General features: G+C 40.8%; 1 long non-coding RNA gene across 1 annotated transcript; it reads right to left on the bottom strand.

Annotated features, from left to right (window-relative positions):
• Positions 1-55,181: 55,181 nt before the first annotated feature.
• LOC129146079 (uncharacterized) lies at positions 55,182-110,524 on the bottom strand. Its single transcript, XR_008552487.1, has 3 exons — positions 110,403-110,524; positions 69,439-69,525; positions 55,182-55,218 (listed from the first exon to the last, which is right to left on the bottom strand). It is a non-coding gene; the product is annotated as an uncharacterized LOC129146079 (long non-coding RNA).
• Positions 110,525-144,179: the final 33,655 nt, after the last annotated feature.

The raw sequence follows: 144,179 nt of genomic DNA on the forward strand, positions 1-144,179 counted from the left end.
AAAAGTGTCCCCATAAATTTGTGAACATTGACCCAGTCTTTACCAGATACATTATTTACAAAATGTTCAATGACTCCCTTGGATCTGCCAAAATCAATTAAATCAATAATATGAATTTTAAACAATCTCTTAATATGTATTTATATATGAATCATAAGTAACTGAGGTACTTTATTTTAGGTCAATAATATCCTCTCTTACGAGCTTCAAATATCTTAAAGCAATTCATACGTTTAAGCATCCACAGCTATTTCTCTCCAAAATCAATCATAAGACCATCACAGATTCTGTTTTCTGTCAACTTTGAGGCACTTTCTATTTTCCCTCTAAAACACTTACTTCTAATATAATTTTCTCAGCATCTGTTGATAATGGATATTTCCTGAGGTTGGCAAAAAACGAACTGAATTCCTATTAGTTTGAGTGGTCGAGGTTTATTCCAGAAAAATGTCTATTCTATTTGTTACAGTAAATGAGACGGGAGTGCCAATAATTTATTCCCCAGCCACTTGATTGTAGAAGGCATTGGTAGGCAATGTGGACTGTTAAAACGTTAATGCATTCAATTATATAGTCCTTCGAAAGACTTAAGTAGAAATTCCGAAAACATGTTCTTTGGGTTTCTAGTTTTGAAATGTCATTGGTTTGCAATGGAAATTAATATAAATTGAAAATGAATGAAAATGTATTCCATTGTGATGCAAGATCCCAGTCCTAGGGATTTCAGTAAATTAAGTTGTGACTTACTAAAAGAGTATCTCTGTTTAAACAGGAGACATTCCATCTGGTACCACATTGAATTGATCGAGTATATGTAAGGAGAGCTAAATAGTGTTGGCTCGTGTATGCTTGAAAATGAAGACTATTAAAAGCCACTGACTCTCTGACCATTCAGGATCTTTTTCCTCTCGGAATCTTTTGTCGTGGTTTTCAGTGGTGGGTGCATACGCTCTGGGGTTATGTACAAAAATCTGATTTCTTTTCTTTTCTTTCTGTATCCAAAGTTTCCTGAAGTCCACACACAGTTCAGTGGATAGTTCTGAACATTCCAATTACTTCTAACCTCAAGTGCTTGTATCCCTTTACTTGAGAATTTTCTCTGTTTCCGGGAGCATGTTTTACCAATACATCGAGTAATCAGTAGAGTTAGCGCTTCCAAGATAAACCTCATCAATGAGGGACCGTGAATAAACCAGTTTTCTTAAAACTATCTCATTTCTTCACTTCCTCTCTATGATCACAGAAGATCAAACAGGTAAATGACTTGCACCAAAATACTTCCAAGATATTTAATGCATATTGTAGACAGTATTTAAACTTGTGTTTACTATTCTTACGCATTACATTTTAATAAAGAACTATGCAAGTACACACATATATGACATAAATAAGTAAATACATCTATTATATATATCAAGGCAGAAAGAATGAATAAATGTTTTTTCCCTGGAGACTTACCCTTTCAGTCAGAGAAACAAAGAGGGAAATTCTATTCCAGTGGTTACTTTCATTATTTTTCTTCTTCTGCCATATTGATAAAACACTGCAAGAGTGCCTGTCTTTGGAAGAAGGTAAGACTGGATGGTAGCTGAACCTAAAAGTGATATTGTAGACTCAGATACTTAGACTGTGTCAATGCATGGAGATATATGAAATCAAAAGTAAGGAAAAGCTTCAAAATTAGATCATTCAAAGGAACTAGCAAGAGGGATAAAATCTGAGTATGTTATTAATTGATTGAAAATATATTTGAGATTAAACTTGGGCAATCTAGGAGGGCAGAGGCCTTCAACCCATGTAGAAAGTGTGACTTCCCTGAGCTCACTAGGTTATGAGAAGTCTAATACATAAGAAGAGGCTTTGACAGATGTGATTGCATGGAAAGAGAAAGAAGCAAGCTTCGAGTAGGACCCAGGCACCGAAAGTCCACCCCAGCTCAGAAAAATCCCAATCTGAATCCAACTTAGTGCCCAGTCAGTGAGAACTATCTATCCCATATGCTTCCTAAGTTTCTGACCCACAAAATAATAGGGAAAATGAAATGGTTGCTTCACTTTACTCTATTTTGGCTAGTTCATTACGTAGATAATAGAACCACTCTTCCTTGGGAAGAGTTAGATAAAACAACTAAATTAGGCCTTAAGCATATTAAGAAGTAAATGAAAAAATTAATGAAAAAATTAATGTGGCAAGTCTTTGCCATGTTAAGTATAAAGTCTTTAGATTTGGACAGATCGAGGTTCCAGCCCCACGATTCCTTTTCCTTAATTTCATGGTCTTAGACAATATATTTGATCTTGTATTTTCCTCTTGTCTGTTGAGTGGGATTGATACTTGTGTCAGTGACCTGTAGCTGCCCCAACACGTTGATACAAACTTGGCAACTTTAATAGAAATCTATACTCTCATAGCTCTGGAAGCTGGAGTCTAAAACCAAGATGTCAACAGCATCTCACTCCCTCCAGAGATTCTAGAGGAGACTCTTCCCTTGCCTCTTTCAGCTTCTCATGGCTCTGAGTATTTTTTGGCATGTGGCGCCAAGGATCATGAAGCCCCCATCATCATATGGCATTATCTCTTTGGTCTTTGCTTGTACTTCCAATGTCAAGTATTCTTCACCTCTCTCTCAAAAGGACACTTGTCGTTAGTTTTGGCCCTCCCTGAAAACCAATGATGATTTCTTCATCTCAAGAGCCTTAGGTCAATTATGTCTACTAAGAAACACTCAACCAACCAAAATACTCTATTTTAGCAGAATATTGCAAGGATGTCACTGGCACATAGTGAGAATGCAATGCATGCTGACGTGTACTTTTATTTTCATCATCTTCATCATCAGTAGATGTCCACATTACTGACAATGAGTCTATGCAAAAAGAGCTTGGGCATGAAATTGTTCTTAATGCATTACAGAAGAAAAAGTTCAATTTTGATTCTTAATTATGGAAATGTTTGAAATTCAAAAACTGTCTCAAGATATGGGAATGAAGTGTCTGTGTCTCTCTCTGTGTAACATTCTAGGCATATAGAACATAGTCATTTCTGCTTTAGGCAGGATTTAACTTCAATATGCTAACAAAAATTGGTGCTTATAACACCTTCACAACAAATATCCAGGTGTACATTTGACTAACAATCAAGAAGTCTATATATCTGACATGAACATTTTCCAATGTCTTTTCAATTCATTTCCACTTGCATCTTTTCTAGAGAAAATGGAACACCTTCTCACTCTCACAATATGCTAAAGAAAATAAACAAGTCTCATGCTGACCTTATGTTCCTCATTACAAATGTATAAAGCTATTTTGGCATGTTCACATGCTATAAAATGTATTTCTATTTTTATCAGAATAAGGTTATTGCTTCAGAGGCCTCTGAAGTCCAAAGCATTTTCATAGAAGGTGGCACACCACTAGTTTTTTCTTTAAGAGAAAAGTCAGTGTTGTGTTTAATTTATATCAGAGGTAAAAATTTAATAGAAATAGCCATAGTTGGAGGAGAAAACATCCAATGTGATGATCACATTTTTAATGTAATTAAGATAACAGAAACTATTTATAAAGACAGTTGCACCAAAATGTGTGATTGCTATAAAAATAACTTCCTTTGGGAAAAAAAATCTACTTTTTGGAGTTAAATTTTTTATTTGGCATCACCCTGATGGTTTTATTAATTTAGTAAATAATTGAGAGATCAATTATTGTTTGATTTTATTTTGGAGACATGTGATTCCCCATTCTGAAACATTTAAATATATTAACCCCATGACTGTATTAATTTTGAGTTGATAGCAAGTATCTCGCACAAGTTAGCAAATAATTTAGATGAATGAATTTTCAATAGGGCAATTTATTTTGCAATACTTGTCAGTCTTAAAATAGTAAAGTGAATTTATGTGTCATTTAAATTATTGTTTGACAGAATGCACCATTTGTTAGACTAGGTTGATAGTTATTGGCTTTCTAAGCCAGGCAATGTTTAAATAATGCTCTTAGATCGTTTTAATAATTTTGGGTTTGTCTTCTAAATTATGCCACTTTTGATTTTAAGGGACTTCACTATGAGGGGCCTCTCTGGTGGCACAGGGGTCAAAATTTCAGCAATACCAAGCTATCGCCAGCCACTATGGCCTGAGTTCGATCCCCGACCAGGGAGCTGACCCACATGGCACAGCAGACCTCTCCTGTCTCACCCGCTGCTCCCCTCAGCAGTGTATTTCAGAAGATCCACCTATTCTGCTCCCCCTCTGTCTCTGGTGAATCCTCTCATCCCCCCATATCTCTGGCATACACCCCAGTTCTTGGATGCATAAATAAATAGAAATAAATCTTTTAAAAATGAAGACTTCGCTATGAGTCAGAACTCTAACACGATGAAAATCTATACAGAATTTTTAAAACTTAGTGAAGAAATAGAGATATAGATGAATGAAAGAAAATTACAGCTCCGTTTCTCCCTACCCTCCCCCACCCCATATATCATAATTAATATAGGATATCTCTTATAATAGGATATATGTAATTAATAAGGAAAAGGAGAAATTAGTTATGTGAACAGGAGGAGGAAGAGTAAACTTTCCCCCCATTCAATACTGCAAGTGATAGAGGACACTATAGCTTGGCCTCATCTGAGCCTTGGGCTACAGCCTTAGAACTAATGGAGATTACTGATAGATCATCATCCCAAGTTAGGCTAAGTTGAATGAGCAGGCATTCCCCACTCTCTTCTGAGCACTCTAATCACTCACAATAACATCTGGGAATAGGACTTCTGTGTTGTTAATGTTCAAACCTTTTCGTTTCATAACCTGCCAAATTTCTATCAGTACCATGATATGGGCAAAAGGTCTAATATGTACATTGGTCAGTCACTTTTCTGTATAAAGCCTCCTTCCATCCCAAGATTTTGCTTGTTTATCCTCCAATTCATTTAAGTCCTGGCAGAAAAAAACATGATGCTGAAGTTAAACTCTTCAACACAAAAATAGATCAGGGTCTCAGAGGCTGTTAGCAAACCTGCTGGTTTTTAAGCAAATAAATCTCCATTTGAGTAACTTCAAATTTTGCTGATAATGGTGCTGAAAATGTTATTTCACATCCATTTTTAATAGTAAAAATACACTGCTGCTTTCCTCTCCTCTGTCCCATTGATTTATTAATTTTTTCCTCCATTAAGGTATTACTGAATTTATTATTTGACTCCATTGCATGTATACTTTATCCCTTTGGTGAAAATCAGCATGAAGAGTGAAGTGGACAATATATAGTCATTATTCTTTGATTTAGCCAGTAAACACATTAAAACCATAGAACCCATTAAAAATACATGCATTTATTTAAATTCAATAATTTGGGTATGTAAAGGAGATTAGATTTAGTAATCTAACATTAGATTTAGTAGCCAAAGGCTTATAATATGTAGCTTCCTGAATTTAGAAAGCTTTCCTCTTTCAACTATCCAATGGTATATAGTTGCCAATTAACTAAAAAACACCATCTCTACCTCTCATGTGAAACATTGTTTGATGTCTTTTTTTTTTTTTTTTTATACAAGCACTGGGTACAGTCAGAAGTGCGGGAGGGTGAGAGAATCCACCAGAGCCAGATCTGGGAGCAGAACAGGCAGACTGACGAAGTACACTGCTGAGGGGAGCAGCGGGCTCGGCAGGAGAGGACTGTGCGCCATGTGGGACCCTCCTCAGGTGGCCGGGGAGCAGCTGGGGATTGAACCGGCGCTGCAGAGGCTGGGGGGCAGCTTTGCAATCCAGCGCTCAACCGCTGCGCCACCGTGGAGGCCCTATTGTTTTATGTCTTACTAGCATCGCAGACAGCTTCCATTTTGAAGTCCCTCTCTTAATGACTAATTGATGGCATGGGGAGCAGGACAGGCTTACCAACCAAGGTGGGGGCGGAGACTGGGGTCAGACCACACAGCTTCCTTGCTATCTTGTTTTCCTTGTATGTAACGGCAAAGTTGCTATACAGCAAGAGATATTCCAGGAGGCAAATGAATTCAGTATTAAGATGAAAGCGTAGATAACAAGCAGAACATGGAATAGAGAAAAAAATAGAGAAAAATTTCTGACACGTGGGTATAATTTTAAATTTGGAAATAAAGAAGCAAGCACAAAGCAACATATCAACAAAAAGCTCTAAAAGTCTATTTCAAAAAAAGCTGCCAAGAGTATTTCCTGCAAATTTGACAAACTGACAAAGTCTTTATTAGTATAGAAAAGTTATATAAGTCTATAGGAAAAAAATACCAAGAATTCAAGGAAAAAATGAGAAACAGCTTTGAACAGACCATTTGCAAGGAGAAAATGCTAGTTATCGAGGACATGGGAAAACGGTTGTATCTCAATAGTAAGTGAACAGATGAAGACACTTTTAAGTTACAGCTTATCCCTATTAGAATGGAAAATATTTTTATACGTATGTAGCAGTATATATTTTTTCTGTAAAATAATTTGAAATAATATATGCAATAATCTTAGATATAATATTCATCATTAAATATATAGTGAGTGTGTTTGTGTATATGATTTATATGCTGTGAAAAATGAGAGCACAATTATTAACATTTTTACCTGGTAATTTGGTAGTAAGCTCTGGGTGTGTGCATGTGTGTGTTTTAGGCACAAACCATGGAAAAGTCCTTGAATCTTACTCTCTTCCATGGACTGTATCCTATCCATCAGGAAATACTTCCATTTCCTCTCCAAGCTATATCCAGAAACTGGCATCATCCCCTATCTCCACTGCTGCTTTTCCTCTGCCCACATGCCCCCTGTCCACTTGGTGCACAGCATGTCCTTGCCTTGGGTCTCACTCCAATAGGTGCATCCATATGCTGCTCTCATGGCCATGCAGTTGCCACTAGCCGGGAGTGTGCATGTATCTCTGGTGTGGGTTATTTCTCTTTCCTCACAAAGCAAATCATTAGGTATATAGTTCAAAAATCCCCATATTAGAAGGTAGGATCAGTGCATTTTAGGGTTATCCCCACAAACCAAACCAACACACCTATAACCAAACTTGGTTTGTTTTAATTATTTCTACTCTCCGTCAGCTTGTCATAAGGTTCTCCCCTGAGGTCCAGGTGTAAGCTGAGGGGTATGAGGCCTTGTAGCAAATGGTCAGTGGACTTCTAGGCCACTTCCTCATCCAGTGTCTATTTATCTCAACCCTACTGTGCCCCTATCTTTTGGAATGTAGCATTTTCACCTTAGGAAGGATTGTTGCTCATCCTCCAACTTTATTTTTTTTAAGGTTTATTTATTTATGAATACAGGAACTGGGGTATAGTCCAGAAGTGTGTGGGGTGAGAGGATTCACCACAGACAAAGTGGGGTACAGAACAAGCAGACTGACTGAGATACACTGCTGAGGGGAGCAGCGGGCGAGGCAGGAGAGGTCTGCTGTACCATGTGGGTAGCTCCCTGGCCGGGGATTGAAGTCATGCTGCAGAGGCTGCGGACAGCCTCATAGTGCTGTGCTTAACCCCTTGCGCCATCAGGGAGGGCCTCATCATCCAACTTTATAACTTATTGGAACTGACAGAATCTAGCTAATGATGTTTAGCTCTGGTTGTGTGACCATTTGATGAGCATGATCAGGTATTGTCTTTACATGGGCCTTACCAAAATCCACTTATCAAATGTTGTATACATTTCTGCTATAGAGAACAGAGCCTGGCCACAGAATACTAAAGTTTTCCAAAGTGAGCTTTCCATGGAATCTATGTGGCCTGTTTCCATCACAGATAATATCTAAGGCCATATAGTCTCCTGAGAATCATAGCCCAAGAGCAGAGTTCTTGGAAACAAGTTTGTACCAAAGCTGGCATCTGATAGTAAGCCTTTTCCACTTGCAACTCCATTTAATATGACCATCTTCAGTCAATAGGTTGAAGCAATGTGTGGAATACGTTGTATCCAGAGCTGAAAATGAACATATATGATGCTTCCTTCTGTGTATGTGTAGGTATGTGTAAGTGTATTTCCAGCAACCAAGTATACTTCTGTCAAAAGGATCACTGAGTGATTTACCATAAGTCTGTTGCACCCACTGTGAGCTAGACATGGCCTTTGAGTGTCTGGTCAGCATAAATTATATAAATTATATCCCCATGGGAAGAAAGAGGGGCACAGTAGGGCTTCAGTTCTTGTGTCATTAATATCAAAATTGATTCTGCTTTTTATAGTTTGTAAAATGTCTCAATACTATCTTTTTTAAGATTTATTTATACATACAAGAAATGGGGTACAGGCCAGAGGTGTGGGGGGTGAGAGGATTCACCAGAGCGGGGTGCAGAACAAGCAGATTGACTGAAATACACTGTTGAGGGGAGCAGGGGGCGAGACAGGAGAGTTCTGCTGCACCATGTTGGTAGCTCCCAGGCCGGGGATCGAACTCGTGCTGCTGTGGCTGTAGATAGCTTCATAGGTTGTATCTTAACCCCTTGTGCCACCAGGGAGGCCCTGGATAATATCTTTTACTAGTAGTTCCTTACCCTATGCAAATGGGCATGTGCTCATTTGGAAAAGGAATGGAAAAATCACTTCTGTATACCATGTACTTTGTACTGATTTAATATTCTGGTCTCTCCAATGCAAAGATTGCAGCACTTAAAAACATTCTTTTTATTAGTGAGGGCAGGGGCTTTATGATTACTCATCTTTGATTTATTTTTGTTATAGCAATTGATCCTTATTGGCTACTCCTCTGTTTTTCCCCCTGGGTATTCTGCAGTTTATTTATCATTTCGGTAACTATCTGAACATTAGGAAGCATCGTGTCTCACTACATATTTTCTGCCTAATAACAGCCCCCTCCATGCTCCTGCCAACTAAGCACCACTAGCTGGTACCAGTTATTTCAGGGACCCCATGGTCCCTACCGTTATAAGGAAACAAGTTTGGTAACAATATATTCTCCCACTGGCCTCAGAGCTCAGAAGATAGTCATTAATAGTTTCTCAGTAATGTTTGTGATTTTTCTCACCAGCAACTTCCTTATCACTTTGTAAATAGAATGTCTTCTATTTTCTTGTGAGATAGAGTTGGTAGATGAATTTTTCAGACTACATAGCATCTCCACCCTTGCACGTCTCCATTTCTGTAAGCCCTTTAGTTCTTTCAACTTCCTGCCATCATAGTGCTGCCATTTTTCTTTCCCATATGGTGGTTCATTACAGCAACGAATCTAGCCGAAGTTGAAGGCCCTTTTCCAGGGTCCTTTACATGGCAAACCCTGTCTCGTGGAAGAATTCTCCCAAATGACAAATGGTCCCTTGTTAAACTTTAATGTTCACCCCCCACTGTCCACTCTTCCCAACGTCATGATGCTTGTCCTTACAAAAGGTAGCATTGATGGTCACCTTTGGCACGCTGCTCCTGAGCTGTTGATGTGAAAGTTGGATGTGGATGCTTTGCAATGAAAGTGCCTTTGGGTTCCCTAAGCCAATGATTGATGTGTGGTGGAATATGAGGTTTCAGCTCTGTTGAATTAATTAAAGCCATACTGAGGCATGACTTACTCTACAGCCCTCCCCTGGGAGAAGGCTGAAGGTACTCTGTGAGATTGTCAGCAGAGTGAAAGAAGCAGGACAGGGAATATGGTAGCTCCAAGTGCACGACCTCAGGCTGTCTCTGCAGAAGCCCATCCTTAATGAACCAATTCCACCCAGATCTCATTTCAGTTTCCGTTGCTGGAAACCTGCCCTAAGATGCTAACTGTGGACAGTTACACTATTAACAAGAATAGGTTCCTGGACAACCGCGCCTAAGGTTATATAGAAAATCGCCTTCAGTCCAGTCATCAAACTCCCTGTGATTTGGTTAAGAGCAGTTTAAAGATTAATTAAATACATTAACAATAGATTACATTCCCGATTTCTTCACCAACACAAAAAGCATTTGCTTTTAATTGATGATCCAAAAAATCTCCTGGCTAAAGCAAAGAGGTTTAGGGGGGGTTCTTCTTTGTTGGGGGGAAGGGGTTCCACTTTTTACTTGGATTCATTACTCTCTGCTCTAAATAGCATCGTGGTTTATCTCTTCGAATGTTCTAGTCACGGCTTGGATTGTCTGTCTCCCCCATTGTCATCAAAAGCACCTTCTTACCAGTGTTCTACAAGCCAGGTCTGGAGGGATGCTGGCCAGGAGGACCTTCCTGATGGGCAGCTTGCAGCTTGTACAGCTTGCAGATATCTGGAGTGAGGGACGTTCAGTGGCCAGTCTGCAGCGTGGAGATTCCTGAGATTATTTTGCTGAAGCCCAAGTCATGGAAATTCAACTCTGGTAGGTTAAAGAAAATAAACAGAGACAATGGCATTTTCACTCCCCTAAGCAGTTTATCCAGATCGATATGGAAAAGATCGCTGCTTCACTGTGGCTGATTTGAGCCTTAATTAAGGAATTTGCTCTCTGAGGTTGACATGCCAGCCACCTTCAGGAGTATTAGAGGATCGCGTTTCTCTTTCAAAAATGGAAAGTTAAGACAATAGCAGCATGGCAAATACAGCAGAGGAGACATTTTTCAGAAATCCATAAAATAGTTTTGTTTACGGTTTTCTAAAGTAGATTTGAAATGTGAGTAAAAAGAGCCCCATCGTGGATTTCTGGCCTCCCAAATAAAGTCACTAAATCATAACATAGCAAAGAAGACCCCTTATATCCTGCCTTTCCTTTGTTAATTTCCCCCGGTGCCCTCTGTGATAGAATCCGACTTCATCAAGCAGCTACTTTTCCATCATTTCTCATTTTGTGTCTTTGCACATTCTGATCCTTCTGCCTGTGATACTTTTCCTCACTTCTCTAACTCGATCATGAAACCTAACTAAAGTGTGCCCCCACCCCAACCAGGGAGTTTTCTTTCATTGGAGTCTCTTTCCAAGATTGCTGTGGTAGCTGCCTTCTTTGATTCATTACATAGAAAACAATAACAATATAGTATGGAAGGCTTCATCTCCTGAACTGCACTGAGAGCTGGTTCAAATATCTTTTTTCCTTTGAATACCTGAATCTTGGCAAAACCTTGAAATAAAATGAGTTCTAAATGTGGACTTATTGAATGCATTTGATTATTCAAAAATTGACTCTTTTGAGCTGATAAATGCTTTAAAATGATCATTTCAAAGACAAATAATATATATGTTACATGTTCGTGTCGCTTGTAAATCTATAATTATGAAACGTGCCTCTTTGATGTGTGAATTAAATGGCCTTTTTGAGAAAGGTACTTCCTGGAAATATATCCCTTGAAAGTAGTCTTTTGAAAATGAATATATAAAATCATTTCTTTTGGGCAGAATAGCATCGCTGTGAATAAGAGAAAACAATAATTCTAGAATCCTCTTGTAGGGTTTTCATAATTATCAGTACTTGAAATTTTATCTCAGCCTTTACAAAGATTGCATTAGCATAAAATGTTGTGTTCTTTTGATTTAATATATTCTTTGAAGGGAAAATATTCACCAGAACTAAGAGTTGGAATAGGAAATTATTACCTGCCAGGTGACAAATAGTACTCTACACTGATGAGAAATGTATTTTTAAAAAATGCAAATTACTGAATTTGAGTTGACACTCAACCCTTTTGGAAAAAAAAATTGCAAAATTCAAATTGAATATCCACTATTAAAGTAATAGGGCTATTTGAATTGTAGCAAATTGCAAATCCAAAATTAACTTGTTCTTTTTTCGTATGTTACCTTCATTACTACATTGTGTCAAACCACGTCTGTACCATGATTCAGCACCATTAGGATTCCTTAAACTAGAAAAAAAGATGGTTATACTTACCTCTTATGATGATTCTTTTAGACTGAGTTGAGGATCTAGGTAAAGAAAATGGTTTTCCTGGTTATAGTGAGACACTTTGTAAACTTATAATTTAGCAGATTTTTACCATGGAAGATTCTTCACTTCTTAAACTCCTATCACTCCATAGAAACAAGTCTGTCTTTTATTGCTGTGCCTTCCTAGTGTTACACAATCACCGATACAAACCCAATCTGAAAGATGCTTATTCTTGAGAATATTAAATTCTCTAACAATAGATAATAACAAATTTATGTACCAGGAATCCTCTTCCAGATATCTGCAGAGCTTATTCATCTTATGGTTCCCCCCAGACTGAACACATTCAAAATAAGTCGGAATATTAGTATTTACCAAGAAATGTCAGACAGGCATGGACCTGCAACTGACCATCAGAAATACCAGTCACTGGAATAACTCATTGGTGTGAAGGAGTATTTTTGTGTCTATCAGTAATTGAACTTAATGTTCATCTAATGCCTATTATTAAATGAAATAATTGTTCGAGAATGTTACCTCCTCACTCAAAATCCTTTAATGGGTTGCCATTGAACTTCTTACCTCCTGCCTCCCATCCTTCCTTTAAATATAATGATCATTCTTAGTCCAGGACCTTTTCTACTTATCCCAAGTTAAAAGTCATCTCCTAAGAGTGGCTGCCATGAACATTCAGCCCCTTACTGTTATTCCTTCATAGGGAGTCTTAATTTATAGTTCCTGTATTTCTAATATGTTAAAATGTGAAATGCTTAAGAAAAAGGATCCACCCTCATAAGAATACAAGCTCTTTAGTATTACACTGTATAAAACCTCCTGCCATCAAAATCTCAAAGTACCTTGCCGGTACAATATATTTAAGATTTGAATGAGTGTTCCTGAATCAACCTTTGCAACTGTTTTATTTATCTACAGATATGCAACATATCACTCAAAACTCACTGGTGACTTAAAATAACAATAAACAAGTGTTTATTATGGTTTCTGTGAGTCAGGAATTTAGGAACTTGGCTGCGTGCTTTTATTTGGGATGTCCCTTAACATTATTATCACATCTCTACTGAGACTGAAGTCACCTGACAGCTTCATTGGGACTGGAAGTTCTAATTCCAAGGTGGCTCACTCACATGACTGGCAAGGTTGTGTTGGCTCGTGGCCAAAGGTTGAGTTTGTTTGCTCCTAGAGCTTGGTGAATGTCCTCATGCCATGGAGACTGAGTTCCTCCACATGGAGTGATTCAAGAGACCAGGGGGAAGCTGCAATGCTCTTGTCATATTTCATTAGTCACCAGACCAGTCTTGGTTCCGTGCATGAGCACAAGAGAATGAGTACCAGGAAGCACAAATCATTGTAAAGCCATTTGGAGTCTGGCTATGGCACAGGCTTCAATTTATTTCTGATTATCAAAGCTCTGACTCATTTAGTAACCTCTTTTTATTTCCTCTCCCCCACCCCAATTCCTAATGCCAGCTCTTCATTCCTTCTTGTCCACTTGTTCTTTACTGCTTGGAGTAGATAATTCTGGTTCATTTTCAGACACCACTAAACTCTTCATTTTGTCAGATCATCATGGGACCAAGAGTCCATCAAAGATCCCACTATTACACATGGTTACAAAGCCCCATCCTACGCATGCATGCACGCACGCACACATATATGCACACATGCACGCACACACCAATGCATATGGACACCTATTGAGATGTGCATATCCCAGATAAAACTCTCTAACTTGTTGGAGGTAGGCAGTTCCAGAGGTAGATTTTAAACTCTAAGTAAGTGGGAAAAATTACAGCCTAAATCCTTGAATTCCTCAAAAACATAAAAGAAATTATTCATATGTGCATGCCCTATGGATTTAAGGATTTATTTTCTTTAACAAACTAATTCCTTTCCATCTAGCTTTCCTTGATCTCTAGGTAGTGTTAAGTACTCATAAGTTCTTTTATGGTAAACTTTCTTATTCTCTGTCACTTTTCTCAGAGAGAAGACAGCTTATTTTAGCCAGGTTTAAAATTCATTTAAGATTCATGTATTCTGAGTTCTAGACAAAACACTAACCTTTTGGTGTTTGGCCTTAACTTTGTCAAACATAACTTCCTGCCTTAAAAAAAAAGTTTTAAATGTTAATTAAAAACACTCAAAGTGTCTTAGTCAAAAAATAATCCTGAACTTAGACCCATTCTCGCCTACAAAATGATGAGTTACAGTAAGAAGCATATGGATTAAATGTCTCTGCAAATTTAATGTGAATTTAAAAATTAGTCAGTGTTGGAAAACATATCTGTGTTTTGATGAATTAACTAGTGAAAACGTTCAAGCATAAGCTAATATAAATTACAGTTAGTTCTGATTCCTCAGATCAAAATTGGGAACATATGCCCAGATTATACTCAAGATTTTCCAGACATTTTGCTGGGAGTTGAAAGTTTAACAGCCCAAAAGGGAAACTAAAGTAAGAAGAGACAATTGGTATTAGTGACTGTGACCCCCGCCCCCCAGGGTCATTTTCAAGCCGAGTCATCTCAGTAAACGAACACTGAATACAATCAGAAGTTCCCAGAGGATTAGCTTTGGGATTATATAGATGATTGAAGACCATTTGCTCTTTTATGGGAGTAAGAATCCATCAATCACTAGAATTTTCATTAATTTGTGACTCATAGTCTACATTTTTCTAAAAGGCATTTGAATCCTCCTAATTATATATATATATATATATATACATTTGGACTCAGCTTGGTACAAGAATACCTGTTCTCATATTTTAACAGGATTTTTTTTAAGCAGTCACTCAACAAACATTGATATCTTCCTATGTTTTGGACAGCATGTTATGTGCTCTGGGTCAGGGCTGTGGCGGGATAGATAAATAATAAAGAGCCTGCCTTTTTTAAAGGCATAATTCAGTGAGAGAAACAAAGAGTGGAGATCTAAATTATGATTGTATTGCATGTTACTACTTTATATAATAAGATGCCATAGGTTTTATCTAAATATGGGATGTAATGGAGTTTTAAATAACAAATATTCATCCTGCCTGGGAAGAAGAGAAAATAAAATAAACACATTGTCCCAGAGCTCAGTATAATTTGACACCATGCTCATTTTTCATCTGAAACAAATCATTAGAGTTCTGCAGTGATTGGTACCTCCTCTGTGAATAAATATAATTTCTCCAAAGGATGCTCAAGAGACATTAGAGATCAATATGCTTGTCTTATAATGGGAAATGCTGGCCCTACACGGCTATCAGATGCCAAGACAGAATCAAGGGGTCGGGACCTTGTCTTCCTACCTTCCACTCGGCTCTTTTACGTACATGTACATTTCAAATCTTCTTCATTCTTCTGACAGGTGCACTAAAGACACTTGAATAATTTACACTGTTCCTAACATAAACTGCTATGCATTTAGCAACTGAGCCAAAATCTTTTCACAAAGAAACCTAGCTTGAAAATACAAGAGCAGTATAGGATTAGTGAATCTCAGCAGAGGGCTGAGAATTATTCTCACGCAAGGTATTATTACCGGCATATGTGGTAGAGGGATAAGAAATGTATGCATGATAACCAATTCTTCCATGACTATCTTCAATTTCTTCTTCTCACACCCAACTCCTATACCTGCTTTCCTTTTCCTTTTTGGGTACTTTGGATGGTTCTCTGTTCTGTCAAAGGTTGCAATTTGTGTAGCACAAGGCAGATCCTGTAAACCACTGGTTTGACTCCACAGCATTTGCTAAGCATGCTAATGAGTCCTCCAGTGAGGACTTCATTATGACCTCATTATTGCCCCATACCCTCAACCCCCTCCTGCTCTCAGTTCTATCTCCATTGGATTATTTTCCAGTGCTTGGTCTTGAATTGGACGCCAAAGATTTTTTTCATCATTTTAGTAACAGAAACTTGATTCTTTTTAGAATGAAAACAAATGCCACTTCCACCCATGAGTTATTCTTCTTCTGGTGATCCAACACTAAGACCTTCATATTCTAACAGTATTGGCATAGTACAGCCATCAAAAGTTTGGAATGTTGGAGAAAAACATCACAGTTCATAAGTATACATGTGGGGGGGTAATTAGAATAATATGATTTCATTGATAGTTTTTTTTTTTTAGTATTACATTACTTTGAATTGCAATTCAAGTCGTGCATAAGGAAAAAAGAATCACTCTGGCACTAAAGTTGTGACTTTCACAAACTACTTTTCATCTATTAAAAAGCTATTCTAGGGCCTCCCCGGTGGCGCAGCGGTTGAGCGCTGGGTTGCGAAGATGCCTGCAGCCTCTGCAGTGCCGGTTCGATCCCCGGCCACCGGGTGAGGGCCCCACATGGCGCGCAGACTCTCCTGCCGTGCCCGCTGCTCCCCTCAGCAGTGTACTTCGTCAGTCTGCCTGTTCTGTTCCCTGCTTTGGCTCTGGTGAATTCTCTCACCCTCCTGCGCTTCTGACTGTACCCAGTGCTTGTATAAATAAATAAATCTTTAAAAAAAAAGATATTCTAACCTTATCTGATGGAATATCAGCAAAGGGTAATCTTCTTGAGACCTGCCCATCTCTTGTCTATTTTAATTTCACTCAAAACACTTTATATCTCTTGAGATGCAAAGAGTAATTTAAGAGGGGGGATTATTATGGATGTTTATTTGTTAAAAGGGAACAATCCTCACGCATGGAAATGGCATAGAACTTGTCTTTAAAATGTCTATGGTTGCAACAAGCTAGAAATTTTTACATCAATCTGTTAGGTTTTGTGTTGTATTTTAGATTTGTTTATTTGACTTTTTCTTCCTACTTGACTGGACATTTACATGTTATTACGAACACTTCAAAACTAAAATTATAATAGCAAATTATAACGACCATAATTTTGACATGGAAATGTGTTCATTTGATTTAAATTTGTAACATGTGTTCCTTCCCCAAACCTTTTTAAATTTTCAGTAATGAAAACTGTTTATTAATGAACACAACTGCTTTCAACTACCAAAATGAATTTCATAAAAGAGAGTTTAGTGTTCCAAACGTAATGTAAGAATTTTGTTCATCCATCTGCCAGAGAAGTCAAAAGACCTTGGGCCTCCCTAGTGGTGCAGGGGTTAAAGACAGTGCTATCGAGCTACTGCCAGCCACTGTAGCATGAGTTTGATCTCAAGCCTGCCAGGGAGCAACCCACATTGTGCCACAGACCTCTCCTGCCTTGCCTACTGCTCCCCTCAGCAGTGTATTTCAGTAGATCCACCTGTTCTGCTCCCCACTCTGTCTCTGGTGAATCCTCTCATGCCCCGTATGTCTGGCTTACACCCCAGTTCTTGTATGCATAAATAATTTTTTTTTTTTTAAAAAAAAGACCTACTTACCCACACATGGCTTGGGAAAGTAATAGCTGGCCGTTTGTTGAAGACAAGTACCAAATCTCCCAGCCTTTGATGAGTGTACTTAATAATGGCGGACGCCTATGATTGTCTATCCAAGTGCCTTTACTGCAGTAAGGAATCAACCTTAAGTACTTACACTGGGTGACATTTATCATATGTTATCAATTTACTTTGGAGAGTTGCCTTGATTTCCATCTTGTCACACTAATCTCATTTGAAGTGCCAGGACACAGCTTTCCAATTTATTCTTGCCTAAAAATTGGTAACAGGAAACCATAAGACCAACAAGATTATTAAAACCAATCCTAGGATTTTTCTCATTCCATAGTCATTTTCACCAAGTTTCCAGTACCTGCGTCCACATCCTATTCATCCTATTCATCCCTGTACTTTTCCTTCTTGATCCAAATCCTGCCATTTTTTATTAAATTGAGGCTCTATTCATGTACAACACTTTCTAGATTTCAGGTATCATTTCTCTTCTCAGCAACAGTTTATATCATACTACACCCACACAAAATATCCACTCATCCCCCACCCACCAACAAAGCAGCTCCCTCTACCTATTGTAGTCTGACCCCCTCTATTCCTCTAGTAGCCACAATTCTGTTGCCAAAGTCTATGGGTCTCTCTTTGTTTTTGTTTTCTGTTTATTGCTTAGTTATATATATAGTCATATATAGTTATATATGTATTTATATATATGTTTCCAAGTGAGTGATGTCATATAGTATTTGTCTTTTTCCTTTTGACTTAGTGTAATTCCCTCAAGATTCATCCATATTATTGCAAATGCCAAGATTCCATTCTGTTTTCATGGCTGAGTAGTATTCCACTAGGTATATATACATAATATCCTCTTTATCCAATCATCTGCAGAGGGATTATTTCCATATCTTGGCTATTGTGAGTAGTGGATGTTAGCACAACACTGTGGAATCAGGCCAGGTTTCAGTTTAAATGAGTCTGGGTCAAATCTATGTCTATCACTGAATAATATCAGGAATTTATCAAATGATCTTCTGAGCTTAAGTTCATCTGCAACATGGGGAAAATAGTGCTTAATTTATAACATTTCTGGTATAATGGTATAAACCACAAAAGTTTGTCACTAATTTATGTTAGTTTTTATAACAATAAGCCATTGTGATAATAGCAGTTAATACCGAGAAACCTCTAATTGGTTCAATTAATATTAGAACCTAAATGTTTTAATCCAATCAGCAATCCAGTATGGCAGGCAACATTATTATTGTAGGAAGAACCTGGGGCACTGGCAGGTTAGGCAATGCACATCAATAAGGTAAGGTAAAGGGCCTCCTGGTGGCGCAGCGGTCGAGCCCTGGGCTACGAAGCTGCCCACAGCCTCTGCAGCGCCGGTTCTATCCCCAGCCACTGGGCGAGGGTCCCACATGGCGCGCAGACCTCTTCTGCCGCGCCCGCTGCTCCCCTCAGCAGTGTACTTCATCAGTCTGCCTGCTCTGCTCTCTGATCTGGCTCTGGTGAATTCTCTCACCCTCCCGCGCTTCTGACTGTACCCAGTGCTTGTATAAATAAATAAATAAATCTAATAATAATAATAATAATAATAATAATAATAATAAGGTAAGGTAAAGAACTGGCAGAGGCAGGAGTCAAAGCAAGGCCATCTAGCACCAGAGCTCGCTCTCTTTACTATGACTCAGTATTGCTTCTCATGTTTGGAAAGTTAGTAAACATGGGCAATGGATATGTCCAAAGATGAGTGTTGATAACAGGTTCTGAAACTTGGCAGAATCACATAAATACTGAGTCTTGGTGAATCAGAATAATTTTAATAGTTTTAGCAATTGCAAACCAGCAGAGATATTTACATCTACATTATTGACTTTTATGAGGACTGCATACTCCTCTGTGTCACGTTGATTTAAATGAGATAGATTAGTTCCCATCTCAGCTCATTAGTGCAAAGAGCCCCCTGATATTGGATATACCATATTGATTTTAGGTATACAGATTGAGTAAATTGGAAGCTGATTGAAATTTATAGAAAGGAATTAGCAATAAACTGTTTAAATCAAAGTTTATTGAAAATAACTAAAATTAATGAAGGCTATTGATAGATATGAAAATTAATTAAATGAATAGAAACAAATTGCCTTTAATTTAGATTTAATTTGACACCACTATAACTGAATACAATCCAGTAGCAAATGGATAGGCTAGTGTCCGAATTTAGATTTATATTGAAAATATTCAATGCTTAAAATAAACTATTATCCCACAGAGGTATTCCCCATATTTTGTGGATTCATTTAATTTGTTTCTATAAATTTATTTATAAGAGGAAATGGTAACTTTATTTTTTTTGCAGTTTAATTGTTTATTTTTGATTATTCTAACCTGAAACAAAAGAATCACTATGAAAACTTTTTGAACAATCACTCACAAATGTATCACTGTAATTTGAATCACATAAACTTGCATGCATTGCCTCTCAACCTCATCTCCTTCCAAATAAAATATCTATATGAGAAAAATGCATTACATCAATTATTGTAAACATTTATTCAATAGACTTTTAATATCTGCCACATTACAGGACTATAAGAAACATGGTTTAGAAAAATGGTTAAGATATTTTCCTTTTCTTCTTATGTCTGTCATTTATAACAGAAAAGTGATATGCTACATGATTCTTAGAGCCTTCTTGGTGGCGCAATGGGTTAAGATGCAGCACTATGAACTTGGGGGAAAATATTCTGAATTTGACTCAGAGTTACAAATATTTCTCTTGAACATGTCTTAACCCCTTTGAAGGCAAAGCTGTGAAAGTTAGCTTGGCTGATAATATCCTTACATACGTCTCATGATCTTTCTTATTCCACTTTTTTTTTTTGCACCAGAAATGAAATTTAATTTCCAAAATTCTAGAATTTTTCTTATCCCATTAAAATCTGAATTTCTCCCTAGGGGCGTAATTAAATTAACACATATTTTATCAAAGCAACGAAGTGTAAAATAATAATTAAACTTCATAGAGCCTGTCGCCTTCCAAACTTAAAAAATTTCAGACAATTTTTTGGAGTCTGGGTCTTATACAAACTAACCGTATGATATTGGACCCTACCAGGGCCATTAAACTTATGAAGAACCAGAATTACAAAGCTAGTTTTATTTAGTACATGCGATAAAGTCTGGGGTTGAATTCTGAAAGAGTGAAGTTTAATAATAGTAGTAGTAACACAAATATAGAACTCATCATGATATTAAAATGAGTTCAGGCTCTAAAATTAGTTTTATAGGTTAAAACTGTTGTATCCAAAAAAACCCCAATACAAAACAGAACAAAAAACCTGTAGTATCCAAGTCTTCCTCAGCACACTTTGCAGTAACCTCTCCCCGCTCAAATTGTTGTGACTCCCCCAGATTAAATACTGACCTTCTGTACAGTTCCACAATTGGAAAAATTAATATAACTTGTCTAGAAGCTCATTGAGACCGCAACATTTTTCTTATTTATGACCTTTTCTAGGTACTAAGCACATTCTAAATGATAATCCATCAGATTTCAGGAACCAAAAATCTATAATGGTAACAACCATTATCATTCAACTAAAAACCTATTGTAATATTTATTGGAAACAGAGGCTTGTTTCTTGAACCATCCCTTTCCACTTTATGTATTCTACCTCCTTTCTATTTAAGGAGAGCTCTGTAACTATGAATAGCAAAGCAATATTTATTCTTTGGAGAAATTCTGACAATGTAGAAAAGATCAAACTCCTGATATATCACATCTCTCTTTCACACACACCCCCACACCCCAGCACCATTTGTATAATCTTTGTGATCATGAGTTAGTCTTCATGTTTTTATGTGCAACATACCGACTATATAATCTTTGTTCTTAGAATAATCACATCTGTAGAACGCAGAGAATAAAAGTATTTATTCCATAGTTGTTTTTTTAAGGAGAGTTAAAGTTAACTCACCTGATGTGCTCAGCACAAGATATGACCAGTCTTAAGTGTTTCATAAATTTTAAACATTATCCTTCTTGTTATATAGTTTTTAATATTGTTGATATTATATAAACTTTTCAAAGGCAGAGATTGGATATTTTTTCCATCAAGTTCTCTGCCTAAAATAAACTGAAGATTTTTTTATGCCTTGAAATATCTTTCCAAAATGTCATTTTAATGGTTGCTTAGTATTACATCATAGGGACACATAATTTTAAACAAACCTTCCTTTATGGGCATTTATATAGTTTCCAATTTGGGGCTGTCACAATTATTGCTGTGATGAACAATCTTGGAAAGTAATATCTGTTACTGTTGAATATTTTTCCCCCTTCGGACACTTTTTGGAACTGATACATAGTGGCAAATTACTAAAAAAAAAAAAAGTGCCAATAATCCCCCACAAAAGAATCCTTAGTGTTCCCTTTCTGTTTCTATGATTTGGGGGACTTATCCTAATTTGATTAATATCTCCTGACCCTTGTTTACATGTCACCTGGGAGCACAGACTATCAGTATACATGATTCCCATCGGCCCAGGGTGTGCCCGCTCTGTGACCTCTAACTACAAGTACCTGTAGTTGTTGCTTTGATGCTGTTTCTTTCTTTTCTTTTTTTTTAAAAAAATTATTTATTTATGCATATAAGAACTGGGGTACAGGCTGCTTCTAAGGTGGTTTCCTCTGAGTCTTAGTGCCTGCTCAGCCCACATGGTTGGCAGGTGGGAAGTTTCAGGGTGCAATCTTCCATCAAGCATGTGGGATATAGTGAATCAATATCCCAGTTTACCTAAAGAACCCTTTTGCCAACAGCAATACCATGCAAATCATCTACCTCTTAGGGGATTTATTCTCCTGTCTTATTACTCCATTCTCCCATAGGTGCTTCCTGCCACCCCCTCCCCAAAAGTAGATTCAAATCCTTGTCTCAAATCCTTTTGTTGGCTTCATACTGAAATTCCTTATAGAGACAGGTGGCAGTGGCCCTATATTCAATCAATATGAGCTGAGTAGGTTGATTTATCATGGTGTTGGTTATTGGGCTAATAGCATTGTCCAGGAATCATCTGTCCATCTCAGACAAGGGACATAAACTAGTGAATGAATCTATTCTTATCCTTTACTGTACAATGGGATATCCCTGCATAGCTGTTAACTCAGCAGCTTCTGGGGGACCCTCACTCCCAGACAAATCTTCTCTCCTGTAGTGGGCACATCACATACTCCTCCTCCCATTGGCTTTGTCATGATCACCAGGCACTTAGCTGAATGCTATGCCAGGTAAGAGTGACTCAGCCCCACCCCCCCCAGAGGCTCTCTGCTTTGGCTACTTCTTTGTAGCAAAGTTGATTAACTGCACATCCTGTGTCTTACCTGCCCCACTTTTTCCCTGTTTGGATGGAATACCACATTATGAGGCTTGCGGTCTGGCACCCCAAATGGCTGCTGAAGCAGCCAGTTGATGGATCTGAAATTGCAGGGAGTGAACTCCTTCTGGGATGAACTTGAACAAAGTAGAACTAGGAAATAGGGAATACTTAGATATCTAAATGTGCTGGAATCACATACAAAAAAATCTGACTGCTTTTAGGAAGGTTTGGGTATACTGTTTCTGAGAGACTGATGTCTCAATACTTGAGTTATGTAAGAATCAGCCAAAAGAAAGTTATTCTTGGCTTCTGTTATATGCTACCACAATCTGAGGCAATAGGTGGATTTTAAAAAGAATCATGATTAAGGGGGTTGGGCATTTATTATAACTGACATTGACCTACCTTAAGAAGCACATTATTAAATTGTGTAATTGTGTAAGCACTTCAGAAAGTTCTTCCTCCTGCTACTATTTTTAAAAGGAATTAATATTGTAAATAGTATTGAACATGGAAATTAATAAAGAAAAATGTTGTCACAGAGACAATATCTGCTAATACTTTGGTATTTGCAATATCTATCAATGTATCTATATCTCCTAATATATATGACCCAATTTGATTAACTATATATGTAGTAATTTTTCACTTATGTGCATGATATAAAAATGCATTCTATAATACCACATCTGCCTTTTTATCTTATTCTTCCCTGATGTAATCCGATGGTCTCTGAACACATGCTATTTAATGTCTGCATAGTATTCCTTGTGTTGGATATGTATTAATTTGTTAAACTAATTTTTGGACATTTAAGATTATTTCCAATTTTTTTAATTCCACAAACACTATGATAAATATCCTTATAAAATCCTTAAATTTACAGTTATGATTAGTTATTCAAAAGGGATTTTCTTTCTTTTGAGGGTTGACCATGGCAGTCCTTTTTAATCTGGAATTATAAAAGCATTATACCATAATAATGATGTTAAGCAAACAACAATCATTCAAACGGTTATTGTTCATTTTGAATATTATATCTTAGGCTTTCTAAATTTTTTTCATATGATGCCTATGAGGAAAACTCTTTTTAACATTTTTTCATTTAATATTTTCTCATGTAGATCCACTGTTGCTAGACATACTTGAGTGTTTGAGTCAGGACTGACTCAGACCCATCAATTGGAAGATATTTAGGTTTCCTGTACCTTGTTCATTATTCTGAATACCCAGAAGATAAACTTTCTTGAATGTTGTCCATGTTAGTCATTGGTTTTCTGCTAAAAGATAAATCATCATAAAAAGATCCAAGGAACACAAGAGTTAAGCTGTGAAAAAAGAAAATAAAACTTCTGGACTACATGATCTTAAGTTATGATTTTAAATAAGTGAGGATAGGGCCTCCCCGGTGGCGCAGCGGTTGAGCGCTGGGTTGCGAAGCTGCCCGCGGCCTCTGTGGCACCAGTTCGATCCCCGGCCGCTCCTCGGCCACCGGAGGAGGATCCCACATGGTGCGCAGACCTCTCCTGCCGCCCGCTGCTCCCCTCAGCAGTGTACTTCGGTCCTTCTGCCTGCTCTGCTCCCCACTCTGGCTCTGGTGAATTCTCTCACCCTCCCACGCTTCTGACTGTACCCAGTGCATGTATAAACAAAAACAAACAAACAAACAAATAAAATAAATAAATAAATAAAACATGCCTCTATAAAAAAAAAAAAAAGAATAAACATATTCTAAAATAAATAAATAAATAAATAAATAAATAAATAAATAAATAAGTGAGGATAGTGTTAGAACCATTGTGCTTAAGCTATTTTATGCAGCTTTTGTTGGCTTCATACTGAAATTCCATATAGAGACAGGTGGCAGTGGCCCTATATTCAATCAATTTGAGCTGAGTAGGTTGACTTAACATGGTGTTGGTTATTGGACTAATAACATTGTCCAGGAATCATCTGTCCATCTCAGACGAGGGACATAGACTAGTGAATGCATCTATTCTTATCCTTTACCATATAATGGGATATCCCTAATATCCCAAATACTGCTGTCAACTCAGCAGTATTTGCTGTGTGTACTGGATCACCAATGGAACCAGCAAATTCTGTTACTGTCTTCACTTAAAAGGGAGATTCTGTTTCTAACATAGACCCAACGTGTCACTCGTTAGGCTCTTTGTCTTATAAAGCAGTCAAGTCTTTTACAAGTAACTTATTTAATGAAAATAAAGTGGAGCAAAATCTACTGGCCACTTGAGTTCTTTGGTACTGCTAGGCACTTTACATAACATAATTTTGACACCAGCCTTGTGAGGTATGTGTCATAAACACCTTTTAACCTAAAAAGAAGTTGTCTCCAATTTTTTTAAACACTGAGCCACAGAGCTAAGAAGTCTGGAATTAGGATTTTTTAGACATTATATAGATCACTGGTTGGGAGGGAGAATGGAGGACAAGATAAACAGGAGTTTATTCCTTCATGCCTGTGTAGGTTAGGCAGCTCTACCACATTACTGCTTACTCTGAAATGTATGACAAAAGTGCTTCTTCAGCATTTTTTTCTAAATTGGCTCCAGCATAGTGAATGCAGAAAACTGATATGGCCTGAAATTCAGAACAGATAGTGTTTACTGGTCAGGCGCATAAGATAGTCACTATATGCCTGCTACACAAAGAACGCTACACATGATGACAACTTACTTAGTTAATGGATGAAGGCAATTTAGGCTTTTTTTTTTTGTCTTCACATGTTCAGTCTAAATATATAGGAGTGGATATTTGTAGAAAGAAAGAATGGGGTGGGGGGAGACTTCTTGAACAAATAGCTCAAAAAGTCCATTTTATTTCTTTCCTCCTTATTATAACACCTGCCACCAGAGTAGGTTTCCCCCCCACCCCGGTGGCTTTTATTTTTATTAATTTTTAAAATTTATTTATATATGTTTTACATCACTCAGTGTTCCTTTTTAAACAATGTTTGAGTAGTTTTACACTGCAAAGGCTGCATTCCATTTAAGCATAGATATATTTTGTGATTGGAGGCTATGTTCTCTGTCTGGGGACTCTTCAACTCTCATCTATTTTGTACTTAGTTCTTATTTAAAGATGACAGCAGAACAGGTATCAATCCAAATCCAATTTTTGTGTCTTGATTCCGATTACATAGGGCTGAGGGATGACTTTCAGATGCAGGTTGGATGGCTGAATAATTTTCCACAATTGTAATATGCAAATGTAAGATAATAATCTTGCAAATGCTATGATTATATTAGCGAAGGTCACCCACTGACGATTGCTTTTGTGTTTGTTTAAATGAACAGAAAAAGGAAACAAAACAATGTAAAGGTAACCACTCGCTGAGTAAGAGCAGGAACATAGATCACAGTAGGAAAAAAGTGATGCTGCTTTCTTTAAATGGCCTGTGAAGACTCTTGAGGCCCCAGCACCACATTCCTTTGGAAGGCTGGCCAGTAATTACATTGAGTAGAGGTATGCTCTAAATTTACACTTTTAAATACTAGAAGAAAATGTGTACAGCCTGTTGGGAAGGAAACAGTAGTTCTGGATCCAAGGGATAGAAAGTGCTTGAACCAAGGACCTGACCAGCCATTGATTGTCAGCTGGGCCCCTGGGAACAGTTCTTCTTGGGAATAAACATAATTTAACTCATGTATTTTCTGAACAAGTGGTATGAGCTTTAAGAGGAGTGTGTGATTGCTCACATAAAACAAAGAAAGTTGATTAAAACCCTGGACCAGAAAGGAAAATGCCCATAATGGATTGGATCTCGGTCATATTATAGGTCCAGAGAAATAATAGCTATTAGAAGCAGGGCAGTGCTCCTGGAAGTGATTTAAGACAGCAGCTGCAACAACAACCTGAGGTGCAGCACATGTAATGTTTTCACTATTTTGATGTTGGAAAGTTTGAAGAGAGATATGATGATTCTGATGATGGTATCATCAGCTTGGGAGGCTGCATTTGTTTTCAGATACCTCTTAATTTATGCCAAACAATTCTGGAACTTCCCCATGAGAGGAATCTTCATTACTTTTTACTTCAAATGTGTGGGACCTGGTTTGATCATCCATCAGCCCTACAGACATGACACCCCATGGCGAGCCTCTATTTCTAAAAGTCATGTCATCCTTAGAGAACTGAAACACTCAAAATAATAGACTACTGTCTCCGAAGTGAATTGGTCTTTATTTTGTCCTTCGCGAATAAAGCAATTAGATGTTAAAATACCATGGAGTATAAAAGATAAGTGTTATCTTTTATAATTTTTAGAGGAGACTTCCAAACTAAGATCTTCAGAAACAAACTTGAGAGCAGGAGAAAAGCATATGTTTTATGTCTAATTTTTGCTATATGCCATGCTAGTGTTTACTTATCAGTTTTTTTTAAAATTTATCTTTTTTTTGAAGATTTTATTTATTTATTTATACAAGAACCAGGGTATAGGCCAGATGCGCGGGAGGGTGAGAGGATTCACCAGAGACAGAGCGGGGAGCAGAGCAGGCAGACTAACACAATACACTGCTGAAGGAAGCAGTGGGCGAGACAGGAGAGGTCTGCACCATGTGGGACCCTCGCCGGCCGGCCGGGATTGAACCCACACTGCAGAGGCTACAGACAGCTTCACAGGGCAGTACTCAACTGCCTGCGCCACCAGGGGAGGCCCCTAGGTTTTTTTTAAATCAAAATTTCCACATACAATGGTATAAATTAAATAGTATCTCTAGAAATAAATAGGTTAAACAATTTAAATAAGGTCATAGAGCAACAGGTAATAAAGGACCGAGTCCTTCTGTTTCACTTTAAATCCCATTTTGTTATCAAGTTATCTTCTGGACCATCATCATTTCCAACTGGAAAACATTTAGCGTTTACTATGTACTTACTGTTTCCTGGAGCATCATGCTAATGAGAAGGAAATGTTCACATTTAGTTTTAATTTTATTAAAATAGACATTCAGGGGCCTCCCCTGGTGGCGCAGCAGTTGAGTGCTGGACTGTGAAGCTGCCCACAGCCTCTGCAGCGCCAGTTCAATCCCCGGCCACCGGCAAGGGTCCCACTTCGGTCCTTCTGCCTGTTCTGTTCCCCGCTCTGGCTCTGGTGAATTCTCTCACCCTCCTGTGCTTCTGACAGTACCCAGTGCTTGTATAAATAAATAAATTTTAAAAAAGCCCTTCAGCCTAAAAACATGACAAACTTACTTCAAAGCCTGAAAAAAGGATTTATCGTCCACAAAAGAAAAAAAAAACTTACTTTCAATTTTCCCAGGATACTTAAAAATATGAAAAATCTGGTATAGAAGGTAAATGACAATCTGAAAAATGTGTCCTAGTTCCAAGATGTAGTGTTAACAATATCTGTTATTTTGTTCTAAAGCTTCAATTTCTATATTCTGTTTAATTTTCTCAGACATTAATTTGACTTTGTGAATTTTGTTTAATCTCTTTAATTCTGAGTTTTCTTATACTAATCTGACTTGTTTTTCTGCATTTTCTCATCTCTTTGATTTTCACCTGGCAATTTTAAAACTCTCTCTGGTAGGAAGATAATCCAACCCCACAGACACGGAAGATTTTCTGTAGCGTTCTTGTTTCCCTGACGTCATATTCCCTTGAGGTCTCAAGTGGCCGTATATTGTCTTTTCCTATGTCTTTTTATTTTGTACCTCTAGATTTCCCTATTTATTATTTTTTTAAAGATTTATTTATGCATTTAAGAACTGGGTGCAGGCCAGAGGTGTGGGGGAATGAGAGGATTCACCAGAGACAGAGTAGGGAGAAGAACAGACAGATCTACTGAAATACACTGCTGAGGGGAGCAGCAGGCAAAACAGGAGCGGTCTACTGAGCCATGTGGGTAGCTCCCTGGCCAGCCGGGGGTGAAACTCGTGCTGCAGTGGCAGCAGACAGCTTCATAGTGCTGTGCTTAACCCCTCACACTACCAGGGAGGCCCTAGATTTATATATATATATATATATATATATATATATATGCAGCAATAACTTAGTAAAAGAACTACTGCTGTTCTCACAGGTGGCACTGTGGTTTTATGTGATTTTACTTGTTCTGGCCTCTGTTGCCTTCTGTGTTTTTATGTACCTTCTGTTACAGTAGGGGAGTGGCCTGTCGGGAGGCAGCTGCTGGTCTGAGTACTCTGGCTGAAGGCAATTGGTTTATGTAGTGGTACTGCCTAAAGCCCTCCTCTTTGGGGTGGGAGACCAAACACAGCATGGTCTGTTTGCTGTCAGTGTGTTTCAAGAGGTCAATGTGGGGGGCCTCCCTTGTGGCCTAGTGGTTAAGTCTCAGTGCTGTCACCACTGTGGCCTGAATTTGATCCCCAGCCAGGGAGCTATCCACATGGCACAGCAGACCTCTCCTGACTTGCCCGCTGCTCCCCTCAGCAGTGTATTTCAGTCAATCTGCCTGTTCTGCTCCCCACTCTGTCTTTGGTGAATCTCTCATCCCCCTCCCACACCTCTGGCCTACACCCCAGTTCTTCTACAAAATAAATAAATAAATAGCTTTTAAAAAGGCAGTCAGTGCCAGGCAGAAGGGGTTGACAAATAGGAGCACAGTCCTGTGCCCTGAGCTGGTTCTTTTCTTTGAGGATATAGGAGCTCAAAGCTCCTCCACCTGTTTTGCCTCAGTCCAAGAAGTGGGCCTATAAGTTGTTTGTTTCTCTCCCCGACCCCCAGGTCTCTGTCGAGGGGCAGGCCACAGTTTGCACTGCTGTGCTCCCCCCCTGAACACAACCTTCCAGCATCTCTCTTCCTTCAACTCTTGTTCAGTAACATCTGTGTCTCTTCCTTGTCCTTTCTGGCGCCTTCTCTGGTCTCTGATGTCCAAGAAGTGTCTATTTTCGCTGCAGTCACAGTGTTCTGTGGGTGCAGGGTTGCTCTGCTTCACCTGCATGATCCTCTGGGCAGTGAAACCAGGAACCTCCTCTGGCACAATTTTGGTCTTAGGACCAGTGTTCCTCAACTCTTTCTTCTTTAATTAAAAGTAACATAATTATAGCTACATGGGGTGGGGGGAAATATATGTAACATTTCTTTTTCTTTTTTTTTTTATGGAGGGAGTGCTGATGTTCAGAATTAAGGGCAAGGGAAGCATTAAATGGATTGAACCACTGTACCATGGGAATGATATGATGAGATACAGGTGTTTTTTTTTAAAGATTTATTTTATTTATATAAGCACTAGGGTACTGGCCAGAAGCATGGGAGAGTGAGAGAATTCATCAGAGACAGAGCAGGGAGCAGAACAGGGAGAAGGACCGAAAACACAGCAGGGCTGCCGCACCATGTGGGTATCTCCAGGGCCGGCCAGGAATCGAACCGGCACTGCAGAGGCTGCTGACAGCTTCACAGTGCTGTGTTCAACCACAGTGCTGTGCCACTGGGGAGGCCCTATGTAGCATTTTTTTAGTGAAGTAATAAGTAGGAGTCTCCCTGGTGGCTCAAAGGGTTAAGACACAGGTCTATGAAACTGTCCGCAGCCTCTTCAGCACAAGTTTGATCCCTGGCCAGGGAGCTACCCACATTGCACTCAGACCTCTCCTGACTTGCCTGCTGCTCCCCTCAGCAGTGCATTTCAGTCATTCCTCCTGTTCTGCTCCCCACTCTGTCTCTGGTGAATCCTCTCAACCCTTGCACCACTGGCCTGCACCCAGCTCTTATATGCATAGGTAAATCTATCTTTAAAAATAAAATTAATAACTATAGGATTTGGATTGACAAATTAGGAATGAAACACCAACTTTTCCTTTTATCTAGTTACAAGAATAGTGCATTTGTCCCTTTGGTTATTCTGTAAAAAGAAATATATATATACGTGTGTGTGTGTGTGTAAAAGAAATATATGTATATACGCACACACATATATACATACATATATGTGTGTGTGTGTGTATATATATTCCTTTTGTGTACAATGAGACAGAAAATAATACCAAGGAAAGAATGGTTTCTTAAAACCAAAATTTATCTTTGTTGCAAATGAGGATAATGAGGATTACACAAATATTTCAGCACATGATACGATTTCATTGTTGAACAAAAATGCGCAGGTGAAGAATGACTGATACCTCTAAGTCCTGAGAACTTAAGATTTATAATAGAAAGGCTCTTAATTAATCTTTGTTGTCATAGCAACCCAATGTACCATCACAGATAGTGAAAATAAAAGTGGTCTTATAGAATGTGTTTCACAGTGGTGTGTGATAATCAGTCATATCCATATCCATATATGTATTTAATATTTTGGGTATTATTTATTGGTGTGTGTGACTGTGATGTGCCTTTTCTCTGAAACTTTTCCTCATGTCTCTGCAGAAGTGATCAGGTTTTTGTTGGTGCTTCCCACAACACCGTGTCTCTAGCAACAGAGCACCATGCGTCATTTTGTGTTATGGCTAGTCATTTGTGTCTTTATCTTTTATTGCTAGGTTATGAGCTCTTTAGGTGCAGAGACAATGCCTGCAATATCCAAGAGGAGTGACACATTTTGTTAAGGCACTAAAGTTGGTGTTTGAGAACCACTTCTCAATAGTACAAGCCCACTGTTTTTCTTGTAACTCTTTATTATTAATATTAATACCACTCTACCACTATTAGTTCTAATACTGTAGCTTCCATCTCTGCTACTAGATTAAATGCTCGAACTTAGGGTCATTTTATAAAATGTTAAAACCAATTTTTAAAACCAATGTGTATTTTTGTAAAGATTCATTTATTTATGTGTACAAGTTCTGAGGTACAGGCCAGAGGTGCAGGGGGTGAGACGATTCGCCAAAGACAGAGTGGGGAGTAGAAGAGGCAGACTGCTAATAAGGAGTAAAAATAAAGTGGAGTCTCAACTTTTAGAAGCTACAATCTACTAGGAGAGAATTACAATTAAAAATTTATGGTTATATACTGAGAAGTGTTACAAATAAGAAACTTGATTTTTTAAATCTCAGTAGTCACAGAAAATCATACAGGTAGATTGGTATGTCAAATGAGTGAAATGAACCAGAGATTAGGCTAAGAAATGCAATGGGAAATAAAAATGATAGTCACTGGGACCTCCATGGTGGCCTAGGGGTTAAGTCTCAGAGCTATCACCACTAAGGCCTGAGTTCAATCCCCAGCCTGGGAGCTGACCCACATGACACAGCAGACCTCTCCTGTCTCACCCGCTGCTCCCCTCAGCAGTGTATTTCAGTCAGTCCGCCTGTTCTGCTCCCTACTCTGTCTCTGGTGAATCCTCTCACTCCCTGCACCTCTGGCCTGTACCCCAGTTTTTCTACACACACACACATACACTCACACAATAACAATGATAGTCGCTGAACTACAGCCTCAGAATCAAGAGGACAATAATGAATATTTGGCAAATAGGAAGTATCAGCCATTACTCAGCTTTCACCAGTTGTTGCGGTGACAGGATATCAGTCTCGTGATGGGAGGGCTCATGACTTTTCTACAAGAAATGTTAATTGTGATTTTTTTGCCCTTTAATTATTAGGAACACATTATCTTTAATCACAGTATGAGTCAACATTTTATGACTCTAAGGAAATAAGTCTCCATGCAGTGTTTCGTGCATGGGATTTCCAGTCTGTGCCTCAGCAATAGATCTAAATAAAGATTAAAGTAGGAAGACAGAAAGGATGAAGGCTGTGCTCTTCTGGCATTGAAGGAGAGAAAAGTGTTCCCCATACAAGTGATCCCCTTGTATCTCGCAGTTTGGGACCACAGAGTCATGCTGATCAGGTGGTGGTTAGAGATGTTTGATAAATGTCTGTGGAAGCTGGACACTGAGCACAGTGACTTTTAGAAATCTCTAGTCCTGGCTGCCTTCCTGGCATAGAGGAAATACTGTCAATAGGAGTTGTGCCTGTTGGTGTAGAGTATTTAAGCATGGGATCAAGAGTGATGGATGCACAATTTTTACAAATAGCATAATAAGGGGGTCTCCCTGGTGGCCTCGGGGTTAAGTCTCAGTGCTCTTACTGCTATTGCCTGGGTTCAATCCCCGGCCAGAGAGCTGCCCACATGGTGCAGCAGACCTCTCCTGTCTCGCCCGCTGCTCCCCTCAGCAGTGTATTTCAGTCAATCTGCCTGTTCTGTTCCCCACTCTGTCTCTGGTGAATCCTCTTAGCCCCCTCCCACACCTCTGGCCTACACCCCAGTTCTTCTGTGCAAAAAAAAATAGGACAAAGTATTAGAAGGGGCCACAAATTCACCACTAAGTTTCTTACCAATTATGGCTAATCAACACATACTTAAATTTGAGCAAGAACAATAAGGGCATCAAGGGCCCTGGAACAATATATGACAATTGCACATATTTTAGGCTGTTTGATGCTTCCAGCATGGTATGGTGTAGGTTCCCAAATTTGTAGATATGGAAAGTGAATTTAGAGGGTTTAATTCCTATCTGGTGTCACAATGACTGCCAGTTGGTCTTGAATTGGGGTCCCATATCTGATGCTAATCAAGGCAGCAGCATGGTTTGGTCTAAAGCCCAGTCTGTGTGGACAGTGACACCGCTTTCAATTTCAAGGAGAAATTCTTAGTTAAGATGCAGATTCACCAGTGAGTGGCTAGCTCTTCATTCTTTGGGTAAGCATGTGTGGTCTCGAGTCCTAAAATTAGTGTCATATCAGAATTCTTTTGGACTTAGAGAACATCTGTAAACACTTAAACTGCAAAGCATAAGATAATATCACTAGTAATGTTCATCACAGTCGCCGCATGTAAAGTTTTTAAATAAAAATAGTCAATTTATCAGCAATAAGTAATCAGAAAGCTGCTCCTCTTGCAGATGTCTTCCCCTGCCCCTGGCACGATGAGCCCAGGGTACCCACAGCCATCGGGCATCTAGGTGGCATTAGAGTTGCATTACAGACATGAGAAAACACAGTCTCGGGTATTTTCCCTTCCTCCTAAGCCTGTAATGATGTAAACTAGCTGAGAGTACAACCTGGTATCTAAACGAAATTCCCACTGATTCCAAAGTTAACTTTTCCCTTGTATGCTAAATTGTCTCTTTTACTTGATTTATGGCGCGGTGCTCCCTCTCCGCACTTCCTCGGCCTCGGTCTCAGGCAGTGTTTGTCCAGAGGGATGGTAAGCCCCGTGCACAGAACAGAGCAGCCTAAACATTACTGAGATCGAAAGACTTAGAAATAATAAAAAGAATAAACAAAACCAAAGAACACCTCTGTGTTAATCCTGTCCTCTGTCTAGCACTCAGCCTGCTTTAGCAAGACTCGTCTCAGAAGCAGCATTTTTACTACTGAGTCAGCATTTGGGACAGTGATATCAACTATGTTGCTGCAATAGCCTTACAACTAAGTGATGGAGGGAGTTTCCCAAGACCACAGTTTTAGCCATATTCCTAAAATTTTCCTTTATCAATTGGAAACACTAAAATTTCCTTTATTAGTTGGAAACATAACACTATAATTTTCCTTTATTACTTTATTAGAGGGGAACAGATTTTATCTGCATCCCATGCCAGGTATGGGGATGGCTATTAAACATCTCACAGCTTTGAGCAGAAGTAAGCAGATGCTACTACATGGGTTCACCACATCTGCATGAAAACGGTTTTCTTTGTTATTGTTTTTGGCAAATGTGTCATCCCACTGTAGAATCTAAGCCTCTCTTCCTTAATTTGCATTTGTATGATCAAGATTAAATTCAGCAGATGGTTTTGCTAATACTAAAACAACACATAAAATCACCTATTTTTTCATGACAACTTCTTTTGCGTTTGAGTGGAACAAAAAAGTATGATCGAATTTTACACTGTGGCAAACAGGTCATCTTGGGGTGAGCCTCTACTTGGGCAGTCCCGCCTTTCAAGTCGATCCCATTCACAACTCTTTCAGATATTCTTATCTGCTTTTACAAACCCTAGGTTATTTAACTATTCACTCTTACTCAAAACTGTAAGAATGCCTCACTAGAAATCCAAAGTCACCCATGCATTGATTCATCATATAAATACAAAGTGATAAAATTAACTACCTCATCTTGATAATATAAATGCAAATTGGAAGGAAATAGTAAAAGAATAAAGTGTCTCAAAACTACCTCCCATTCACAAAGCAATGAGTAGTTAATAATTTCCTACTGACTGAAGGAAACTTCAATTTTTTTTCCCATATGCATTTGTTGTTTAAACATTTGTATGTTCTTCCTGTTGAATATCCTGACACTTGTTGCCAAAAATTATATGGTCTCCGTTTCTGTATCTGTTCAATAATAGAGAAGAATTAGAAAGGGGAACAGTTACAAAAGGAATCAAAGAATGTTCATAGTCAACTCTGAGTTAACTAAAAAAGAGAATAATTAATTCTCACCACCTAGTAATATTTCTTATCCAGGTAATTAATCCAAACAAAAGCCTTAAAAAAAAAACAAAAAACCTCCTAACTAAAAGTTATAGAACTGTAAGTTACTTAGAATACCTTAGAATATTGAAATTAATAAATTAATAGTCAGATCAAGAGAAGCTGAAAAAACCGAGTCTTTGATATCTGACTACAGAACTGACACACCAAGGAGGGGGTATTTTTCTGGAGGTGGGGTAAGAAAAAAGAGAGAAGGCAGAACAGTGGCCTGTGGTGGTGCAATATGAATTGGTGGTGGGTACACTATGGTGGTAACACCTGATGGAGGTCCCCCAATACTACCTCAGTTAAAAATGAATTTAAAATAACATGATAATGTTTCACATGTACAATGGTTACAATTCTGCAAGTGTACCAAGACGATTTCTTCAAGAATTTTTCCCCAACGTGGGATGGGGTAGAAAGAATCAAGGTTTAGGACCAGCAAGAACTTTCTGAAAAGCAACCTTGTCACTTTCCCTGCTGCCAACAGTGACTTCAGACAAGTCCCTCTCTCTTCCTTACGTTCCTCATCTTGTTTCCTTCATTACTTTATTGAGAAATATTTCATAGAGAACAGACTGTGTGCATTTAAAGTACATCACTTGGATGAGATTTGATAGATTCTATATTCCAGAGAGACCTCAGCCGTAATCAAAATACAGAACATTTCAATTACCAGGAATGGTGTCTCATGTCCTTTTGCTGCACACGTCTCCTCTGCCCTCGGTCACGGGAATCCATTGGTTTGCATTTGGACATTATGGATTAGTCCCTATTTCACAGCATGGGGCTGTTTTGTGCTGACTCCATTATTCAGCATAGAAATTTTCAAACCTACCCGTATTTTCTGTGTGTATTGGTAGTTTTGCTTTGTGTTGGTGAGTAACACTCCATTGCTTGGAGTATTTCCTTGTGCCTATTTATTTACTGTCCCGGATGTTCCTGTTCTGTTCATAGGTCCCAGTCTCGGGCTGTTGTGGGTACCCTCTCCAGGAACTCCATTCACAAGGCCAGTCACTTCATTCATAAGTTATAGGTCTGAGACAGACTTTTTTCTTTTACTATTTCCTTTCAATTTGCATTTCTTGTGGTAAATACCTAAAATTGGAGTATCTGATGATCTATGCTTCACACTTCTCTGTTGTGTCAGCACTTCCGTTATTACTAAACCAGCAGTAGGAGACTACCACCTGGTCTCCTGTGGTGGCTGACGTGTGGTAGAGATGAACAATAGGTCGAATTATCATTAATGCTTTTAAAACATAGTGCTCAGAATTCCCAGCGATGTCATCCTAGCGCGAATCACTGTCCGGACTCGACTTCAGGCGTGAATCAGCTTGTTCTTTATCAACACTTTGTAATTCGGGCCAAAGCGCTTCAGAGTGAATTATGTTCTGATTCTTCTGTAACATTGTTCCGTTCCCATTATGAATTAAAATGACTCTATGGCTAGAGCAGCTGAAACCAGTTCTGAATTTTCTATGCTGAACTCAAGGCTGTTGTTCTTCAGAAGGAAGAATTCAGGTTAGTAAAATAAAGTATTATTCATACCTATGTGAAAAGGTGTTCTATTAGGTAAAGAGGCTGCTTTGCTTCCATGGGCAGTGATGTCAACCTCTGATTTCCCTTTGTAAGGTGATCGGGTTGAAATTCATCAGATGGTTTTGTTCAGATCAAAAGAGAAAAAAAAAATACCACTCGCATCTTTCTTTCATCGTGTTTCCTTTTATTCAAAGAGAACATGAATGATCGGGTGAAACTGCATATCAAGGCAATTGTATCAACTCTGAGATAAATTTTTGGTTTGAGGGCTTGTGCCAATGTTTAATTTCTCTGAGGCAAATACATAAGTTTAAATTTTCTTTTGCTCACAGAGAACCACTTCTAGCTCATCATTAGTCTTAATAAATCTAAATTTGGATCAAAATCTAAATTTTGAGAATATGGTGTGGAGACGGGACATGCATATGGGTGAAAATGCGATTAACGTTACAGAGCACCTGCCAAAAAAGTCACTACACTCACCTTCAAGACACTAGTCGGCCAGATGTCTACTAGGTTACTCTAAGGTTTACACTGAGAACCTTCCCCTTCCTCAGTATGCTCACAGCTGAGTGCCTCTTACCATCGTGATGCCCATTTGTTTTTTCTATTATTTTAATTTATTTTTAATACATATTTATTACATCATCCTTCATTTTTGTACAGTGTATGATTTCCTCACGATGTCCTTTTGAAAGCTCCTTCTCCATGAAACCTTTATTCAAACTACAACTAGCTGTGCCACATCATTGTTTTATTTCCCCTAGAACATTGAAAACTTTCTAACATTATTTGTTCATTCATTTCCTGTCTCGATCCTTTAAGAGTAGAGACTTTGTTCATTGCTGCTGTTCTAAAGTTTACCTGGAATTTTGCATTTATTCCCATGGAGAGACTTTTGCAGATCAGGATACACCTGTCGTGGACAAGATATTCGTGTAGAGTTCCCAAGAGGAGAAGAAATAAGTCATACCATAGAGGGCCTGCGGGGAAAGCACCAGGGTCAGTCAGGAGGCAGAGGAATCATTGGAGGGCATGAGAAATTTTGAGGGTTTTGCGACAAGGAATGAATGGGTGAGGCTGGGTAATCAACTAGGCAGGTTGAATATTGCATAGTTTGAATAGCCTGAATGGGCTTTGGCTTTAGCAATGGTCTTTAGCTGTCTGAAATTTGGTTTGAGATGATTTAAGGCTAGAGAATAGTGTCTCAGGCTTCTAGGATGTGTTAAAGACGAGATGGGGAATCTGAACTCAGGATCCGTCGACATATATATCAGAGGTGTGCTCATGAAGAAGTTGTTCGCTATCTCTAGGAATCTGCTAACACTTGAGAAGCAGCCTTCCATGGTTCCATAGAAACTGAGACATCAAAGCTTCATAAAATACAGAAAATGGAAAATAGGATTAGTAGACCTGTATTCTCGTTGCTTCAAACAGTACTTGGCAGAAGTTGATGAATAGTTGTTACGTGTTTTCTCCTGACATCAGCATAAGTAAAGCATTGAGTATTTTACATTATTTTGGCAATTTTATTTTTATAATATATTTGTATTGAGGTTTGATAGCCCTGTATATGATTTAGGGGCATAAGTTCACATTTCTTCAGGTGTGGTCCAAAAGTAATGTATAGTTTTAATGGCATTTTTCAAAGAATTGAGCAAACATTACTAAAATTTATATGAAGCCACAAAAGACCCCAAATAGCCAAAGCAATCTTGACAAAAAGAAGATAAATGGAGGTGTCACAATGGAGGTGTACCGTACTTCAAACTGTAATGGAAGGTTATATTAATCAAAACCGTATAGTGTTAGAATTAAGATAGACACGCAAACCAGGGGAATAGAATTGAGAGTTAATCTGTGACAGAGAAGCCAACAGTATACAATGGAGAAAAGTGTTGGGAAAATTGGACAGTCACTGCAAAAGAATGAAACTAGACCACTCACTTATAATACACACAAAAATTAACTCAAAAATGGATTAAAAATTTGGATGTAATACCAGATTATTTCACTCACGTGCGGAATATAAAGAAATAAATCAGACTGCAGAACTGAGGCTAATATAATAGATGGGGAGGCTGGGAGTGGGGACCAAAGCTGGGGGTCTGCCCAGTGGTTTTGGTGGAGGATTATGTTTCCTTTGGTGGCATACAGTGGGCTATGTGATGTGTTAACATGCATCTGACGAGGTATGAATTTATACCCCTAAATCATAGCCAGTGTTGTAAACTAATGTCATTTAAAAAGAAGAAAAAAAAAAGCAACCAGGTCATATATTTTTTTTTCTTTCTATTCTTTTTTTTCTAAGAAGATGATTCTGCCTTTCATTTGGGGATTGTAGAAATCCTCCAGTTGGCTTTCAATCTGAAGTCACTTGAAGATGCATTACAGGAGCTTTCTAAAGGCAGAAACTTTACAAGTTCATGGAGTTCCAAATAGCTGAGACTCATAGGGACAAGAAAGACGTGAGTCAGGTCCTGACAATGCCTGTGCTTGAGAGTGTCCTGTCCTTCCTCAGTAGTCACTGTGGGAGAGGCGATTCATTTCACATATGCCATCTTAGTGTCTTGAGCAAAGCAAAAAAGAGTTGTGGGGGCTTCAGACAGTGCGCGCTGAACTAATGTTACTGTCAAAGTCTGAAGTGATTTAAAGTCACTAGTGTGTTTCCACAAAAATAATTATTAAACAAATAATGACCACTCGAGTTTCTTCTCCAGTATGACCAGTGACGACGTGTAGTACATTAAAGGAATTATTTACAGAAATATTTTTGGCATACATTCATGCAGTGGTTTTGGTTTCTTTTCCCCTCATTTTTAAAATTTATTTATTTATTTATTTATTTATTTTTTGTGATCAGATTCCTTTCCTGTTTATGGGACTCACTCCCTTAACTTGTACATGCTTTTGCTTCTCAAGGCTACAGCTATGACTAGTCTAAGAGTTGCCCAGGTGACTATCTAGGCCATTCTCATCTACAGAAGGAGAAGTCTCTAGAAATTTCTAGAGAACACTGCAGTGTTGTTATATTGGATGGAAGTTGGCCAATGACTCCTGGGTGCAGGAGTGTTGAGGCCCAGTTCCTGTCAGGTGGGGAGAGCTCTGAGATGCAATATACCTGAATCCAGGATGTTGCCTAGATCACGTTCCTTCTTGGCTTGTTTTGCTTCCCCCATTGCCATCCATATTTGTTTTTTCAGGGAGCATTTTCTTTAAACATCCACTTAACATTCATTCTCATTGCCTTCTGGGAAGCCCTGTCTAAGATCCACCAAAAGGGTAAACAATAAATAGAAATAATATAATTCTTTCAAAGTAATACGTTTGAGATAAAAAGGTCTTTCATTCTTTTTTCCCTTCATCTCCCTTTTTAATCTAAAAATCTAATTTTAATCAAATTGATTGATTTGCCATTCATTTACACAACTATGGAATTTGGAAGTGCAACTTCACACCTAGTATGCATGCACATAAGCCTCACTAGCTCTTCACCAAAGCCTCAGGGCCATAGAGGATGCTGTGACTTCCCTTCCACCCCCCCCACCCCCACCCCACAGACACTTGATTTTTTTGCATGTCAATGTTTTATTATGGAAAATTTCAAGTGGCAATAAACTACTACTATGCACATTCAGTTTTTAATTACATTCACTTGTATGGTTTATTCTTGTCTTTTACTTTGCAATGGTATAAGCATATGCATGCTTCAATAAATTAATGCTTCCATGGGTTAAATTAAAAACTGTGTGCACATAATAGTTTATTGTTGAAATAAAAAGAGTTGAAATTAAGGTTCGGGCCATGTGGTACATTGGACTCAGAAAGAAAATAGTAACACCCAGACTAGCTATAGCTCACATCTGTGAGAAAAAGGATGAGTAAGTTCTCTTTCTAAACCTCAGAACATTTATTAGCCCCTCTCCTTTTTTTGAGTCCTGTGCCAAAGAATCCTAATTTCAAATAAGAAGAAGCTAGTTGAAAACAAAACAGGATTTGATTTATTTGCACAATCGCTTTAAAAATTTTTGATGCAGAATCTCATGTTCCAACATCAGTTTTTTTCCTCTCTCCATTTTTCCTGTGTGTGTGTGTGTGTGTGTGTGTGTGTGTTGGATTGTGATGTGGGGTTATGTTATCTTCACCAAGCCACTTGGCTTTTCCCTTGCGGCAGGGGCCCTTCTTTATCTTCAGGAAATGACCACTTCTCTGATCTTCAGCCAAGCTTCAACTCAAGTTCCAGAGTCGGCAGTGGGCAGAGAATGAAAATGTGGCCAATCTGTGCATTAATATCCCAGGCCTCTACACAGTGATTGCTTCTGGAATGAAAAGGTTTCCTAACACAGGGCTAGTGCAAGTCAATTCTGAGAGCCACTTTGAAACTACCCGGAGGGTGCATGCTGTTTCTTTTAGGGGTGTTGAGAAAATAGCAAGGAGCTTGGAGCTGAGGACAGTAATTTTGCCACCAAGTGGCAAGGGTCGGGAAGGATTTCCTTAACAAAAGATCAACACAAAGACTAGTAGGGGTAGGGGGTGATGGCTGCAAAGTGGGTCCCCTTATCGTTTTAGGTTCCATTTGCAAAAATGAGCTCTCTTTTAAATAGTACCAGTTGCGTTGCTTGGATTTGATATGAATTCATCTTGCAGATAAAACTGTGTGCCAGAGGCAACGTTTGAGTTATCGAACTCTTAGAGCTTGCGGTTCCTGAGAGGCCTCTTGGCATCCGCGTGACACATGTTCTGGAACATTTTGAGTGCTCCAATTAGGATGACTTGCTCACCTCTGACACAGTTGATGGTTTTCATGGGTTGCAATGTCTTAATTTATTTAACTGAGTAGATGGTCACAGTAGGGAATGAGGTGGGACAGAAATTGAAACAAGTTAATTTAACAAGGGCCTTTGGAGAGGGATAATACAAGAAGAATGGATATAGGAAGAGAAGAAGGTAGGGATTATTTCCCAAATGAAAAGAGAGGATTTTCTCACCATTCAGAGAAAGGGATACTTCAGTTAGAAGTAATGATCGTTATGTCCTACTAGTACAAACTCTGGATTTATGTAAAATATTGGTAATCATGCTTATTCTGCCGATCCTCTACTATATACTGTGAAAGCAAATAAAAGCAAAATGTAGCACCCAACTGCAGCTGCTAAAAATCTGAGAGGAGACGATCCATTGAGAACTTCACCTTAGGTTAATTCTGTATATTTCCTTCTATTGCCATGGCCTTTGTTGTTGTTGTTTGTATAAACTGCTCACATTGTTACTAAACAGTCCAGGAAGCCACAGTTGGAGGTGGCCTCTCTTCTGAAGAGTCTGAATACAATACATGCTTCCCTTTAGGATTTCCTCTGTCAATAAATATACATTCTACTTGCCAGCATTTCCTGTAAGAATAGTTATTTAGGAAGTTATATAGCTATTCTTTTATCTAAGTTGTTTTTTTTTTTTTTCCCAATTATAGCCAAAGTCATCATTACCATTTATTTTTGCCTGTAGTTTAAGATTATTTAGTATCAATACCGTGTTTGGGGTAGAAAGTACATAGAGATCCCTTTGAAACATTATGCTTTGTTTCCTAGCTCCTCCTGCGCTGTTGGCATTCAATAAATATTTGTGGAAAGTCAAGTGAATGAAGCCTAGAATTACTATGACTGTGGCTTTCGGTAAAAGATAGGGTCCATTTACATAGGCCATTTTCTCCAGAAAGTTAGGTGGCGGTCGCCAGTGACCTCTTTATTTCTAAGTGCAAAATATCGCTAAAGGAGATTCAGTACCCATTTAGAAATGCATAACCACCTCCTTTGAACTCTGTCACTTGAAATTGCTTCACTCCTCTCAACACTTACAGTCCTTCTTGAATCTCATTTTAAATTCATTGGCAAAGAAATAAAATTGGGTTTAACATTCTTGCAGAGCGCAGCTTTTGTACCCACTCTCAGGCGCAGGTTTCTTTCTTAATTTCTTTCTTTGAAATTTGTATTTGGTTAGTTTTGTTTATGGCCAAGACGAGGCTTTTATCCACTGTTACACGCGCAAGCTCTTGCTGTCTGTCAACCAAGCATAGAAATTAGCCATAAGCCTTCGGATGAAGATACATAAATGTAATGGCATCACGGTGTAATCTCAGCACAAAAGATGCAGAGACTGATTGTTCTTTCATCTGTCTAATCCACATCTTCCCATAAGATCTTAAGTGGTATTAGGGAAAGAACCATGACTTCCATTCTCTGGACTCCCAGTGTGCCCTATTCATTCCCATGCCGTGGCATTCACGATGCTTAATATGACTGGCATATTTGTGTACCTGTTTCTCCATGATCCTATAAAGGGCTTCGGAGACGTTATCTTATTATTCAGCAAATAATCAGTACTCACTAAATAATGTTTCAGGTAAAGGAACTCATAGCACTAAGTAGAATAAAAGTCTTAGATGAAGCAGTTACCTCTATGCCAAATTAATCATGAAAAAAGTTCATTTCAAAAGGACCCCAAGATACCAGTCTGATTAAGTATGGGACTCATCTGGAAGGAGTCTTTCTCCTTCAGTATCTCTAATTTTTATTTATTTATTTATTTTAAAGATTTATTTTTATTTATTTATACAAGCACTGGGTATAGTCAGAAGCGCGGGAGGGTGAGAGAATTCACCAGAGCCAGAGCAGGGAGCAGAGCAGGCAGAAGGACCGAAGTACACTGCTGAGGGGAGCAGCGGGCGGCAGGAGAGGTCTGCGCGCCATGTGGGACCCTCCTCCAGTGGCCGGGGAGCAGCCGGGGATGGAACCGGCACCGCAGAGGCCTTGGGCAGCTTTGCAACCCAGCGCTCAACCGCTGCACCACCGGGGAGGCCCTAGTATCTCTAATTTTTAGAAGCCAGTGGAGGGGAAGAATGTAAATCAGTTCCAGAAACAAAATGGGTTAGTTTTTTTTCCCAACAATTGTCTTTGTAAGAAGAATTTAGTTAATCTTTGTCCAATTTAGTAACAGAATGTTATTTTTGCTAATGAACAAGTTATATCATTATATATATATGTTATGTACATATATTCACTACCCAAACAATATCCTTTTTTAATTTAATGTTTTGGCTTTTGCTATTATATAAACCAACTATTTGGCTTCATAATTGAAAATACATCATCATAAAAGGTGTATAAAACATTCCTCACAGAAATAGTCATTATGGAAAGTCCTGCAAAAATTAAGAAGAGAAATTCTATATGATCCACTTTTGGGTATTTAGCCAAAGAATACAAACACACTAATTTGAATAAATATATGTACCCCCCCAATAATGCAGCAGTATCCACAATAGCCAGGAATTGCAAACCACCTAAGTGTTCGCCAACACATGAATGTATAAAGATGTGGTGTGCATACGCAATGGGGTACTACTCTGGTATAAAATATGATGGGATCTTGCCATTTGCCATGACATACCAGATATTATACTAAGTGATGCAAGCCAGAGAAAGTTACGATGTGATTTTACTCATATAGAAACAGAACAAATCAAACAAAAATACTATTTAGCCTGTAAGAACAAAATAATGGCTCCCAGGGGAAGGGGAAAAGCAGGGTAGGGAGATTTGGTGAAGGGGGTCAACTGTATGGCAAAGAATTGAAACTAGACTTTTGGTGGTGAATATATATGTTGGTGAATATATCTATGTCTATATGTATATATCTATGTTGATTGATAATGTGACACACCTGAAACCCATATAATGATATAAGCCAATGTTACTTCTATTTAAAAGAAAAATGACAACTATGGCCATTATTAAATTTTTTTGGAAGTGCTTGATCAAGGAAGGAAACTGTTGAGGAACTTTCAAAACTTTAGAAGTCAGCCAGGATGAAAGAGAAAGAAAGAAAAAGATCATAAAATTAAACATTGAGATTCCATATTAGAGATAATTACTAAGGGATTAGGAAGGAAGGGGGTTCCTTCATAAAGTGTGAGAAACTGGGGTATCTTGTCAGTTTATGTGATTCCTGCCTTTTCCATAGGATTAATGATTTTTTTTTTTAAAGATTTATTTATACAAGCACTGGGTACAGTCAGAAGCGCGGGAGGGTGAGAGAATTCACCAGAGCCAGAGCGGGGAGCAGAGCAGGCAGAAGGACCGAAGTACACTGCTGAGGGGAGCAGCGGGCGGCAGGAGAGGTCTGCGCGCCATGTGGGACCCTCACTGGTGGCCGGGTGGCAGCTGGGTATCGAACTGGTGCTGCAGAGGCTGCGCAGCTTTGCAACCCAGCGCTCAACTGCTGTGCCACTGGGGAGGTCCAGGATTAATGATTTTTTTTAATATTTATTGATGCATACAAGAACTGGGGTATAGGCCAGAGGTGTGGGGGGGTGAGAGGACTCACCAGAGACAGAGTAGGGAGCAGAACAGGCAGATTGACTGAAATACACTGCTGAGGGGAACAGGGGGAAATCAGGAGAGGTCTGCTGCACCATGTGGGTAGCTCCCCAGACAGGGCTCGTTCTCGTGCTGCAGTGGCTGCGATAGCTTCACAGGTTGCGTCTCAACCCCTTGTGCCAACAGGGAGGCCCCAGGATTAATCATTTTTTTATACCTCCTATTGCATACCTTCTTTTCCTCATCTCCTTTTTACCACGTTTCAACTCTGTACGTAAGATGATATGATCCACCATCACACCTGCACATTAACTAGTGTACATCCACCTTTAAATTGTTGAGTCCCACATGTAAAGAAAAACAATACTGTTTTGGAGTGCAAAGAAAGCAGCAGGAAGTTAAAAAAAAGTAGGATTTTTGGGCCTCCCCTAGTGGCGCAGCGGTTGAGCGCTGGGTTGCGAAGCTGCCCGCAGCCTCTGCAGCACCGGTTCGATCCCTGGCTGGCTAGCGAGGGTCCCACATGGCGCGCAGACCTCTCCTACCGCCCGCTGCTCCCCTCAGCAGTGTACTTCGGTCCTTCTGCCTGCTCTGCTCCCCGCTCTGGCTCTGGTGAATTCTCTCACCCTCCCGTGCTTCTGACTGTACCCAGTGCTTGTATAAATAAATAAATAAATCTTTAAAAAAAAAAAAAAAAGTAGGATTTTTTTTTTTTTTAATACTAAGGTTGGTTTTGTAAACTGAAAACAGCATTTTAAAGAGGGAAAAGTCACCAACGAGAGAAGTACTATGAGTGTTTGGTATAAATGCTTTCTTCAGCTAGGCTCTCAGGAGGCAGTGTTGAGTTCAACAATGGGTGCAGCAATATGGGCATTCAAGGATCAGAATCTTCAAGATGATACTGAATGCTGGTCTCAGTTTCTCTTAGTCAGTAAATGGAAACAGAGTTTGAGGCGAAGGAAAGTGTAGTTTGTTTACAAATTGAGGAGGGCAGCAGGCTCCTGTCTTCTCTTTGGCACGTCCTGTCACGGTTCTGCTCTTTGGCAGAAAGCGGGGGTATTTATCCAGAGTTACAGGAGCAGGATGGGGAAAGTGGGGGCGCGGGTCAGCTCACCCGTCCTTGTGATGCAGGTAGCAGGAGACTGAGGAGATTCAGGCTGGCGCAGTCTTGCTTTGCTATCACCTGGTGGTCAGCATTTTCCATGCTGTCTTCTTAGGGATGTTCTTTTCTTCTTGGGGAGGTAAGAAAACAAGGTTGTTAATCCTCGAGGGCAAATGAAGATAGGAGTTCTTAGATGGTGGGGGGCAAGAGACGTGTCCTTTATCCCTGTATCACAGAGAGTAGAATGGAGGCTGGGAGAGCAGAGAATGTGGGAGAAAATGGTGGAGGAAAGAAATCAAAATGTGCCTGTGTGTGCAGTGGTCAACCTGGAGCACTTGAGTGCTCCAGAGACACTTCATCTTCAAAAATGTATCGTTTCAGAAAGAAAGTAACTAGCATTGTGCAGTAAGGAGAGAGAAGGGAAAGACTTGGAGTGTTGCCACATAGCCTGGCGCACACTGGGTGCCATGTAAGTGCCCTTGGCAGTGGGGCAGGTGGGGCCTAGAGCAGGTCTGGGTTCATCTGGAAAAAGGGGAGCGTGTTATCTCACGCGTACAGAGCTATTGTATCTTTGCCAAACTATGCACTCATGGTGCTTTATGAAGACAGGGACAGCGCTCACCCTAATTCTGGTGAGTTTTTGGTTATCTGGACACTGCGAAGTGCCAATCAGGTACCAAAATGTACAGTCTAAACAGAGGCTATAGCAACACAACGGTGTATATTTGCCATCGGGTAGACTGGGGGAGCTAAAGAGGTAAACAGAGAAAGATTAGTTTGGATATAAAGACAGCAGGATTTGCTTTCTTCCTCCTGAGAAATCCTTAGGATAACATTCCTGACTGAGACTTAGGCCAAAAAGAAGGTTCCAAGGCTTGTCATCTACTCTCCACTGGTCTTTATTTAGCTTCGTTGAGATGTTTCTTCACGGATCTATCATCGTCATGGAAATGTATTTCAAAGTAAGACACAGAGAGTTTTTCAATTGCATTATCCAAATTTTATTCTCTGTGAATTTATATTTTACATAAGGATCATTTGATAGAATAACAGCAACTCGGTGGTATTTAAGAGCACTATTCTGCAAGTCTTGTGACCAGAGAACGAGATGAGAATATCACCTTTAAAAAAAGTTTTCCATCAAGCCTTAATTAATGAAGTACTTTATGTAAATTGGAGTTGCAGAGGATGGAAAGTCCCAACGACAGAGTATTTATCACATCATTTCCTACTTTCATTTGCAAAGCCTGTCAGGTTAAAAATGGGTAGTGACACATCACTTTCTCTTTCGTTACCTTCAGGCTGGTTGCCATTGTGAACTGTGTGATAAATCCCAATTTCAAAGTCGGGTATAATCAGTTCTGACTCTACTAGTGGTTGCCAAATCAAGCAAATTCAGTCACTGATTATGACCAATATAGAAATCATGCCAAGACCTCCTGGAAACTTGATCTGAGTCATTTTATTATACATTTCTTGCTTATTTTTTCCCCCTCTTTTTAATCTGCCTTTTCGGTTCTTGTTACTGGCCCACAGGTCTCTGCTCTCTGATCTGCTCTTCTGGCTTTCCTATTATACATTTGTTGTAATTTTAATACTTTTGAAAAATAAGTATCAGGACACATCACAAAATTGAAATGCCACTATAACTCAGTTCATGCCTGGGCACCAAGACTTTTCTTCATGACTCTTCTTTACCAGAGGTAGAAAAGACAAAGATTTGCACTGATCACGGTACTTCCACACTAGGTCTCATTCCTTCCAGAAATGTAATAGAATTTTACAATGTGAAAATAAACAGGTGGGGCAGAAAGATGAGCAAATCACAGGTAGCAACTTGAGAAAAAAGGTGATAGCCTTTAGAAAAATTAAAAATTAAGTGGCCAGCTTTTTATTCTGCCCAAAACTATAGTTAAGAAACTTAAAGAAGTATTAATAATGTGTTTTTTGAAGCAGATGATAGTGTTTGCAACTGAAAAACCTTCATTAAGTAACGGATAATTCTACCTATTTTGCAAACATCTGTATAATTATGATAAAATATTATATGGCAACAGGTTTTAGGAGTAAAAATATCATGAATGAAGTCATGAAAATTGAAGTATGAATATACAGATACAGACAATGAATTTTAAAAATGTAGAAGAATATTTCTAAATAGGCATGGTTGAAATGATCTTTTTTGTTTTTTACCGAATCGCATGTGCTCACCAATTGTTAAATTGCCATTATTCTCTAAAATGCTGATTGCTTCAACATTACAGAATAGAATAGATTCACAGACAACGGATGCTGTCTCTTTTCTGAGCATTAACTGACCACAATGTTTACTTTTGTCGTGTTTAGTAACTAGAGAATGGGTGTTACCACTGTTTTGGTGCGGGTGGTTGACAAACAGAAGACACAGATCTCATTGCAAGCATTATGGCGGGCATGGTGGTTAACTTTTCAGAATTACTATCATCACAGTGCAGATTAATGACTGACTCCATCTCAAAAAAGGGCCTCACTGGAGTAAGGGTATAATCTTCCTCCTTAGCAATATTTTTTTTCAGGAAGATGATATGAACAAATCATGCAAATGAGGGAGGAGATACAGTGTGCAGCAGTGTTATGCAAGAGTTCTCGTTTGCTGCCAGGAAAGTCATAGGAAAACTACCTTTTCTCCACTCTCAGAACTTAGGGCACATGTTGTAGACTCAGCTGCTCCCAACCACCACGTTTGCTCAGATTGTAGCTAATAGCACATTCAACTTGAGCCAACATTTTAGACTTTAGTGAAGAGAAAACAAAATGTGGCCTCACAAAAGTGAGCTGCAAAATGAACCGACATAAACTCACCATAGCTTTCAACTTGAAGCTAGGTTAGCAACGATTTTAGGGCAGGGCCCCACACTCATGTAGTCAGTCAGAATTGAGCTTTCCGTTTCTGCAATTGAAATCATTCTTACTGAAAGCATCACAAAAATATCAATGCTAACGTCTCTTAAAATTTAAAACAAACATGCCCACTGGAAACGTTGTAATCTAAAGTCACTTCGATAAGCCTTGTCTGTAAAAAGATTATAAGGACAGGTGAAATGATATGGCACCAATTACTTTCAGGGATACTGAGATAAAAATGTAACTTGTGTCTGCCAGAAGCAGGTGGTTCATGCTTCATCTTTACCTGTAACGTGTTAATATTGTGCTTCATGGGTCTTTAAAGAATCAAAGTATTTTTTTTTGTTTTTATTTAAAGATTTATTTATACAAGCACTGGGTACAGTCAGGAGTGCAGGAGGGTGAGAGGATTCACCAGAGCCAGAGCCGGGAACAGAACAGGCAGACTGACGAAATACACTGCTGAGGGGAGCAGCGGGTGAGGCAGGAGATGTCTGTTGCGCCATGTGGGAACCTCGGCGGTAGCCAGGGATCGAACTGGTGCTGCAGAGGCTGCAGGCAGCTTTGCGGACCAGCACTCAACCACTGCACCACCAGGGGAGGTCCAAGAATCAAAATATTTAAAATCAGAGTAAGGGAAACATTACTGTGACTTATTTCATCACACTTTTTGTCCAGTGTACTAGTCATGCCACATGTGGCTACTGAGTACGTAGAATATGATGAGCCAAGTGGGGCAAGTTAAATGTGTAAAACACACATCAGATTTCAAAGACTTAGTAAAAACAAATACAAAAAACCCTCCAAATGTAAATACTTCAATAAATCTGACTGTCAGAAAGTTTGAAATCAAATCTATGACTTGTTTAGTATTTCTCTCGGTCATCACTGCTACAGGTTCTTTTCTTAATACGAAACATTTCATAATTAACATATTTAAAATGAAGTGTTTTGTATTTAGAGTTCTCCATAAGGCAAACACTTCGTTGTAAAGACTGATAAAGGAAAACTGTAGCAATGGTGACTGATTATTAAATTTTATCCATCTCTTCTTAACCAGAGGCTGTTGCAGTTCTATTGTAGAGTTGTGGGGTGAAAAGGAACTCATTCTCCAACCTTTTTATTCACTTCAAAGAAATAGAATGAGGTAGAAAGAGTGGCAATAACATCTTTTCTTCCATGTTTGTGTAACAGAACTCTGCTCATTAGCTGGGTTTTTTAATTAGTTTCATTAAAAGATCTCCTTGACTCTCCTGACCTTCTTGCTTCTCATTGCTAACTCTTTTGGAACCTGAAGACTGAGAATTTTAACTTTGGGGCTAAATCATCCATGAGATAGCTTATAATTCCAGGAAATTACAATGGTCATGATAAGATGGGTAAAGATACTTCTGCAGTGATTCTTAAAAATCTTGTTAATATTAATTTTATGGCTATCGGAATCATACAACAACTTTCCCTATCAAGCCCTCAAGCCCTCAAATCTTAATTGAATATCTTAATTTTATAATTAATGAAATGCTCTTTGTAACCATAGATTATTTACTGGTTCATATTGAAAATATAAAGAATTCTGAAAAGAAAAAAGTCCTTAAGGTCATCATCCAAACAGAGTAATTAATACTTTGTATTATTTTAATGTGTGTACTGTTTCTAGAAAATTTATTGACATCAGCATAAAATGTGCTTAATATATTAATATATGGATAGGTCATAATTTACTTAAATACTTGTATATAGTGACTTTCTTTGTAAGTGACGTAAAATGAGGATGAGGTTGAAAGTGAAACATATAGTCACAGAACACATGCCTGGAACTGAGGTTTCCTTATTTCAATAATTTCGAAAGAAGCACAATAGTCTCATCAGCTTCCCATGACAGACTACAATTAAATTTGACCTTATTTTGCCAAGCAAGTAATAATTTAGGCCTGTTTTAGTTCAGTAAGTCCATAAAAATATAGAAAATGCTTAGCTATATCCACACTGATGGACCCGAGTGGTGCTATCAGTGAAATTATTGCATAAGCCAAATACCCATTTGCTAATATTAAAAGAACACACTAGCTCATCAAAATTTGCCAACCATTTAATCAAGTTATAAAAGTACAAATATTAATATGGAATATAATCAACAAATATTCTGCTACCTTTTCAGCTATACATGGAAGGTACTTTTGGATAATTGGTGTGTCTGAATATTTTATATGTTCACCCAATGGTAGCACTAGATTTTTGATATTGAAGCACTATTATTGAATCATTGGATAGACATTTCCAAGCATTTTTTTTTTCATTAAAGAGAAAAATGCAGCATAGTCTTTGCCTCTTCCCCCAAAGATGTAGCAAAACATTTCCTGACTTGTTCCTTCAAGGTCTCCTGTCATCTCAGACTAAACTTTGGAAGGCACCAGAAGAACTCGATTGATGGTTTTTGTTTCCTTCCTAATACTTTCCATATCCTTAGAATCCTAAGTCCTTTTTTATTTTTTTGGACCAATTATGAGAAAGATGCATTCATAGTTTTATCCTAGAGAGAAATATTGAATCCTTATTTTCAGAGCTTGGCAACTTAGAATCCTTCTAGAGTTCTAGACATTAAATCTCACTATAGTTCTGACATATTGTCATGCTAAAAATCACAGCAAGGTTTCCTTTCAAGGATTCACTTACGTTTAAAAAAAATGGACAAAATAATTTATGAGAAAATTGAAGGCCCATGAACACAGGGGGAAAAAAAAGGTAAGCTTTTCTTTTATCAAAAGTTAGCCTGATCTGAATTTGGCACAACATTCATTTTACTGAATTTGTTGGTACCATTCAAGTGCACAGACAAGCTGTTATTTGGCCAAGTCCTTTTTTCCTTATAGGTTTACACTTAATATTCTTTTTATCGCCAAACCTACTAAGTACCACTTTAACACATATTTTGCGGCTAGCTGCGCGTTGGTTGCTCTGGCATGTGTCCTGAACAAACTTTTGATGACACAGTTCCAGCCAAGTGGCATTTGTAGTGGGTATGGGGAGAAAGAGAAGCAGGGAATTACACTACAGAGAAATAAATGCTATAAATGTGAGTCAGTGAAGACTGGGCAGGAGCATCGAGGATGGCCTGGATCTCTCACACATTGACTCAGGGAAGACCCTCAGGGACACTCATGTAAGTCAGGCACTGAATGAAAAAGGCTTGAATCCCAGTGAGTGAACCGTGAGCAGTTAGGACCCTGAGACAAAAGAAGTAACATGGGCCTCTGTGGTGGCACAGGTGGTCGAGCGCCATGCTGTGTTGCTGTCTGCAGCCTCTGCAACGCAGGTTCGATCCCCGCAGGCCTCAGAGCAACCCACAGGGCGAGCAGACCTCTCCTGTCTCGCCCGCTACTCCCCTCAGCAGTGTATTTCATCAGTCTGCCTGTTCTGTTCCCCGCTCTGTCTCTGGTGAATCCTCTCACCTTCCCGCGCATCTGGCCTGTACCCAGGCTCATGTATAAATAAAAATAAATCTTAAAAAAAAAAAAAAGTAGTAACAAATGTACAGACTAGAGCAAAGATACTTGGGGCAGATGCAAATGCGTTCAATAATATGGTATCAGAGAATTTGAGAGAAAAAAAGTGTTGAACAGAAAGGCAGAGAGGCAGAACAAAATCAGGTCTGAGAAGAAATTTTTGACCTTGTAAGTCCTAGAGACACCTTTCTCTGGTCAGTGCTACCCAGTGTGAAAGAGTGACAAAACAGATCTTTATGAGAAGTATGAGTTGTACCAAATTTACCACCCTGAATAGGAAAAGAATAGAGAAAGATGAATTTTAAGAAGACTGATCTTAATGTCAGTGACATTCCAGTGAAAATGCCAATGAATTAAGCAAAGAGCACAGGGCTAGGAAGGAAGTAGGGAGATTTAAAAAAAAAAATGAGGAAGGCAATAGGATCCCCAGAATTCCGGCCTGATGATATGTCGTCTGTTACCTATGTTGAGTTTGACACTCAACGGTCTTGAGTGAAATAGTTTGGCTAAGACTAAGCTCACTGACTAGTGGGTATTCAACCACAGGTGTAGATTCGGTGATGTGTCAAAATGGCTGGGTTGTAACAGCTGGTTGGTTACAGTGTGTGATCTAAAATTGGGCTTAATCTGCTGGTACCTGAAGAGAGCGCAAAGGTGTAGGAGCGAGTCCCTATCTCAAGCCTTGATAATGTTTCAAAATGTGTTTCAGGCCCACAGATGAACAGAGATTGTTAGAAAATGCATAATGCATTTGAGTGAGGAATAATTTGGCTTGATCACCTTGAATGATCTATTTTTACAGCTATCAAAGCATTATATCAGAGGCCAACAAAGCACAGTATATAATGATCAAGTAAATCAGAAACGCACACTCACAGAGTCGGTTTCGGTTCTGATGTCTGCTGTATACTACTGGATAGCAGGTGTTCAATCAAAATTGTTAATGTACTTTCAGTGGGTCTCATATCCTTTAAAAGCAGGTAATTAGAATTATTCACAGATACTTTGAATCCATGAATAATTCATTCCCTTCACATCAATAAAATAATTATTGAATATTTTTGTTCTTTGCTTTCTATTTCAATAAAATCGCTCATGTTGTGGCACTGTCACAGGAGTACACTTTCTAAATATGTCAAATTGAAATGATCCCTAGAGAGGATGGAAACGTTCAGCAGACAGAACTTTCCAGAAGCTTCATTTGTTTTTTTTTTTTTTTCTAAAAGTATTTCAGGGTTAAGTGTTTTAAAAATATATCAATACATGTACCTAATGTAATGCATCGTTAGTTCTCCTTTATTAAATCTGAAAGAGAATATACGTATGTATCAATACATTTATATTTTAAAATATGTGCAGATACTAAAGATGCTATGAAAGATTTGGGGTATTTGAAAAAAACTGAGATGTAGTATCATGTAATAGGTTAAAACGTAAAACATACTAGATGGCTGATGGATAAATTTTCAAATCTCAGGGTTTATATGAAAATCAACTTAAATATTAAAAAATATAACTAAAAGTTGACATCTGTCATGTATCTATGAAAATGTCATCCTTAGAAGCCATTTAATATTTTTATTAAAAGAGCTTCTTTATTCTCATAAGGCAGTAAAGAATATATTCTGGGAATACAAATGTCTTATTTGTTGGCAATATAGATGTTGATGGGATGAATGATTTATGTGAAATGTAAAGCAAAACTTCAAAAACATTCCTTTTTTCTAAACCAGGTTCTCAGATGCGTGAACACAGATAGGTGTGTGCACTATTTTTTTAATCTACACTCACACTTGCATAGAGCGTGTGTATGTGTGTGTTCATAAATACCCAAATCACTGATACACACCTGTTTTTGGAAAACCAATTCCGAAATGCCTAAACATACAGTCGTACAGCTTAACACCTGATTCCTTTGTGAAGAATTGCAAAGGACACTTAGAAAAATTCAGAATAAATATGTTTGAAAGCAGCAGCAGTACAGTGGTCACAGGCAAAGAAGGGACGTTAAGAAGGGCGGTCTTTAATATACAAAGTAAGCATCTCTGCTCCTGCCAGCTGGATGCATGTGTGTTACAGTCAAGCGGTGCACAGGGTCAACATCTGGGAATTCTTAAAAGCAAAAGTAACTTTACGAGAAATATTAATATTGAACGTCACTGCTGAAGTATCCGATTTTTCATGTCTTCTGTTTCCTTAGAGAGCAAAGAAACCAGTATTTTGTGAGCCAAGAGGAATAGCCACATAGCTAGAGAGTTTCCATTTAAAATGCACATTTTTTGGGCCTCCCCTGGTGGCGCAGGGGTTGAGCGCTGGGCTGCGAGGCTGCCCGCAGCCTCTGCAGCGCCGGTTCGATCCCTGGCCGCTGGCGAGGGTCCCCCAAAAAATAAATAAAACGCACATTTTTTTTTTTTTACGGTTTGTATTTCTATAGGTAATTCTCTAACCATATACAATGCGTCCCAGTTGTGTCGTATCTGGTAGAGGTTTGGAGCAATCAGTGATCTGCATTCTTCCCCCTTGCTGGCCTTCATGCTCCACCCTGGATCGTCTGCGATCACGGGGTCGCCCCGATGTCATGTCCCGCCACTGTTGATACCTAGAGGCAAGACTGGCTCCTTCCTGCCAAGAAGCTGATGTGCCCACGGGGGGCAGCTCTGGGTGCAGGTCAGCGAAGGGCTCTGTGTTAGCCCCGGAGAGGACTGCGCTGCTCTGGGCAGAGATCTGGTGACATGTTCTCCGCCGTTAGTTCATCGTCCGGCTCCCCACGTGCGCGCTCCGGAGCAGCCCTGCTCAGGCCTCTCTTCTGTCTCGCTCTGTCCGCAGGCGGCGTCTCGGGGCTGCAGAGACACGGAGCCATCGGGGGCTGCGGACTTGGAGGAGCCTCCTGCGTCCAGTGGAGCAAAGGCAGCCCCCCCAGCGGGCAGCGGACCCCACTCTCCAACAGGTAAGGACGGGACTCTGGGCAAGAGTCTCCCCCTCCTGGCTGCCACCTGCCCTCCTCCCCCCTGCTTGCCCTCCTCACCTTCTCCCACATCCCTCGGCTCCCCCCCTCTCACTTTGCTTCTCAGGCCCACCCTCTCTTCCCTCCACTCTCCCCAGCTCTCTCAGCTCCTCCAGGCTCTACTCACCGCCCCCCTCCCAGGCCCATGCCCCTCCCTGCAGTCCTGCCCTCTCCCCCATCTTCCTCATCCTACCTGCCCTGCCAGCGCCTTCCTGTCCCTCCCAGTCCTCCCCCTTCACACCCCCACCCTCCACTGCCTCCTCTCCCTCCTCCCATCTTCTCCTGCTACCCTTGTCCTACCCTCCTCTGCTCTCCCTCGCCTGCCAGCTTCTCTTCCCCCCACCCTTCCCCCTCCTCACTCCCTCCTCCTGCTCCACCTCCCTTCTCCACCCTCCCTGCCCCTCCTCTGTTACCTTCTCTCCCTCCTCCCATCTTTCCTCCATGCTCCCCAACTCCCCCATCATAGCCCCTCCCGTCCCTACTCTCCCTCCATGCCTGCCCTACCTCCCATCTTGCCTCCACCTGCCCTTCCCTGTCCCCCACCCCTCCCTGCCCATCTTTCTCCTCACACCTTCCCTGCTTTCTCCCACCTGCCCTTTCAGCTCCTTCCTGTCCCTCCCGTCCCTGCCCCCTCCACACCTCACCCTCCACTGCCTAACTCTCCTCTCCCTTTCTCCCTCCTTCTGCCCCTTTCTCCCCTCCCTATTCTCCCCTCTGTCTGTCCTCCCTCTCCTGCCATCTTTGCCCTGCCCTACTCACCCCTGCCTCTCCCCATCACATCACCCCTTCCCTCTCAGCAAACCCTCTCCCTCTCCCCGCCTTTCCCCCAGTCTCCCTCCTATCCTTCACCCTCCCCTCCACCATGCTCTCCCACCTTCCCTTCCCTGTCCCGCAACCCGCTCCTACCCCTCCCTACTCTGTTCTCGCCTCCCTTCTCCCCTCATCTGTTCTCTCCCCCTCCCTCCTCGCCCATTCCGTCCTCCCTTTGCTCTCCTCCCTGTTCTCCCTTCCACTCTCCCCAGCCCCATCCTCCCTCCATTCTCCCCACCTCTCCCCATCTTCTTAGTCCCTCCAGTCTCTACTCTCCATCCTCCCTCTGCCCTCTCTTCCCTTCCCCTCCCATCTTCCCTTTTCTCCCTTCCTCCGGCCTCTCCTACCTCTCCTACCTCCTGCCCCTGCTCCACCTCTTCCCAGTCCCACCCTCTTCTCTCGCTCCCCCTCCTTCCCTGCTCCCCCTCCCCCCACCCTCTCCTCCCACCTTCCCTCCATCTTCCCTCCTTTTCCCCTACTTGCCCTCCGGTGCTCCCACATTCCTCTGCTCCTCCCCCCCCTCCATGTCCCATCTTCTTAGCCCCGCCAGTCCCTCATCCCCTCCCTGCTCTGTTCTCCCTCCACTCTCGCTCCACGCTCGCTCTCCATCCTCCTCCTCACACCTGCCCTGTGTCTCTATCTTTCCTTGGCCCCTTCACACCCCACCCTCTGTCTTCCTGCTCCCCCTCTCCTCCCCCCAACAGACCCTCCTCTGTTCTCTCTCCTCCCCTTCCCCATCATCCCTTCCCTCTCCCCGCCACTCTTGTGAGTCCATCTTCCCTCCTTCTCCTCACACATTCTCCCCTCCTCCCTCTACTCCCCTCCTCTGGTCTCTCCTCCTTGCTCCCATCTCCCCTCAACCCCCTTCCTCCTCTGTTCTCCCTCTCCTCCCATCTCCCCTACCCGCTCCTCCCTACTCACCCCTACCACTTCCATCCCCAGCACCCCTTCCCTCTAGGCCAACCCCACTTCCCTATCCTCCCATCATCCCTCTCCCTCCTCCTCCTCATACCCTTCCTGCCCCTCCTCCTCCACTCTCCTCACACCTTCCCTGCTTCCTCCCATCTTCCCTTTTCCTCTCCCCATTTTTTCCACACTCTTACCCCCCCCCCTTTGCCCTCACCTCCCTGTTTTCCTCATCTGTTCCCATTTGGCTCCCGTCTTCCCTCCCCTGCTGCCATCTCCTTCCTGCTCCCCGCCCCTCCCTCGCCTGTGGTCCTGCCCTCCCAGGTTCTCTTCCCCTTCCAGCTCCTTCTCCCTCTGCCTCCTCCTGCCCCTCACCACACCCTCCTCTGTCCCCCTCCTGTTCTCCCCCTCCTCTCACTTCTCCCACTTCTCCCTCCCACCCCGCTCATCCCCTCCAGGCTTCCCTCTGCTCTGCCGTCCTCCCATCTGACCTCCCAGCTCCTCCTCCCCTCCCACTCCTTCTCCCCCTCCCTCCCTCTGTATTCCTCTCCGCCATCTTCCTGCTTCCCCTCCCTGTCTTCTTCCTGCCCCCTCCCATCCCTGTTCTCCCTTCTCCCTCCCCCTCCTCTGTTCCCTCTCCTCACACCTTCCCTCCTTTCCCCTCCTCTCCTTCCCCGCCACTCTTCCCTCCACTGTCCCCCACCCTCCCGTTCCTAACTCTCCCTCCTCCCACCTTCCCCATTCTCCCTTTTGTCTGTCCTCCCTCTCCTGCCATCTTTGCCCTGCCCTACTCACCCCTGCCTCTCCCCATCACATCACCCCTACCCTCTCCATCTCCCCGCCTTTCCCCCAGTCTCCTTCCTATCCTTCACCCTCCCCTCCACCATGCTCTCCCACCTTCCCTTCCCTGTCCCGCAACCCGCTCCTGCCCCTCCCTACTCTGTTCTTGCCTCCCTTCTCCCCTCATCTGTTCTCTCCCCCCTCCCTCCTCGCCCATTCCGTCCTCCCTTTGCTCTCCTCCCTGTTCTCCCTTCCACTTTTCCCAGCCTCTCTCCTCACTCCTGCCCCTGCTCCACTTCTTCCCATTCCCACCCTCTTCTCTCACTCCGCATCCCTTCCTGCTCCCTCTCCTCCCTAGTCTCCCATCTTCACTCTCCCTCTCGCCCTCCTCCCCTCCCTCCCTTCTCCCACATTCCTCTGCTCCTCCCCACCCTCTCCCCTCCCTGCTCTGTTCTCCCTCCACTCTCCCCACCCTCCTCATCACACCTGCCCTGTGTCTCCATCTTTCCTTGGCCCCTTCACACCCCACCCTCCGACTTCCTGCTCCCCCTCTCCTCCCCCCTGTTCTCTCTCCTCCCCTCTTCTCTTCCCCTGCCCCCCCATCCTCCCATCCCTCTCCCTCCCCTTCTCTCCCCTCTCCATGCCACTCTTGTGTGTCCATCTTCCCTCCTTCTCACACATTCTCTCCTTCTCCCACCCAACCTTCTCTCCTCCTTGCTCCCATCTCCCCTACCCGCTCCTCCCTACTCACCCCTACCTCTCCCATCCCCAACACCCCTTCCCTATCCTCCCATCATCCCTTTCCCTCCTCATACCTTCCCTGTTCTGTCTTCCCTCCTCCCCTCCCACCCCATCTGTCTCCTCACACCTTCCCTTTTCCTCACTCTTACCCCCCACTTTTGCCCTCACCTCCCTGTTTTCCTCATCTGTTCTCACTTGGCTCCCATCTTTGTCTTCCCTCTCCTTTCTGCTCCCTGCCCCTCCCTCGCCTGTGGCCCTGCCCTCCCAGGTTCTCTTCCCCTTCTCCTCCTGCCCCTCACCACACCCTCCTCTGTCCTCCTCCCCTCCCCTCTCCCCACACCTCCTGCACTCCTCTCTTCTCCCTCCCCCCCCTCTCATCCCCCTCCAGGCTTCCCTTGGCTCTCCTGTCATCCTCCCCCTTCCCTCTCCTCACAACTTCCCTCCTTTCCCCTCCTCTCCAGCCACTGTCCCCCCACCCTCTTGTCCCTCCCTACTCCACTCCCTGCTTTCTCCCTCCTTCCCTTCCCTCCCAGCCCTGCCCCCTTCACACCCCCACCCTCCACTTCCTAACTCTCCCGCCAGCTGCTCTTTTCTCCTGCCCTCCCTCTCCCTGCTCCCATCTTCTCCCCTCCTGCAAGCTCCCCCTACTCACCACTACCTCTCCCACCCCCCCATCTCAGCCAGCCCTCTTCTCCCCACCAGTCCCTACCCTCCCTACCTCAACTCTCTACTCTCCCTCCCCTCTCTCTGTCCCCTTTTTCTTCCTTCCCCTCATCCACCTGTTCATCCTCCCATCACTCCCCATTCAGCCCCACCCTCCTGCCCCTTCCTCCCATCTTCCCTCCTTTCTCCTCTCCTCCCTACTCACCCCTGCCTCCCCCAGCATCCCTTCCCTCCTCTTCCCGCCTTTTCCCTACTCTCCGCCTTTCCCTCCCTTCCCCCACATCCCTCCTTTCTCCCCTCTTCACCTCCTCCTGCTCCCACCCTCACCTCCCCTTCCATCTTCCCCAGCCCTCTCCTCCCATCTTCTTTTCCATCTCCCCATTCTCCCATCCCTGTCAACACTTCCCTCTCCACCAACACTAGTCTCCCCTCTTTGCATCCTTCCTTCCATCCTCCCACTGTGCTCCTCTTCCCACCCCCTTGTCTTAGCTCCTCCAGGCTCCACTCCCCTCTCGCCCCGCCCCTCCCTGCTCCATTCTCCCTCCACCCTCCTGTCTTCCCTTCCAGCCCCTTCCTGTCCCACAGTCTTCTCCCATCACCTCCAACCTGGACTGCCTACTCTCCTCCCTTCCATGGCCTCCCACCTTCCATCCCCCTCATCGCAGCCCTCCTCTGTTCCCCCATGTCTCCCCTTCCCTCTCCTCCCATCTTTTCTGGGAGAGGGAGGGAAGCTGAGAGGAGGGGAAAGTGGGAGGATGAGAGGGGCAAGAAGGAGAGGGTGATAGGAGTCTGTGAGGGAGGGGTGACTAGGGAGGGTGGGGAGAGTGGGGATGGGCGAGGTGGGGGAGAAGGAGTGGGAGGAAGATGGGCGCAGGGAGAGGGAGAACAGACAAGGGAGGGATGTGGGAGGGAGGGGAGACCGGAGGAGAAAGTGGGGGTGAGGAAAAGGAAGACAGGAACATGGAGAGGAGGGAAGAGAGGGGGGAGTGAAGATGGGAACAGAAGAGCGGGAGGAGAGGGCAGGGGTGATGGGAATGGGAGAGGCAGGGGTGAGTAGGGAGGAAAGCGAGGCAGGGAGAAAGGGGAGTAGATAGAGGAGAGGATGAGCAGGGGGAAAGGTGGGAGGGCGTGAGGAGGGAGAAGGGAGGTGGAGCAGGAAGTGGGCAGGCGGGAGGGGAAGAGAAGCTGGCAGGAGAGGGAGAGCAGCGGAGGGGTGTGAGGAGGGGCAGGAGGAGGAGATGGGAGAGCAGGGGGTTGAGGGAGACCAGTGACCACACATGGGGGGAAGGGAAGCTGGAAGGGAAAGAGGAGGTGAAGATAGAAGAAAAGGGAGAACACGTGGGGGAGGGCAGGGGAGGAGGGAGAGTGAAGATGGGGATGGGATGATGGGAGGACAGGAAGAACAGATGAGGGAGGAGTGGTGGGGAAGGTGGGAGAATAGGGAGGCAGAGGGTGGGAGGGAGAAAGGAGAGAGAAGAGGGGAGGAGGGAGAGTAGGGGGAAGGCGAAGCTGAAATGGGAGAGGTAGGGTGGAGCAAGGAGGGGAGAATAGAGAGGGGAGTAGAGAGAGGAGGGAAGGTTGGATGGGAAAAGGACAGGCCACCCTCTCCCTCTGGAGAGGAAAGATGGGAGGAGGGAGAGTAGGGGACAGGCCTGAAGCTGGAGGGAAGCAGAGGAGGGGCAGGTGGGGAGGGAGGGAAGAGGGGAGAAGAGGGAGCGGACAGGGAAGCTAGAAGGAGAACAGGTGAGGGGGTGCAGGAGAGGAAGACCTGAGAATAGGAAGCAGAGGGTGGGGGGGAGTGATGGGAGAGGGAAGGGGAAGTGAGCAAGGGGAGAGGAGGAAAGATTGGGGGAGAATGGAGTAGGGAGGGGGCTGAGATGGAGGGGAAGAGACAAGGGAGGGTGAGAATGCGGGAGAGGGAGGCTGGAAGGGAGAAAAGGGAGACAGGAGGGAAGAGGAGGGGCATGAGGAGGGGGAGATGGGAGAGCAGGGTTGGGGGAGAAGAGGAGGACAGGGAGGAGCGGGTGGGGGGTAGGAGGGGGGAAGATGAGGGGAGGGGCAGTAGGCAGTGGAGGGTTGGGGTGTGGAGGGAAGGTGGGAGGGAGCAGGGGAGTTTTGAGGAGAGAGATGGCACGGGGAGAAGGGGGTTGGGGGAAAGGGTGAGTAGGGGGAGGGGAGGACCGGACCGACCGAGTAGGGAGGGGAAGGAGAGGGTTGGGGGACAGGGAAGCGAGCGTGGAGGGAAGATGGAAGGGGGAGAGTAGGGACTGGAGGGGCTAAGAAGATTGGGGGGGGGGTCTCCCTAGTGGCGCAGGGGCTAAGACGCAACCTAGGAAGCTGTCCACAGCGCCGCAACTAAGTGTGAGCCGGGGCCAGGGAGCTACCCACATGGCACAGCCTCTCCTGCCTCGCCCGCTGCTCCCCTCAGCTGTGTACTACAATCTGCCTGTTCTGTTCCCAGCTCTGTCTCTGGTGAACCCCCTCAGCCCCCACATCTGTGGCCTGTACCCCAGTTCTTTTATGCATAAATAAACATTTTTAAAAAAACTAAGTTACATTAAATCAAAGAAGATGGGGGCGAGTTGGATGGGAGAGAGGAGGGGACAAAGGAGGGGAGGGGAAGTAAGGGTGAGCAGTGGTGGAGGGGGGAGGTGGGGGGAGGAGAGGGAGGAAGCCAGGAGGGCATCAGGTAGAGTGGCGATGGGGGGTGAGAGAGGCGGCCAGGGAAGCTGGGAGGAGGGGCAGCCAGAGGGCAGGGAGGACTAGGGAGGCCTGGACAGAGAAGGGGAGAGCCAAGGGGAGGAAAGCTGGGAGGGGAGGGGCAAGGGGACATTGGGTGAGTGAAAGGGAAGCTGGGAGGGAGAAGAGAGGAGCCTGGGGGGGACTAGGCCTGTGGGGCAATGGGGGAGTAAGACTGGAGGGGAGCAAGAAGGGAGGGAGGGGGAGGAGGGAGAGAGAAGGCAGGAGTGGGGCCAGGGACAATGGGGTAGGGAGAGGGAGAGTAGAGAGGATGCGGAGGGAGGGAGAGGGAGAGCAGGAAGGGAAAGGGAGGAGGGCTGGGCAGAAGGTAGGAGAGGGGAAGGGGAAGTTGGGAGGAGAGGAGGAGAGGTGCGGTAGGTGGAGAGGGCAGGTAAGGCCAGATGGCCAAGAGGGAGAGAGGATATGATCACAGGATGGAGGCTGGATGGGGCGGGAGGAAGGGGGCAGGAGGAGGAGGAGGACAGGGGTGAGTGAGGAGAGAAGGGGGGAAGAAGGGGGGGGTGGCGAGTTGGGGAGAGGGAGGAGGTGGTGGGCTGGGAGTGGGAAGAGGGAGAGGTAGGTGGGGGCAGCAGCAGGGAAGGGGGGTAGGGAGGGGGTGAGAGAAGGGGAGGGCTGGAAAGGGTGGAGGGGGAGAGCCAGGAGGGGCTACGAAGGTAGGGGTGACTGGAGGGCAGAGGAGGGAGAGGGAGGGATGCATGTACTCACTGTGTTCCCAGTCGGGGAAGGTAGAGATGAATGGCGCTGCCAGACAGCGCAGGTGCAGCCAGGAAAGGCGTCCCCCCCAAACCATCCCCCCCTCCCCACCCGCCCCAGCAGCTCATCCTTGTAACCCAGACAGCGCGATCACCCCAGGTGACCCGAAGCAGAAGTAGCTACTGGGACCAGAGACATTCCCGGAGAACCATCACCACGGGTCAGCATGCGCGTAAGTGAGCAAAGCTTCAGATACTGTTAGCCCACAGATGGGAGTTTACCCCCACTCAGCCGTGGAACCTTCCAGAAGAGGCTGTGGCTGTTGAGGAGCAGAATCAAATCTGCTGTGCTCCCAGCTGGATCTCTAGGCCTACCGAGCACGGGAGTGTAGTAACCGACTGATCTGTGCTGCTACAGGTGCATGGAATTAGTATTATAAATTATTAGAGAAATTCTAATAAGGCGGTATCACTGCAGCACGAGTTCGATCCCCAGCCAGGGAGCTACCGACATGGCGCAGCAGACCTCTATCTCCCCCACTGCTCCCCTCAGCAGTGTATTTCAGTGGATCCGCCTGTTCTGCTCCCCACTCTGTCTCTGGTGAATCCTCTCACCCCCTACATCTCCGGCCTGCACCCCAGCACTTGTATGCATAAATAAATAAATCTTAACTAAAAAAAGGAAATTCTAACAGTGCGTGGGCTTTACTTAATGAATGCAGCGCAGTCATGGTGGTTCCTTAGCTGTGCTACACCTTTGCAAGGTGTTAATAATATGGGGAACTGGGTGTAGGGCTGATGGAAAAACAATAGCATCTTTGTAAAGTTTGCAAAAATCTAAAATTATTCTGATTTTTAATCTTATTTCAAAAACAATCTTGTTTCCATTGCGAAAGCATTCATGCTATTGTTTATCTTCAGCCATCGAGGGGGGCCCTGGAAATAGGAGTCCACCATGTTTGGGCCTTTATTGCTCCCCACCCTCAGTCTGGGAGGGGCCCTGGAGCATCTTGAGGCTTCAAGTACTGTGGAGATTTGGGTGAGGAAGTGATTTAGGACAGTGGTGAGTTGCTAAAAGCACAAAATAAGCCTGGCCCCTAAACTCATAGCTTTACATTATTTTGCAGAGACACTTTGATAAAATCAGCACAGGAGGGCCTCCCTGGTGCTGCAAAGGGTTAAGACGCAACCTATGAAGCTATCAGCAGCCACTGCAGCACAAATTCAATCCCCAGCCCTGGAGCTACCCACATGGCACAGCAGACCTCACCTGACTTGCCCGCTGCTCCCCTCAGCAGTGTATTTCAGTCAGTCTGCCTGTTCTGTTTCCCACTCTGTCTCTGGTGAATCCTCTCATGCCCCTCCCCACACCTCTGGCCTGTACCCCAGCTCTTGTATGCATAAATAAATGAATCTCAAAAAATAAGCACAGAAGTGAAATTAATTTGTACTACTCAGTTGGTGCAGTGATGAGGATATCCTAAAGAATAGGGGGGTTGACTAAGTGGAGGGGTCTGGGGTGGCATCACTCCAGAGGGTTTAGTGTGTGCCCAGATGCTGACAAGCAGCAGCATAAAAGGGAACAGATAAGTATGTATGTGATGGTGACTGGAAAAAGCGGCCAGGGACAATCTGGAGCAAGACGTGGCTGGGGAGACCAGAGTCACTCTGGTTCCAAGTGCCTCAAGGTAAGCAGTCTCCCCAAAACGAGCTGTCAAGCAGCAGATCGAAGACTTAAAGCCAGATTTGATGCCAAGGTCTGAGCTTCTTCTACCAATCTGCTTTGCCTCGCTTCTGATCATTTCCACAAGGCTGCCATTGTTCTATTTATCAACCATGTGAGAAAGACGGTGTCACCATTAAAGTGAAATTTTTTTAAAGGTTTCAGAAGGAGGAATAAATGACTGAACTTGCCTTTGACTGAAGCTGGGCAACGTGGGGAGCGCTCCCCTTTCTATTTGCATGGGGCCCATCTGTTGAATGAGAGCCCCACTCTGGGCTTCACAGGCTGAGAAGTGACATTTGCATGAATTCAGACTTTTTCAGGCAGAGCCTGACAGATGCAAACTGGGTTTGTGTGATTGCCGGGGAGCTCTGTGAGGAGGGTGACTGATGGCAGCGAGCTGCCGAGAATAATCAGAGCAGAAGGAGGGTTAGCAAAGGCTGAACAAGCTCCGCAGAGCTCAAGTCATTGCCTCTGAGAGTTGAAACCTCTAAAGAAAGGAGTTTCACATATTGATTCCCTCATTCCTCTGCCTAGTGGCCTGGATTGCTAATTATGGGTTGGTGTCCTAGTCTCAGGTGAGAGCAGCACTGGAGATGCAAATGGCAAATCCCTCTCTACCCCCACCACACACACACACACACACACACACACACCACCTACCACACACACACACACACACACACACACACACACACACACACACACGAAGCTTACACTACATTGCATTATTTTATCTTTATCTGCTTTATATGACTTGTATTTGGAGGGCTACAATTTTATGAGTGCATCTCAGAATCTTACTGAACTTGTGCAAGAACCCCTATCTGCCAGGTAACCACGTTACTCTCACACTACCTGTATTTTAAATGCTTCTGACTGTGTGGAATATTGTATAACATTGTGTTACTTTTTAAAGGCACAGTGTTCTATGGATTATCTGCATAAAGTTTTATACATTTCTACTAGGTAATATAATTTCTATTTTATTAATAAATCTTTGAAGTATAAATTTACTGTTGTGAACATGATTTTTTAGCTTTTACTGTTCTATAAATGCTGTTCCTAAAATCCAATTAGGATAGAAATAGTGCCACAGTAGGTATCTTTGTTTTTGTTTGCACAGAGATTTCATTCTGACTCTTTTTTTAACTCTCCTGTATAATTTGAGTGCTGTGTCTCTTGTAAACACAAAATATTGGGTTATCAGAAAATTCGTGACACTTTTTTGCTTGAGAAATAGAAAAAAATACATCATGATTTTTCTGATACAACCCAATAGCTGGATATATCAAAAATACAATTTAAACTTTAAGGCTTTAATTAATGATAATACTCTATTACCTTTATATTTCCTTGCATTTTTGGATTGAAAGTTTCTGTGTATCATTTTCTTGACTTCAATTTTTTTTCTCGTATGTCGAGAAAAAACATTGATTTAAAGTTTTATTGATTTAAAGTTTATTGATTTAAAATTTCAGGGATCTTCATTTGCATCTGTAGTTTCTGAAAGTAACATCTGAATTTTGGTTCTTTAGAAAATACATTTTAAAAATACACTCATTTATAAATCTAACCTACCTAAGCATTTAGTATTTCTAAACTTGACATAACAAGACATAGATTTTAGTATACTTTCACTCTGGAAACTTTCTGCCTTGCTATTGTTATCTAGAATTTTAGTTTAATCTATTTTAAAACATAAAAGTATGAGAGCACTCTATCTGCTCAGCTGTTTCCTGAACTTATCTGATTGCCTTTTCAAGTCCCTTTTCTTCGGAAGTAAACGATAGATTTAATATTTCCTTCACTGAGGATTTCTCCCTTGATCTCTTTTACTTAACTCTGAAAACTCATTTATCTTTCAAAATTAAGGGCAAAGTAAACTGGTTAATCTGTCTTATTTTCTGCAGCTCTGAAGACATCACCTTCCTTGGCATCTATTACTGTGGACGAATCTGCTCAGTGCACTTACCTTGACTCAGTAGTAATTATCTCATTTCCTGCAGATTTTAATATTTTTTCCCCTCATCTGTAGCCTCACTCGGATGTGTCTAGGCTAAGGCCTACTCTTATTTATGTTGGACTGGATTTAGTGACCCTGTCTGAGCAAAGGACTTTAGGAGGAGACACTGTGGGGTGGATCTCACCTCCACCGCCTCTGGCTAACCCAACAGCAAACTGACACGTGAGATCAGTAAGGGAAAAGGCAGATTAATTGCCTATACTTGGAGAACCATCATCTCTGGAACACAGGTCAGACAGTGGTTCTAGCTTTCAGACAAAGAACTAGTACGTCTGTGAAGAACAGACAAGACAAAGAAAACTCTTGCAAGTTTTGGGTTGAACAACTAATTTAGGGAACTAAGTAGTTTATTTCTATGACTTCTGGTCCCTGATCTCTGATAAGGATGTCTCTCCGTCTCTGTGCAGGGAGGGCACTTTTGACAAACAGATTTATTTCCTGCTTTTCGAGGAAATAGGAGAAAAATAAGAGAAAACACCTGCTTTTAGGAGAAAGGGAGGTTTAGGGTATGATCCCATCCCCTATTGCTTCTCTTAATTGGAAATAATCAATATGCTCCCTTGGCCCATCTTGAGGCACCCTGACCTGGACCCTGATGGGATCAATTCCTGCCTTAAACTGTGAAAACACAAAGCTACATGTCTTGACCATTGTTTCTACACCCTTCACTCCATGTTCTCTTTCTGAAACACCTGCCAGATAAATACACGATTTTCAGTCTGTCTGCCATTGCTCCAATCTTCTCATCTACTTTTTATTTTAAATATTTGTCTTTCTGGATCAAGAAGATGTGGTACATATACACCATGGAATATTACTCAGCACTCAAAAAAGATAAACACATGCAATTTGCATCAACATGGATGGAGCTGGAAGGGATCATGCTCAGTGAAATGAGCCAGAAAGAAAAAGGAAAATACCGGATGGTCTCACTCATAGCAGGAATCTAGAAAACCTAAATAAGGGACCAGGCAAAAGAATAACTATAAGAAAGAAAAAAATCAAAATCAACAAACAACTATGAACCAGAGACACACTTTGGGGGCGGGAAAGGAGGGATTGGGGTCAAAATGAGGGGCTTGCAATTGTATGGGGAATATAAAAATAAAATTAAAATTAAAAAAATTTGTCTTTGAGTTGAATTCAGGATGACTTTACTACTCTCTATGAAATCACACATTTTTCTCAGTAACTCTTCAGTTCAGAGTTACTCATTACACACACACACACACACACACACACACACACACAAATAATCAATTATATGGGTAATTATATAATCATTCATAGCACATACAAATTTCCAAGATTTCTATTTGGCTATTATCCCCACCTACCTTTTATACTGTTGTTTCTGCCTTTTTTTTTTTTTAAGATTTACTTATTTTTATACAAGAACCAGGGTACAGGCCAGATGTGCAGGAGGGTGTGAGGATTCACCAGAGACAGAGCAGGGAACAGAACAGGCAGACTGATGAAATACACTGCTGAGGGGAGCAGCGGGCGAGACAGGAGAGGTCTGCTTCGCCATCTGGGATTCTCAACGGCTGGCCAGGATCGAACCCTTGCTGCAGAGGCTGCGGACAGCTTCTCAGCGCTGCGCTCAACTGCCTGTGCCACCAGGGAGGCCCCTGTTGTTTCTGCCTTTTATTTCATTTATATCTAATTCCTTTATGGGTGGGTGTCTGCAATTGCCTACTTGAAAAAAATTTGCCTCAGACCAAGAAAATTTTCCTTTTCATCTGCTTATTTTTGTAGCCCTTTATAATCTGTCAGATGGAAGAGCTACCCATAGTAACGTCATTGGTTACATGAATGCCTCTTTAATTTACTCATTCTTCCCAACACAATCCTCTACCTTGTCATCTGACGACTGTGACTAATCTGCCCAACATCTCTCAGCCTCAGTTTCCCTATTGAGATGATGGAAATAGAAATGCCTTCTGCGCAAACCCTTGTGAGAAATGGAAAGGTAAACTGTGCCTACAATAGACAAACATGGAACATAATGGGCCCTCTACTTCCACATTCTTATCATCATCATTTCACTTTGGATCTAGAAAATCATTAGGACCGAGGATGAAAATAGTAAAGTCAGATCCTTGACCTAAATCCTCAACATTTTTAATAGAATACTTGAAACTGCTGCCAAATGATGCAAGTTATCATCTAAAAAGCATGAAGACTAATCTTTGGATGTCATGTAAGCATCTGTGTGAGTGGGAAGCTGAGGAGGGGGCAAGGATAGAGTGAGGTTTTCTACGGAGCCATTCCTTTGAGCAACAATTAGTGAAGGAGAAAAAAAATAACCTAATTTTAATACACTGCTTAAATACCCTGCTGAAATTTGTAAACATGTGAGGCAAGACATATATTCATTCAGTAGCTCACTTAATAAATATTTCTTGAGCTCCTTCTCTAAACCAAGCATCTCTCTGATGCTGGAAATACAGGTGTAAACAAAACCATTTGTTATCATAAAAATAAAAGGTACTTTTTCACCTCCTTATTGTCATCAAGTACTCTCCTGCAGAAGGAAATCCCCAGGGCTTTTGTTGGCACAAGCACCATGTTAAATAGTAGTTTGCTCCTGCTCAATCAGATAATCCACATTTAGGCAACATCAGTAAGAGCATATGGTCTCAAGGCAGACTGCAGCTCCTCACCATCTTTCCTGGCCACATCACATGCGAAATATCAGGTTACACTTTTGACACTAAATTTAGTGATATTTTAAAGCAAACTAGGCCATTCTCAGGATAGTAAGTGTCCTGATCGCTATGGGCTCTAAGAATATTTCATGGAACAAGCTAAATTTATCCTGGATGGAAGTGGACTTAGCTGTCATATGAAAGCAGTTTTCAAAATCTTGAAGATACGGTTAAAGAGGGATTAGAAATAATCTATAGACTTCTGGAGAGCATGATTAAAATTCACATCTGTCAGTATGCGTACCTTTAGAAGAAAATGCAAAATGCTGCCTGGGCACAGCAGTTCTCAAAGTGTTTTGTTGGGACCAGGACATCAGCATCCATTAGGGATCTACAAAAACAAAATAAAAGGAAATTCTCAATTTACAGAATGAGAATCTCTGAGGCTGCCTCAGCAATCTGTGTCCTAACAAGCCCTGGGAGTATTTGGTCCCCTCCCCAGCTTAATTGCTATAATTGACAAAATATTGTGTAAGTTCAAGTCATACAGCATGATTTGATACAAGCATCTACTGTGAAATGATCAATACAAGGTTAGTTAATACATCTGTCTCCTGACACAGTTAACTCTGTACTGGGGGTGGTATTTACGTTAAGGTCTACACAACAAAGCAAAAACAATTATAAATCAGATATCTTGCAGGGAAGGCGGAGGGAGAGGGATCAGAGGGAGGGAGGGAGGAGCACAGGGGACTGAGGAGATGGTCCACGGGTGCCTTGGGGAAGGGAACTCTATGGTGACCATACCTGGGGGGGCGGGGAAAGCAAATATTTTTTTTAATTTTTAAATTTTTTACTTTTTTTAAGATTTATTTATTTACACACGCACTGGGTACAGTCAGAAGTGTGGGAGGGTGAGAGAATTCACCAGAGTCAGAGCGGGGAACAGAATAGGCAGACTGACGAAGTACACTGCTGAGGGGAGCAGCAGGCTGCAGGAGAGACCATATGGGACCCTCGCCTGCAGCCAGGGATCGAACCGGTGCTGCAGAGGCTGCGGGCAGCTTTGCAGCACAGTGCTCAACCGCTGCGCCACCAGGGGAGGCCCGAGCAAGTATTGTTTAAAAATGAACAATGATGTAAAAAATTAAAAAAAATAATAAAATAAAATAATCATTACTAAAAAAAAAAAAAAAAAGACCTACTCTTATCTACTTTTAAGTAGGTAATGTAGTCGTGGGCTGTATTCACCAGGCTGTACATTAGACTCGAGCATCTGTTCATCTTCGAACTGGAAATTTGTATCTTTTGAACACTACAGTTACTCCTCTTCCACCCCTAGCCAGCCCTTGGCAAGCACCAATCTAGTCTCTGTCTCCATGAGCTGACTTTTTTTGATTCCACTTATAAGTGAGATCGCACAGTATTTGTATTTCTCTATTTGACTTCGTTTATTTAACACTTTGCAGTTCATCATTTGATGGATGATCACCACGCCAGTTGTCATAAACAGCAGGATTTCTTTGTGTGATATCTGAATAATATCTACATCTATCTAAAGCTATTTATCATGTCTCTGTCTGTCTGTCTGACACCCAGCTTGTTCTTGTAACTTAGCTATTGTGAATTATGCATCTGTAAATGTCCCACTGCCTTCGCTTATGGAACAGATTTGTCCGTCTTTCCAGGCTAACCTCTTTTTACTTCAAGGCATGGAATTCTACACAAACTTTCTAAACCCCAGTCTCCTGGAGACGCTATAATTCTTTTTGGACCTCGCTTCTTAATCTTCCCTTCTTAACAAATTAGCACACATCTCTCATCTTCCTTATTTCTTCACTCCCTTCTAGTCTGTTATCCAACTGGGAAACCCTGAGAGAACTTTTGGTATCTGACTCAGGAGAAACAGGAAATGAGAGATTTAACCAGGAATTCCTATCAAATCATTACCTGAAGACAGCTTTCCAGAGTCAATCATTCCCTCAGGGAACAGAAAGACCTTCTCAGAGAGTCCTGCATGTTACATGTTTAAGAAAAGCAAAGACCAGGGCTTCCTTGGTTGTGCAAAAGGTTAAGCACAGCACTATGAAGTAATCCACAGCCTCTGCAGCACGAGTTCAATATCCAGCCAGCCAGGGAGCTACCCACATGGCACAGCAGACCTCTCCTGTCTCACCCACTGCTCCCCTCAGCAGTGTATTTCAGTCAGTCTGCCTGTTCTGCTCCCCAATCTGTCTCTGGTGGATCCTCTCATGCCCCATCCCTCTGGCCTATACCCCAGTTCTTGTATGCATAAATAAATCTTTTTTTTTTTTTTAAAGATTTATTTACTTATTTATACAAGCACTGGGAACAGGGTACAGTCAGAAGTGCGAGAGGGTGAGAGAATCCACCAGAGCCAGAGTGGGGAGCAGAACAGGCAGACTGACGGAGTACACTGCTGAGGGGCACGGCAGGACAGGGCTGTGCGCCATGTGGGACCCTCGCTGGTGGCCGGGGATAGAACCAGCACTGCAGAGGCTGCCAGCAGCTTCGCAGCCCAGCGCTCAACCGCTGCGCCACGGGGGAGGCCCCTATGCATAAATAAATCTTAAAAAAAAAAAAAAGAATAGCAAAGACCAAACATATGAGATGAGGCTTAGCTTGTGCTGTGATAAGCCTGTTTGCCTGTTTTACAAATATAATCTAGTATGTCCTTTCCACAACCACATGAGTTAAGCAACATTGTTATTCTGTTATTATCTCCATTTTACAGATGAGGAAGTGAAAGCAAAGAGAGATTTCATACTTGCCTGAGACAGAAAGCAGCACTGACTCAGCATTAAACCTCAGAGTTCATATTTTCAAGAAATCACCAGGAACAGCTACTACCCCTCCATCCAGCTAGCTTTCTGCCAGCAAAGAGCTTTATCGAATGTTGACTCTTCCCAACCTATGTACACGTATGTTTCCAAATAATATGCCATTTTCCCCCAGAATCACTTTTTAATCATTGTCTAATCACAACAGCCCATTTTCAGCCTCACCGAATACTCCCTGGGGAGTCAGTCACCTTGCCCTCAGATAATCACTTTTTTAAAAAAGATTTATTTATTTATTTATGCATATAAGAACTGGGATACAGTCCAGAGGTGCAGGGTGGCGTGGTGAGAGGGTTTATCAGAGACAGAGTGGGGAACAGAACAGGCAGATCTACTGAAATACACTGCTGAGGGGAGCAGCGGGTGAGTCAGGAGAGGTCTGCTGTGCCATGTGGGTAGCTCTCTGGCCAGGGAACAAAATCGTGCTGCAGAGGCTGAGGGTAGCTTTACAGTGCTGCCACTTAACCCCTTGGACCACCAGGGAGGCCCCCAGATAATCACTTTTGCAAATATGTTTCCACTAAAACTGACTCCTGCTATTGTTTTCTCTTTTTAAAATAATTACATTATCTCCACTGATGTGCATGTTTTAAACATTCAATTATTATTTTACACCTCACCTTCACTTCTCCTAGACACCCATTTTCTCTTGGGTGAAAACTGACAGTGATTCTCTTTGTTGTTTCTCAGCTCATTTAGATTTTGAGCGGGAAAGCATCAAGGCAACATCTCTAAGACCATCAAGTGCAAAGATGAAGGGGAAATTAGGCATAAAAGACTTGGGGAAAACAAAAAAAGTTTTACTTCTTCCTACATTTTGCTGCCATTTGCCAGCCACTGGTGAATATTTTTCACAGTACTTTCTAACCACAATTTCATCGCCCCTATTTGAGCATGAAATATTCTGTTGAAGACATATGTGCTCTAAATGGGTCACATGTTTACTCAACTGACAGGTGAATATTATCAAACAAATGTTTGATGCACTCAAACCATCAGTTATTGACAAATCAAATCAATAAAGTAATGAGAGGAGCTTTACAGCCATGGGTGGTACAAGGGTTAATATCCCAAGATTCCAAATTACAGGGAACCATGGAACTCCACGGGCCTTGGTTTTCAGTGCCTCTGTGCACACTTAGTAGGACTCTCTTTTCATATTACCCATTTGTGTCATGCATCTTATTTATTATCCAGAGGGAATTGCAAGTTCGTGGATCTAATGTACTGTATTTCTCAATGAAACTTGCTGTGAGTACACTGGCCTCAAATTTTTACTTCCAAAGTGCCTTTGTTGGGTCTCCCCGGTGGCCTAGGGGTTAGTCTCAGCACTACCACCACTACTACCCGAGTCCGATCCCCGGCCAGGGAGCTAAATCTCATGGCGCAACGCACCTCTCCTGTCTCACCCGCTGCTCCCCTCAGCAGTGTGTTTCAGTCAATCTGCCTGTTCTGCTTCCCAATATCACTGGTGAGTCCTCTCACCCCCACATATACCCCTGTCCTATACCCCAGTTCTCTGCATACATAAGGAAATATTAAAAAAAAAAGTGCATTTATTTTATGTATCACTACTTAAAGAAAAACAAAGATGTAAATCAACTTTACCTCAATAAATGGAATTGAAAAACGTCTAAAAAAGTGTATATTGACCATGCCTATATTTGCCACCACATGTCTACCAAAGACCCACAGTTTTCTCAACTAATATTTTTATAAAAATCCTTCATTTTTAAAAGTGTCAAAAACAACTAGAGATACCTGTTTCAAGGGACGTTACTTATAGTCTACTTTGTAAAAAAAGACAAAGGTTAACAATACATATAATACTAGCCAGTTGGGGCCTCCCTGATGGCGCAGCGGGTTGAGTGCAGTGCTGGGAAGCTGTCTGCAGCCTCTGCAGTGCTGGTTTGATTCCTGGCCAGTCAGGGAGATGCCCACAAGGTGCAGCAGACCTCTCTTGCCTCGCCCGCTGCTCCCCTCAGCAGTGTATTTCAGTCCGTCTGCCTGTTCTGCTCCCCACTCTGTCTCTGGTGAAGCCTCTTACCCTCCCGCGTCTCTGGCCTGTACCCCAGTTCTTGCATAAATTAAATCTTTTTTTAAAAAAATTACTAGCCAGTTGTGAAAAAGTTTATGAATGAGTTCATTCTTTTACTTATCTGTGCCTTCATTTAATAAACATTTGTTCTCTACCAGCTTCCCAACATTTTGCTAGCCTGGCTGTATAAATTTCTAGTAAAGTAGTAGAGAAACATTAATCAGAGGAATAAATTTTAAATTTCCCAAACTATTAGCATTAAATATTGAATTATAGGGGCAATGAGATTATATATGTAAGTGAAAGTCAGGAAAATCTAGGTTTGCTCACTTGAGTAAATTATAGTTTGTTTAGTTGAGATCTGAAGGATGAAAAGGTATTAGAAAAAGACAGAGAATGTTCCAGTGGCAGGATATGAGTGGAAACAAACCGAGGAGCAGGAAGCTGTCTGGCAAGACTGAGACACTGAAGAAAGCCAAAACTGTGGGCTGTCAAACATAACTGGATGCTTTTATGGCTTTTACCTTGATTCTGAGATTAATAGGAAGTGATCCAAATATTCTAGAAGAAGAGGGAATGACATAAGAACTTCATGTCTGAAAGGTGACTTAAACTTGAAAATGATCCGAGGAGGTAGGAAAATTGGTTAGGAAGACACCGAACTCTTTCACCAAGACTCACAGGATTCAGACAGCTATAATGGATACAGACTTTATGCAAGTCCCTGGTACACAAGTGGGCAAAGTTATGGGTTTCTCTTGTTGCTGTCAATAATACAGCAACGTCTATTTTTAGATAAAGTTATTTTAAGAAATATTTTACATGTTTTCTCAATGCACAAGCTAGTATTTAATTTAGAATAGCTATCAAATGAGGAAAAATAGAACAATTTAAAAAATAATTACTAATTATGCTTGAGATGAATTTTGTTCCTTCATCTTGTCTTTTTTGCACTTTTTCCTTATGTCTTTTTACAATACCACGTCCTACCTACTGTTCCCATGATGGAAAATAAAACAACTTTTTTCATTTAAAATTGTTACAAACATTTCATTCCCTACCACATGAAATACACCTTTGTCTTTATTGTCTTACCCTTTTTACTATCTATTGCAAACATAATGTAGAATGGTTTTCTGAATTTCAGTCCTGAACTGTTGTCAGCACAGCGAGGAGATGGTGCAGCGCCCTGACGTTCTTCCAGAGGGAGCACATCTACACCTGGGGGACGAGCCGGAGAACTAGAGAGACACCTGGAGATGTTCCAAATGTGCATTTTCTTAATAATTAGCACATCACACACCTAGTTAGCATCTCATAAATAATCAGAGTATGTATTTAATGAATCATTTTACTTTGCACTGTCAGAGGTTAACAGGAAAGCAAAATGGTTTGCTTATTTTAAAAACGAGATGCGGTTGTTCTATGGATATACCATGACTGAAAAATAATGAAATGCAGCAAATAAGCATTCATCATACTAGTTTTAAAAATACTGATAGCAATGGATATAAATGTATAGAGATCTGTCATACCTGTCAAAACACCCTATATTTATATATGTTAGGAAATAGCTAGCTATATACATTTATGTTGTGACAAGCATATGAATATGCATGCACAGTGTGATTGTACATTTCACTTTTAATCCAAGCCTTTCTGTCAAAATCTTGTCCCAAATTGCATTTGGACGGTGCTCAGGTGTGCCTCTTTTGGACCCTCCAAGCAAAGGGATTTGTATTTATCTTCAAGAGACCATTTTACAGTACCCACCTATCTTGCTTGCATTTTAAGGAATTCATTTTTAATTAAATCTTGAAAACACTTTTCCACCACCTCGAAACTGTGTTGGAATGAATATCTGTGATTTTCTATGATTGTTGAGTTGACCTGGCAGTGCTCTGACTGGTGTCACCTGCAGAGTCAGCCAGCTGGTGGCTTTGCTGGAGGAAGACAATTGGATGGGGTGGGGAGGGGTGTCTCTCACAGGTGTGGGGGCTCAGCTGGGACAGCCGGCATGGCTGAGATTATGGAGTCTCCATCTTCTCATTTTCTCTCACCCCGGTCTTATTCACGACATGATGGTCATGGTTTGAAGATACAGCCACAGCTGCAAACATCTTCAGATCTAGCTTTGCAAGCCTAAGGATACCACTTCTACCATATTCTACTGGTCAAAGCAAATTCTACCTCTTAGTAGAAAGAAAAGCTGCAAAATATTTTGGGAGCATGTTGTCTACCTCAATTTTGTACTGGAGAAATAAATCAGCACTTAAAAATACACTTTGGCTAAACAGAATTTCTGATTGTTGGCTTGCTCTGGCTCTGAGATTCACCGTTGCTGATATGCTTTCAATCCGTGAAGTGAAACTGAGTACTTTTTACCTACCTTCAAGATACAGGAATCTTGATTCTTCTATCAAATTCTGTGTTATAAAGCCCTCGCTCTCTCTAGAGTAACAGGACACTTCTCTATAAAACACTTTCAGCTACCTCACAGGCCCCTCTTCCCTAAAACTTATTGGAATATAATCCCAAGATAAGGACTTACTTATCTCAAGAATTTTTATTCGTGTACAAGAAGATAATGTTGCCTTTTTGCATCACTCTCTTGTATTTCTAAGACCAATTTCTCTCTCTTCTTAAAAGCATTATGTGCTCTGATCTGCAAAAGAATTACTATCTTCCTACCCCCAATCATTAGGGAAAAAAGTATTTTAGTAGCTGTGATAATAGTGGTTTTTTTAAATTAGGCTTGTGGAATGCAGAAACTAGTCAGTCCCTGAGTCCATTGTTAATATTCATGGATTCCCTTCTCCACAAATTTTTGTTCTGGAAACACTGTCCTTAGAATTCCCACTTCTAGATGAAGGAGCAGAATTTTGTTTGCAGAATTCTTCATGTGGTTGTGTATGTGGGGGGCGGGGAGGAGAAACAGATTCCAGTGAAGACTTAGGAATAAAAAGTAATGAGAACACAAAGCTGAAAAATTAGTTATTGTAATCTCAAAGGTAGTATTAACCACCAGCTCTAGTGGTGCTCAGGAAAATATTTTGTTTCATAATGCTTAAAACTGAGACATGAGGTAAAGCACTTCTATAAGATACTTCTTGCAATAATTTTCTGAAAGCAAATACATTTTTAAAAGCACGGTTACAATGTTTACATGGTTTCTTTTAAATTGTAATATCTAGGGCCTCCCCAGCGGCGCGCAGCAGTTGAGCGCTGGGTTGCGAAGCTGCCCGTGGCCTCTGCGGCACCAGTTCGATCCCCGGCCGCTCCCCGGCCACCGGAGGAGGGTCCAAAATGGCGCGCAGACCTCTCCTGCCTGCCGCCCGCTGCCCCCCTCAGCAGCTCTCCTGCCGCCTGCTGCTCCCCTCAGCAGTGTATTTCTTCAGTCTGCCTGTTCTGCTCCCCGCTCTGGCTCTGGTGAATTCTCTCACCCTCCCGTGCTTCTGACTGTACCCAGTGCTTGTATAAACAAAACAAACAAACAAACAAATAAACAAACATGCCTCTATTTAAAAAAATAAATAAATACACTGTAATATCTATTAGAATGCTGAAATGACATTAAATAGACATATTTACAAAGAAGGGGTTTTCTTGATTTAGTGTCATCGCTTTTATGACCCAGCCACTCCACTGGATGGCATAACTATGCCCTGTATTTGGGGAGAGAAGGGTTTACAAGTGCCTGGCAGAGACGCACACTACTGCTTCCCAGGAAGCATGAGTGTCTTACAGCAACACACTAATCCTAATTCTTCTCTCCCAGCCCTTGCATCACTGATATCATGCAATTTACTTATGCATAAGTAATACACAGGCAAACACAAGCATAAATGTATGTATACACAATGTATGCTACATATGTAAGCATACTTAATAGAGTACATTGTTACTATTAAATCAATTCAGAATAAGTTTTTATTTCACTTTCTCATGAAGGATTGATATCAATGACCTACAAAGAACTCACACAACTCAACAACAACAACCACAAAATAACCCAATCAAAAAACTGGTCAGGGCCTCCCCTGGTGGTGCAGCAGTTGAGCGCTAGGCTGCGAAGCTGCCCGCAGCCTCTGCAGCACCGGTTCGATCCCCGGCCTCAGGGCGAGGGTCCCACATGGCGTGCAGACCTCTCTTGCCGCCCGCTGCTCCCCTAAGCAGTGTACTTCGGTCCTTCTGCCTGTTCTGTTCCCTGCTCTGGCTCTGGTAAATTCTCTCACCCTCCATGCTTCTGACCGTACCCAGTGCTTGTATAAATAAATACATAAATAAATCTTTAAAAACAAAACAAAACTGGGCAAAAGAAAAAAACAGACACTTTTCCAAAGAAGATAGGCAGATGGCCAAGAGGCACATGAAAAAATGATGATCACTGATCAGGGAAATGCACATCAAAATTGCAATGAGTTTCCTCCTCATACCAGTGAGACTGGCCTGTATTAAAAAATAAAGAAACAGCAAGCACTGGTGAGAGTGTGGAGCAGAAGGAGCCTTCCTACACCGCAGTGGGAATCTACATTGGTCTAACCACCACGGAAAGCAATGTGGAGGTTTCGCAAAAGACTAAAAATGGATTTGCCATACCACCCAGCAATTCTACTCCTAGATATCACTCAAAGAACACAAAAACACTACAGGAAACCTATACTCATGTTTATTGCAGGAGTATTTATAATAGGCATATATGGAAGCAAACTAAATGCGCCAAACCAGATGAGTAGATTAAGAACACTGGTCTATACACACAATGGAATACTACTAAGTGATGAAAAAGATAAACTCATGCCATTTGTGGGGACATGGATGGAATTGGAACGGATTTGCAAAGCAGAAAATGTCAGAAGGAGAAAGATAAATATTGGATGATTTCACCTCTGTGTGGAATATAGAGAAACCAAACAGAGGATCAAAGACAAACTTTAACACCAATCCATACAAGCAGGTCATATACCTGAGGCATCGGGGCGGGGGGGGGGATTGAAGAGGGGAGGTGTGCCAACTAGGTCAGGGGAGAGCACAGTGGACTGAGGTGGAGGACAATAGGTGCCTGGATGGTGGCAGGACCTGGTGACCTGGGGGGAGAAATCTTATACTGTCAAAAAAATTAACAAGTGTGTAAAACAATGGTACCTCATTAAAATCTCTTAAATTATTTAAAAAAATTCTGAAATAATTTCAGTCATTATTGTGTCCAGTATTTCATTTCTTTTCGCTTTTCCTTTTTCTAGCATCCCTATTGTGTGTATGTTACACTTCTACAGTTGCCTCATAGTTCTTAGACACACGATTTGTTTTTGTCTGTTTTCCATTTTGGAGGTTTTTATGGCGGTCACCTCAAGCTCAGATTCTTTTCTCACTGAGCTCAATCTACTAATCAGCCTCCAAAGGTATTCCTCATTTCTTTGACAGTGTTTCTAATCTGGAGCACTTCTTTTTGGTTCCTTCTGAGGATTTCCATCTCCCTGCTTACACTGTCCATCTGGAGCAGGGTAATCCCCAGGGAAAGGGGAGGCTCCAGGTTCCCTGCCCCACCCAAGGAAGGGTGGAGCTGAGTAGGGAGAAGTGAGGGAAGACTGGGAGACAGAAGGGAAACAAGAAGACCTGGAGGAGGGGGAGGCCCCTGGTGGTGAAGTGGTTGAGTGCTGGGCTGCGAAGCTGCCCGCAGCCTCTGCAGCACCGGCTCGATCCCCAGCCACCTGCGAGGGTCCCACATGGTGCACAGACCTCTCCTGCAGCGCCCACTGCTCCCCTCAGCAGTGTACTTCGTCGATCTGCCTGTTCTGTTCCCTACTCTGGTGAATTCTCTCACCCTCCTGCGCTTCTGACTGTACCCAGTGCTGCTTGTATAAATCAATCAATCAATCAATTAATCAATCTTTAAAAAAAAAAAAAAAGAAGACCACCTGGAGGAGGCACATGGAGCAGAGAGACATGGGAAGAAGCTGCACTTGTTTCTTGGCCTTGGACAAGTCCCAGGAACTTGGGGGACATGGAGGGAGATACTTGAAAGAGACAGAGATGTGGGTGAGTGACCCATGGGGAGGCTGATGATGGCAGCCTTTATCTTGACTTGGGTTTTGATTTTTCTCTTTTCCTTTCAGACTTGTCTGGTCCCTTCTGTGCCAGATCGTGCCATAGGCTTGTGGCAGGATTCTGGGCCTCAGTGGTCCTGCTTTGGGCCAGCCCTGTTTGGCTGGACATTTACCCACTAGGGGATGGGCAACTTTGGGTGCTGGTTTGGTAACTATATTATATCTCTTCTCTTTATTGCACTCAAAATGCATTATTTTCCACTGAGGTTTTATGCACTAGAATATATTTTGTCTTGACAGGGCAGAGGGCAGAACCTATTTAGAGAAGGCAGATTTGGGGGGCCCAGAGTACCCCTCACCCTGCCTGCTAATACATCATTCTTGTATTCTGTCTACTTTATCCATTAGAGCGCTTAACCTCTTAATCATAGTTATTTGCTGAAAATAACTAAATCCCAACCATGTCTGGTTCTGATGTCTGCTGTCTCTTAAAGTTCTATTTTGTATCTTTTTGTTTGTGTGTGCCTTATAATTTTCTGTTGATAGCAGGACACGACGTGATGTGTGGACTAAAAGAAGTGTTTTAAATAGACCTTCAGGAAAGTGATGGTCAGAGGTTGGGGGAGGGGAAGGGTTCTCTAATTCCATTCTAAAATTTCAGCCTTTTAGTGAGCTTGCGCTTCTGGACTGGAAACTTCACCAGTATTTCTCCCCCACCACCCCCCACCTCTTACTCAGACAAGATGGCTCTGGGGAGTTGGGCATGTTCCTCCCCCTGGGTCAGTTAAGCTTTGATAATACCCTGAAAGTTTCTGTTCCCTTAACTACTGTACATTCCCCTCAGGGCAGGCTGTGTTAATAAGAACAGGTGCTTCACTGGATTTCAGATGCTCCTTTTTCCCTTCCACTGTCTGCTGGAGGCAGCCAGGGATTTTTCTCTCTCACTTTGGAAACCCCATGGAGTATTTGAAGGTAAATCTCTTAATATTTTGGGGAGCCCCCTGTGACTAGGGGCTTGTGGAGTTTTTAACTCTCAGGCTTAACCTCCCCAGTCAGGCAATTTGTCAATTTCAATTCAGGTTTTCCTACCTCACCATTCCATCTTGTGGCGATTTCTGCTGGTCAACCATGACTCCCCACATGAGCCTACCTCTCTCTCTGATTTGGGGTTCATCCCTTGCCCTGTGCCCCCATCTGTCTTATGGATCCTTGAAGAGCACATGGTTTTTCAGTCTGTTCATGGATTTCAGAACTGAGTGGTAATTACAAGAAAAAACTCCTTTATCTATTTTGCTATTTATGAACAACAATGACAACAACAAAAATACCTGGCCTTAGCCTGCGAATTTTTGGATGGGAAAACTGAGTTTCAGATATGATTAAATTTTCCCTTAGTCACGAAAGTATTACAGATCTAAACTGGAACTAGAATCCTTATCTCCAATTTCCCAGATCAGAGTTGTAGACGACCTAAATATTTAAAAGGCATTTATTATTAATGGATAAATTTTTCTATCACCTTTCTCCCTCATCTTTCCCTTTCCATTTTTCTTCTAACCCCATTCTATGGCTTCCATAATTTATCAATTTATTGATTTACTGATATGCTAAGTCATCAAATATTTATTATACTTACATAGAAACTTCCACATGGTTCTAACTATGATATCTAACTATGTTAGCTATTTGGGACAAAATAGAGAGGAAAAATGAGCCCGGCCTCTGTAATATTGAAGATTATAATCTAATGGCTGTTTTTTCAAAGCAGGCAAAGCAGCAGAGTTGACAGCACCACAGAAAGTGACCACATTTAGAAAATCAAATGGTTAACTAATCTGTGACAAAGAATCAAGAATATACACTGGAACAAGGAAAATCTCTTCAATAAATGGTGTTAGGAAAATTGAACTGCCACATGCAAAAGAATGAAACCAGACTGCTATCTCACATCATACAAAAAAAATCAACTCAGAATGATAAAAGACATAGCTATAATACCTGAAACCATAAAATACATAGTAGAAAACCAAGTCAGAACACTACATGACATAAACTTCAGAAACATCTTTGAGTATGTGTGTCCAGAAACTAAGAAAACAAAGGAGAATATAAAAAAACCTGGGACAACATCAAACTAAAAAACTTCCTTTTTTCTACAAAGATTTATTTATGTATTGCATAAAAAAGCTGGGGTGTAAGACAGAGGTGTGGGGGGTGAGAGGATTCACCAGAGACAGAGTAGGGAGCAGAATAGGCAGACTGATGAAATACACTGTTGAGGGGAGCAACGGGCTAGACAGGAGAGGTCTGCTGGGCCATGTGGGTATCTCCACTTTTTAAGGAAAGCTACACTCCTATGTTTATTGCAGCACTATTTACCATAAATAAATCAAGAGATGGAAACAACCTAAATGGCCCAAAGCAGATGACTGGATCAAGAAGATGTGGTCTATACACACAATGGGAGAGATCAAATGATAAACTCACTTCATTTGTGGCAACACAGATAGAACTGGAAAGGGATTCTGCTAAGCGTAAGAATTCGAAGGAAGAAGATAGATATTGGATGGTTTCACTTATATGTGGGCTATAGAGATCAAACAAAGATAAAGCTTGAAAGCATCCAGAATTGAAGGGGGAGGGGTGACAGCGGGGGAAGAGCGCAAGGGCCTGGGGTTACAGGTGCTGTGGTGATGGGGGGACTACACTGTCCACACCTGAGGGCAGGAATCATGTAATGTGCAAAAATTACCATGTAAAAAAAGTACTTCAATTAAAAAAACCGAAAATTAAGAACACGGAAATTCATCAAGAATCACTACAAGAAAGAAAATATCAAAATCAACAAACAACTATGAGCCAGAGACACTCTTTGGGGGTTGGGGGGCGGGGAAAGCGGGGATTGGGGTCAAAATAAGGGGGTTGTAATTGTATGGGGAATAAAAAAATAAAATTTAAATTAAAAATATAAAAAAAAATTAAAAACATTAAAAAAATTTGTTGAGGAAAAAACCAGATGAATTAAAATTTAATCCAAACTGCAGAGAACATAAAAAAAAAAAAATCTAGTCATACTAACACTTTGTGCAAATACTTCTACCTCATGTAAGTAATAACATTGACAGTGGAGAATAATTTTTAACCTCAGTGCAAGTTTCTTTCAAAGATAATTATATTTTGAATGCTGGGGAATACGGTGCATTTCCCTAAGTCATAACCCAACTCATCAGAAGAGAACCAGATAGGACGTGCCTGCCAAACGTGCAAGGTTGGCATCTAGTGGTGACAAGAAAGCTGCAGACTTGTGACCCTTAAAAGTAGTGTTTGCAGCATCACTATCTTCTTCCCCTGTTTATGAATGTGAAACATCTGCTATATAATGACTTAATACTTCTCTGAAGAAAACATGATGTATTATGTGCCTCACTCTATTTCCTCCTACAAAATAATACTTTCATTAAAAAAAAAAAAGTAGCCGAAGAATACTAATTCCAAGATTGTTGGTATTTAATGAAAATCTTGAACATTTATCATTCTTATTTAGATAATGGGAAGTAATAACATGCCTTCTTGAAAACCGAGGATTCAACATAATCACATTACATTAGTTAGAGATCATAGAAGATAAATTTTAGCATTTGTCAGCGTTGCACACCACCCAGGCATATTTCATTAGATGTTGTCAAAGGCACAGAAAACTGCCAATCACATTAACAACTAACTTCTTTTAAAAGCCATTCAACTGAATTTAATTATGATTAAGTATATTTGAACTGAAGGAACATTAAATACACAAATGGCAGTTTTTCAGAGTCTGTGGTGAAAAATAGCTTGGCTCAATAGGAAGAAATCTTTTAATGTATTCCAAAATATAAAATAAATCAATATGCAAATTTGTTGTCTATGGTAAAGGGTATCCTGATTTTTCTTTACAAAAAAATAAATAATAAGGAAAGAAGTTAGTAACACTAGCATGTCCCATAGGTCAGGAACCTCAAAGACAGTCTAGATGCTTCTATTTAGTCTTAGACTATCACTGCAAAAAGCTAAAGTAAATGAAGAATCATACATCCCATGCATGTTGCTTACTCCACCATTTCCGCTCCACCCCTGACACCACTGGTTTTATTGTTCAGATTACCAATGACTTTCCTTGGCATTTCTCTAACAAAAACCTGGTTTACATTCCTCTAGTTTCTCCTTTTTTCTTCCTTAACTCGTTTCCATCAATGTAAAAAGAAAAGGAAAGTGAACATGATTTTACTCTGCAGGGTATGTACTAAATTGTGACTTCAGAAGTTTAGATCTGAAGAGATGCTTCTGGGAGAGTCAGTGGGAGTTTCAGTGTGGTCCCGGTATTAGGGTGCAAAGAAAGGACTCGAGTCACAGGGAGAACAGATAATGGTCCCCATCCATTGTCAATCAGGGTAGATCCATCATTTGATTTACTTATGAAGAATTCATTTAAGCCACTGGTTGTATAGCAACCATCATCCTCATCACTACAATAATTAAAGCCCAAGGTCTCAATCTCTCTGCCTCTCTCATTACAGTCCTTTCTTCAATATCCATTTCCTAATACTCCACACGCTGTCCATTCATCACTTTGTTTCCAAACAATTTCCCACAACACAAGTTAATGTTTCTTATTTCTACACTTTGGAATCTATTATTCTCATTCCCTGTAATGAGCAAATACTTACATCTTCTATAGTTTCGTATACTGAGTTGACTTTTCTTTCTTTCTTTTTAAAGATTTATTTATTTATTTATATAAGCACTGGGTACAACCAGAAGTGCAGGAGGGTGAGAGAATTCACCAGAGCCAGAGAGGGGAACAGAACAGGTAGACTGACGAAATACACTGCTGAGGGGAGCAGCAGGCGCGGCAAGAGAGGTCTGTCGCACCATGTGGGACCCTCGCCTGGCAGCCGGGGATAGAACCGGTGCTGCAGAGGCTATGGGCAGCTTCACAGCCCAGTGCTCAACCACTGTGCCACCAGGGGAGGCCCTGACTTGTCTTTCTTAACAACCTTGCTAACAGTGAATGTGTCATTTTTTTTTTCAATATGATTTTCTGTTTTCCACATGTAGATAAGGTGAATTACTGGATTTCTTCTATTTCCTAGTCAAGAAAAAGCAATGTGACTAGCATATGGCTGACCATTTCGAAAATATTTTTATTATAAACATCTTGTAATGATGTTAGGCATTTTATTCAATTAAATGTTTGTCTACTTTGGCTCAATGAATCTTTGCTGAACTAAATTGAAAAATAAGTGTTTCTTTTGTTCTAGAAAAATATATTGCTTCAGATTCTCCAAACTTCCAAATACCAACCTTCTTCATTATTAACTAGTGGACAGCCCTCAAGAACAGCAAGATCAATTCAGGAGTCAATCAATCTATACTTCTGCATTCAATCAGAGCATCACTTCCATGGCAGGAGGTTTGGGAGATGTCTGTTGGGCACCATCTACTTATAAACTGCTGGTTTTATCAAACAGGATATTGAATTACCTTGCTTACTGCTTAACATCACTATATTCTCAAATAGTTGAAATAATAACATGTTATTATCATAGAAACATTAATATACTATGGTTAAGAGAGAAACAACTGTTTTCTTGCCTCTCAATTCATACAGGATGGTGGCCTCGTATGGGAACTCTGTGATCAGTGCTATTTTTTTTTTTTTTATAGAGGCATGTTTATTTATTTATTTGTTTTTGTTTGTTTGTTTTTGTTTACACATGCACTGGGTACAGCCAGAAGCACGGGAGGGTGAGAGAATTCACCAGAGCCAGAGCGGGGAGCAGAGCAGGCAGAAGGACCGGAGCACACTGCTGAGGGGAGCAGCGGGCGGCAGGAGAGGTCTGCGCACCATGTGGGACCCTCCTCTGGTGGCCGGGGAGCAGCCGGGGATCGAACCAGCGCCGCAGAGGCCGCGGGCAGGTTCGCAACCCAGCGCTCAACCGCTGCGCCACCAGGGAGGCCCAGTGCTATTATTATACTACACGGTGCAGAAAGTTAGCCAAAGCTTGCATTATAGGAATGCTTGTACTGGATTTATGCCATAAAAAGGGCCAAATATTATAAAAACTACTTTTTCTTCTAAAGAGGTAATATTGGAGGAACCTTAAGAACCTTGAGAAATTTCTTTTCATCTAATATCAAAGGGAAGACCAGATGGAAACAAGGAATTTAATAAGAACCCATGTCCAAGGGCATGAAGTGAGGGAAACAAAGAAATGGTGTTGGATGGAGCAGGAAGGAATAGGGAAAAAACCAGGAAGGTAGCCATGGAAAAAGGCTATGTATAAAGATCACATGAACTGGTTTGTAGATGATTCCATTGTGGACGAATGCGAGAAGACTTCACATTATATTCTGAATAGAGTGTCTTTGTATTATTAGCGAATAATGGTGCTTTTCTCCTTCAACAGAAAGTACCAGCTAACACTACATAATTAAATAGTTTTAGAAACTACATTATCAGAATAGATAATCCTAATGGGCCAAAAATAAAGTCTTTTTACTGTCTTTCTTTTCAAAGAATAGATTTACACTCTCTCTTAAGAGCTTACAAAATTCAGTATGTAGTTATATTTAAAATCTAAGATATAGTGAGAAATGTAGTTCCCACATCATGTTTTATAAGTCATCTGTAGTGAAAATAATCTTTTTTTTTCTTATCTTTAAAACTGCAGCAAGAACGACAGCAATCATTGGTTCACGGATAAGTACAAGCAATACACCTGTGTTATACACAAAATTAGTCCTCTGAAGGGCTGGTATTGGTGGTCATTATTGAGCACAAATATATTTCTTAGCTATTCTGTGGCTGTCAGCCACTATAAAATAGGACAGATATGGAATCATGAACAAATTCTCCCCCAGTGTGGAAATGTGAAAAAACACTTGGTCTTGGGATGTTACGTTATTCCAACCCCACATCAAGAATGTCCACAGCAGGGCCTCCCTGGTGGTGCAAAGGGTTAAGACGCAACCTATGAAGCTGCCCACAGCCATTGCAGTACGAGTTCCATCCCCAGCCGGGGAGCTACCCACATGGTGCAGCAGACCTCTCCTGTCTCGCCTGCTGCTCCTCTCAGCAGTGTATTTTGGTCCATCTCCCTGTTCTATTCCCCGCTCTGTCTCTGGTGAATCCTCTCAACACCCACTCCTCTGGTCTGTACTCCAGCTTTTGTATGCATAAATAAATAAATCTTAAAAAAAAAAATGTCCACAGCAGAGGAGTCTTCCTCATAGGCCACACCCACAGTTCTAGTCTGTGTACTCCACATGGAGAAAGTCAGCGATGTCAACCTTAAGACTGGCTGGGTAGAACAGCTATTTAGAAATGAGTACCAGGGCCTCCCTGGTGGAACAAGGGGTTAAGATGCAGTACTATGAAGTTATCCACAGTCACTGCAGCACAACTTTGATCCCTGGCCAGGGAGCTACCCACATGGTGCAACAGACCTCTCCTGACTCACCCGCTGCTCCCCTCAGCAGTGTATTTCAGACAATTTGCTTGTTCTGTTCCCCATTCTGTCTCTAGTGAATCCTCACACACACACACACCCGGCCTGTACCCCAGTTCTTGTATGCATAAATAAATCTTTAAACTCCATGGTCTCACCACTTGTCTTAGCAGAAAGATTCTGTACAGTCAGTAAATCAATTAATGTGGAAAATATCTCATGTCTACAACATGTTTGCAACCTTTCATTTTGCAGGTGCTGGAAAGTATCTGTAGGACATGACAGTTAAGGAGTCCTTGTGCTTAGGGGACAAGCAGAAATAGAGAAATTAAAAGAACTTCAGGGAAGATACATTGGTCAAATATTGTTTAACAATAATTTAATCAAACACACAATTCAATCACTCAAACACAAAATGTGATTGGCTTTTTTCTTGGGCCAGGTATAGCAAAAAGCTTTACATATTATAACATAAAAATGTAGTAAATGTTCAATGCATGTTAATATTAAAACTGTTGCTTTAATCTTTTTTATTTTTAAATGAGAAGATTTATTTTAATTTGTGCACAGTCAAGGTAATAATAGTTTCAGGCAATAATTATCAAAGGATACTAAAACTGAGGGTAAAATGTGAGAGGTAACAATGTATAGTTTCAATTCATGCTACATGAAATATTTATTACTAAATGGTAAAGACAACTTTTTTATTACTTTATTTTATATATTTTTACATCATTTTTCATTTTTGCACAATGTATGCATTTTCTTCTTGGTTATAGCCCCCATACAATTCCCACCATCCTTGTTTGATCCTACTCCCTTCTTCCCCTCCTCCACTGTAGTGTGTCTCTGTTTTATAGTTTCTTGTTGATTTTGATTTTTACTTCATTATAATTAGTATTTTTTCCTGGATCAAGAAGATGTGGTACATATACACAATGGAATATTACTCAGCAATCACGAAAGATAAACTCATGCAAGTTGCAGCAACATGAATGGAGCTGCAACATGGAAGGGATTGTGCTCAGCAAAATAAGCCAGAAAGAAAAAGAAAAATACCAGATGGTCTCACTCATAGCAGGAATTTAGCAATACTAAATAAGGGACCAGGATAAAATCTAATTATAATAAAGTCAGAATCCAAATCAATAAGCAACTATAAACCAGAGACACACTACAGGGGAGGGGGAGAGGATTAGAGTCAAAATAAGGGGGGTGGGAATTGTATGGGGAATATAACCAAGATGAAACTGTTCCTTTAATCTTAACTGGTGGACCAATCATGTTGGATTGGTAGTCCTGTCTTGAGTGTTACAATGACAATGATTCAGAAACCACGTGTCTTCATTCAAAAGAAACCTGCTGCGATAGATTAGTGATGTCTGTCACAGGAAAAGAAAGAAGGGTTTTGAAACATATTGTTGGCTGGCAGTAAATTGTGAGGAGGCAGAAAAACAGAAAAAACATTATTTCAAGAGAATGGAGTATTTTCTATGGTATAAACATAGCACACATACACCAGACACAGGTCTACATAGTCAAGTACAGCTTAATTCCATCCTCGTTCTACGGAAAACCAATGCAAAGTGTCCTAGGAAGAGAACAGAAATCCCCTTATCTGCATGTATTAGTCTATGAACATGTATGAAGATGTCACAGTAGAAGAAACTTAGATTGACTCTAGCAAGCAGAGACAGCATAGGCAGGGGTCATGGATTACAAGCAGATAAAGTAGCACAGACAAAGATTACAAAAATAAAAATAAATGCTTTTGGGAAACTTTAAGCAGATCAAGTTGACTGCAGTGTTAAGTGTAAGCAAGACTGTGGTAGAATTGAGTTTAGACAGACAACGACTGAATCTTAAGTACATGGTCAACAATGTTGAAAGTCTCAAGGGCTAATGTCAGTGGTATTCCACCAACGAAAAGCAAACTTGAAAAAAAGCAATAGCTACACTTGCTTTGATGGTCATTTTGCTATATAAAGAAACAGCCAATCACTACATTACACAGCTGAAGTTAATATACTACATGTCAATTATGTCACAATTAAAAAGAAGAGTATGATTATTCTTGTGATTGCCACAGAATTTATCACACCACTCTTATCATTGTCTCCCTCATCCCAGGCTCATATTTTTCACTGGTCCTCACTTCACATTTTCCAGTTTATCTTTTTAATTATAGTTACTCATGCCTGTATTGGATCTGATTAATTCACACACAATACTGGTTTAAAATCACAGAAAAATCAACCTCTCTCACACTGCTTCATTGTCCAGATGCTAAAGGCACTGTTTTGTTTTGTTTTGTTTTGTTTTGTTTGGAATTTCCATCTAATTCTCCCATCAGGTCGTGAATACCTTCATTGGACTTGTTCATCTCTGCACAATTCTCTTCCCCCAAGTCTGATTCTGAGACACATTATTATAAATTGAGTAGGTCTGCATTTAAAGCATCATCTTTGTCATGTCACTTCTGAAAAGCTTTCTATGTGGGGTAGACCAGGGAAAACAAGAATAGACAGAACAATTAATGAAGGGAATCTAAAGCCTGAACTGCAAAATCAGTTTTGTGCTTCTATTTCTCTTCCACTGTGTCTTCATTTATATTTCAATACTCTATCTCAGCTTAATTTTGGAGAATTTATTTTCATGTCAAAACCCTTTGACATGGACCTAAATAAAAGTAAATTAGAATGAAGACTCTTGTCGCCACATAGCTATACATATAGATTTTAAACTGGATGGGAATTTAAAGGCATTTCTTCCTCATTATTCTTAATGGAACCTAGAATTATCAGGAAACAAATTCCAGTGGCTGAATTCAGTTGTCTATTCTATCCACATTTTCACTTTGGTCTTTTTTTTCTTGAGCTAGGAATGGTGAAAAGATGACGGATACTGGAATCAGACACATGTTCTCTTATCAAATTCATGAACTTTGGTCAATCACTTGGTTCTCTTAAGCCTAGAATCCCCTGTTCTATCACACTGAAGTTGTAACTATTCATTGCTACCTCTTTTGGTTTTGTGTCATTTAAATAAGTTAGGAAAAAAAAAAAGACAACAAATACAGAGGCGGTTACTGTTTAGTCAATGACAACAGTTTTGGTATTCTAAGCACAAGATGGCTGAAAAGGAATCCAAAAATAGTTCTGAAATCTAGCAGAAATCGTTAAGCTACTATTCAAGACAGCCATGAAGAGCAGGCTATGTCATAGAGATATTTGTGTATGAAAGCAGAGATCCAGATAGGGAAGTCTAACAAAGGCATTTTAGTTTATCATTATAAAAATATTTACCGGGCCTCCCCTGGTGGTGCAGTGGTTGAGCGCTGGGCTGCGAAGTTGCCCGCAGCCTCTGCAGCGCCGGTTCGATCCCTGGCTGGCCAGTGAGGGTCCCACATGGCGCGTAGACCTCTCCTGCTGCGCCTGCTGCTCCCCTCAGCAGTGTATTTCATCAGTCTGCCTGTTCTGTTCCCTGCTCTGGAATTCTCTCACCCTTCCACGCTTCTGACTTCTACCCAGTGCTTGTATAAATAAATAAATAAATCTTTAAAAAATAAATAAATAAAAATATTTACCACCATGATCAGGTGCTCAACTAATGGCTGAAAAGACAGAAACGCACAAATCCAATGAGGTAAAAGTGGACTCAAACTGAAGATTGCTTTCTTCCAGGCGTTTTTGGAGCCTCACTTTATGAAATGGGACTGACTTTTGCACCTAAGTAAGCAGTAAGTCTGTGTGTCTACTGTGTGTCTACTAAATTGGCCTTATTATAATATGGCAGGGACCCTCAGAGCACTAAGGGACTAGATTCTATTTCTTACAGTGATGCATTTTGGAACTGTTTTCTCTGATACCTTCAGGAGGAAATTCACATATTTTATTTCATTTTAGAAATTTATAGAAACTGTTCCAGGTCAGGTGAGTCCCCTGGGGAAATGCAGTGGTAATGGAAATGCTCTTGTGCATCTGTCTTTGTAAATATTTGTCTTTGTGGTTTATGATGTGTTTAGTGTTCCCAGGCTATATGGAGTCAAATTATAATTTGAAATGTTTTTCTATAAAAAACTGTCCCTAAGTTATAATAAATTATCAGAAACTTGCTTATGTGAAAATGCAATTTTCTCTATTCCTACACATCATTAGACATTGATTTATATTTCCCTGTTCAACAAAGGTAAAGGGGGTTGGGGAAAGCATGGATCAGGTACCTACTATGAAACTGCTGTTTCATTACATGTTCATCATGCAATCATTATTTTATTTAATCTTCATAACTAAACCTGGAGAACCAATGGTCTCAACCATTTTACAGAAAAGACAAACTAAGATTGGTGGGGGGAGGAGTAAGTGATGTGAGAATTGAAGTAGCTGTGGTTGACATTCAAAATTAGGCCTACTTAACTAAAGAATTACATTGACTCAGGACCTCCCTGGTGGCCTAGGTGTTAACTCTCATGGCTTTCACCAATAAAGCCTGAGTATGATTCCCGGCCAGGGAGCTACCCACATGGCACAGCAGACCTCTCCTGTCTTGCCTGCTGCTCCCCTCAGCAGTGTATTTCAGTAGATCCGCCTGTTCTGCTTTCCACTCTGTCTCTGGTGAACCCTCTCACCCCCAATACCTCTGGCCTACACCCCAGATCTTGTATGCACAAATAAGTAAAAATGAATCTTTAGAAGAAAGAATTAATCAACAAATTACTAATGTGCAAATATGAAACTTCCTTTTGACTTATTCCATACATCAATTTCATTTCCTGTGGTAGTATTTTGAGCATGAATATATACACATACACACACACACACATATATACACACACATACATACAGATGAGACTTCATGTATATGAGACAACTGAACTTCCAATTCATCTGCTATTAGCTGTTTCCTCATATGTGTTTTTTAATATTGTTTTACTTGTAGTCAACACAGAGGTCTAAGACAGGAAGTAGCATCTGGTACCTACTGTATTTTCAGCAAGTCCAATTTTTCTGTTTCCCTAAGATGGTTGAGGGTCAGGGGGCATCAGCGTGGAGTCTCCTGTCTAGGGCTTAACTCAACAACCCACTGGCCTGATACCAAGTTCATTCTTGTCTCCTCAGGGTCAACTCATTCTACCTTTCTTAGTCCTATTATTTACACCTGGGCTTCCAGTCACTTTGGCTTAGAGAAACATTTTATGCTGTAAGAACAGAAAAATCCTCATTAATTAAGCATCTACCTACCTACACTTTCACTATTAGAAGTTCTTTCTACAGTCCAGGTGAACACCAATTCTGTAACTACTGAGTCATAAATTAACTAATGATAGTAGAAAATGATTTAATAACAGAATGGAAGTAAGCTTACTTAAAAAAAAAAACAAGAATAAATGAGCATGTTGAATGTAAGACATACTTTAAATTTTTTAAGATTTTTTTTTTTTTTTTTTTTTTTATAGAGGCATGCTTTATTTATTTGTTTTGCTGGTTTGTTTGTTTGTTTTGTTTATACATGCACTGGGTACAGTCAGAAGCGCGGGAGGGTGAGAGAATTCACCAGAGCCAGAGCAGGGAGCAGAGCAGGCAGAAGGACCGAGGTACACTGCTAAGGGGAGCAGCGGGCGGCAGGAGAGGTCTGCGCACCATGTGGGACCCTCGCCGGTGGACGGGGAGCAGCCGGGGATCGAACCGGCGCCGCAGAGGCCGCGGGCAGCTTCGCAACCCAGCGCTCAACCGCTGCGCCACCGGGGAGGCCCCTAAATTTTTAAGATTTTATTTATTTTTTTATACATACAAGAATTGGGGTACAGGCCAGATGTGTGGGAGGGTGAGAGGATTCACCAGAGACAGAGCAGGAGACAGAACAGGCAGACTGACCGAAGTACACTGTTGAGGGGAGCAGTGGGTAAGACAGGAGAGGTCTGCCGCACCATGTGGGTATCTGCAGCCGGCAGGGATGGAACCCACACTGCAGAGGCTGTGGATTGCTTCACAGCACTGAGCTCAACCGCCTGTGCCACCAGGAAGCCCCACTTTAAAAATTCTATTCTAAATAATAGTTTTTAAAATTGTGAATATTAGAATCAAGAAAACTTTTCACTTCTAAAATGGACTCTATGCCCTTATCCATTGCAGGTAACTTCTTCCTCCTTGAATTTCATGCTCTCAGCTGCATCTGACTGTCCAGCTCTACCCAAAGTCTCCTTCTCACTAATACTGTCAGTTTACACAGAATAAAATACCACGAGAATAGTTAATTTTGGTGTATGTGTTGTGTTTTAAACACTATGCTAAGTGAGCTATAAAAGCATAACATGTAACTTCTATCATCTAGCTCTCGGTCTTCATTTACCGTGCACAGCAGTCAGCTATAAGATATGTGGCATATACCTCCGTATTATAGATAAGGAGATGAGACTTAGAGAGATGATGTCATGGATTGGACTGTGTCCTTCCCAAAATGTATATGCTGCAGTCCTAATCTCTCAGTACCTCTGAAAGTTACTGTATTTGGAGAAAAGGGCTCTGAGCAAGCAGTTATGTTAAATGAGGCCCCTGGGTGATTTCTAATTCAGTATCACTACTGTCCCTATTTAACAAATGGGAAATAGGACATAGAGACACAAGGGCAATTGTTGTGAAGACACAGGGAGAAGACAGTCAGAGACAGAGGCCTCAAAATAAAAAAAACAACTTGTCAATGCCATGATCGCAAATTTCTAATCTCCAGAATGTGGGAGATAACTTTCTCTTGGTCAGTTCACCCAGTCTTTGGAACTTTGGTTTGGCAGCCCTAACAAACTAACACAGGGCACATAAACTTTCCAAAATCACATGCTAGTACAGTGATAAATGACAGATTTAAAACCTAAATAATCATCTTTCTGATTCCATATTACCTTTCCAGGTCTGTATCTATTACTTTCTAAGCCATTCTTACTGGTCATGGTGTACTAGAAAATCATGAGATTATATCTGATGATGTATTTGGGGAGATTATGTTTTTCTACGGTGAAAATGACTGGGATTTTGCATCTCACTGTCTCCAGTGCTATGCTTTATATATAGAAACAGACAAATGGATGGCTGAGTGGATAATAAATCTGTACTAATAGATAGAAAATTAATATTTTAATTGCTCTCCTCCACTCAGTGACGCTGGATATGAACTTATTTCCTTTATCCTTTTGATATTCTGACCCTTGTATACTGGTTTTTCTTAACCAAGGGAGATTAGTGGACATTGGCAGTATCCAGAGACATTTTTGATTGCTAATATCTAGTGGGAAGAGATGGGGGTGATAGGAAACTCTCTACAACTCACAAGATAGCCCCTCACAATGAATAGTTATCCAGCTTCAAGTATCAATGGTGCTAAGAGTGAAAAAAGAACTGGTTTGTATGTTATATGTGCATGATACAAACGTGTTTCTGTGTTAGCTTGTTTGTTTTGAATACCTCTGAGAAGGGAGCACTTTCAGTCACTTTGTGTAACTCCTACCAGATACACACCCATGATAACTGACTTGAATGAATGTAAAATTTTTCTCTTTCAGGGAATTCTTTCTGCTAATATAGCACATTTCACACACATATACATACATTATGACAAAGGGGAGAATTACAGATTTAGGTTGAAGGTAACTCACAAATACTTCCCTGAACAATTAGATCTCCTTCTATAATGGTGTTCAAATTCTGTGGGAGGTGAAAACCCCTCTACCAGGGAAGCCATCTGTTTCTTCCCTTGAAATGACTAATGATCTGAAGTTCCTGGATGTTCTGATCATATTCTCAGTTCAACTAAGCAATCTGTGTAATTCACATGGGGATTGGCTCAGTAACTGTGCCAATCAGTTCAGAACAACAACTATGACTCCAGGAAAAAGAAGTGCAGGCCTTCAGATGCCATGAAGAAAAATCTATCAAGAACACCTTTTATATTTTTAATATTTATTTATTTATGCATACAAGAGCTGAGGTGTAGGCCACAGATGTGTGTGTGTGGGGGTGATAGCATTCACCAGAGACAGAGTGGGGAGAATAGGAAGATCTACCGAAAAACACTGCTGAGGGGAGCAGCAGTCGAGACCCATGGGGTCACCTCCCTGATAGTCCAGGGATCAAACTCATGCTACAATGGCTGTTGATAGCACTGTCTTTAACCCCTGCGCCACTATCAAGAACATCTTAACCAAAATTTGATGCTTTTGGGTTACTCTTTTTGACTATTCATTAGAACTGGTAGTGACTATAGAGATTCAGTTATTATGAAAACTTAAGGTAAATAAATTGAGGCTCAGAAACATGATTTCCACTAACACAAATGTTTTAGATGGGTTAGTTCTGTTTTATTGAAATGCAAACAGAATTTAGAGAGGTTAAGTAATAGCTAATAATGGTAGAGTCAAGATCTTAGTCCCAGTCCATAGGATTATTATTTTCAGGTAAAGAATAGTCCATTCTAAAAGATGTAGCTATGTTCAATCCTTAGGGAATGCGTCCTTTCCATTTGAAAGAGATGGAGTTGGTGTAACTAGCTAGCACTTGTGTATTTGGAAGTCACAAAGGCATCGCTGTACTCCTGTGACATTCCTCACGAATGAATATTGCTGTCTTTCTAGAATGAAAGTACCATCAGGCTTTCTGCCCGGTCACCACTCTATCCAAAACACCTTCCTTGGTGAGTGTCATAGAGTAGAAACAGATATCTGATAACAGACTGAATAATCAGGGGCACACCAGGGCTAATTTGAAATGTATCAAATTAAACAAGTAGTTAAAAGTCTGCTAGATTGGAAACCCATATGTGAACTGCTAAGCCATACAGAAACAAAATGCTTAGTGGAAAATAGAGATCGTATCGGTTAGCTATTGTTTTATAGTGAACAGCACTGAAGCTTACTGGCTTAAAATAACAAGAGTTTAAACAGTATCAAAACAACAGTTTACTCAGCTTTCATTGTTGTGGAGTGGAAAATTAGACCGTGCTCAGCTATGTTTTTTTTTTTTTTTAAAAAAAAAGATTTATTTTATTTATACAAGAACCGGGGTATAGGCCAGATGCACAGGAGGGTGAGAGGATTCACCAGAGACAGAGCCGGGAACAGAACACGCAGACTGATGAAATACACTGCTGAGGGGAGCAGCGGGCGAGACAGGAGAGGTCTGCTCGCCCTGTGGGTTGCTCCGAGGCCGGCGGGGATCGAACTGGCACTGGAGAGGCTGCGGACAGCTTCACAATGCTGCGCTCAACCACCTGCGCCACCAGGGAGGCCCAGCTATATTGTTCTTATGTAAGGTCCCCACAAGTTTTACATCATTGGTTTTGCTGATCTTGGTGGAGATAATTCACTGGCCTGCAAATTGCCAGACTGTCCCTAACACTATACTCTATTGATCAAAACAAGTCATAAGACCAGAACAGACTCAAGGAATAAGCAAATACACTCTACTTCTTGATAGGAGAAGTTTCAAAGTCACAGAGCAAAGGGGAGTGAATAGAAAGAAGAGGCTGATTGGAGCATTTTTTTGCAAATAGTCTACCATAAAAGGAAACAAGGAAATCAATAAATTGATGTTCCCTTTGTGAATAATGGTTTATTAAATCCAACACAGATTATCTACTTGATTATTTGAAATGGAAGACTGAAGACACTATGTGCTGAAGAAGTACAAACATTTGCTTCTTAATTTCCATTTTTGGATTAATTATACTGAAAAGTTGGTGGAAACAGGCCTTGGTGAAGAGCCAAAAATGGTTGCCACAATCAGAAAGGCAGCAAGAAGCAGGTCAGATTTCAGAAGCACTGACTGCAAAAGCTCAATTATTTAAATCAAAAACCCAATGCAGACGATCAAATAAGTAGTTGACAGTATTTGATCCGGAGCACAGGGAACCATCTGCTCTTCTATAAGTTAAAGCTTAGTAATAAATGCAGACAACCACGTGCAGATTTAAAATTCAAATGCAGGCTGCATTAGCTGGTCTTAATTCTAATGCAATTCAGAGTCTTAATTTCTATAGAAGACTGCCGATTATATGGAGAAGAAAAAAAGAGAGGGTTTTCGTTGATTTTCTCTTCCCAGATCTAAATCTTGCCTGCTATTATGAGAGAACGGGTTGCCACATAAGCCACTGAAAAGGGAAACTGTCAAAACTAGTGCTTTCTTAATTGTCACCCTTCCTGAAGTGATTAAGTGATTAGGAAGATTTCCGCTGAGGGTGGGGAAGGGTTTCTCTCTGTCCCTCTCTTTCCCCGAAGTTCCCCTGAAGCATGGTGACCTGAGATAAGCATTTGGGGGTCTTGAGTAACAACCTTTGCTCAGTCCCTGGTATGCAACTTAGCTCCTGGTATGACTCTTGCTTCATGATAGACCATGTATTGTCATGAGGCAGAATGGATCTGGGGATCCCATGTCTACTGACCCTTACTCACTCCTCGGTATGCAACTATACAACTCACCTCTTGGTATGTAGCCACGTCCTATCTGACCATGTACAGCTGCCAATGCAAACCCACCTGGAACCTTGTAGAAATTAAAAGTGTATATAAGCCCCTGACTTCCTATAGACAGGGCTCAGCCTTTGTATCTGCTGAGTCAGCACCGGTGCAGTAAATCTGCTTCTTGTTAGCCCTGGTGTCCTAGTTTCCTTTGTGCATATAACACCCCAGCAAGTGAATTAAGAAAATATACTTTGTTATTGTGTTTGCTTATCATTTTGATAGCATAACAGCACTTTCCCTACTTTCTTCAACGAATAATAGACTACTATTCATTTATAAAAAGGAAAAACAGTACAGAGTTTCCCCCTTTACATCAATCCATATATACAGGCATTTGGGAAACCTTAAGAAAATAATTCTTTTCACTCTATGTCCTTCACAGAATAGATTTAAAAATAAAGATATTTTTAATTTCAAAAGGAAGTTCAGTGGAGACTCTTTACTTTTTGACATCTGCATTAATGAGATTTTAGTGTTTGGAAAGTTGGGGAAAAAAAGAATTTTTGGAAAAGGATATTTGATGTAAAAGGAAATCCATTTTTTTTCTTTAAAATTTATTTTATTTATTTATGCATACAAGAGTTGGGGCATAAGCCAGAGGTGTGGCGGGGTTGCGGGGAGGCATGAGAGGATTCACCAGATGCAGAGTGGGGAGCAACAGGCGGGTTGACTGAAATACACTGCTGAGGGGAGCAGCAGGCGAGACAGGAGAGGTCTGCCGCACCATGTGGGTCGCTCCCTGGTTGGGGATCGAACTCATGCTGCAGTGTCTGCTGATAGCTTCCTAGTGCTGACACTTTTAACCCCTTGCACCACCAGGGTGTTCCCCAGAAACCCATTTTTAATTTAAGGATAGGAAAATGTTATGAATATTAAAATTAGTAAAAAGGCCCCTAGCTCTTAACAATCACAATAATACATCTCCCATTTTGTATATTCTGAGTTAAATGAGGTGTAAAATATTAAGGGAAAGATTGTTCCTAAAAATTTAGTTCAGTTTTTCTTAAAAGAAATGGACTTTCCTCTTTTTTCCATATCTTAGTAGGAGGTAAATGATGACATATTGAAGGACAGCTATTTTGGGATTTAGAAGTTAGAGCAACGGCCTCCCTGGTAGTGCAGGGTTAAGTCTCAGCACTATCAAACTATCACCAGCCACTGTGGTATAAGTTCGATCCCGGCCAGGGAGCTACCCACATGACACAGCAGACCGCTTCTGTCTCGCCCTCTGCTCCCTTCAGCAGTGTATTTCAGTCAGTCTGCCTGTTCTGTTTCCCACTCTGTCTCTGGTGAATCCTCTCACCCCCACACCTCTGGCCTATACCCCAGTTCTTGTATGCATAAGCAAATAAATCTTTAAAAAAATAAGCTGTAGCAACAAAGTGATTTGAGATTATTCAAATGAAATACTATGATGCAATATTAGATATTTCATGCAAACACACTGGAGAGGACCTCTTTCCCTGGGTTTCGGTCAGGATGCAACTACTTGTCAATACTCCTGGAGCAACTAAGGATTTTGTTTTCTTGACAATCATTTCAGTAAAGGGCAGGTTTTCTCCTTCTTCCCTATCTCTTTCTTATCAAATGTTGCCTTAAAGAAAATAATTGTGTCGGGCCTTCCCGGTGGCGCAGCGGTTGAGCACTGGGTTGTGAAGCTGCCCGCAGCCTCTGCGCTGCCGGTTCGATCCCCAGCTCCTCCCCGGCCACCAGAGGAGGGTCCCACATGGCGCGCAGACCTCTCCTGCCGCCCGCTGCTCCCCTCAGCAGTGTACTTCGGTCCTTCTGCCTGCTCTGCTCCCCGCTCTGGCTCTGGTGAATTCTCTCACCCTCCCTCGCTTCTGACTGTACCCAGTGCTTGTATAAACAAAACAAACAAACAAACAAACAAACAAATAAATAAAACATGCCTCTGTAAAAAACAAACAAACAAACAAAAAACCAGAAAATAATTGTGCCAAAGTAAAAATAATGACTATTAATGATTTTATGGTGATTCTCCACCTACCCCAGGCTGGCAACAATACTCCTACAAACTTCACTACTGACATTTGGACAGTGATTGACTAACATTTCCAGCTATGTGATGACGTAAATGCTGTTAGGACTACAAGTTGCACATTGTCTACTTTGAATCAGAGCTATTCCAAGCATAAATGAAGAATGATGCTACACAACCCTGGGGGTTGTTCATAAGTTTTGTTCTCATGGTTTCATTAAATAATTTCATTAAAATTTTTAATGAAATCTTTCATATTTATCCACGTTTATCAAGTACATCAAAGCATATTGAGTCAGTATAAATAACCCTTAGTTCAGAGAAAAAAAATGAGGAAGGCGAAAAGGGAAAAAGGGAGTAGAAACAATGATGTGAATTTTATATGAAAATTTTCTTTTGACTTCCTATTTTCTGACTCTTAGTTCACTTTCTACCAATTCCCTAGCTTAACTTTTCAAGCTATAAATTTTTGATAGTGCATATATTTACATAAGTCACCTTAAATAGAGGTTATACATTTAATTAACAAAACTTACTTGGCATATATTAAACTGGAAATAATATTTTATAATTGCTGAGTAGACACACTATTAAGTGGTGATGTTCAAGAACTCAATGTTTACCCAATGGACTATGGGGGAGGAAGATGGATGCTAAGGTGGTGGGCATCTTGTGGTAAAAATACATCTAAAGAGGGCCTCCCTGGTGGCGCAGGGGTTAAAGTCTCAGTGCGATCAAGCTATCGCCAGCCACTGCAGCACAGGTTCGATCCTCGGCCAGGGAGCTGACCCACATGGCACAGCAGACCTCTCCTGTCTGAACCACTGCTCCCCTCAGCAGTGTATTTCAGTAGATCCTCCCATTCTGCTCCCGACTCTGTCTCTGGTGAGTCCTCTCAGCCTCTGGCCTGCACCCCAGCGCTTGTATGCATAAATATATCTTCAAAAACACAATGCAATTAAAAAATTTTAAAAAATAAATCTACAAAAAAAGTCTAAACATTTATATGGCACTAACAGTCACACACACTGTGGTTGTAGAATTGAGTGAGGCTGATCTCATGGGAGCTGTAGGCCAAAAACTGGAGGACAGAAATGGAGAGACCCAAAAGTTCATGCAGTCAAATATAGTTAATAGTAAGAAGACATGGTCAGGATGTGAGCACATTAACTTGAAATTGCTTTATGCCTGCCTAATCCAAGGCTCTCGCTATGGCAGAAGTTTCTGACAATTTATATGACCTAGAAGCAGATTTGAGAATGAACTGTTAAATTTCAACAATTTCAAAGAGAATAGAATTAGAGGAAAACCATACACTCTATATTTTTTGTCTTGTGTGGATTTTAAAATGCCACAGTGTATGACACAATCAAGCAACTCACTTCCTCCACACCAAGCTATCTCTTGTAACTAATGCTTTTGAAGCCAGTTCCATGCTGGTGTCATACTACAGGATTCACACACACGCAACTTGCCTGTAGGTCCTTGGATTTATTGCCTGTCTGAGGTTTCTTTGTGGATGCTAATGGGGGAGACACCAGAACTTCCACGCCTGCTCCCATGTAACGGGGAGCAGGGGCAAGATTTAATGCCCTGTGATTGAGCCACTGACAGACGAAAGACAAATTCTAGTAGATTCTTTCTTCTTATTCCTCCTTCCTCCCAACAGAGTAACCCCTGAGATCCAGGGACCAGTCACACTTAGTAAACCGGTTCATTACATTAACTGGTGGAGTTGGATCTTCCCCTGTTCTTCCATCAATAGCCTTGTCTCTGCTTCTTGATGGGGAATTGTATTTCTTTTAAAAATATCATTTGTGGGGGCTCCCTCACGGCACAAGGGGTTAAGATGCAGCACTAGGAAGCTATCTACAGTCGCTGCAGCATGAGTTCAATTCCCAGCCAGGGAGCTACCCACATGGTGCAGCAGACCACTCCTGTCTCACCCACTGCTCCCTTCAGCAGTGTATTTCAGTCAACTTGCCTGTTCTGCTCTCCATTCTGTCTCAGGTGAATTCTCTCACCCCCCCCCCACACACCTCTGGGCTGTATGCCAGCTCTTGTATGCATAAATAAATCTTTAAAAAAAGTAATAATAAAAATATCATTTGTAACGCATTCTTGATTCCCAGGAAATCAGAATCTGAGACACATATTTCCCCTGTAAAGTGGACATATGCCTATGAATAATGCTCTACATAATTGATCAGATTATAAGAGTATGGGTGTTGGGCCTCTGAGGGGTTTATAACTGAGGCTGTTGAAAATGAACGTGTATGTGAGGCAGCATCAGGATTGGAAAGATGTAGGTAACATGGCTTGGTTTCAGATGTTATCTAATATTATGCTTTGTATTCAGGTGCTTGTAATCTATACAGGCGTTTGGACAACCAAGAATTCTGTTTGCAATCAAGAACAGAAAACCTAAAAATGCTTTAATGGAATAACTGTCAAACAATGGAATTCATTACTGGAGATGGCTTTTATCAAGGATAACTGAAGTGGTATGAGTTAAAAGAATTAATAAACTAATTCACTTATTCAATAGTAATGTCTTCTAGGGCTCAAATAATCCAGAGTGGAGATTCAACTTCAAAGATAAATAAGTGTTTACCGTTTCTCCCTATTTCTTCCAAAAGCATCATATAGATTTTATTCTAGGACTGCAGGAAAACATTTTATTTTTCATGTTTGGCAAACTATAAATATTCATAACCACACATCTGTCAAAAAAGCACCATTGAAAGTGTTTAAGCCACAAAGGAGAAACAATTCCTTGAGTAGTCCTTGAAGAAATCACACTACATGTTCCATTCAATTGTTCTAGCATTTAAGCTAAAATTCCTGACCTTCAATAAACAAATAGCTTCTACCTAATGAAGAATATTCAGAGAAGAACAAAAACATTCATTTTTGAAAAGCTTAAAATGTTATTTTGCCTGCTCTCTGAGGAACTGTTGCTGACTGCACATCATTTTGAACTCACTTTTTCATAATTCATATTTTTGTTTTGTTTCCAAATCACTTTTAAATGTCAAGTTTTTTGTTGGTGGGTTGTTTTCCATGCCTTCCCCCACCCTTGCCCCGCCTTTTTCTACATTTAGCAAAAATGTTTTGTTGTAAAAGCTTTTCTGCCTGGTCAAAGAATCTGAAAGATTGAGAAAGTTGTCACAGAACTAATATAGATCATGCTTTGAAACCACTCTTATCACAAAGCAGCGTGACCTACATTTTGAAGGTTGGATTCTGGGGACACATGGACTTGCAGCAACAAGAATCTGAATGGAGAATTATGAGACACAGCCCATTTTCCCACCCCTTCCAAGAAACTGTGACTTGCTTAATTTTTAACAAATAATATTAAGGTCTCTCCCTTGACCTTATTCTGAGACTTTTGTTTCCTGACTTATTTTCCTGGATTAGACAATCATGGACATCTCAGACAGTCTCAAAGCTAAAAGAGCCCAGATATCAGTCATTCCAAACAAAGCTTTGGAATTTGGAATAAATTCCAATTTAAGACTTTGAGAGAGAAAGGAAATTGTCCATGGGCACACAGTTAGTTAGACAAGATTGTCTCTTCTGGTTTCATTCTTAAATATAAGAAATGTTTCCCCTGGAACATCTGGAGCTTCCTTTAATGGTATTTAAATTATATGTCTGCAACCAGGAGTTTCGAATCACAATCTTGAAACCCAACATGATTTGTAAAGAGCTCATGATTACAAGATCAAAAAGACTACATTAATATGACATCAGCTCATTAATTTGTACCTTCATTTCTGCCCTCCTGCAATTTAAAAATAGCTCCACTGATTATGGCAAGGTTTTCTTCCTTTTGGAAAAAAAAAGAAGGTAGCATAATTGAATTTTTCAATGTTATCTTTGATGAACATTTAGAAGCTCAGAGCCAAATCTTCTCTAGGAAAATTTTGAATTCATCTGTACAGAACCAGAGAACACAGATATGAGGAGGAATGTGGATGGAATGAGCGGCTGTATATTTCCAAAGTTACTATCCAGGAGTTATTTCAGGGCACATGTGAGCAGATATTTGACATTTAACTTTTTTTTTCCAACTTCTTTGTGCTTCTCTGGTCTTCCTGAGAACTTGGCATTATTTTATTTTATTTTATTTTTTAAAGATTTATTTATTTATGCACATAAGAACTGGGGTACAGGCCAGAGTAGTGGGGAGTGAGAGGATTCACCAGAGACAGAGCTGGGAACAAAACACACAGACTGGCGAAATACACTGCTGAGGGGAGCAGCGGGCGAGAGAGGAGAGGTCTGCTGTGCCATGTGGGTAGCTCCTGGGCCGGCCGTGGATTGAATTCCTGCTGCAGAAGCTGCAGATAGTTTCATAGTATTGTGCTTAATCCCTTGTGCCACCAGGGAGGAGAGCAATATTTTAAACACATCTGCCCCAGTATCTATAATTCTAATTGTACCTGTTTCGTAGGTCATGTGGACAGATAAGCCCATTTTACATAGGAGGCACTGAAGGAAAATTTCAAACAGTTTTATGGCAGGATGACTTTTGTTTCCTATTGTTCCAGTGTAAACTGAGTGACTTTATATGGATATAAGGACAATCTCAAAAGAAATTTTATGTGCGTCAGGGAACTCTGAAGGTTTACTGCTTTCTCTGTTACTTTCTCACTCTATTCCTTTCTTTTCTTTCCTGACAAAACAATTTTTTTCCTATGCCAGGGCCTAGTGATTGCTTTGCCCTGCCCTTTTTCATGACTGACTTTTCCTTAGATGTCAAGGTCTTGCTCAAATGCCACTAATTCCGGGAGGCCTTTGCTGACTTCTCAAATAAAGGGACTTCACAATTCCCAGCTCAGGCACTTTCTCAAATGGAAAAGTGTCCTGCAGACTTTGTTCTGTAGCCATTAGGTTAATCTAGACTTCAGCGGTCCTGTTTATTGGTATTTTCCTAGATCAGTGCTTTTACCACAATTATATGTTGAATAAATGAATAAATAAATAAATCTGTGGACCACACACCAGAAAGCACTGTTTTGGAAGAACTAGGTGGTTAGTGTGTTCACGTATTAGGACATAGAAAGACATCTGGAAGAAAAGAAGCTTTTCTTACCCCTGTTCTCAAGAATTATAATAAAGAAAAAACCAAAATCAACAAGCAACTATAAACCAGAGCCACACTACGGGAGGGGAGGAGTAGGAGAGGAGGGATTAGGGTCAAAATAAGGGGGGTGTGTGGGGGAATTGTATGGGGACTATAAATAAGGGGGAATTGTATGGGGACTATAACCAAGATGAAAATGCAGACATTGTGCAAAAATGAAAAATGATGTAAAAATTATATAAAATAAATTAAAAAAGGAAAAATATAAAAATACTCAAATACTCCACTAAAGGCTGAAATACTCTAATACTCTAAAATTTGAGTGTTTGACAGACCCAAGAACTCAAGAAGCTGCAATTTATTGAGCACTTACAGTGTGAATATTTTGGACACGTTAACTCAATTTTAGAAGCAACATATATAATAAAGAACATCATTAACACTATTTTCAGATGGAGATGCTGATAGACACAGCTTTAAGTGCTTTAGCCTTGCCCCTGGTCATTTGGTTGGTACGTGGCAAAGTCATACTTTTCTATTTTATTTTACTTCTCTTAGCTAAGATACAAACATAGCAAAAAAAATAAAAATAAAAAAAAGGAAGACCTTGCAATCACAGTCACTGATTATAAATACCAAGATTTTCTTGTGTTATGTAATTTTTCCATTTTTCAGTTGACGCATGTGGTCTCAGTGTAGGGAAAGCAGAGGGGGTAAAGCTATACTCTAGAACTTGCATCAACAGAGCTGTTGCCTCTCCTCAGCCATGAAGGTTAGCTAGAGGGAGCGGTTAATAAGCAGAGATGGCAACACCCACTGCAACCATCTCAAGAAGCTCACCATACGCTGATCAAGTGCCTGGCCAGACTCTGGCAATCCCCCTGGAGCAGCCACAGCTGAATAAATTCCCTGTCTTAAAATGGATCACACAAAAGTGATCTGGAAAGTAGGATTCACATGTACTTGACCTAATAACAAAATGCTCCCAGGAGAAAGCAGAACAGAGTAGGGAGAAGAAGTCACACAGGGTGTAGTTTCACGCAAAGCTCCAGCTCCAGCCTGAACACACAGAGGAGCACTGGCGGTGATTGTGTCTCCAAATTCTTGTTGTCTGAGGGCAAAGCAACGGGGTGTTCCTATATCTGTGCTGCTCAGTCACTAATTAGGGGTTCGGACCGATATTCTCAAGCCTTTCTTACTTCTCAGCACATATGGATCTATTAGTTTGCCTGGGATGCCATAATAAGATACCGCAGACTAGGTAACTTAAACCGCAAAAATATGTTTTCTGGGGCTCCCCCTGGTGGTGCAAGGGGTTAAGCTTCAGAACTATGAAGCTATCCACAGACACTGCAGCGCGAGTTCAATCCCAGCCAGGGAGCTGACCCACATGGCGCAGCAGACCTCTCCTATCTCGCCCGCTGCTCCCCTCAGCAGTGTATTTCAGTCAGTCTGCCTGTTATGCTCCCTGCTCTGTCTCTGGTGAATCCTCCAACCCCCTGCATCTCTGGCCTGTACCCCAGCTCTTATATGTATGTATAAATAAATATTTAAAAAATAATGTCTTTTCTCACAGTTCAGGAGTCTAGAAATCACATATTAAGATGTTAGCTGATTTGCCGACTCTCTCCTTAACCCCAGATGGCTACCTTTTCGCTGTGTCTCCACATGATCTCTCCTTTGTGTGAGTGTCCGTGGTGTCTCTTTATGCGCCAAATCCCCTCTTATAATGGACGCCATTCTGACTGTATTAGGACACAACAAATGGCCTCATTTTAACTCAATCACCAGTTTAAAGGTTCCTATTCTAGATGGAGTCACCTTCTGAAGAACTGGTTGTTAGAGTATGCACATATGAATTTGAGGGTCTCAGTTCAACCCAAAACACTGGCCTGATAGCTCTATTCACCTTAAGATGGTCCTCCAAAGAAAGTTACAGATAATCACCCTTAAAAGCAAAAGTAGGTCTCCCTGGTGGTACAGGCAGTTGAGTGTAGCGCTGTGAAGTTATCCTCAACCTCTGCAGTGTGAGTTCGACCCCGGCCGGCCATGGAGATACCCACATGGCACAGCAGACCTCTCCTGTCTTGCCTGCTACTCCCCTCAGCAGTGTCTTCGATCCATCTGCCTGTTCTGCTCCCCGCTCTGTCTCTGGTGAATCCTCTCACCCCCAGCACCTCTGGCCTGTACCCCCGTTCTTGTATGTATAAATAAATAGATCTTTAAAAAAAAGCAAAAGTAGAGAGATGCTGGGAAAGGATCAGGAGTGTGCAAGGATGTGTCCCTATCTCAGCAGAAGAAGCAGTGACGTGTGTGCTACATTGCAGTGCAATTCTAACATGACCCACTCAGAGCTGGGGCAGACTCTGGAGGCTGGAAGCACAGTCCCCCACAAGACTGTCTTCATATTGGTTACCAGATGCCAGCTCCTGTGCTGAGTTTCCAGGCCACCCACACTTCTGACCAGTGGGCCACAAATTCAAGGGTCCCCACTAACTCTGAGGGTTGACAGTTCACTGCAATTATGCTAAGACTCAGGAAGCGTTCTACTTATGATTAAGACTTTATTAGAAAGCCAAACAAAGTGAGAGGTATGGGAGGGTCTTACACATGCAGCACCTACGTCCTCTCCCAGGAGGGGAGGACTAACACCCCCCAGGCACAGTGATGTGCTCGCCAACTAGGACACTCACCTGGGCTGCAGATGTCAAGAGTTTTAATTACAAAGGAATGATTTACTGAATGTCTGGCCCATATGACTGAACTCAACCTTCTCCCTCCTCCCCTTCAAAGGTTGGGGGTTAGACTGACATCATTTGACTCCAAGACCCAATCCTCCGATCGCTTGGTTCACCTTTCCAGTCTGATCATTCCCCATCTTGACTCTTGAAGGGTCCTCCTATGTAGGAACCCACCATGAATTACTTTGTCAGGATAAATTCAGGTGTGGTGTCCAATATGCATCATCAACATTAGATACTCCTACCACTAAGAGAAACCCAAGATTTTAGACATTGTCTCCCAGAAACCCTAGAAAAAGACCTGACATTGTATACAACAGTACACAAATATTGCTCTGCTACCTATACCTGATCTTCTGCCAAGATTTCCCAATGGGTTAAAACCAGGCACCGGATGAATGTAGCCTTGGGGACATAACATAATGGTAGAAAATAAAAAGTGCATTTTATTTGACATAAATTTTTTAAAGAAATAAGTCCAGAATATAGAGCACATAGTAGGAGTAAATGAGATGACTAGAAAGGTAAAGAAAGTGACGACGTATTCAATGTCTCCACTGATTATCTAGGAGTTCTAAGATCCCTTATCTAGGAGTTCTAAGATCCCTTAGGTAGTTAATCCTCAACCTCAGTTTTCAGATGCTAGAATTCAAACCCAAAGCTCTACTGCCTTTGACTTTTAAGGTTCTGGTGTCATGATGTCCACCTCTTGCATTCACCACTACTCTTCAGAGGGATCATCAATGATTGTGATCATACAAAAGTAAATCTAAAAAGTAGGATTCACATGTATGTGATCTTAATAAAATGTTCCTAGGAGAAAGCAGGACAAAGATGGGAAGTAAAACAGGGCAAAGTATGGAAAGTTCCAGATACTGACAGTATTGTGGCTGCTGGGCTCCACAGTTGAGACCCGGGAGATGTGAAGGAGAAATTCTAGAGTTTGTTGAGGTAGTTGCAACACAATTTAAGGACAACACACATCACCATCATCACATCTGCACCTCTAGCAGGTCCCAATTCAAACCTTCAAAGTCTGAACATCTCTGACAAAAATTTAATGTAATTGTTCCACTAATGCCATTAATGTTTTCCTCTAAACCTCAGAAGCATTCATCCTGTTTGAAGTCCCTGGGGGGGAACAGTGGCAATCATGTTGCAATTTTACTGAAATGTTGATTGTTATAAATCCTTCTGTAAGACAGTAGCACAACTGATATAATTGTGAAATAACTGTTCCCAGGCCATGCTGGGAACAAATACCATTTGAATGATATTCCAATGACTCTGACTAACAATACTATTAAGTTCTTAGTCTTCAGGAACTTCTTCAGTATCTTAACAGTGCTGGACAACCTAGTGTTTGCTCCATTAAACATGTACTGGAGAAACAAAAGTCTCCTTAGTATAACTGCAGACAATTAGGTCTCAGAGCATCAGTTTTCGTGACGAATTTGAGTAGCCTCGTATTTTCTTTAGAGGTTTGTTGCTGTGTTGAAATCAGGTCACATATATGCAGATTCTTCCCAAATTGTAAAGGACATTAGACAAAGGGTAGATTAACACAACACTCAGTTCAAAACAGACTTCTGAGAAATGACAACTGAAAGTCAGACACCCCTTCTGGTCCCTCATCCTCCTGCTTCTGGAATTCTCTCTTTCACACCATCACTGCAGCCCTCTGCCATAGCTATACTCTCTTCGAGCCACTCATGAGAAAGGTATCCCAAAGTGAATGATTCACTTTACATGCCTCCAAACCTAACATCCCCTCTAACTCGTGCACTTGGTTGCCACTCTTCAGGAAAGGCTTCATCTTAGACAAACACTTCAGAAAGAGTTGGTCATCTTTTCTGTAATAATCTTGTTTCCCCATGACTTTGCGTGGTTAAGATTATGCAGTCTAAAGTTAGATGAGTCTTACTCTCTGTGTGGCATCAGAAAAGTTATTAAACATCTTAGCATAGTTTTCTTATTGTACAGTGAGAAAAGTTAGAGTATAAATAGATTGAACCGGCTAGAGATTAAAACAAGATATTTCAATAAGGCACTTAAACATAGGTAATCAATGCAACATTAAAAAAAAAAAAAACCTTGGGGTAACAAAGACTCTCTGCTTGACCAATCATTAGTCAGACACACAAAACTTCTCCTAGACCCATCTCTGCATTTCCTTGTAAACTGTAGTTTTAGCAACAACCCTACTAAGTCAGGTAAGCAAGAATCCTCCATCCTGGATAGATGACCTCCCCCAACCACAGATGTCACCAACACCCCACCCTTGCTGTAATCTCTTCAGTCTGTCCTCAGCAGGAATCCTAGGTCAGTTCAGTCTGACTTTCCCCAGACTTGAGTTTGTTCTTAGTAATTCTGCATCCACTGACCCTCATGCTCCATGGGGATGAATCATTGTATCGAATGGAGCCAAGGTCTCTACTGTGCTCTTATTTCTCCAGTTGCAATAGTCCTGAATAAAAGTTGCCTTCGTGGTCTTACCTTTGCTGTGGCTCTGGTGGTCTTTGGCAGGGGAGGGTAGTGTAGGATGATGCCACCCACAAGAGGTCTGTTGTTGTATTGCTGTTTTTTTGTGTATGTTGTTTCTGTTTCATGTTGCCATATATTCTGTTGAACAATAATAAGAAACAAAATGCAAAGTTATAATGCTACATATCCATAATATGAAATTATTAAAAAATAGAATACATAGTAAATTATTTAACAGTGTATGGTAATAATAATGGCAAAAAGAGGACTGTTTTTATATACTTCTGCAATTTTCAAAAGTCCCAAGATGGACTCATACTACTTATATGAAAAAGGCTTCACAAGGCTTTCATTATAAAAAATATCATCCTGCAGTTGAATTTTTATGGAACATTTTATGATTTTAAATACAAAGACTACCAAGAGGATGTTTTGAGCCCAACAAGTACAAATTGGAACAGGGAAATATACTTAATTGAATGAACTATTCTTGCATGCTTTTCGACAAGAGTTCCTTTTATCATGATTGTGAATAGAGACTATTAGAAATGGACAAAATATAACAACTTGTCAGTAATCAAAATACAATAACTTGTACATAATCAAAAGACCCCACACAGAGTATGCAATTCTGCTGGCTGAATTCTGGGTATGTGTGGGAGGACTCTGGAGACTGTCTGCAGGTAGCTTATTATGTTGCCATCTATTTAGAAATCCAAGCTAATGGTGCATACCACTTTAATGAGTAAATGAAAACCTATAGAAAATAAATGGTCCATCAAATGGGAAAAAAGAAGATACATTAACAGGTATTAATGTATCTTAAGTACTGAATGAAGTCAGTCCTGTACATGTTTTAACAGTTTCTTAGAAATTCCCACAGGGAGCCAACTTTCTTCCATCATTCATTTTAACCTCTGTGTAGTGATAATCCATCACTATGAAAGCAAGCATCTGAAAAGACTGCAATAACCTTTTCTAAAGCCTTGCCTATCATCCATTTTAATGACAAAGTTTGATACTGCTGATGATTGAATGAAGAGAATTAAGAGGAAATAAATTTAAATTTGCTAAATGGCTCGTTTTTTTAAAAATCTGCTGTATATTGACATTTTAGTTGAAATGAATTAAATGAAATAATATATTTTATCATGTGGATATCTAAATTATAAATCTCAGGCCAGTTATACAAAATCAATATAATTATTCCCATTTAAAATTGAGCAAATTGAGACTTAAAAGGAATGTCACAATTGGCTGAGATCATACAAAAATAAATGGCTGATCTAATATTCCAATTTGATTCCATGTCTAGCAGATTTCTATTTCTAATATTTATCTATTTCCATTCTAGAAATACAAATGAGCAAATCATTAATCTTTTTTTGTTATAAAAAGAACTTGGGTCATTTTCTCACAGTTAGGGTTTTTCTAAAAAGACAGTGTCTCTGATTATTTTAATATCCTTAAAGCTATCTGAAGAATGAATAAATGAATGTGTAGTTGAAGGAATAAAAGATGTAGTTGAAGCCATTTAGTCTACCAGATTTAATGACATGTTCCATGTTGATTGGAGATAAAAGTCACATTTGAATTTCTTCTGTAGTATGTGTGATTATATCTTATAGAACTGGCACTTGGCTCAGTGACTTTGGAAGCCCAGAATTGGGACCAACAAGAGCAGCAGGCCATATATTTGTGGAATCATCATTTGAAGGAATATGATTACTAAATAGCTATATGCATTCAGCAAAAATAACCACTAACAACTTTAATCCTAAGACTATCTTAACTTTAATCCACCTCTCAACATTTATTGCCATGTAATAAATGTGACATCAGCAGTTTCCACACTAACCACACTGAAAACTGTCACCTTCCACCTCTCATGGATCATCTTATCTCTGCCATGAGTATTTCATTTCCTTTTACCTAACATCGTTTTCATTGGAAACGCATCCCAGTCTTCAGTAACTTTTACTCATCTGTGTTCCCTTAGCATCCTACTGTAGTATAGTCCTTATGCTACTGTGTAATGGTTTTCACTTAACTGTATTCCCCTCTGCTATATAAATCAGCTAAAGGCAGAGGTTAGAGGACCATTCTGTCCCTAGTCAATGAAAATATTAAGAATTTATTAAATTACACTGAAGTTCTTATTGTAATCTAAACAACAGATAGTGTAGAGCTAGTTCCATTAAAGCTTTATACGTAATTATTACCAACATCCCTAGGGTATTGCTGTGGGCCACGAGGAGATCATTCTCGCTATGTCAATATATATCACATTCACCCATGGAGCTGCCAGAAAGCCATTCAACCCTGTCATTACCTTGATTTTAACCTAGTGTCAGACTTCTGACCTACAGAGCTGTCAGATAATAAATTTGTTTTGCTTATGCTACTAAGTGTGTTATAATTTGTTGTGGCAGTGTGAGAAAACTAATGCATGATGCAAAGACACTATGTTGTCTTTGTTGGTCTAACTACTAGACTGTTAACTCCTTGACAGAAAACATGAGACATATGACTTGCTTCTACTATAACCATGAAGAAGTGTGGATATTTTATTAATTTGTAAAGAAATTTGTTGTCTGATATAGTACTTATACTAATTCTCAGTTCAAACATTCTGCCACTAAGAATAATTCCAGTGGTTGAGAATCCATGATCTACTGAATATCTTCAGGCTTGGGAGGCTACTACACACTGAGGCGATCCCCATTCAGTCTTTGGCAATTGCATTTCACAAAGAAACCATAGATCTTGGGCCTCCCAGGTGGCACAAAGGGTTAAGCACAGCACTGTGAAGCTATCTGCAGCCTCTGCAGCACAAGTTTGATCCCCAGCTGGTGCCAAGGAGCAACCCACAAAGCGCAGCAGACCTTTCCTTACTCGCCCGCTGCTCCCCTCTGCAGTGTATTTCAGTCAGTCTGCCTGTTCTGTTCCCCACTCTGTCTCTGGTGGATCCTCTTCCCCCCGCCAACCTCTGTCCTATACCCCAGTACTTGTATGCATAAATAAATAAATCTTTAAAAAGAGAGAAAACTGGGCCTCTCTGGTGGCGCAAGCAGTTGAGCACAGCACTGAGAAGCACTCCGCAGTCTCTGCAGCCAGGGTTTGATCCAGGCCGGCCGGCAAGATACCCACATGGCACGGCGGACCTCTCCTGTCATGCTTGCTGCTCCCCTTAGCAGTGCATTTCAGTCAGTCTGCCTGTTCTGTTCCCCACTCTGTCTCTGGTGAATTCTCTCATCCTCCTGCATATCTGGTCTGTACCCTGGTTCTTGTATAAATAAATAAATCTTAAAAAAAAAAAAAAAGGAAACCATAGATTATATAGAGGAATTTCTTATTCATCACTTACTGATCACTGATTTAGGTTTGATCATCAGGATAAGAAAAATTATTTTCTATGACTTTACTTATAAGGGAACTTCTAACATGATGCTCCATGAGTCTTATTTCCAGTCCAAACAGAACTTAACTAAGATCAGTGGCAGCTTATCTGTGTCACAGGTTCAAATCCTTCTCTGGGCTGTGGAAACATCTGGGTACTCTCTAGTTTGTCATTGACACTTAGAAGATTGATGCTCAGTCTTAGGAAACCCCAATTGAATAAAGACTTTTTATGAAAACAGATTATTTAAAACAAAACTGACTTTGTTTTTTGAACATATGCAGTACATAACATGGTTTTGGGATCTAGAAGGAGACTGATTTTTAGCAGATAATAGTGATCTCAGTAAGAGATCACTTGGGGTTAAAGGCAGGGAAGCCAGCCAGATGATGATTGCGATAAGCCAGATACCACTGATGGTGGCTTGGACAATAAAGGAAGAGCTAAGTGGTAAAATTCTGGATTTATTTTGATAGTATAAGAAGCAGAGGTTGCTGATGGATTAGATGTGTTGTGTGAAGGATAAAAAGAGAACAGAAATGCTTTTAACTTCCATGAATTCAATCACCCAGAAGATAAAATTGCCTCTTAGAGATATGGAGTTGCATGGATTAGGCTTGGGGAAAAAAAACAAAAATGAGCATTTGAACATGTTGTGCTTGAAATACCCAATAGCAAGCCAAGTGGAGATGCAGAGAAGGAACTTGGATATTTAACCCAGAGAAAAGGTCAGGCTCGAGATAGAAAATTATAAGCTGTCAGCAGATGTAAGATTTTTTAAAACCATGACAGTGGATATGGAACTAAGAAGATAATTATAAATAGAAAAGAGACCCAGTGCCTCAATCCTTGACTATACAGTATTTAGGGATTTGAAATATGAGGAGAAACCAGCACAGGAGATAGAGAAGCAGCAGCATCTAATAAGGACAGCCGAGAGAGAAGTTTGTATTAGAAATCAACTGAAATATTTAGGAGAAAAAGAAAACTATTGATTGCTGATGCTAAGTGAAGTATAAAATAAATGAAGACTGATAACTGGAATTGACATTCTGAGGTTTATTGCGAGTGGTTTCTCAATGAAACTGCAGAGATGAAAGCTTAATTGAAGTGGGTTTAAGGGATGACTGGAAGACAGGAATTTGAGAGAAACAAAAGTTGACACATTTTAATAGTTTTAAACTTAAAGAGAGATAAATAGTGTGATGCTATCTGGAAGGAAATGAAATGTGTACAGATTTTTTTTTCCATTTTAGATTCAATAAATTATAGCTCCTTTATATGCCACTGAAAATCACCTAATAGAGTGGGAGGGATTGATGATGGAAAAGTGGCAGTACAATTGAGGCAGTGATGTTTTTACCTATTGAAATAATGAGAGGAGATGGGAGTTTGTGCTAAGTGAAGGGGTTGGTCTCAGGACGATGAGGATTTTTACTCACAGTAATAGGAAGAAAAAATAAATCAGAGCAGACTGCCATGGACCAACTTGTGGAAGTTGTCTTTCAGTTGTTTGAATTTTCTCCCTGAACCAGGACATAAACTGAGAGTGAGAATTTAGGTGGAGCCTTGAGGAGAGTTGAGCATTTATCATAGGGATGAGGGAAAGACTCAGGCAGCCCACTTGTGGCTGAGATCAGGAATTTAAAGAGGAAGCTGTGAGCAATGCTGTGGGCCTCGCTTTAACCACCTTTGTGAAGTTGTAGGTGTGTACTTGGCAAAGTTTGGGCTTTAACCAGGGCTGTGATTATGTCCAGAGGATGATGAAAATAAGGGTAACTAAGCAAATTCAGGCTTTGGGTAGAAATGTAGCCAAACTGAGGGCCACGTGGCCCTCATGGGCATTTGCCCAGCCTGTTTTCTGTCTCACAACACTGTCACCACCCTTGACGCTCCGAGTTGTCTACACTGAACCTCTTTAGTGACTCCTGACTATAGAAGCAAAAGTAGAGGTGAGAATCATTGTTAGGACGACTCAACCCTCAGTCCCATTTACTTCATTCTTAAAATTAAAATTCTATCTTAAAATAGATTTTCACATATCTGATACAGGATTCAAAATTACAACACTGGTAGAACAAAAAGAAAGCTATCTTCAAAGCCTTAGGTCCCATCCAATCTAGAAACATTTAACCATATAACTAATTAACCACATAATATATACCTCAGACATTAAACTTATGGTTTGATTCCTTTTATCTTCAAGAAACTCCACATATATTTCTATGGAATCTGATCTTGTAATTGAATGAAAATTTTAGTTATGAAATCACTTCAAATTCCTTCCAAATCTGTTAAATATTAAATTTTATAATTACCAACTGAAAGCTTCTTCCTTATTGTTTAGTGTTTTTTTTGGCATATATAAGTAGACACATATGTATACAATTATACACAAAGCAACAAAATTGTGTGTATATATATATATATGTCTATTAATACTGACTTGAAGGATGGTAAAAGAAATATTTTTAATTGTTTTTCTTCTCTTAATTCACCTGATTTTACACCCAAAAAAATTCCATATACATTTCATACTTTGAGGAAAATGGTGTTCCATGATTTATATTAATTCACACAAATATCCACTATTGAAGTTTGGATTTATTGCCCTAAGTAGAGAAGTCTGTCAAAGAAGTCCTCATACATCTAGAGGCAAAGAAATGTTTGCTCTGAGCAGTAATTCTGTGAATCTTAACAGTAAATGTTGAACTGGATTTTTATGTATCTCTTTTACATCAATGATACTTTTGTCCAAGTCACTTATCATAAAAATTGCTTGCCAACATTAGACTTTCATTCTGTAGGTAGAAACTATATGGAAATATTTCTTATTTGTATTCATTCTTTTTTGTTGTTGTTGAGGTGAAATTCAGGTAACATAAAATTAATCATTTTAAAATGAACCATCTAGTGAAACATCACTGAGCCTGTCAGGTCCCAGATCAGGCTGCCCCAAGTTGTACCAAAGTAACATTAATTATCTTGAATCAAAGCAACAGTCCATGAATGAATGAAACCCTATACTTGCCTTTTTCCTAAAAGTAAGAATTTTCTGGTTCTCCTCCTATCTGTTCCCCCTAAAAGCTGGGGGGGGGGAAATCAGTCTTTAGGTAAAAGATACCCTCCCTGCACAGAGATGGAGAGACGCTTTTGCCATCAGAGACAAAGATGTGAAGTTGTGCAAACAAGGTCTACTTGTCCAAATCAAGACTTGCAAGAATTCCTTAGACCTATTCTTTCTTCCCAGATGCACTGCTTCCTTATCTAAATCTATGAAAACGGGCTGCTTTAGTTACTCAGGTGGCATCATTAATGGATCTGTGTGAAGTTAAATTTGACTTTTCCTTTGTTAAGGTGTTGTGTCAATTTATTATTGGGTCAGTCAATGGAACCAAAAGAGAGCAGAGCAGAATTCTTTTACCCAAAAGTACTGACCTCAAGCTACACTGTTTATGATGCATAAGTAGGGTTATGAATTGGGACTCACAACTTTGGGTCTATTCATTTATCAAAAGAACACTGTCTAGAAGCATTTCCTTATCCCATTACACCTTTATCCCAGATTTATCATCTTCTATATTACAAACTAATATAATTTGTAATATAGCTTATCTATTTGAAATACCATATTATTTGGAATTTCTATATGTTATATATATTTTTTCGCCAGTAAATGAAGCATCAAAACCAGAAACCTTAAAAATCAGCTAGGGAAGCTAGGTCCAAATAAGTATTTTATAATGATAATATTTCTGTGTCTTTATGTCCTCACTGGCAACAGTGGAATGGTAAACAATAAAACTATATACACTAAGGTTATGTATGTATGTATGAGAGAGAAAGAGAGGAGAGAGAGCACGAGAGATTTTTAAGAAAGCAGCTTTTCTAGACACTGTCAAATGTCTTCTTAAGAGGAAAATTGCTCCCAGTTGAGAGCGAGTGTTCTAGTACTACTAATTCTCAATTTCAAAATCACCCAAAGAGAATCTTAAAACACAGATCTCTGGACCTTAAAACACTGATGTCATGGACCCCCTGGTTTCATGACTCAGGAAGTCTGGATGGGATCCCAAAATTTTATAGCTCCCAGAAAGCAATGCTTTAGCTGTCGGTCCAGCCTGTACTTTGAGGAGACCTGTTTTACGTCATCATGTTACAGCCTAACTCCAAGTTCAGGTCTGAAGATCTATATACTCACATCTTTGTCCTTGTAGACTCATCTTCCTTGGCTACTGCCTTCAGGGGACCAGGAAGAACATGAGTCAGAGGCATCCACCTGTATCCTTCTACTTTCAGATAAGTTTTTCTTCCCTGCTACTACTTTTGTATCATGACCCTATAGTATGCAATGCAAGCTGTAGAGTTCTCCAGCTGTCTCTTGAGATCAGTCACTCTCTCCCTCGCCAGGGAGCCTTCCCAAAACGAAAATCTCTTCTGCTAGATTCCTGCTTCAAGCCTGGCATTGATGGGCACGGAATGGACAGAATCTAAATCCTTTACCTTGTTGCATTAGTCCTGACTCACCTTCCCGCGGTCCCACCCCTTTCTCTGTTGCAAGTCTGCTGTGTCTGCCTTTGAATTCTCTCTAATGTGCAGTGTTCTCTGAGCTGCAGGTAAACTAGAGGCCTGAGGACTAGAGTGAAAATCCGCAAGTCACGGTCACGTCAAGACTGTGACTCAGCATAAGCTTTTCATCCCCATTTGACTGATGAAGAAACTGAGTGAACTGAAGGTTAATGACACCAACCTTGTTACCTCGGAGACCTTAAATGGGCCTTCACACTCACAATATCATTTGAAACAGGTGGACTATAAACTGTATAAATACATAAGGTGGCAACCTATTACATTTCATTTCCCCCTTTCATAGTGGACATACGTATTAGAAGGTGCTTTTTAAATTATTATTATTTTTTTTTGCTGAGGAATAAAATGCTGCTCTCTTTATCAAACTTTTCAGAAGAATTTACTTTTTTAATTGAATAAATTGTTACTTGAATTGGTTTAATATCCTTTTAGATGGTTTTTTTTTTTTTTTAAATCCACACTTTCTATGGGATTTTGGGGCTGAGGGAATTGAAAAAACAAAACAAAACAAAAAGCAAGACTCTTATCACCTGAGTTTACCAGCTCTTTCTCTTCAAAAGAAGAAAATACCATAACCTAGAATTCTACCTGCCTGGTGCTTGTGCCTGTTCTGTAACATTCCTTCCTCCCTCAAAGATTCAAGTGCTGAAAGAGTGCTGAGAAGCAGTAATACCGAGACTGAAGCAAACTGCAGAAATTTCATGCATGAAGACTTTCTCTCCCCAATCTATGGGAAGGCACAGTAAAATTAATTCTCATTTGAGACACCTCAGAAATGGAATAGTTAGAAATCAAGAGATAGATGAGAGAAACAAATGGATTGGACTTATTTGTTTTCAACATCAAAGTATGATCAAAACTGATAGAATGTTTGCACAGGGAAACAATTGTGGACTCCATGGTCTCACTTTTCATTTCTGAGCCGGTGCTCAGAATACAGAGCAAGATGTAAAAAATAAAATGTCAAGTTGATAAGGCTGACCAGCTCGTTTTTTCCTTACTGCCCTAGGAATACCAGTTAAATACAAAACATGTGGTCAACTTATAGGTCCAACTGCCGACTGACTTCTTCTATTACGTATTCCCTTCACCAACACAGGTAATCAAAATCTTCACCATGCTCTTCGTTCTCTGAATATGACATATATCCAGGCTTTCAGTTCTGTTGTGACTTTAATTGGGCTTGACTATCTGGATTCTCACTTATAATCTGTTCACCTTTCTTGTTTATGAGTCTAGACAGTTTGAAACACTTTTGTTTTGTTTGCAAGATTGCAGAATTCCCTGGCTTTGAATCTAAACCTTGTCCCTTAAGTTTTCATGCCTCCTATCCTGGATTTGATAATTCAAGGATCTATTTTCTTTATTCCCATGAGTAAACTGGTTCACGGGGTGAAATCCTAACTCACATTTGATTTGCTGAAAAGATTCAAATTCTGTGCATGGGTGTTGATATTAAGAATTCTCCAAACAAGGGCCTCCCTGGTGGTGCAAGGGGTTAAGACACAACCTATGAAACTATCCACAGCCACTGCAGCATGAGTTTGATTCCTGGCCAGGGAGCTATCCACATGGCACAGCAGACCTCTCCTGACTCGCCCGCTGCTCTCCTCAGCAGTGTATTTCAGTCAGTCCACCTGTTCTGTTCCCCACTCTTTCCGGTGAATCCTCTCACAGCCCCCACCCCCACTCCCCGTCCTGCCACCTCTGGCCTGTAGCCCAGTTCTTATATGTATAAATAAATAAATCTTTAAAAAAAAAGAATTCTCCAAACAAGAAGGAACTTCTAGTTGATTACATGCATTACATATGTTTATATGCGTATACACATGTGTCCATTCCCCAAAGCAGACACTTTTCATGTCTGCCAATCATCAGTATAGCTTCTATGCATGCCGACATGGGCATGGCACTGACAGTTCGGTTAGTAAAAAACCTCGACGCTCATCTTGTGGACTCATTGAGGGAGGAGGAGGTGTAGGGAGAGCAATGTAACCCACTTAAGCTCTCCATGAAAAATATAAACAACTATTGGACTTGGGTTGAACTGACAAACACTGAAGATTTAAACTGTCTTCTTTTTTTCACAGGGAGTTTTCCACTATCATTTTCTATAATAAGAACGTCAAAGTTAGAAATTGAGTGTGGAGAAAGATGTTCAGAAGATGGAAAGAACCTGCCAGGTGGCCCAGAGGTTAAGTCTCAGCGCTATCATCCCTACTATTTGAGTTCGATCCCCAGCCAGGGAGCTGACCCACATGGTGCAGCAGACCTCTCCCCGTTGCTCCCCTCAGCAGTATGTTTCAGTAGATCTGCCTGTTCTGCTCCCCACTCTGTCTCTGGTGAAACCTCTCCACCCCTGCACCTCTGGCCGACACCCAAGTTCTTCTACTAAAAAAACAAGACAAAACAAAACAAACAAACAAAAACTAAAACAGAAGAGGGCAAGTTATTTTATAATCAATGCAATAACCTGGTAACTTATTTTTTAAAATGTGCAGATACTTGCAGCTGGAACACGTGCTATGAACATGGGTGTTTGAGGTGGCATTACCACAAAAAAGCACTGCCAGACATTTTTGGGTGTTGTCAATGGTGCCTGCTTCTCTGATCTGAATTAAATAGTTCCCCATCAGATCATAGCTGGCTTGATCACTTACATCTCCATTAATTTTTCAAGCTTTTCTTTTACATCTCCTTTATAATTTATTCATACACTCCCTGACCACAAAGGCATCTCAACACTGTCTTCAGCTTTGAGGCTCTTATTTTCCAATATCAAACTATTTACCCTGTTCTGAGATCCACAGAAAGCTTTAAAGAAATATGTAATGCATCCCAATTTCTTTTTGTCTCCTGGAGGTGAGACACAACTATCACACAAAGGGCTAAAGAATAAAGCTGATCTGAAATAAGCTGACTTTTGCTTATGATTGGGAAAACTTTCTAATTGTTAAAATAAAACATTATTTAATTATTATTTAATTATTTAGCATTATTTTAATGTATGAAAAGTACACAGCTGTTAATAGTGGGGGACAATGCGCATATATTGGGGAGATATATGGGAAATCTGTGTATCTTTTGCTCAACTTTGCTCTCAATCTAAAAATGTTCTAAAAAATAATTTAAAACTTAAAAGAACATATACTGAAGCGTTAGGACAACATGCACATCAAACCTCATTTGAGTCTTCAGGAATTTTCTGGCTCAGTCATAGTTGTAGGTTGCAAACGCCAAAGAAAAAAGGCAGGATAGTAGCCAAGGACTCACACATCCAGGTAAAAATAACCTCCCTCATGCCATATTTCTTCTTTATGCTTTTGTTTCTCTTTGAATGATGGCCTCATTCTCTTCTCTTTTATAAAGTCTCTCCAGATGGGAATGAACAGGCATAGGTGTAATAATTTATAAATCCCAGCAGAATGAACGACACACCTAGTATCCATAGATTGACCTAACTAAGAACATTCTCTGTCCAGCTTGGGAGATATGCCCAACTCTGGGACGAGTCACTGTTGTCAGGAACTGGCATGTTATGATTACTCAGCTGTTACATGCCACTTGTGCCCAAAGATCAGGATCCAGTACTAGGAAGAGGACATAAAACCTTTCAAGAGAGCCAAAGTTGCTTAGCTACCATAGCTGGCTACATTTACTAGCTGTCCCTGGGGAAATTACTAAAACATGGTGCTTCTGAATTATCATCAGGGGAAAGAGTTAATTTTTTCTTTAAAAAAGAATATCACTCTAGTGATATTTGTGGTTTATCAAATTCTAAACTATCAGCACAATATTGATTTCTTCATGTGATTGATGTGTTTATGACTATGAACAGAAAACAACAAAAAATACACTGAAATGTGAAGTTTGTATATTCAGTGAGGATCCCTTGAGCTCCTCTCTCCAGAAGACTTATCTTCCACACACTGTGATTTACAACTGTATGTTAGTAAATTTATTACTATTATATTTTTTGAAAATCATGTGACCTATAAAATACCAGTTTTACAAAACTGTTTGACAGACGACTGTTAAAGACCACTAGTTAAGATTATGAGATTAAAATATTCTTAGATAAATGGATAGGAAATGGACATGCATTTAATCCTTTGTCAAAGAAAACAAATAGGATCCTATTTATTATTATTAGTTACCAGGAATTTTGCCTTGGGGAGAATTTTGGTGCTGCATTTTATTAGTCTTTCTGCTTTAGAGGTTTTATAATTAAATAAAAGGCTTCAATCCCCTTGCTTTCTTTATAACTCCTAACTATTCTTAATGAGACAATACAGATGCAATTCTCTTCAATTTAAAATCATTCTATGCTGATACAGAGAAACAAAACAAAGGGTCAGATAAAGCCAAACTAGTAACAAACCCCAGAAATCTGACTGTAGAACTGAGGCTACCAGAGAATGGGTGGAGGGAGGGAAGGGATAGAACAAAGCAGGGAGGGAGCACAGTGGGGTGCTTTGGTGGTGGATGTGGTATAATAATCACACCTGACTATGGAGATCCTATACTTCTACAACGCAAACAGTGTAGTAAACCAATGTTAGAACAATTAAGAATAATAATAATAAAATCATCCTATGTTAAATGGCAATTATTTTATGGGTGTAATTTAAGAATCTGTATTTTGGGCCTCCCCTGGTGGCGCAACAGTTGAGTGCTGGGCTGCAAGGCTTCCCACAGCCACTGCAGCGCAAGTTCGTTCCCGGCCACCAGAGAGGGTCCCACCAAAAAAAAAAAAAGAATCTGTGGGGCCTCCCAAGTGGCGTCGCGGTTGAGCGCTGGGTTGCAAAGCTGCCCTCAGCCTCTGTGGTGCCAGTTTGATCCCCGGCTGCTCCCTGGCCACCAGAGGAGGGCCCCACATGGCACGCAGACCTCTCCTGCTGCCCGCTGCTCCCCTCAGCAGTGTACTTTGGTCCTTCTGTTATAGAGCAACCCCGATATTAAATGGGTTCCTGGCTGTGGGTCCTCACCCGCACGCTTTAAAGGGATTTATGAATACTCTACTACAGACACACACAAAAAGGTTAATAAAAGGTTTATTTACAAGAGGAAAGGAAATAAGGAAAATGTACAACTCCGGGAGAAAATAGGGAAATAAAGTCTTTAATGTGTCCTACCCGATCCGACGACCTGGAAACCCAAAGTCACTCTCAGAGCTGGCCGGACGCTGCGAGCTGGTGGAGAGCCCAAAACGGGGTCCCCCAAAGCCCACGTGTCTGCCTTTTCTATCCACTTGGCTGCTTAACCCCACCCTCAGGTCCTAGCCACTTTCCCTTTGGTGGTGATGGGATTTGGAGTTCCCAGTGTCTTTGGCTTTGGCCTGGGGTGGGGGTGGAGTCCACAAAGCCTGTATGGAAATAGCTTTGGGACATCCTTTTCCCCCTAACACTTCTGCCTGCTCTGCTCCCCGCTCTGGCTCTGGTGAATTCTCTCACCCTCCCATTTTTCTGACTGTACCCAGTGCTTGTATAAATAAATAAATAAGTCTTTAAAAAAAAAAGAATATTTTTAAATAAATAAGTCTTTTATAATAAGCAGCACAATTTACAATAGCTAAGCTTTGGAAACAACCCAAATGCCCAAAAATAGATGACTGGATCAAGAAGATGTGGTACATATATACCATGGAATATTACTCAGCATTCAAAAAAGATAAACACATGCAATTTGCAGCAACATGGATGGCGCTGGAAGGGATCATGCTCAGTGAAATAAGCCAGAAAGAAAAAGAAAAATACCGGATGGTCTCACTCATAGCAGGAATCTAGAAAACCTAAATAAGGGATCAGGAAAAAGAAAAACTAAAATGAAGAAAAAATCAAAATCAACAACTATAAACCAGAGACACACTATGGGGGGGATGAGGACAGGAGAGTCTGGGGTCAAACTAAAGGGGGGTGCAATTGTACGGGGAATATAAAAAAATAAAAAAAAAACACACATACACACAAAAATACCTGGTTTCTCCAAACATGTGTAATTATATATTCTTAAGTTATTTAAAGTTATTAACAAAGATTTGGATTTCTTTTTTGTATAGAAAAATAAAACTGAGCAAATAAGCAAATAAAAATCCACATATATAAGTATTAAATAAATGACTTTAAAATGAATAAAATTTACATAACACCAAGATTTTTTTTTTTTTAAAATATTGCTGACCTGTAGCAAGGCATGACAACTATACAAACTGTGTTCCTCATGTACAGATAGGAAGAAAACAACATGAAATCCATGTGACACCATTCAGAGGCATGATATATTCTCTTTAAAGAAGTTTCCAAAGAGTGGTTTTCAATTTTTTATAGACTAGTCACACTAAACATGTATGCCATTTTTATCCTTTTCTTCCAGGTCTGTAATTCATATAAATGTGATCCTTTCGCACAGTTTCAGGTTTCTTCAAACTAGTGGATCATCAGGCTCCATCTATTTTCATGTTCAGTTTTAAAATGAAGCAAAAAAAGGTTGACATGGTAAAATTTTTTCAAAAATTTTTAAATTTTAGAGAGCACATCAATTTTTAGAGAGGACATCAAAATTTTAAAGAGGACATCATCTTTACAAAACGGGTGATTCTTTTTAAGATTTATTTATTTATGTATACAAGAACTGGGGTACAGGCCAGAGGCTGGGGTGGAGAGAGAACTCACCAGAGACAGAGTGGGGAACAGAACAAGCAGATTGACTGAAATACACTGCTAAGGGGAGAAGCAGGTGAAACAGGAGAGGTCTGCTGTGCCATGTGAGTCAGCTCCCCAGCTAGGGATTGAACTCGTGCTGCAGTGACTGTGGACAGCTTCATAGTGCTGTGTCTTAACCCCTTGAGCCACCAGGGAGGCTCAAAATGGGTGATTCTTACCAACCTTTAATATTACCATTAAAAATAGTAATAAACATGAAGCAACTGCCTGCAGTGACACACAACAGAAGCTTAGCAATGGATAAAACTCAGTAGTAGTGTCAGAAAATGTTGGGGTTACAAGATTGCACCTCTACAATTGAAAAAATTCAGAATTAAAAAAAATGTTTTTCCCCCCAATATTTTACATTTTGAAAGGATTACTCTTATGATGATATCGTTGATGCAGTAAAGTTAGTGAGGACTGCTGACTCTTGACCAAGCCTCCTCACCTCCGAGAGCATGACTCTATCAAGATGCTCTAAAGACCAGTTCCCATGTTGGAGATTGTTCTGATACTGCACAGTGAATATCTTGTTTCAAGGATTCTTTTTCACTTACTTATTGGTCTTTACCATTGACCTGAGAGTTTGTCTTTAATTGAATCCAATTCAACAAATACCTCTGAGCATCTATCATGTCCCCTTATCCTAATGGCCCACCCCAAGGCCAATGGTGAGTGAGATAAAGCCTATGTCCAATAGTCTTGGGCAAAGAGGCCGGACCAGGAGACATAGCTTAAGTCACTAATTACAAAACAATGTAAAAGTTGCTATGGAAACTTACAGAAAAGAGATGCAGTCTTATCTGAGGTTGCAGAGACCTTTGGATACTTAAATGGTGACTTAAGAATTAATTGTTCTGAGTTAGTTGCATAAATGGAGTAGAACCAGTTAAAAGGAAGCACAATGACAGATTCCTAGTAGAAAATGAGAATATCCTGTTTTAAAAACACAAAGAAGCCTCCCATAGACCGAGACATAGATAGAGTCTAAGTTTTGCCTGATCAAAGGTCAGGGACCAACTCTGGGAGAGGAAATAAATCATATTAGAAACTTTATACATAAGGACAATTGGCAGCCCCCGAATAACTGTGAGTGATGATACAATACACCAAATTGCACTCTGTAAAAATCTATTTTAAGGTGGCAAGCATGCCCTTACTTCTCTCTGTCCACCCCAAGCACATATGGCAAATGCCGGGTATATATATTAAGTTTCAATTTATTGGGCTATAAATCTGTGTGTCAATGCAGAAAGGTGTTTAAGTCCTGAAAATATTTCCAGCAAGTGTTTGTCGAATCAAACAGGTTAATACTTTGAAGGTGATGGCAAGTATTTCAAAAAATGTGAAATTCTCAAGACAACACTAATTGGAGGTATTTTCATCTTAGGTTCAAAATGCTCTGTTTTCACCTTAATTTTATATGTTTTTATTGCCTAATCTCTTCGAACTGTTAGTGTAGACAAGAGAAGAACAAACTACAGCTGGTAGGACAAATCTGGCCTGTCACCTGTCTTCGCACATGAGCTAAGAATGCATTTTACATTTTTAACAAGATGAAAAAAGACAGAAGATTGTTAAATATGTGAACATCATATGAATGTACCTTTCTTCATTATTGTTTTACTGGCACACGACCACACCCATTCAGTAGCTTATCACTTCTGGCTGATTCTGTGTCATAATATCAGTGTTGAGGAGTTGAAACAGTCTGTTTCATTCACAAGGCTAAAATATTTACCACTTGCTTGTTAGCAAAAACACTAATTCAAAGGGACATATTCACTCCCTTGTCATTGCTGTAGTCTTTACAATAGCCAAGTTGTTGAAACATCTAAATGCCCAAAGACAGATGAGTCGATCAGGAAGGTGTGATTCTAGAAAGTGGAATACTACTCAGCTATCAAACAGGACAAACTTGTCTTTTTTTTTTTTTAAGATTTATTTATTTATACAAGAACTGGGGTACAGGTCAGAAGCATGGGAGGGTGAGAGAATTCACCAGAGCCAGTGTGGGGAGCAGAACAGGCAGACTGACGAAATACACTGCTGAGGGGAGCAGCGGGAGAGGCAGGAGAGGTCTGCTGCGTCATGTGGGGTTTTCCCTGGCCGGCGGGGAATTGAACCAGCGCTGCAGAGGCTGCGGACCGCTTCGCAGCGTGGCATGGCGCTCAACTGCTGTGCCACCAGGGAGGCCCCAGGACAAACTTGTCTTTTGCAACAACATGCATGGAACTGGAGAAGATTATGCTCAGGAAATAAGTCACAAGGAGAAAGACAAATGCCGGATGGAGTCACTGGTATGTGAAGTACAGAGAAACTAAACAACAGGTTGGAAAAAAAAATTCAATAATCAATGCTAGAAATGACTCTAGAATTGAGATTGTCCAGAAGGGAGGAGGGAGAGAACAGAGTGGGAAGGGGACACAATGGGCTATGTTGGAGGTCGAGGACTATGGGCGCCTGGGGGTGGGTGGGGTATGGTAACACACCCCTGAGGGGTGTGACCCTATACCTCTAAATCATATATAATATTGTAAACCATTACTACTACAATAAAAACCAAATCAGATGAAAACTAAACTGGCCTCTGTGGTAGATTATATTACCATTAAATGTTAAGGGCACAAAGACATTACATGCGCGCACGCGCACACACACATCTCCTTGGAAATATTTTTATTTTCATTTTTTAAAATTTATTATCTTTCAATGCAGGGCACTTTCCCCAGCTTTTTATTTCTTTCAATGAATTTCAAAGTGGGGGGTTAGCACTTCACGAAATTAACACCCATAATTCTCAGCATCCAGTGTTTCTTAAATTTCATCTTTAAAACCTCCTTCAAGGGCCTTCCTGATAGTGTTGGGCCTAAAGATGGCACTATCAAGCTATTAGCAGCCACAGCAGCACGAGTTTGATCCCCGGCCAGGGAGATACCCACATGGCGCAGCAGACCTCTCCTGGCTCGCCCGCTGCTCCTCTCAGCAGTGTATTTCAGTCAATCTGCCTGTTCGGCTCCTCACTCTGTCCCTGGTGAATATTCTCACCCCCCACACCTCTGGCCTGTACCCCAGCTTTTGAATGCATAAATACATAAATCTTAAAAAAAAAAAAAAACAACTTCCTTCATGATCAGGCAGTAAATGGAATCGTCCATCCTGAACATCACCAGCTTGTGTATGTGTTACTCTCTTAGAACTATCAGCAATCTGTTTTCTTCTTGTGTTTCTTGTGTCAAGACTTTGAAATCCATGAGCAAGATCTCAGTCTAGGTGAGCACCAAGAAGTAAGCAGCACAAAGCTAAAGCTCTATGTGAAGGAACTAAGAGAACATTTCTGAGCAGCTGGTCTGTGCTAATAAAAAGACTGCGGTCTCTGCCATCACCAGTGTCATGGCCTGTGGCGGGCATACAGCATATGTTTCAAATGGAATATTTTCCAAAAATATCTCCTGATATAAAAGGTCAATTGATATACTGTACTCTTCCCTTCTCTCAAACTGTGTTTGCCACGGCAAGTTTACAGTTAGGAAGACAATGGTGAAAAATATAAAAATTGCATCAGACAGTGGCTATGCTTTTCTTTTCCTTCCTAGAACTCCCTCTGGGTCATGGTTATGTCCAATGAAGGAGTGGATTTTATTTTATTTTTTTAAAGATTTATTCACCCATGCATGTAAGAGCTGGGGTGTAGGCTGGTGGCGGGGGAGGGGGCGTGTGAGAGGATTCACCAGAGACAGAGTGGGGAGCAGAACAGGCAGACTGACTGAAATACACTGCTGAGGGGAGCAGCGGGCAAGACAGGAGAGGTCTGCTGTGCCACGTGGGTCAGATCCCTGCCCAGGGATCAAACTCATGCTACAGTGGCTGCTGACAGCTTCATAGTGCTGAAACTTAACCCCCTGCACCACCAGGGAAACCCCCAGGAGTGGATTTTAGACAATAACTTTGTCAAGCCCCATGGAAGCTGATTCGCTCTTGTCATCCTAGAGTGGATGAAAGGAACCTTTCCCCACAGTTTCAGTCTTGAGAGAAAAGCACCCTGGTTAAGCGGTTCCAGCACAGCCTGGATCTAACTGGAGATGGATCCTCACAAAAAGCAGGCAGGGAGCATCCGGGACCATCCAGCAGGCAATGCACAACCCGCAGCCCAATGCATTGCCCAGCACCCCCTTTATGATTATTCACTCTCTAGAATACTTTTTAAAATAGAAAGTCTTCTTTTGTTGATCTCTCTGAAATATTGTGTGTGTGTTTTTTTTTTTCAAATTGCACTGCTTGTGTTAACAATGTTTATACCTCATGTGACAGCATACAGATTCTGAATTTTGACAGAGAATAAATAAGGTCAGTGTTTGTTGATACCTTGTGCTAGAGATACCAACACATGCATACAAACCGTGAGAATATGCAGCATAAAATAATTTGTCTTTGCTATGAGCAGCTGTAGCTATGTGAGCTCAGTGATACCAAGCCATTTCTTCCCTGATTTTTTTTCCCAATTGATAGTCTCTCACCCTGCCTATAAGAGGGAGGTGAAATGCTTGAAAATTGAACGCACATATACTTATGACTTCTATTTCTTTTGCTAAGCTTAAGAATTTTTCCAAATATAATGGCAATTATAACAACATCTAGGATCACCTAAAACCAAGTTGCTCACACTGTCGCTATTATTTCAATATTATTGATAATAAAAATGTCCATTGCATTGTTAAATTTTATGCTTTCCTTATACTACTTTTAGATAATGTTCCTATGTCACTGTATATTATAAATATTTTGTTGTTAATACCAACATCTCCTCCTCTATACAAAATCGAGAATTTCTGTGGTAATATGACTTGTAAAATTTTAGGAGATTTTAGAGATGTCACATTATCTAAATCTCAAGGGGTTTCAGTATAAATACCTCAAATCTATCTAAAAACCATGTATTCCGAATATAGCAAAAAGAAGGTAGGTCTCAGATATTGCCATATTTTAAAATGGTACAACCGGGTCTCCCCGGTGGCACAGCGGTTGAGCGCTGGGTTGGGAAGATGCCCGCAGCCTCTGCAGCGCCAGTTCGATCGCCAGCTGCTCCTACCAGCGAGGGTCCCACATGGCGCGCAGACCTTTCCTGCCGCCCGCTGCTCCCCTCAGCAGTGTACTTTGGTCCTTCTGGCTGCTCTGCTCCCTGCTCTGGCTCTGGTGAGTTCTCTCGCCCTCCTGCACTTCTGACTTGTACCCAGTGCTTGTATAAATAAATAAAGAAAGAAAGAAATCTAAAAAAAAAAAAATGGTACAACCATCCCAAATTCATCTCCAAGACATGGTAGGAAAACTAGAGGTCAGTTTATCACAGTCATCTTCACTTTTAATTAACACACTTATTTGGGGGCATCTCTTATTTTCATTAAATGAACGTCCTTGGTTATGATTGCATGGATGTTCCACATAATAGTATAGGGCACAGGGCCTCCCCGGTGGCGCAGCGGTTGAACACTGGGTTGTGAAGCTGCCTGCAGCCTCTGTAGCGCAGGTTCGATCCCCAGCCGCTGGCGAGGGTCCCACATGGCGCACAGACCTCTCCTGCTGCACCTGCTGCTTTCCTCTGTCTGTCTGCCTGCTCTGCTCCCCGCTCTAGCTCTGGTGAGTTCTCTCACCCTCCCGCGCTTCTGACTGTACCCAGTGCTTGTATAAATAAATAAATAAATAAATAAATAAATAAATAAATAAATAAATACATTTTAAAAAAAAAATAGTATAGGGCACACACGAGGTTACAAGGTTAACTGTGGTAAAGCTGAGTCATGAGTAATTGAGGAATACAGAGACTCATGAAATTATTTGGGGGTCTTATTGCCATCAGGGAGTAAAGATGGTTATAATGAGTAACTAAGGCTATGTATGAGGAAAGCTATAAAATGCACGAATAAGTCCCTGTTTTGCTGTATATTTTTTACCCAAGGAGCACTATTTTTACTCAAGGAATATTCTAATTAGAAGGATTGGAGTATTAAATGAACACTTTAAGAGTTTTGTCTTTGGGCATCCCTGGTGATGCAAGGGGTTAACTGCAGCACAAGTTTGATCCCAAGCCAGGGAACTACCCACATGGCGCAGCAGGCCTCTCCTGACTTGCAGCTTCTCCCCTCAGCAGTGTGTTTCAGTCAGTCCACCTGTTCTGTTTCCCACTCTGTCTCTGGTGAATCCTCTCACCACCCACAGCTCTGGTCTGTACCCCAGTTCTTGTATGCATAAATAAATCTTTTAAAAAAGAATTTTGTCTTTAACTATATATCATAAGGTCTTAGAAGACAATCTGTCATATAAGTTTTTTACCCAAGTTGCACAAGTTTAAATTTCCACTGGACAGTTATACAGAGGCAATCCTTCACGACTCTTCTATGCAGGAGTGAAAACTTAGTATCTGTCACTGTGATGGCACAGGCTACCCTGTTTCTCAATGGCTTCAAGGGGGAAAAAAAAAAGCTCTCTTGAAGAGTACTGAGGTGGCTTGTGTGGGTGGCTTCAGAAAGAAGAATGAGGCCTATAAGTAACAGTTATAAAGTAAAGTTAAAATAGGTTGGGTTGAAAAGGAAAAAGATTTCTGTCAGAGGAACTCTTTGCTTCATTCTGACTTGCCTATCAGCTCTTAGCCTGTCCTAGACTTTAATCAAGGTTTCTATCCAATACTTGAGTAAAATTCTTTCCAATTTTTTTTCTTCTGACTGAACTAAAATTGAGTAAAGTACACACTGAAATTTCAATAGTCTCCCCTAAAAATGAATGCAGGCTTTCATGCCTTCAAGCTTATATGCCCACTAGGCTGAAAAATTATTTAGGAGTTTCAGCAAGAAGTTAAATATGTCTAATGAGAGACATTAATAATACTGACAAAAAAATGAATCTTCTTACTAACCCCATACTACCAGAAGGCTAACCACCCCAAACCAACTCTCTTTAAATCTCTGCTAGCCTCAAATCCTTTGAGAGTGAAATAAATAAGTAAACATGTCAACTTTTAAAATAGCATAGTATTTCCATCTGTGAAGAAAATAATTAAATTCTCTCTTTTCATGCCTAGACTTAGAATATTATTAAGCTATTTGGTTGACATCAGCTATACTGAGAGGCAGCAGTGGAAGGAACTGTGAATTTTGGATGTAGATGGCTTTGTGTTATCTGCCTGGCTTTCTTTTTTAATCTTAGGGGTTCTGAGCGGTGGATTTAGTTTCTCAGAATCTTTACAGCACAGTTATGCTGATTAAGTGACATAATAAATGTAAATTGCTGAACAATGAATAAATACAAACTTGTTTTTTTTCCCCTTTAATACTATGGAGGGCACACATGAGTAATCACACAAACACACACAACATCACAATTCTATGTAGTAATAAAACATTCATGTTTGTTATAAGCACCAAATTGAATAACTACATCAGTGCTTAGAATACACAAATCAGGAAATGTGTACCAAAACATAGAGGTTACCTTAGTAAATTATATTTTCCATTTTTTTTTAAAGATTTATTTATACAAGAACTAGGGTACAGGTCAGAGGTGTGGGAGGGTGAGCGAATTCACCAGCGACAGAGCGGGGAGCAGAACAGGCAGACGGACCAATGACACTGCTGAGGGGAGCAGTGGGCGAGGCAGGAGAGGTCTGCTGCGCCATGTGGGTAGCTCCCTGGCCGGTCGGGAATCGAACCCGCACTGCAGAGGCTGTGGACAGCTTCACAGAGCTGCGCTCAACGCTGCACCACTGGGGAGGCCCACCACCTGTGTTTTTTTTTTTTTTTTTAAGGTATATGCCTTACTTAGAATAAAGTAGGCAATTCTACGTGTATCTCTTTAGATTTCTTATATTATATATCTCTAGCCATTAATTTACTAAGAGATCAAGATTTATTGAACACTTCCCACTGGTCCAGAAAGCTCCTTTCCATATCTTTCTGTTCACCACTGCCTACACTCTACAGAGATAACTGCCTACACTCTACAGACTTCTTCCCAGCACTTAGAGTGTATATTTCTTTTCCATCCTCTCTGTTATTTTATTACAGTCAGCCTATCGTTTTATTTTCCTCTGCTCCTTACTAGCAGGGAACACCTCTCTGTGTCTGTGTTTTAGCACCTCAAGCTCCACCAAAATCTGAATGGAAACATATTTTTGGTTGCCTTGATTATGTACCTCAAGCCTATCCCACTTTACTATTTTTTTTTAAAGATTTTTATTTATATTTTATACAAGAACTGGGGTACAGGCCAGATGCACGGGAGGGTGAGAAGATTCACCAGAGACAAAGCGGGGAACAGAACATGCAGACTGACTGAAATACACTGCTGAGGGGAGCAGGGGGCAAGACACAAGAGGTCTACTTCACCATGTGGGAATCTCGCCGGCCGGCAGGGATCAAACCTGCACTGCAGAGGCTGTGGACAGCTTCACAGTGCGGCACTCAACTGCCTGCACCACAAGGGATGCCCTTTACTCTTTACTATTTATCTTGATAACTTAAATGCAGGGCATCATGGAACAATTTTGAGTTAAGTTTAAAGCATAGATACCAGGCAAAATAAATCTGTTGTATCACGGTCTCATAAAATCACTCTTATGAGAAGGCTAAGGACATGGTAGTTGAAAATGCAAAGGGCAAAATCTACAAATTTAACCAAATTAGAATAGAACACGGTTCACCAGGAATAAGTCCTGTCTTAAAATCCTTTTCTTCGAATTTAATCTGAGAAACCTAGAAAGACCTTGCTACTAGGTATATTTTTTAATGTTTCAGACAAACTCTCTAAACAACTGATTTTAATTGGAGGACATTACCCTAAGGAACATTAAACCACCTTGAGGAGTTCCAGACTCAAAGCACACCATTTGCAGAGAGGAAGGTGCAATTAATTCGTTTCCCTCCTGGAGGCTCTGCTTAACGTATCAAAGACACAAATCTCTTCCAATCAGAGAGAATAAACCTGAGGAAGCTGGCTATCTGAACCGGATAAAACTTTCTTTTAAAATATTCTTTATCCTTCATTCTGGACACATATTTCAGTTTAAGAGAAATATCAGGTTAATAGATTTTAATAGCTGTCTTACTCCACTGCTAAGTATAATGAGCAGGAGAAAGACGATGTACAACCAACAGATTGATTTTATGCCACTAGGGAGCTTCACAAACTTAAAGTCATGACTTTCTTCTTTGTTCGCTGGCATTAACCTACACATAGCACCGCAGAAGGAAATTTGTCAGACTTCACATATGTGTTCATTTAAAACTGTGGGAAATGAGATGATTTTCTTGAAGTATTTTTTATATGGTCTGTAATCATTTCATCAGCTAAGTCTCCAGAAAAAAAAAAATCAACCTAGATAATCAAATAATGATAGATACCATTTATTGAGTAATTATTATATCAGGAACTATGCTTTGTACTTTGTAAACATGAATATATTCCAATCCCAAGATAATTTTGTAAGCTATCAATCAACTTGATCTAAGAAACACCAAGCAGAGGGACCCAAGACCACAAGTTTATGCAAACAGTGGAAGTCAGAGGTGACACTCAAACCTTTGTGTTTTCTGCTATTTTCAAAAGCTCTTTTCAGTGTCATGCACCCTATCTGTAATTGTGTCTTCATTATTTTTGTTGGTAAGAAGTGAGCAACATTTTCCCATTAAAATATCCATGGGGCTGAATTAAGATTCTATCCAATAAGAAACTGGAAATTAATTGTACCTTTTCCTGTCACTGATGCACAGATATGACAATAGTGTTAACATGCCAATGAAAAAAATATAAGACTAATTGAAGCTGCTTTTTTTAGAGCCAAAGTCCATGTAATCGGACCCACATCTCATGCAGAATTTACCACCAATTACTGAGGTGACAAGATCTGTTTATACATAAAACAAGAAGCAGTTTTTGAGAGCTGTTATAAATATGTCAGAATATTTAGAGAAACTTTAAAATATTTAGGAGAAACAAAGGAAAAATTAAAAATGGAAAAATAAAAAGGGAAAAGGGAAGAGAAAGGGAAAAGGCAAGAGGGGAAGAAATAAAAGCAGGGCCTCACTGGTGATGGAAGGGGTTAAGTGTCAGCACCATGAAGCTCTCTGCAGCTACTGCAGCACAAGTTCGATCCCTGTCCAGGCAGGTGACCCACATGGCACGGCGGACTTCCCTGTCTTGCCTGCTGCTCCCCTTGGCAGTGTAGTTCAATCTGCCTGTTTTGCTCCCCACTATGTGTCTGGTGAATCCTCTCACCCCCCACCTCTGGCCTGTCCCCCAGTTCTTGTATACATAAATAAATAAATCTTTTAAAAAAAGAGAGAAATAAAAGCTTGGGGTGATGTACCGAGAAGGTGACTGACTCTTCCTTTATTCACACTGTCAGTTAGACAATTCCCATTACTTTCACCAGGTTTTTTTTCTTTTTGTTGTTTATTGTTTGCCACCTTATGTGGGTGCATTTACACATGGTTTCCCCAATCTCCAATCTGCCTTTTTATTTCTTTCTTTGAAATTCCACTTACACATAGTTCTTCACTAATTCTGTCCTCCAGTTCCATCATTTCTAAATCAGAGCTCTTCCTAATTCTCATCTCAGCCCTGCTGGAAGTTCTTGATTGACTGTTCTTCTGAGGCTCTGTTCCTCACTGGTGCTAGATCCATGGGAATTGTGATCCCATATTGTTTATGGATTCTGAATGTAAATCAGAATATGTTTATCTAAAATGTTTAAGGCACACAGGTGCAGCTTCCAATCATGTAGATAAGGGTAGTGGAGTTATACAAAAGTTAATAAATTTATTCCAGATTCATCTAACATCATGTAACATAGTGAGGATTTGAATCTAAGCCTTACTATCCTAAAACTTGAAGAAAAGGTTCCAGGCTAGATCTTCTGTTTCCAGCCAATCCTCAAAAATAAGTGTAAAAGTTCAGGTAGAAAGAGTCAGTTTTGTGTTTTAAGCACATGATGAAACTCTTTGTAAGAAGTGGAAAGGGACCATCCAGTCCCCTTCGCATCACTCTGGAGGAACCACAATGCATAATGGTATCTTTTGAGCTCAACATGACTATAGCCTTGGCTATGACACTTTCTAATATGATGTATCTATTTCCAGTACCAAGAAGACAAGATGTTTCAAAGCATGGTCTTTTTTAAAATCCAGTGTGATTAAATTTTGGTGCAACAGGCAACAAAACAAACAAATGAAGCCAGGATGAACTTAGTTTTCCAAGAACTCAAGATCTTAGGATGGTTACAGAATAAGAGGAGCAATGTGCACAGTTACTGTGGTCATCACGCTCCTCTTTCAAGAATCCATTTACCTCTCTCTATCTGGAAGCTCTGGCTACTCTTTTTATTTTTTAAGATTTATTTATTTATTTATACAAGCACTGGGTACAGTCAGAAGCGTGGGAGGGTGAGAGAATTCACCAGAGCCAGAGCAGGGAACAGAACAGGCAGACTGACGAAATACACTGCTGAAGGGAGCAGCAGGTGCAGCAGGAGAGTTCTGCGTGCCATGTGAGACCCTCGCCCGGCAGCCAGGGATTGAACTGGCGCTGCAGAGGATATGGGCAGCTTCTCAGCCCAGCGCTCAATCACTGCGCCATCAGGGGAGGCCCTCTGGCTACTCTTTTACCAGTTTTTGTGGATCTTATGAAATGATGCAAGACTGACTTCCACTCCCTATTTTCCTTAGTTTCATGTGTTCTGTTGAAATCATAAATAGCATTATAATTTTATCTTTTATAATTATATAAGATCTTAAAAAATCTTCTATATGTTTAAGTCGTAAAATTACTCTATAATAACCCTTACCTCGTCTCAGTCCATTGAACAAAGCCAGAGTTAATTTTAAAAGCACGCTCAGACTGAGTTTCTCATCTGCTTTCAACTGTTCATGCTACTCAGGATTGATTTCAAATCTTTAACCTTAGTGAGCTCTAGAAGGTCCTTAATACTTTCTCTATCCTGCTTTCCTCTGTAGTCTCACTTCTTGCAAGTTTTATTACTTACTTTATGCTAATCTAACATGAAGTACTATTTTTGAATGGTCATTCTCCCTTTGACCTCCGCACAATTAAGTCTGAAATGACCATTATGTCCATCTCTGCCTGAGTGATTCCTATGCTTATTTCAACCTACAATTAAGCTTTCTCCTTCCCGAAGTGGCCTTGTGGGTTGTCGATTGTCTGTGTTTCTGTTGATATTAGTGACTGTCACTTACTCTTAGTTGATATACTTTCCACCATATGTAAAAGAGTCTCTCTCTCCCTCACCCCATGAATCCCTTGAGGGTAGAAACAAGTTCATAATTTTATTTTACTTTTCTCCTTTGAGCATCCCCACACCTAACACAGAGTTGGTACCCAAAATATGTTGATGTGAGAAAAAATACGACAAGGTTACAAAGGTCAAAATTGCTCATCGAGAGTTCAGTGTCATTTCCTTGTCTCTAAGTTGTGACTCCCTCCCGAGAATGTAACAAAAGTTCTGATGGAAATTTATTCTCTGCTTTGATTCTACAGTGCCCAGTTCAGAGACTGTTTTTCTTCCTTCCAATCCCCCTCCTTTGAACTTCAGCAAATCGTGGGATGAAATCCTGAGAGTGAAGCAACAGATGACCTGCCACACAAACCATCACTCTGCTCTAGGGTAGGGCTGCCTAGTTCCCAGAATCTCAGCCCCATTGTCCACTGGGAGTTCATTGGCCATGACTCTGTACACCTGTGTGCACCCAGGACAAGATTTTAATACTCTGAACAGATTGAAAAAGCAGTTCAGTTGGACATTTTCATTTGTATCTAGGTTGATTGATAAATAAATATATACTTCAAACTCATTAATAAAATGTTGCCATTTATTGGATACTTATGAAACATCAGATCCTCAGCTATGTACTTTCTCTGCAGTAGCTTATGAAATTCACACTCTACAGAAGTGGCAGTGTGGCAAGGAAGATGTGGAGGAGCCTGAAGGATCTGTTTCCATAAAGACAGCACTGAGCAGGGCCTCCCTGGTGGTGCAAGGGGTTAATACGCAACCTATGAAGCTATCTATAGCCACTGAAGCAAGAGTTCGATCCCCGACCAAGGAGCTACCCACATGACGCAGCAGACATTTCCTGACTCGACTGCCGCTCCCCTCAGCAGTGTACTTCAGTCAATCTGTCTGTTCTGATCCCCACTCTGTCTCTGGTGAATCCTTTCACTCCCCATGCCTCTGGCCTGTACCCCAGCTCTTGTATGCATAAATAAATAAATCTTAAAAAAAAAGTCCTTCTTTTGATTCACCATCTTTCTACCATGCCTGCCACACACAGATGTTGGTTTATACATCAGTGATAGTGACTGAGCTGTAAGAGAAGCATTGAGAGAACAGCCCCCAGACCCAATGGCTCACAGTCAGCTTAATGGGGTGGAGCTTCCACGACCTTCCAGATGGGGGCTTCTGGGAAGTAGAAGCAGAGCAGAATCATAATGTGGACTTTAAAAGATCAGGCCCTCCCTGGTGGCGCAAGAGGTTAAATATCAGTACTATGTAGGTATTTGCAGACACTGTAGCAAGAGTTCAATCCCCGGTCAGGGAGCTGACCCACTTGGCACAGCAGACCTCTCCTGTCTCACCCACTGCTCCCCTCAGCAGTGTACTTCAGTAGATCTGCCTGTTCTGCTCCCCACTCTGACTCTGATGAATCCTCTTACCCTCCCCCATACCTCTGTCCTCCACCCTAGCTCTTGTATGCATAAATAAATAAATCTTAAAAAATGAAAATAATAAAAGATGAAGCAGAAGGGCCACTTTCTCTTTTCAGCTGCATCTGGCTGAGCACTAGAAGCTTTTTTCTCCCACTCTCCCTTTTCTCACTCCATATGTAAGTAAACACTTTTGAATCTTTTTTTTTTCTCTGCGTGTGTCTGCTTGGATATCATCTTGTATACTTAAGCTTGCAGGTGAGGACTCACAAACCTGGTCATCTCTGATCAAAACCCCTCCTCAGGATTTGCCCCTTAATGCACATGCATAATGTGGAGAAATTTTTGGTTGCTCTTAAAATGTAAATTGTGCATTTGTTTTGACCAGAGACTCACTTATAGGAATCCATCCTCAAATAACACCAGCACAGCTGCATAAAATAAACAAAAAGTGTGTTAATAATTTTACCGGTAAACTGTCCTAACAAAACTGGAGAGACTTTCCTACATAGGAGAGACTTTCGCTAGAGGGAATCCCTGCATCAAATAGGAGATGGTGCTTCATGATCTCAAAGGGCCTTCTAATCAGCTCATGTGATGTCAGTTACAGAAGGGGAGGCTGACCTTTCTTATCTCACTTGCTTCCCTTCTCTCTGACCAGGTAGGAGATCAAGATCAAGTGAGCACCCTGAGTGTTCACAAGACTCCTAGGGTGTTTGGGGACCTCTTCTGGTAATACTGGAGGGGAGATGGAGGAAGCTACCAGGCAGTCTCAGAGCAAACACAACAGCACTGGCAGGATGAGCCTTTGTGGATCCAGGAGGAAGCACAGCCAACAGAGTCATGCCAGATACTTCTGACACATCCTCAGAGGGTCTTATCCTGTTTGTAGCAAATGTTGCAAACAAGTCCTTGTCCTCAGAGGGTACCTCCAGTGTGCCAACAGCAAGTTTGCTTGTTCCTCTCCAGTACACAGCATGCATGTGGTGACTGCAGAGGTGACACAACTGGCAAACCCATTGGAGAAACAGCTAAAAATCCTGCAGCAGGAACCCTGATGTCAACCAGGCAGAGGAAACTTTGTATGAGCCAATAAGATTCTGGAAGTCAGAGTGCTCTTAGCTCAGTGCTGAACCTCCCAGCCCCCCAACCGTGACAAAAATAAAGGGAAAAGGTCTGAATTCCCAAACAGTGTTGCCATCACCATAAGACTGGAGAGGAAATGATGACCCTAATGTCATCCTTCTGCTGGCCCTTAGCTTTGTACAGAATCATAAAGGGAAACCATTAGATCAGCACCATGGACAGAGGATGGGCTCTTCACCCACACAAATACCAGCCTTAATCTACTGCAAAGGAATCCAGGTTATATAAGAATGTTGAGAGGAGCCTGTCTAGTTCATGGTCGTCAAGCTAAGAGTCCCAGTAGGACTGAAATTTCAAAGTCTGTCCGACTTCACAGAAAGTAGTCCTAGATTCTACCAGTAAGAGATCCAGGAAGACTGGCTTCTTCCTGAAGAAGCACAAAGCTCTCCCTACTATACAGACTGAAGGCCAGAATGTGAAAATTTAGACCAGCAAGCACACTACACCACATGTGGTACAGAGTATACATCCCCTCTAAGGCAATGGGGGGAGGGGAGCAGAGCACACCCCATCACATAGCCAGCAGAGTATGTAAGTGGTTGGTGATCACCGCTACCATGATATCCATGACCTTTTAACTGTATTAAAATATGTAGCCAATACATAGGGGCCAGGTGTTTCCCACACAGATTCTCTTGAAGTTAAATAAATGAAAATAAATAAAATAATATATTTCCAGGAAAAGAATAATTAGAGACTACTGAACCCCACCTGCAAAAATGTTTTCTTTTTGCATTTAGGTGTAACACTGCAAACCCAAACCCACTGAGTTTGAGAGACACACTCAAATGAACTGTTCCTACTTGATAATCTCTTTTTCCCTGGTCTTTACGTTGGTTCCTTATCACTCGACTGCAGTTGCTGGGTAGTAAATGTTAGAAGTAACTTTTAGAAAGGTTAAACATCTAAAGCTATTTCAATGAATCATGAATATTTTGATTTTTTGATTTCCACCTTCCTTCGAAACTATGCTGAGTGATTATGTTCATAAAATAGTCTACTGATAAGAGGTTAAAATGAAAATCCTATTTTGGTTGTTAGTGAAATAGGTTTTTGCACTAATTAGACTATTTTAGAAAGTGCTAATTGCTATTCTCTGTAGGTATTTGTCTGACACTGCCCTTGCAAGAGGTAGACGCTTTGGTGATATAATTTCAAGAATTTCCTGGAGCACTCTATTCCATCAGACTCAAAACACGGAACACACAAGTACATGCAAATTCACACATCGCAGGCACACACAAACATTAACACAGCTCCCAGTTCAAGTTGGGGACATAGAGATGGCTATAATACTTCTCTGCGGTCCTGTCTCTTTGCTGTTCAGCTACAGTATTAATTTCTTCCCCATAGGAAAATTATGTATTACATGGTAGATGACAAAGTCTAAAACTCCAAGTTTCACTGGACATAGACTATAGCATGACTTCAAGTGGAGATTATGGATTTGGGCACCAGACAGCCCTGGGTTTGCATGCTTATTCTATTCATTGGGGGATTGTTCAATAGGTAACTTACCATACACCTGACTCTCCAGTCTTTGTGGTGACAGAATCAGATGACAGGTAAGCACCAAGCACTGCGCAGTGCACACATGTGGGTCATCATGAAGTTACTCTCTATTTTTCTATTTAATTGTGTAAACTGTGGCTAGCATGCTACATGTCATGACCATAGGATCACAACATATCTGGGGAGAATAAGGGGATAAATGGACTCAGTTGAAACATATATCACAAACGGATTCCAGATTCTACCTATTACAGGTATTTCTACATCTGAATATGCCCAGATACCTATTTTGTAGAGTTAAGAAATTGCTGACATACCTAACCCTGAATTATATGCTTCCCCTGCCCGCCCCCCCCACCCCAGCCTGTTTGGCATGTTGTTAAGATCACTTTGAAAAGCGATACTGGAATAATGAAAGCACCTTCGATGAAAGCTCAAACCTGCCACTTTCATCATTTTTACCACTATTATGGATGTTTCAATAATGCAGACATGAAATTATGCTATGAACTCACCTTCCTGACTGATTTTTCTCCCACTATCCCCAACCAAATTATTCTACACACTACTGTTATTTCAAAATAACTTACTTTACCATTTCTCCTATCTACAAAATAGCTTCTCAATAGGTTTCACATCAAAGTCTAGATGATAAATGATATAGGTATTAGGTTACAGGGTGAGAGTACAGTAGCTGCTGTTTGCCACTGTGGCCAACACTGCAGCTAAAATGATTTTTTTTTTTGGGGGGGGTGTATTACATCTTCCTGTTTTGAGTACCATTATTCCTCATTTTCTTCAATAATTATTTTTTTAAAGATTTATTTATTTATTTATACAAGCACTGGGTACAGTCAGAAGCACAGGAGGGTGAGAGAATTCACCAGAGCCAGAACGGGGAGCAGAATAGGCAGACTGACGAAGTACACTGCTGAGGGGAGCAGCGGGCGGCAGGAGAGGTCTGTGAGCCATTTGGGACCCTCGCCTGCGGCCAGGGATCAAACCGGCGCTGCAGAGGCTATGGGCAGCTTCGCAGACCAGCGCTCAACTCCTGTGCCACCGGGGAGGCCCTTCAATAATTATTTTAAGGAAAAAAATGTTAAATTTCACCAATCATTTCAAATTTGTTAGGGATGTGTGATGCATTGTTCTGGGGAATAGCAACCTCTTCACTTCACAGAGGAGGAAAATTAAGCCTGGAAAATTAAATCACCAAAATGCTGGTGTATTCTGCTCTACCTACTAAAGTCCCCAAGAGATTGTTTTGAGAGTTGAACTCAGGATGTCTAATTGCTGAGTCCTCTAAAAAATTTTTTTAAACTCAAACAAGTTATCATTGACTTTCTTCATGAGTTCATGTCTATCTGTTTCCAGTGTCTCATTCTCTAAGATTGTCACTTAAGGCCTCCCTGGTGGCCCAGGGCTTAAATTCAACACTATCAAGCTATCACCAGCCAGTGCAGCTTGAGTTTGATCCCCGGCCAGGGACTGACCCACATGGCTCAAACCTCTCCTGTCTCACCCACTCCCCTCAGCACTGTATTTCAGTAGATCTGCCTGTTCTGAACCCCACTCTGTCTCTGGTGAATCCTCTTAACCCCTGCACTTCTGGCCTATACCTCAGTTATTGTATACATAAATAAATAAAATAGATCTTTACAAAAATGATTATCACTTAATGAATGATTTTTGGAGCTAAATACATGTCAGATAAGTTTCATTCTAATCAGAGCCACAACATCTACAAAAATTGAAAGGTTTCCTGAAAGTTTTATCAAATCACTGATAAAATTCAGCTCTTTTTTTTTCACTTTAAAGCAGTATCTCCCCCAACCTCTATATTTGCTTTTGTTTTCCTGGGTTTATTGTCATTGCCTTAAATAGTTGAAGTGTAAATGGAATTTATATGGCTGTGGCACATCATTACACATTATAATAAAGCATTCAAATTCTATTTATATTATTCAACTTAGTTACTTCTCTCATTTCTGGTCACCTAGAAATATCATCACCTTACACAAAGGCATGATACAAGTTCTCTGCAAATATACTAAATATGTCAAGAGTAATAACACAGCTTGTCAGATCCACAGAATGCCTCCCTCTGTTTCATGTGGAATCTGTGTATCTCTCTGTGTGTGTGTGTGTGTGTGTGTGTGTGTTAAAACTGGAATTGCAATCCCATGCTTTTTTCTTTTATCGTTTGGAGTGATATCAGCAATCTTAGAATTAATCCATGTCTCCAAGTCTACTAATAAGCTATATATACAGAAAATTAAAGCAATTTCAAAACAAAAGGCAAGAAAAAGAGATTGAGAGATAAATTATGCACATCTAGGCTGACACTAAGGACAAAGAGTGAAAAAGATAGGCAAGGCAAGGTTCCTTCCTAGAATTTATAAGGCAGAGATTTTGGCTCTCACTCTACAAGACTTTAGCAGGCAATAAATAAGGAAAAGGGTGAGGGGGCAAGAATTACTGATTTATGTTATTCCTGGACTGATATTTTCACACCTTTCGATAACAATTCAGATGAATCTCTTCAATTATAGATAATACTACTGTAAGAACAATGAGTAAAGAGGCAATGCTGAACAATGTTGCTCAGCAGATTGATAATTAAAGATGCCATTAAAATCACTCATTTTTTAATTCTTGATCCCTATGTCTAGGTTAATTTTTTCATGCATGAAATTGTATTTATTTGACTTAGTACAAGAAATGTTTTAA

Source organism: Talpa occidentalis, unplaced genomic scaffold, assembly GCF_014898055.3.
Source record: "Talpa occidentalis isolate TD23 unplaced genomic scaffold, MPIMG_talOcc4v2.1 talOcc4.17, whole genome shotgun sequence".
NCBI classification, from domain to species: domain Eukaryota; kingdom Metazoa; phylum Chordata; class Mammalia; order Eulipotyphla; family Talpidae; genus Talpa; species Talpa occidentalis.